The sequence below is a fragment of the Macaca fascicularis genome, chromosome 1, assembly GCF_037993035.2.
Source record: "Macaca fascicularis isolate 582-1 chromosome 1, T2T-MFA8v1.1".
In the NCBI taxonomy this organism is placed as follows: Eukaryota; Metazoa; Chordata; class Mammalia; order Primates; family Cercopithecidae; genus Macaca; species Macaca fascicularis.
Window position 1 is genome coordinate 19,877,923 of NC_088375.1, and position 144,179 is coordinate 20,022,101.

Sequence of the window (144,179 nt, forward strand, 5' to 3'; positions counted from 1 at the left end):
GTAGAGATGGGGGTGGGGAGAGGTCTTGCTATGTTGCCCAGGCTGGTCTTGAATTCCTGGGCTCAAGTGATCCTCCAGTCTTGGCCTTCCAAAGTGCCGGGATTACAAGTGTGACCCACCATGCCTGGCATTTTTAAAATCTTTTAGAGATGGCAGGGGCGGGGGCGAGTGGGGTGGGGGGAGTGTCTAGCTCTATTGCCCAGGCTGGATTCAAACTCCTGAGCTCAAAACGTCCTCCTGTCTCAGCCTCTCAAGTAGCTAGGGTTACAGGTACATTCTACTGCACCTGGCTCCAAACACTTTGGATAAGAACAACCTGTAATCCCTCTTCCACCTGCCTTTTGTTTACTGTATCTATCCCTGTAAACTACTGCTACTGTTAAGCTGTTTGGCCTTATACAAGTTGCTTTACATCTGTATGCCCTATTTTCCACATCTGATACATTAGCATTATTTCATAGGATTGCTATGAAGATTAGATAAGATAATAAAGGTAAAGCTCTTAAATGGTGCTTGGCTCATAGTAAGCACTCAAATATTGTTTTTGTCAACATTTTCTATATATCTATGTATGGCTTTTGTGATTGTTTTTATTTTTAGTCAAGGATTACATCTCATTTCTTGCCTTTTCTTTGTATTCTGAATTCAGGCTGTGTGAATCTACCTGCCACTGCAAATTTTCAAGCCGAAAGACCATTTTCATTTTAGAACCATTCTCTCAAACATTCCTTTAGGGAACTAGCCGTTTTGAATTACTCCTTTCTTTTCTCTCTTGTCTCCAGAACTGCATTTTCCAAACCCAGAGCAGTCTCAGCATGGCTGCCGTTTTCTCGTTTCTTTGTGAAGCATCCCTGTCCAGGCTGCCAGCCTCACGTTATTTGATTGTTTTCCTAACAGCCAGCAGGGGGAGCGCATCAGCCGTTCCCAGCTCTCAGGCGAGGGTTCTGACTCTCTAGGTGCTTCTGTTAATGAGTTTGGTGCCTGAAGATCTTTCATTTAGGATGACAGAAACCTTCCTTGCTATGGAGATTCACCGTGTACTTCTGCACATAGAAGTTTAAAAGACAGAAAGCTGTGTATGATCGCTGCTGAGAGCTTTGCAGTCACCCCTCCCTGTGATGAGACTGACTGCTGTGTTACTGTGACCAAATTGCTCAGCTTCTCTGAGGCGGTTTCTTTTTATGTAAAAATGGGGCAGAACCCAACCTGGCTTCTAGAGTTGTTGGAGGAGTCAGCATGTGGCTGATAGATGTAGAGCTCTTAGCCACTGTGGTATTTAGGAATTGGTAAGCATCTTTACTCAGGGCACTGAGGCAACTTTGGGGCCCCCTCTCTTTTCTCTCCTTACCCATCCACCTCCTTTTCTTCTCCCTTCCTGTTCACTTTTTCTCCTTGCTCTTCACTTCCCTGTATCCAGGCCTGAGATCAACGCCTGGGGGTCAAAGGGAGCCTCTGTATGCATAGGGCTGGGATACCCAGCGGGAGGCTGAGCCACCTGTAGGGTGAAAAGAAGGCCAGTGGAAACCCCAGTCCACCTCCCTCAGCTTTTTAGATGCATTCTATAAACCTCATCTAGTTTCTTGGTCAGCAGAAGCAAAATTAGCCACAATTAGCTCACACTGCACCCACCCTCAACCTCACTCCATCCGACCAGGGCTAAGAGATGTCAGCAAAAATAAACCCCACGAGAGTGTTTTTTTATAGCCGGATGCACAGAACCGGCAGTGCCATATGGACCTCACCCTGGATGGCGTGCGTCCTCACCATACCCAGGCACCTACCTGGGCAGCTGTGAGAAGGGTTGCTGTAGGGACCTGGGAGCCCAGAGAGGGTGGGTGGGTGGGGCGGGGACACAACCTCAGCTGGTTCAGAGGAGGGTGGAGCTCAGTGCCCAGGCTCGGCTCAGCCTGGCTTGGGGGACCATTCAGGCCTGGATTGGCGCCAGTGGTTTGGTTGGGGACTGGTCTGGAAGGCTCCATACCTCTAATCTTAAATGATGCTGGGTCTGTCTTCCAACTAGAGGGCTTGTCTAGATGCCTTCTGTCCTCGGGGTAGCTTAGTTTGTCTCCTTTGAAGGCCTGGGTCTCTTTGTGGAGGGATAAGGGTCATGTGGGTAGGGGACCAGTTTGTTCTGGCTTTAGCCCTGAAAGTCCTGCGTCCCAGGAAGCCACTTAATCCTGGGCACACTGGAAGGGGTGTCCACCTTGTGGGACGCAGCACATCATGTGTTAATCTTGGTCTAGATCCCTGCAGGACAGCTGTGTGGCTCTAGGAAGTGACAGGGCACTTGGGGATGCAGACTTGCTGGGGAGAAAAAGAACTAACCATCTCCCACCACCAGAACTGATATTGGTGCTACTTAGACTTTTTTTTTTTTTTTTTTTTTGGATGCAGAGTTTTGCTCTTGTTGCCGAGACTGGAGTGCAATGGCGCCATCTCAGCTTACCACAACCTCAGCCTCCCGAGTAGCTGGGATTACAGGCATGTGCCACCATGCCCGGCTAATTTTTTGTATTTTTAGTAGAGATGGGGTTTCTCCATGTTGGTCAGGCTGGTCACGAACTCCTGACCTCCGGTGATCCACCCACCTCGGCCTCTTAAAGTGCTGGGATTACAGGCGTCAGCCACCATACCTGGCCTACTTAGACATTTCTAACAACACTGGATGAATGGGGAGCTGGTCCAAGTCACTGTCTTCCAGAGTACTGTGGCAGGCAAGCGGGGTCTGAGTGGACTCCTCCCAAATGGGGATGCCTTGAAGTGGCTTCCTGCCTTTGTCCAGGAGCTCCTCCCCCCCACCCAGATCCCACAGAAGGAAGGCACTAGAGCCTTGGCCCACACCCCCTCCATCCCGGACAGGCTGCAGCACGCCCTGCCTAGAGAACAGCTTGCCGACCTTTGCCTCTTAATTGCTCTCCTCTGCACACAACCACTTCCTCTGCCTGCAGCAGAACTCATAAAAAGGGAGGCTTTCCTTCATACCTTTGAAAACTTCAAAGGAACCCATTTCCTAGGGGAGACCTGGTCACGCTGTCACTGGGATCAGAGGCTGCTGAGGACGCTGGACGTGAGCTGCTGCTGGCCGGGCCCAGCTGCCCTGAACTGCACCCCAGCCCCGTCACTGCTTTTCAGTGCCAACATCCTGTGCTCTACGGAGGTCCAGCCTCTATCAAGACCAGCTCTGTTCTCTTTTGGGATCAATCTGCACCCCTTAACACTACACCACATCTTACAGAGTGAGCCCCCATGGCTGTGAAGGAGGTGATGAAAAGTCAAGCCTATCCTAGAATGGTGGGTGACAAAGCCAAACCCAGCTTTGGCGAGGTGCACACCCTGCCCCATCAGATGCTCGCTCCACTGCTCTGCACCCACCTCCCCTGCTATTCCACGGAGCCCCGACCCTGGCTTTGATTGTGAGTTAGAGCGATGTCAGCTTCTGTGAGCCCAAGGCACAGGCGTGTTCAGATTGGGAGTAGGGCTTCTGGTTCTTTGGCATGGCTCTTGGGCATGGACCAAACTCCAGTTCTTCCCCAGCATCCAAGTTGGTAATGTATGTTCATGAACATCTCAGACAGGATCCTAGACGCCAACCAATAGGGAGTTTCTGGGAGAAAATGAAATCATTTTGTGCTCTCTGTCCCAGTTGAAGGTGCTCAGGCAATGCTTGTTGAGCAAATGCATAAACTCTACTTATAGAATAGGAAACAGATCTCTAAGGGAACCTGGTTTAATAATTTAGGCGTATCTAGAAACAGGATAGGGCTAGATTGGAAAGGAAAACACTCATTTCTAATATACTTTCCTCTCCTAATGACCTCCACTCTCCTCTACCACCCAACAAGCCAAGTGGTGGATGAGTCAGATATGCTTATTAAATAGCATGGACAGTGGAAGGCTGGCCAGCACTTTCGCCATTCCATGCATCCTAAACCTTTGCCCTGCAATCCCCGGCTGCTGCTGCAACACACACACACACACACAATCTCACACACACTCAGACACACACGCACATAAACATAAACACACTCATATACTCAAACACACACAAACACATACTACACAGACAAACATACACAAACACAAGCATGCACACAAATATACACAAACATGCATATGCACACTCACACATACAAACATATACACAAAAACATACAAACACATGCTTATACCTACAAACTAAACACATATACATAAACACACACTACACACACAAACATGCCCATATATACATAAACATACATATATGCAAACACATTACACACAAACACACACAGACATGCACACATGCGTGTGCACGCACACACACACACACCCCTCTCCACCCGTTGAGGGGTTGGGATATGAGAGAAGACATGAACTTTTCATCTGCACTTCATTACGACAGGCCGTACAATTGTCCTGCAGGATTTTTCGATGCATGTCATTGAAATTGCTCTAAGTTTCACTTGACAACAATAGTTTAATGCTATAAAAATATCCATATGTGCACGTGATGGTTTGCACCCTCTGAAATGTGGTCATCTGTTCCAGGTTTAAAGAATTCAAGACGGAATTGTGCCTGAAGGCCTTTTGTTGTTAGTTTGCTTCTCAAAGTCATCTTCCGAATCCTGCTGTGCTAAGCATCACCCCAGCTCAGCCCAGTCATACATTTCATTGCTGAGCTCTGAGCCCAGGTTGTCTGACAGCATTTCTGATTGTAATTAGTTTTGTGCGGTGAGATCACCTTGCTGACCACGAGCAGTGGCTCCCAGCGGTGCAAAGACATGTGTGGGGCCGGCCTGCTTTTGTGACTGCAGCATTCACCCTTCAGGGAACAGACAGTGGCTCTGGCTGTCTCAATGCCACTGGAAGAACTCCAAAGGGCGCCTGGAGGACTGGCATGGGCTTTCAGTTCTGTCACTTACGTGTGTGTGACCTTGGTCACGTTATGCATCTCTCTGCCCCTCGGTTCTGTGAGCTGGGCATAGTTAACACTTGCTTTTGAGGTCTTGTGAGGAATAAATGAGACATTGTACTGAAACAGCTACACTGATTTTACAATTCTCAGTTCTGCCTCATGAATGAAGTAGATTTCATTTCATTATGACTGACATAAAAAAATTAGAATAGATATTGGGTATAAAGTTTCTTTATGGGGTGATGAAAATGTCCTAAATTAGATTGCGGTAACAATTGTACAACTCTGGAAATGTACGAAAACCCACTGAGCTGTGTACACTTTAAATGGGTGAATTTTGTGGTATATAAATCATATATATATGTATTTTTGAGACGGAGTCTCGCTTTGTCGCCAGGCTGGAGTGTAGTGGCGCGATCTCTGCTCACTGCAACCTCCGCCTCCCGGGTTCAAGCTATTCTCCTGCCTCAGCCTCCCAAGTAGCTGGGATTACAGGTGCCTGCCCCAGCGAATTTTTGTATTTTTAGTAGAGACAGGCTTTGGCCATGTTGGCCAGGATGATCTCAATCTCTTGACCTTGTGATCCGCCTGCCTTGGCCTCCCAAAGTGCTGGGATTACAGGCATAAGCCACTGCGCCTGGCCTATAAATCATATCTTAATAAAGTTGGTTATAAAATAAAGTGCCCTTAAAAAACATCAAGCTCTACATTTGGGATTCATGAACTTTAGTATGTATGTTAGACCTCAATTAAAAAATTTGGCTGTGCATGGTGGCTCACACCTGTATCCCAGCACTTTGGGAGGCCGAGGGGGCAGATCCCTTGAGGTCAGGAGTTGGCAGAGTAGCCTGGCCAATATGGTGAGACCCTGTCTCTACTAAAAATACAAAAAATTAGCCAGGCGTGGTGGTGCGTGCCTGTAATCCCAGCTACTTGAGAGGCTGACTGGGAGAATTGCTTGAACCCAGGAGGCAGAGACTGCAGTGAGCTGAGATTGTGCCACTGCACTCCAGCCTGAGTGACAGAGTGAGACTTCATCTCAACAACAAAAAAAATAGATATAGGCAGGGCGTAGTGGTGCACACCTGCAACCCCAGCACTTTGGGAGGCTGAGGTGAGAAGATCTCTTGAGGCCAGGAGTTTGAGACCAGCCTGGATAACACAGCGAGACTCTGTAGCTACAAAAAATAAAAAATAAAAATAAAAAAATTAATTAAGTGTAGTGGTGCGCAGTGCACACATGTAGCCCTACCTACTCGGGAGGCTGAGACAGGAGGATCGCTTGAGCCCAGGAGTTTAAATTTGCAATGAACTATGATCACACCATTGCACACCAGTCTGGGAGATGGAGCAAAAACCTGTCTCTAAAAAATTAAAAAGAAAAAAAAAGGACTTAAGAAGTAGAATAGAAAATAGCAGAGTGTCTCACATGTAGTAATAGTTAACATCATTTTCATGAACTATATGTGTAAATGTGTGTGTATGCGTGTGTGTGTGTGTGTGTGTGTGTACGGGCTGCAATAAAAATGTGTTTCTTACAGAGGCTGTTGCTTTAAGTGTCCATTGGCCTAGCGCCTACCTAGTCAGAGCAGACATTTAACAATGGTTATTTATACCCCTTCTCCCCTTCCTTTCCAGAAATGCAAATGAAGAGGAAGAGCACACCCATATTCAGTAATTGACTTTGACTTCAGAGTGTTGGCCTGTTTTCTGACATAAGAGAGCAGAAACTCTGACTAGCTGGAGGAGCCCCATTACCACCCCCCTTCTGTGTGTATATGTATACACACGTGAATGCACACAATTAAATCAGCCTCTTTTTTCTAGTTAAATAAACCCCACACTTGCCAAAGGAACAAATAGTTGGCTTATTCCCAAAGAAAATGTGCCTCTGGGCTTCTGGTTTTGGAGGGTTTGCAGTGTTTACTTTGCAGCAATCTCCACTTGACTTCTTCCCTCTTTCATTTGGTTGTAAATACCACAATTTAAACTAGCTACCTGCTGCTGTGACCCTGGGTGGGAGGTTGTCTTGACAGATGTGGCAGGCTTCCCTGACCCCTTCCTCCTCTAGGTGAGTGTGGAGTGGAAGAGGGTGGGCAGGCCTGCCCATGAGCAGGAACATGGCTGTCGTGGGGGTGAGTGTGGGGCAGGGACGGCAGCCACTGCCATGAGCAGGACATGGACTTTGTGCTCAGTCAAGGTAAATAGATGAAGTCATCCAGTGCCTGGTGACCTTTTGAAGATGATGCAGTATAAATAGCCTTGGGAAGACTCTTTCTTCAGGGATGAAACACTTGTGTTTCTGTTGCTTTCTGATGATTATTTCCCTTTGATTGTTTGCCCCTGTGACACATTTCAGTAACTACCAGATGGGCCTTGGGTGGATGTGTCCAGTGGGCAAACCAAGTTGGGAATGACAGGACTGGCAGCTGCCTCCTCACGGAAATCTGGGAAATCAGGGAATCGAATCAATTGAAGAATTCTTAGACTTTACCCTGGTTTTGTAAGTTCTGGATTTAAATTTCCTTTCACATTGTAGATAGAGTTAGACAACTACTAATTTGTGGCCATATTACAACTGATTAGGGTAAAGGGTTAGTCTCTGATAGTAACCAGCTACCTTGGAAAGGCCATGCCAACTCTTTTAGGTCACTTAGCTTTCATCAGTGCCTAAAGGGGAAGTTTCTACCAAGTAGATGGCATATGCTATGTAGCAGATGGTAGAGGGTATGTGGTAGATAGTGGATGGTAGATATTAGATGGCTGATAGTATATGGTAGATGGAGGATGGCAGATAGTAGATGGTATATGCTGGATGGTATATGGTAGATGGTGGATGGTGAATTGAATATGACAGAGGGTAGATGAAGGATGGTGGATAGTAGACGATAGATGGTTGATGATAGACAATAGACGGTAGATGGTAGGTGGTAGATGGTGGGTGGTATATGATGGATGGTGGATGGTAGATGGCAGTGGTATGTGGTAGATGGTAGATGGTGCATGATGGTGGATGGTAGATGGTAGATGCTGAATGATACTTGGTATATGCTAAATGGTGTGTGAAATATCGTAGATGGTGCATGGTAAATGGTGGATGGTAGATGATAGATGGTGGATGATAGGTAGTATATGGTGAATGGTATATGGAATGTGGTAGATGGTGGATGGTAGATAGCACATAGTGAATGGTAGATGGTGGATGATATTGATGGATGGTGGATGGCAGATGGCAGTGGTATGTGGTAGATGGTAGATGGTGCATGGTAAATGGTGGATGATGGTGGATGGTAGATGGTAGATGGTAGATGATGGATGATATATGGTATATGGTAAATGGTATATGGAATTTGGTAGATGGTGCATGGTGAATGGTGGATGATGGTGGATCATAGATGGTGGATAATGGATGATACATGTCATATGGTAAATAGTATATGGAATATGGTAGATGGTGCATGGTAAATGGTGGATGATGGTGGATCATAGATGGTAGATGGTAGATGGTGGATGATAGGTGGTATATGGTGAATGGTATATGGAATACGGTAGACAGTGGATGGTAGGTCATACCTGATGAATGGTAGATGGTGAATGATGGATGGTAGATAGCATATGGTAGATGGTAGATGATATATGATGAATGGTATACGGAATATGGTGGATAATAGATAGTGGATGGTAGACAACAGATGGCATATGGTGGGTGGTGTATGATGGATGGTGGATGGTAGATGGGAGATGATATATGGTATATGATGAATGGTAGATAATGGATGGCAGATGGTATATGGCAGATGGCAGGTGGTATATATGGTAGATGGTGAATGGTATATGGAATATGGTGAATGGCAGATGGTGGATGGTAGATGGCTGATGATTGATAGCAAAAGGTATATGATAATAGATAGGGTCCAGATTTTAAAGTCCAGCTGCCCAGTGAGAATGCTTGTTCTGCCTCTCACTTGCACCACAATCTTTGTGCCTTGGTTGCTACAGCTGCAAAATAATAGCCCCTCACTTGTGGGATTTGTTTTGTTATGGCAAAATTTTTATAACATAAAATTTTTTATTTTCACACTAAGTGAACCGTTCGGTAGGATTAAGTACATTCACATTATTGTACATCACGATCACCATCCATCCACAGAACTCTTCGTCTTCCAAAACTGAAACTCTGTACCCATTAAACGGTAACACCTCATTTCCCACTCTCCCCAGCCCCTGACAACCACCATTCTACTTTGAATCTCTATGAATTTGACTACTCTAGGTACCTTATGTAAGTGGAATCTTACAATATTTGTTCTTTTGTGACTAGCTTATTTCACTTAACATAATGTGTTCAACAGTCACCCAGGTTGTAGCATGTATCAGAATGTCCTTCTTTTTTAAGGCTGAATAATATTCCATTGTATGGACATAACAATTTTATTTATCCATTTATCTGCTGATGAACATGTGATTGTTTCCCCTTTTGGTTGTTGTGAATAATGCTGCTATAAACATGAGTGTACAAATACGTGTTCAAGTCCCTGCTTTCAATTCCTTTGGATGTCTACCCAGGATATCCAAACTTGATGGGGTAATTCTACATTTAATTTTTTAAAGAACTAACATACTGTTTTCTACAGCGGCCGTACCATTTTATATTTTCACTAACAACACAAAAGGGTTCCAGTTTTCTCCACACCTTTGCCAACACTTGTTATTTTCTGGGGATTTAAACATTTATTTATGATAGCCTCTGTGATTTTGGTTTTGAAGGCTAGATGACAGAATGTACAGAAAACACTTAGCCTGTAGTCTCAGCTACTCATGAGGCTGAGGTGGGAGGATCGCTTGAGCCTGGGAGGCAGAGGTTGCAATGAGCTCAGATGGAGCCACTGCATTCCAGCCTGGGTAACAGAGCAAGATCCTGTCTCAAAACAGTTAACAAAAAGAAAGAAAGTAAGGGGGGGGGGGAGAGGGAGGGAGGGGGGGAGAGGGAGGGAGGGAGGGAGGGAGGGAGGAAGGAAGGAAGGAAGGAAGGAAGGAAGGAAGGAAGGAAGGAAGGAAGGAAGGAAGGAAGGAAGGAAGGGAGGGAGAAATAAACACACTTAACATAAGGCCTGGCTCAGTAAATGATAGTTGACCTTACTGCTTCGGGTGCTGCTTCTCTTTCTGCAGAAGTAACTTAACTGTGAATCTTCATTATAGATTAACTTCTCCCTCTCCTCTCTCAGGCAAAGACTTTATGCTGTTACATTGTCTAAGACAGGATGCTGTATGCGCTTTTAAATTGGAAAGGAAAACAAGCTATACAGAAAAGAAAACAAACTGTAACTAATTAAATTGTTGTAACTCATAAACCCAGCCTTGTATGGAAAATGTTATAGTCCTACTAAACTTTGTTTTGCCTATATAAGCAAGACAGCTTTTAACTTCATAGAGCTCACCCCATTTCTGTGGGGTCTGTTTCTGTTCAGTTTACCTGAATGGCCATTCTCAGCTTTGCGCTTGAATAAACTCTTTAAAACTGGATTCTGATCACTTTGATTATTTCATGTAGACTATATATATAAAATACACCCCAAGAAACGTGGTCCTAGGAAGTTCATATCCTTTGTCATTTTTATTTTGAGATATTTGAAATAAATTTAAATTTTAGAGAAGAGATTCAGGAATAGTACAAAGAACTCCCATATCCCCTTCACTCACCAATTATTGACAGTTTGCCAGATTTGCTTCCTCTCTCTCCAAATATATGTATATTTTTATATTTATATATTTTTATTAATATATATTTACATGTATTTATATTAATATATAAATAAATATATTATATTTATTTATACATATATGTAATATTTTTTCTATTTTTCTATTTTTTTCTATTTTTTCACTTTTCAGTAGAGACGGGATTTCACCATGTTAGTCAGCACGGTCTCGATCTCCTGACCTCATGATCCACCCGTCTCGGCCTCCCAAAGTGCTGGGATTACAGGTGTGGCCACTGCGCCCAGCCTGGTTTAATTTTTTATATTAAAATTTTAAATCCCTGTTAAATGTATCCTGGTGTAAGATGTGAGGTGTGAATTCAGTTTCATTTTTCCCCCTAGATGGTTATCCAATTGTTCTAACACCATCTTCTATGCACTGCTTTGAAGTGCTACCCTTTTCATATACTAAATTATCTCTTCTGTTTATGTTTATTTATGGGCTTTTTATTCTGTCCCATTTATCTGCCTGTGTGTTTCTCATCAACACCATTTCAATGATTAGTTGTAAAATGTCAGTGTTTGTCCGGGATGACCCATTATTACTCTTCTTTGTCAGAAATTTCCTGACTACCTTGCTTGTTTATTTCTACATATGATTTTTAGTATCAGCCTATCTAGTTAAAAAATCTCATTATTTTATAGGGATAGTTTACTTATGGGCTATTTACTTACGGAGTAAGTTAGGGAGAAATGACATTTATGGTGTTTCCTACCCCATGAATATGATGTGTCTTATTATTTGCTCAGGATTTTTTTATGTGTTCAGTAATAACTTTATTTATTTATTTATTTATTTATTTATTTGTTTAGAGACAGAGTCTTTCTCTGTCACCCAGGCTGGAGTTGCAATGGCACAATCTCGGCTCACTACAACCTCCACCTCCCGGGTTCAAGCAATTCTTCTGCCTCAGTCTTCCGAGTAGCTGAGATTACAGGCACCCACCATCATGCCAGGCTAATTGTTGTATTTTTAGTAGAGACGGGGTTTCACCATGTTGGCCAGGCTGGTCCTGAACTCCTGACCTCAGGTGATCCGCCTGATTTGGCCTCCCAAAGTGCTGGGATTACAGGCGTAAGCCACCGCGTGCGGCCCCAATAGTAACATTTTAAAGTTTTTATTTCATGTAGATCTTAATAGTTTCTTGTTGAGTTTATTTCTAAGTAGTTTTTCTTTTTTTATTGTGAATTACTCTTTAATCTATCTTCTAACTGGTTGTGATTTGTATTTATTGAAGGATATTGAATTATTTCTCCAAATTAATTTTAAAAGCAGTCACCTTACTGAATTTCTTATTTGTGAAATAAGCACACTGAGTGAATATTTGAATCATTAGAAATTAATTTTTTTCTCTTTTAATATTTATTCATACAGTACATTCTTTATACTGGTCAATTCGAGTTTTCTTGTGCAGTGACTAATGTTGAGTACTTTTTATTTTGGCAGAACTTATTAGCCAGTTTGTCACTGATGTCTTTCTAGATGTATGATGTTTTAGGAGTTTTATGTTATTTATGTCAATGCCATTATTTTGTGTCAAATCAGCACAAAATTTAAATATTTTTCCAGTGAATTCAGTGATGCATTCTTTTTTTACCAGTTGAATTATAAAAAACACAAGAGCCTATTCATTATAGTCCATTACTTCTACTAGAGATCTATTTCTTCTTATTTAATGAACTATTGCATTTCATGTAGTCTGAAATTTCTTTTAGTTACAGTTTCCTTGTTGATAAGAAAATAATTTTCATCAATTTCTTTGCTTCTAATTGTTGCTTTTGTTTCATATTCCATTAATTTTGTATATGGGTTTTTCTGTTAGTTTTTTTTTTTTTTTTAAACAAATAAGCTTAAAGACGAGCAAAGAAAATCCCTTTTATATATGTCCAAATCAGGAATATGTAATTATGTTCCAAAACATCTTTCAATTACAGTCATAATGGTATATTTAAGATATAACAAGATTTTGAATAAACATTTTGCTTTTTGTTTGTGTTCAGGTTTCTCTTTTCTGTCTCTGAAAATACATTTTAGAGACATTAAAAAAACGTTGTTTCGTCATGTTGCAGGTCTCGAATAGTGCATTTTAGGATTCTGATGAGAGCTAGGGACTCATTCATTTGAGTTTAGTGGTTTGCAGTCACTTCTGTGCACAGTCAGTTGCTGCTGCTGTCCTGGTCAATGTCTTACTGCCCATCCCCGCTGCTGACCACAGGGGCGCAGAAACTGGTCCGATGGCCACTGCTCCAATGCTACTAGGCAAGATGGGAAGTGTGAGGAAGTTAAAGTCAAAGTAAGAGAGAGTAGTCCTCACTGGTTGCAGTTAAAATCTATAATTTTTACAAATTTTCAATAACATAGGAACACATGAACACATCACTGGAGCCCTTCACAGGCCTCTGAAGGGAGGATGGCATGGGTGAAGGGCTGAGGCATCGGCCTCTCTAGCTCTAAAGACTGCCTCTGCTGACTGTACCTGCATGGGCCTCACGGCTTCTTTAGTTTCTCTCAGAGAATCAAAGGTCCTTTGTTGACTTTTAATCATGAAACTCCATCTCAATTAGGTCATCAGAATGTCCAGGTCCAGGTAATAAGAAAACTTATAACTTGATACAAAGTTACACCAGCTGGGGCCTTCTGCAATTCAGAACCTGGGATGAGGTTCTAAGCTGGTTGTTCTAAGAAAAAATTTTTTTTTTTGGACATGGAGTCTTGCTCTGTCACCCAGCCTGAAGTGCAGTGGCACGATGTCGGCTCACTGCAACCTCTGCCTCCAGGGTTCAAGGGATTCTCCTGCCTCACCCTCCTGAGTAGCTGGGATTACAGGTGTGTGCCACCACACCCGGCTAATTTTTTTTATATTTTTTGGAGAGACAGATTTTCACCACGTTGGCCAGGCTGGTCTGAACCCCTTACCTCAAGTGATCTACCTGCCTCGACCTCCCAAAGTGCTGGGATTACAGGCATGAGCCACCACACCTGGCCTTTAAGAATAAATTTTATTTTACATTTATTTGATATGTATAGTAAATTTAATTTAATCAATTTTAGTTGATTCTCTTTTTTTTTTTTTTCAGGTAAACAATGAAATTGCCTGAAAATACACTTGGCCCTTGAACAACATGAGTTTGAACTGCATAAGTCCACTATACTTGGATTTTCTTCTGCCTCTGCCACCCCTGAGAGAGCAAGACCAACCCCTCCTCTTCCTCTTCCTCCTCAGCTACTCAACTTGAAGACCATGAGGACGAAGACCTTGATGATGATCCTCTTCCACTTAATGAATAGTAAACACATCCTCTCTTCGTTATGATTTTCTTAATAAGATTTTTATTTTCTCTAGCTTACTTGATTGTAAGAATACAGTATCTAATACATATAACATACAAAGTACATGTTAATTGACTGTTTATGCTATTGCTAAGGCTTCTGGTCAACAGTAGGCTGATAGAAGTTAAGTTTTGGGGGAGTCAAAAGTTATACTCAGGTTTTCACTGCTCTGGGCTGGGTCCCCCTAATCCCCACGCTATTCAGATTTCCACTGTAATGGTGATTTTGTGTATCTTTTGTTGCTTTTATAGATCTCATTTCTTTCTCTTGTCTAATTGTTTTGACTAGTGTGCAGAAAGAAAAGAGTTAACACAGGTGACCTGAAATTGCTCTCTTTAGAAAGGCCTCCTGGCAAGGTTGGCCCTTGGCTGGTGTCTGGAAACTTAGATTTTGGGAGGGGTTCCACCATTACCTGACTGATAAGAGTGACTCGCTGTTCCTAAATTGCAGAAACAGTACAGTTGGTACTGAGAGTGTCTTTCCTTCTGGGATTCTCAAATTCAGGTATTTGTCAGGCAGAAGTGCTGTGTGACCAAATCCCAGTACAATCTCTGGGTTTTGAGTCTTTTTTTTTTTTTTTGAGATGGGACCTTATTCTGTTGCCCAGGCTGGAGTGCAGTGGCCAGTCTGGTCTCATTGCAGCCTCGATCTCCTAGGCTCAAAGGATCCTCCCTGCTCAGCCTCCCTAGTAGCTGGACTAGAGTTGTATGCCACCACTCTGGGCTAATTTTTTTATTTTTTGTAGATAGGAGATGGAATTTCGCCATGTTGCCCAGGCTGATCTTGAACTCCTGGGCTCAAATGATCCTCCTCCCTTAGCCTCCCAAAGTGCTGGGATTAGGGGTGTGAGCCACCCTGCTCAGCAGGGTACTGCGTCTTTAATGGGCTTCCCTGGTGGGCAGCATCTTGAATGTGTTGTCACAACTCCTTGTTGGGGGAATGACTCCCCTGGGTGAGGACCCTTGGAACCTCGTGCCTGATTCCCTCTTGAGCCTCCCCATGACCTCTTCCTTTTGCTGATTGTGCTTGCTACCCTTTTGCTGTAATAAATCTCAGCCGTGAGCACAGCTGTCTACTGGGTCTTGTGAGTTCTCCTGGTGAATTCATCTAACTTGAGGGTGGTCTGCCCCTGACAAAGCGAGACACTCTTTGTGGCGGAGACACATTGAAATGGAGAGAAATGGAGCGTCTCGCGGGCCGTAGGAGGAAGATGGCGGTGGAGTCGCGCGTTACCCAGGAGGAAATTAAGAAGGACCCAGAGAAGCCAATCGACCGCGAGAAGACATGCCCACTGTTGCTGCGGGTCTTCACCACCAATAACGGCCGCCACCACTGAATGGACGAGTTCTCCCGGGGAAATGTACCGTCCAGCGAGTTGCAGATCTACACTTGGATGGATGCAACCTTGAAAGAACTGACAGGCTTAGTAAAAGAAGTCTACCCAGAAGCTAGAAAGAAGGGCACTCACTTTTTTGCAATTTTGCAATTGTTTTTACTGATGTTAAAAGACCCGGCTATCGAGTTAAGGAGATTGGCAGCACCATGTCTGGCAGAAAGGGGACTGATGATTCCATGACCCTGCAGTCGCAGAAGTTCCAGGTAGGAGATTACTTGGACATAGCAATTACCCCTCCAAATTGGGCACCACCTCCTTCAGGGCGCATGAGACCATATTAAATTCTATTTACAATTTCTTGAATTTATTTTTCCGTCAGTTATGTAAAATAAACTAACTCTTTTTCCTCCCCTGATTATTGCCATTAAGCCTTTAAATTCTAAAATTATAATGCATCATCTATTTAGGAATTAGATTCGGATGTGCTATTGTATGATTACTAATAGAAAGTCTGTATGTTTCAAGCCCTTCTGTAAAATATGAAGAAAAGTGCTCTTAGCATTCTGTGTAAAACTGTACTGTTAAATATATGTGTGTAATCAAAAAAAAAAAAAAAAAAAAAAAAAAAAAGAAATGGAGAGAAATGCCCTGGTCCTGCCCATACTGCAATGATTAGCTCACAGACGGCACTCTCTGAAGGTACTACTACTTGCCTGCTGTTCTGCTGAAGCATGTTTCAGAGCCATCAGCCTCATCTGGGGTGCCTGTTAAAATGCAAAGCTTGTCTCCCACTCCCGAAGTTTCTGATTGAGGAGATCTGAAGAGCCAGGGCCTGCGTGCTGCAGGCTAATCAGCACCACAGAGGTCTAGACCCAATGGTCCCCAGACTCTATGGTCCCTAGTCACAGCCCAGGCAGTTGCCTTTATCTTTTCCTGGAGGCTTGTCCCAAAGGGTTTCTCTTCCTATCCTTTTTCTCAGCTTCCCTCCTCTAGCCCATAGCTGGCAAAGTCCATCAGGATGGAGGTCTGGGGGCAACGACAATTCCCTATGACATCCACTTAAAAATCACTCCTCTCCACAGATTCCTGCCTTCATATATCCAGCTTACTAAACTCTCCTGTCACTGCAGACATATGCTACATTCAGGACTGAGAGGTCGTCTCAATTCCCTGATGGGACCCAGGAGCCACTCATCAGCAGCTCCAACTCCGACTACTCACATTCTCCTTCCTCCGAGGTGGCTAGACTCTAAAATGCCCAAAGGTGCAGTGCTGGTTGATGCTGCCTAAGACCTACCCTGGGACCCCATTTATACCTGGCTAAGGAGATTCTTTTTAATTCAGGGATTATGAAAAGTGGAAAGTTCACATGGAAAGTTCTTTCCAAGATGAAAGCCATCTTCAATGGTGATTAATCGTGGTATTGCAATGTGGTGGGGAAGATCTTTGACATCAAAGGAAACCAGTGAGAAACTGGTAGAAGTATCTGAATGTCAAGTGATCAGACAGGACTAACTGGGGCCTTGGTTGGGTCCTTGGCAGAGGAGAACATGTTTGATGACTTTCTTAAACCATGGCATCAGTTTCTCATTGTCAGAACCAATAGATTCCTTCTTTCCTCCTTGCCCACAGCTCACTGCAGGCCATTGCCAGAACCAAGCTTCCCCAAAGGGTACTCTCGTCACACTATATCACTTCCCTGGCCATAGGCTTCCACTGTCATCAAAACTGGGCTCACCAGCTAGTTTTCAGATCTTTCTATAATTAGGCCATGCTAACCTGTCTATAATCCCTCAATACTATAGTTAAATGTCTTAGTATAGTGCCTAGCATATAGCACATATATACATGCAGATGTGTGTGTGAGTGTATATACATCAATCCCCTTTCATGTAGTTATTGCTCCAGAAAGCCCTCGCACAGGTTTGGGCTGTTGTTGTGAAGCTGAGTGTTTCTGGTAGCTTTGGGGCTGTCCTCAAGATGTCCAAGGAGAAAGTGTGAGTCAGATGCAGCTAATCTGCAGAGCAGTTGGGTGAGATCCTACGTAGCTGACGTGGAAATGTGCTAATTCACCTCCACCAAAGCCTGTCCTTTACGGCCATTCCAGACTTACCAATGGAGGGAGACTTAGGCACTTCTGCAACTGGCAATCAGCAGAGTGAATTTAAATATATATATTTAAATTATATTTAAATTTTTAAAATTTAAATTATAAATTATAATTATATTTTTAAAATAGTGCTTTTATTTATAGACATAATTTATGCTTATTATAAACATTGATAGTCAAAAGTCATTAAGTGGCTGGGTGCAGTGACTCACACCTGTAATCTCAGCACTTTGGGAGGCCAAAGTGGGAAGACTGCTTGGGTTCACGAGTTCAAGAGCAGCCTGGGCAACATAGTGAGACTTCATATCTACTAAAAAAAAAAAAAAAAAAAAAAATTAACTGGGCATGGTGACGTGCACCTGTGGTCATAGCTACTTGGGAAGCTGAGGCAGGAGAATCACTTGAGCCCCTGAGGTTGAGGCTGCAGTGAGCCATGATCACACCACTGCATTCCAGCCTGGGTGACAAAGTGAGACCCTGTCTCAAAAAAAAAGTTATTAAGTAAGAATTTCTCCTGATCCTACTCTTCAGAATTGTCTATTTTTTAATGCTTTCTTGGCAATGCTTTCAAATACTTCGTATGCATATATATGCATATACTTCCTTTTTTCTTGCACAAATGAAATAATCTCATATATACGATTCCTTTTTTTTCACTTATCCACATGCATCATACATTTTCCCTGTTGGCATGTAGAGAAAGCTCACATTATTACTATCATTATTATTTTTTTGAGATGGAGTCTCGCTCTGTCACCCAGGCTGGAGTGCAGTGGCGCGATCTCGGCTCACTGCAAGCTCTGCCCCACCGGTTCACTCCATTCTCCTGCCTCAGTCTCCCGAGTAGCTGGGACTACAGTCCCCTGCCACCATGCCTGGCTAATTTTTTAATATTTTTTTGGTAGAGACGGGGTTTCACAGTGTTAGCCAGGGATGGTTTCGATCTCCTGACCTTGTGATCTGCCTGCCTCAGCCTCCCAAAGTGTTGGGATTACAGGCATGAGCCACTGCCCCCGGTCATCTTGCATTATTTTAATGGGGCATTGCTTTTGTTGTATTTTACTAAATGGATGTTTCAGCATTTATTTTAGGATTCTCCTCTTTTCAGATTTTTTTTTTCAGTTCTTTTCCTGTTACAGAAAATACTTCAATCAATATTTTTATGCAAAATGTCATTTTACACTTTTGAAAATTTATCTGTAGGAGAAATTCCTGGAAATATAATTGCTAGTTCAAAAATATGCACGTTTACAATTTTCATAGATATTAACAAGCTTCTCTCTAAATACATTTTGCTAATTTATACTCTCACTTATAGCATTTGAGAGAATATCAACATCCTTGGCTACAAGATGGGGAGGATACATCTGTCTATCTTTACTCTCACACAGTAGAATGGAGTAGTGAAAAGCACACTAAGATAGGAGTCAAGAAATTCATGTAGAGCCCATTTGGTGTGGTACGAAGAACAGAGAGTTGTGGAGACCTAAATACTTCAAATGTATGTTTGTATGTATGTATGCATTTATTGAGATGGAGTCTTGCTCTGTCACCCAGGCTGGAGTGCAGTGGTGTGATCTCGGCTCATTGCAACCTCTGCCTCTCGGGTTCAAGTGATTCTCCTACCTCAGCCTCCTGAGTAGCTAGGATTATAGGTGCCTGCCACCGTGCCTGGCTAATTTTTGTATTTTCAGTAGAGATGGGGTTTTACCACGTTAGCCAGGCTGGACTGGAACTCCTGGTCTCAAGTGTTCCACCTGCCTCGGCCTCCCAAAGTACTGGAATTACAGGTATGAGCCACCGTGCCCAGTACCAAGACTTCAATTTTAATTGTGACTCCACTATCCACTAATATGGTGAAGCTGGGACAGTTTACTTAATCACCTTGAGCTGCAGTTTTCTCCGCTATACAAGTCGGGATAATGCTCCGCTACAGTGCTACAAAGGTTTAATGAGATAATGTATATAAAAGGCAGACTGTTATGTGTTTGCCAATTCTCATTTCAGTTTACTCTTCCTAGCCTACATTTCCCAGCCTCCCTTGCAGTAAGGTGGGACCATGTGACTGGGCTCTGGCCAATTGCATGTGGGCAGAGAATCTACAGGGTTGAACCCATTCCCAGTCTCTGTCCCTTCCTCTGGAGCAACAGGGACCATGTGTTGAGATGGTGGAGGACAGAGGAACCCAGCCTGTGCCCTGTGTGGAGGAGCTCTTCTCTGCACTCTGCCAACATGGGACTTGGATTATACTTGATCAAAAAGTATTTATGTATTTATTTATTTTTGAGACAGAGTCTTGCTCTGTCACCTAGGCTGGAGTGCAATGGCATTATCTCGGCTCACTGCAACCTCTGCCTCCCAGGTTCAAGTAATTCTCCTGCCTCAGCCTCCCAAGTAGCTGGGATTACAGGTGCCCATCACCACACCCAGCTAATCATTGTATTTTTAATAAAGATAGGGTTTCACCATCTTGACCAGGCTGGTCTTGAACTCCTGACCTTAGGTGATCTGCCCGCCTCGGCCTCCCAACGTGCTGGGATTACAGGCGTGAGCCACCGTGCCCGACCCAAGAAGTAGACTCTTGTTGTGTTAAGCCATTGAGGTTCCAGAGCTGGTGGTCAGTGCACTCTAGCCAAGACCACATTCACCAGTACAAGGGCTTCATCATCATTGCAGGTGTTCTGCAAGCACATGTGCTCTTTCTAGGATCTAAACTGGATCTGTGGCTATGTAGTAACCTCGGGGAAGTTCCTTTCTGAAGGCCTCAGCATCCTCATCAATTAAATGGGAATGCTGAGCTTGATGTCCTTCCCAGCTCTGATACCTGATGGCTTAGAATCACTGGAGAGCAGGGTAGAGTCTAAGTCCTTGGTGCCTTGGGCACGGTGAGACAAGGTAGCAAGCGTAAGAAGCCATGTTTGCTTGTTTCTGCTTGCCGGGAGAATTTCTCAAAGCCCCTGGCTCTGTGACGAGGTTCAGTTTTCTGGAAAGATTCTTTAAAGACAAAACAGGATACAGCATACAGTCCCCCACCCCTCTTGCCTGAATCACTACATTCCTTAAAAGATAAATGACCCTAGTCCTCGTCTTTTCTTCCACATAAGATAAGGAGTGATGAGGCTAGTGGTTATGCTTCTGTAATTTGTAACCAGATGTACTTTTACACCCAGATTTTGATGTGATTTTGCTTCAATGTAACTTCTGAGCAAATTGGATGCAAGTTTGCATGTACTGAGCCCCCAGCACCTGTATATAAGCAGTGGACTGAAATACTGTACCGGAGCAGTCTGATAGGCCAGTCTGACAGGCGTTGCTCTGTTGTTCAGCAACGCCTCTAAATTAATAAAACTAACTTTAATTCTTTAAAAGCTTGACTTTTTTGTTTCATCAACAGCATAAATGCCCATAAACCTCACCAGCAAGGCAGTATGTTGTGGGGTTATAAGCATGGATGTCAGAGTCAGGCTTTGTAGTTTCATATCCTACCTACCCACCCCTGCCCTGATAGAAGCTGTGTGAATTTAGGCAAGTGATTCAACTCTCGTTGCCTTACTTTTCCTTTTTTTTTTTTTTTTTTTAGATGGAGTCTCGCTGTGTTGCCCAGGCTGGAGTGCAGTGGTGCGATCTTGGCTCACTGCAAGTTCCACCTCCTGGGTTCACGCCGTTCTCCTGCCTCAGCCTTCTGAGTAGCTGGGACTGCAGGTGCCTGCCCCCATGCCCGGCTAATTTTTTTGTATTTTTAGTAGAGATAGGGTTTCACCATGGTAGCCAGGATGATCTCAATCTCCTGACCTCGTGATCTGCCTGCCTTGGCCTCCCAAAATGCTGGGATTACAGGTGTGAGCCACCGAGCTCGGCCTCACTTTTCCATTTTTGTTTTTGTAGTTTTCCTCTGATAGATCTTGCGCATGTTTTGTTAGATTTGTACCTAAGTGTTACATTTTGGAGGGTGCTAATTGCTAGGAAGTTTTTCACATGGCCTCAGACTGATCCAGTTCTTCCCCCTTTCTTGTTTGGAGTTCTCAATGCTGGGAGTTCTCATGCTGGGAGTACAACATGCCAAGATAAGGAGGAGCTGGTTGGAACAGTCAGGCTTCGTTCCTGTTCCCCCTAAGAGCAGGATGTCCTTCAGTGCTTTAGCCTAGCATGTTGTGTTCCCTTGCAGGGGATAAAACCCAAGGTAGGCTGCTTTCTGGGATTCCTTGGCTGTGGTGCAAGTGGGGTCACGTGCAGTCGAGTCTCCATCCACCCTGGGTAGCTTTTCTGAGCTTTGGGGGACTGGCTTGTCATGAATCCTAGGCTTCCATTGTCCCTTACCGCCTATCTGTGAGTAACAGACCTGTTTTGTATGACTTGCATGCCTGAGTGTTCTGTCTCACTGGACTTGGGCAAATAATCATTGCACAGTAAACTTGCTTCACAGTACTATAAACAGTATTATGTTTTTAATATCAGATTCCACTTGTTCATTGCTGAGTCATAGGAAAGCAATCGACTTTTGTATATTAATCTTGTATCTTACAACCTTGCTATAGTTGGTTTTTTTAGTTTCAGATTTTTGTTGTTTCTGTTCTTTCAGATTTTCTACATAGACAATTCCGTCATCTGCAAGCAAAACCAGTTTTATTTCTTCCTTCTTATTCTTATACTTTTTATTTCCTTTTCTTTTCTTATTGCATTAATGAGGACTTCCAGTATGATACTGAAAAAGAGTGATGACAGGAGATCCGTTATTTTTTAAATGAAGACAATGATGGACTCTACCTAATAAGACTCTTTTGAGGCTCAAGGAACTAGCACATGTAAAGTGCTTAGATGAGACCTGGAACTTAGTAAGTATTAGGTAAATGTTTGTTAAATAAATAAATTACTTAGAACTCCCTGTGTCTAGATAATTCCTAGACTTGGTGACTTCACTATGTCCAACTTCAGGCAGGGTGCTTCAGTCAGGTAAGAGAGCTGGGAACAAGGGAGTTAGGTCTGATAAGCTATCCTGCCCAACTGGTTCCTTGCCAGACCTATGCATCACAAGGAGGGGAAATGACCCAGACTCCTTACAGAAACTCCCTTCATTGTTTCCAATTAGAGGTGAGAATGGAAGCCAGAGGTCCTTTCTTCACTTAATTTTCTTTTCTTTTTACTTCTTAGAGATGGGGTCTTGCTCTGTTGCCCAGGTTGGAGTGCAGTGGCACAGTTATAGCTCACTGCAGCCTCAAACTCCTGACTTCAAGCAATCTTCCCACCTCAGCTTCCTGGAGTTTGTCTTTTGGCCACAATCAAGAGACTTGGAAAGTGGTTGAAGAGTCTTGCTCACTTAAGGAAAACTCTTTAGGAAGGACTTGTAGATGATGTAGCAGAATCTTGAGATGATTGGGGTTCATCCTTAATTTGCATTGTTACTGGGCAACCATCAGCATTGCACTGGCACAGGGCAAGTGTGTGCCACCTCTGCTGCTGGGGAATTGAGAGTGTAATAATTAGAATTATTGAATTCAGCAAAATACCTTTACAAGGGTGCCATTCTCAGTCCAGTACGCTGAAGATGACAGCAATGGAGCAACTGTCTCTTCATCTCTGGATTTGAGGTAATGCAGCAGAAAAGAAGCCAGACAGGCCCAAGCTGAAATCGCAATTCCATCACTGAGCCTTTGTGTTGTCTTGAGAAAGTTCTTCTCCAAATATCAGAATCCTCATCTGTGGGGGAAAGAAAAAAAAAAGAGGCACTATTTCATTGCTTGGGTGGTGGCTACGACAGAGCCTGTGTGCTCAGGATGGTGGGGAGTAAACCGGGCTTTTACGGTGGAGGAGAGCCCCTGAGCTGGCTGCCAGCATTTCTGCGTCTCTGCTGAGCCAGGAGTTAAGCTTCTCAAGTAGTAAGCCTCTAAGAGACACATTTACAGAGGCAGAAGGTACTCAGATATACATGTGCCAAATGTGAGGGCATGCTTCAGTGTGAGCAGCGCTGTAAATCGAGAACAGCCTTGCAGCAAAGCATGACTAATTATAGGACTTGGGAACCTTATCAAAGCTCCTTCATAGCATTCACATGACTGTGTTAAAGAGAACATTCTAGAATTTTCAGCTGAGTTTCAGAGGCTGAGTACGACATGCCGTCACTTTGTCCTTCTGGTTTGTACCCGCCCAGCCTGAGATCTCGGTGCTGTATTTGCACATTTCAGCCCCCTGAGCGCTGATGGGTGGTGAATATGGAGCCGTGGGGCCAGGGCTGCACTCTCTCCTTTGTTTCTCCTTCACCCTGGGCAAAAAGCTAGCAGGCTTTCCTGTTTCTGACCTGACTGTGTGATCGGAGCTGATCTGTGAGCATTGTTTTGTTCCTTGGTGGGGCATGAGCTGGTGGGGGGCTGGCAGGGGAGTTGTATTGGTGGCTGGCTGGGTAAGGGGCTCGGAGGGAGGGGAAAGGCAGAGAGAGTGGGAGAGCTCCAGTGTTTGATCTTGGAGCCCCTTCCTCACCCTCCAGGCAGTGCCCCCGCTCCACCCACTTCTTCCTCTCCCAAAAGGCCCTGGCTGGGGCTTGTCTCTGCGTTGCTTCTCTGGAATGACGTTGCCTCATTTTGTCCTCAAGTTAAATGAAAGGTACACATCCAGCACACATATCCCTGGTGGGTTTTCTGGTGTCCAGACCTAATGCCACACGAAACAGAAGTATATTTTTTGGTTATCAAAGTCCAGGAATGTTTTTCTTTACTCCTTTCCCACTTCTCTCAAGTGTAGGGAGCCCCCATATGTGCCAGAGAAGAGAAATGTCTCCAGTTCCCCAGGCCGCTGGCTCAATGAAGTTCCGGCTGGCACGTTGCTTGGATGGAAAACAGCGTGTTCCACATACAACCTTTGTAAGAAGTGTGACCTCCACGCTGGTGGGGTCCCACTGTCCTGGGGACGCTTATGATGTTCACCTGGGCAATTCTGAGCCTGTGTTCCTGGATAAGTGGCCCTCCACTCTGCCTGAGGCCGGCACCAGGAAGCTACCTCACCACAGTCTCCTGTGGGCACTCTCTGCTGTCCTGTTACGGACCGGAGGAACCTTCAGCATCCCTGAAGTGCATTTGTCTGGGACAGACACCACACTGAAGCCAGCTGCTGTTTATTGAGCACCAACTTTGTGCTAGGGACTCAGGCATGTGATCTCCTCTAGTCCTGGCAACCGCTTTGCCAGGGAGACCCTATTAGGCTCATTTTACAGTGTGGAAGCTGGAGTTCACACAGGCATACTAACTAGCTCCAGATCATGCAACTGGCCCTAAAGCACGCTTCTCCTACAATACTGTCCTGCACACAGGCCCCTGGCGGGGGCACAGGACTGAGTGGGGCAGCAGGCCTCAGAGTTAATGCACAATGTGAATTGGGAGTCGTTGGATCAGCAGCCCGGAAAATACTGGAAGAGCCACTGCTTAGACCTGTGTGGCTCCTGTTTTTGCTTTCTGCTTTTAAAATCTGTATGCTGAGGCTCACAGTTCTCACCCTAGAATCAATGTGACTGGGAAGTTGTTCTGCTCCAGGCTTTCCTTTCTCATGGACAAAATGGGGGTAAAAAAAAACAACAGCAGGACTCTCTGAAAGTTATGCAGCATTAATGTCCAGAAAATATTTACTGTTTTGGAAAGAGTACTAACTGAGGGGCTTTTATATGCTGATAAAAGTAAAATGCACAAAAACCCAAGATAACTCACAAGCTGTGTGTATAATTCAGAACTGAGCTGTAGGAGAGAAAAACAGAAGCCAAATTCAACCAGGGATTCAGGGAGCCTCCCATTATGAGAGAAAACCTTGGACTCCACAGAATTCCATCCCCGTAAAGCAATGGTGAGTGAGTGACAAGCCCTTCAGCCAATGAGATTCCACATCGGGAGCAATGACATCATGGAGGCAAAGGCTTATTCATTGTTGGCCTCTGAGACCCAACCCCAAGCTACTGGCATGTGTAAAAACTGCTTTTCATTCGCGTGGAGACAGTGCACTCCAGAACAATGCTTTATCCAGCCTCTGGCAACTAACTGCTTCCAAAGACCCTTGTGTGCTTTCTGCTCTACCTAGATGGGGGGTTGTTGTGTGTATTCCACCCTGGGGCAGTTGACAACACACAGCTCCTGCATTTTGCAGTTGGGTTTCCCCAAGAATCCTGCTCCACCTGTTGTGGTTTTTCTAGTGCCGCTGCAGGACAGACACAGTCTGTTGGACCAGGAGCTGAGAAGACCAGGATCAGAAGCAGTTTGCTCATTTGCTTAGCGATCGGAAGTTATGTATATATTCACCTCTTAAAGCGGCCGCGATCCAGACTTTTGCAGTTTGAAGGCTCTTCTCCTCCTCACGGAAATGTGCCTCCCTTTTGGGCATAACAGAGGTGGAAAGCGCACTGCAGATTCTACAGATAGCGGAAGTGGGGGGTGCATTTGTCCTCATGGGCAATTCCAATGAGAGAAGGTCTCCATTGCTGCTCCAGGACAGCATTTCCAGCTGGGAATAGAATCTTCTTTGGCTGAGAGGGTCTGGTTAGAACTACGAAAAAGGGTGATATGCTGCATGCTTGGCCTGTCTGTTATTTTCACATTTTGAGGTCATGTGGCAGTAAAACTTATGAGAGAAGGAAATTCAAGGCCACAGACTTTCTTTTCTCTGTGTATTATTATGCGAGAAAAAGGCCATTGGATTTGAAGTCAGAATCTGTGTCTAAAACAAGCTCCAAAATTACCAGACGTGTGGTAAATTACCCGGCCTCTTTGGGCCTTAGCTTTCTCAGACATAACAAACTGCTGATAAGAACACCCATCCTACATGGTTGACATGAGGATCAAATATAGTAATTTGTATGAAAGTATTTTGTAAGATATAGCGGACTTTAGTAATGTTATTAGATCAAATCATATGCGATTGCCTATTTGGGAGGTAAAACCAGTTGAACACGAGCAATTTCATATGATTCAACCTACTAGTTATTGTATACTGCCTGATGCCTAGCTGGGATTCTAGTGGAATCTGCGGTATGCCATGCAGCACCCACTTTCAGGACTTAACATTGATTCCCACAGCTAATGGAACTCTGTGTAGCTGACAGCTCTGGCTCAAGGCTTTCAACTGAAGCTCTTTCTAGGAATTGCCCTAGGTGGTCAAGAGCCTCACTTAAGGCCCTCTCCCCTTCCTGGGGGCAGCCCACATTCAATGACTGGTCAACGAGGGATAAATACCCCTTGCCAATAGGTGGGAAGGGACACCTCTAAACGGCCATCTTAGCTCCAGGGCTTCCTGTGGGGACATTTGTGGCTTTTGTTGTGGCTGCATCAAAGATGAACTCCTTCCTCAGCCCACCCTTGCTTCCTTCTCATCCTCCGCTGGTGTTGATCCCCAGTCAGCTTTCTGCAGGCTAAGCTCCACCCTGAGTGTCTGTTTCTTGGGAGCCTGACCTAAGAAAGAGATCACTGAATATTTTTTGAATGACAGATGACAGACTTGGGCACCTGGATGCCTCATGTTATTTAATCAGCTACGTGCCCAGCCCTACACTTGATGCTGTGGACATGGAATATAAGACATCGTCCCTGGGCTCAGTGACTTTACAACCTAATTTGGGAGCAAAGAAGCCTGACACTAATGGAATAGAATCATAAAGGCAGTTGTTTGCTTATAGCAGGTTTTATTCCTGAAAAAAAGAGGCACTCATAATCATTAATAGTATAACCACTCTTTATTTTAGTAGAAAAAAGGTTTAATATAAAGAATGATGTACTTACAAAATTGTTGGAAATGTTGGGGGAAAAAAAGTCAAGAATAGCTGTTGGATTTGAGGAAATTAGAAAGTGCTAGAGTTGTATGATGCTACCTCTAGGAAGGCTATCTGCTGAATCAAAGCAGGTAACTCACAGGACCTCTCCTAGACACTACAAACCCTGTTTCTGCCATCTGATCACACACCTACCCACTGCTGTTAGAGAAGAATAATGCTTTGTCTTTTGCTTTCATCTTCCAAGTATCAGCTACCTGCCAGTGCCTCTCAATGGCAGAAGCTAGACTAGAACCTTCCTGTAAAGAAAGTATAAGACATGAAATTGCTGAAGGCCAGGAGTTCAAGACCAGCCTGGGGAACATGGCAAGACCTGGTCTCTACTAAAAATGAGAAAAAAAAAAGAAAGTATAAGACATGCAATTTTCAGGGTACCAGCCCTTGAAAATGTCAGAAGGGTAAGAATAGCAATAGATAGTAGAAGGCAAAAGGCAACAGCCTGGAAAAACTAATGCTTGAATCTGGAGGAGAGACAGGACTGGAGTATTTAAGGGAATTGATGATGTCTTTGCAAGTGAGCGGAGCAATAGGACTAGATCATGCACATTCCAACCTGCCTAGAGGTTTCTGGCTCCAAAGTGCTCACTAAATGCATGACAAATGAATGTAGGAGGGAATGGGTGTGGTATATTCATGGAAGGAGACATTTGAACAGAAGGAGAAGAGTGTATTAAAGATTAGGACATGATGCTCTCTCACATGGTGTTTTACAGCTTTCAAAGTAAGTTCACGTGTGTTAGCTTAGACTTTTTTGAAGTATTGGTAGAGTGGTGTACATTACTGGGGTGCCTGAAAACAGGCATGAGCGTTTAACTTTGAGCTATTGAAAACAATGACTGGACTGGGCTCAGTGGCTCACTCCTGTAATCCCAGAACTTTAGGAGGATGAGGCAGCGGATCATTTGAGGTCAGGAGTTCGAGATCAGCCTGGCCAATATGGTGAAACCCTGTCTCTACTAAAAATACAAAAATTAGCTGGGGGTGGTGGCGGGCACCTGTATTCCCAGCTACTCGGGAGACTGAGGCAGGAGAATTGCTTAAATCTGGGAGATGGAGGTTGCAGTGAGCTGAGATCGTGCCACTGCACTCTAGCCTGGGTAATACAGCAAGACTCCGTTTCAAAAAAAGAAAGAAAACAATGTCTGACATTCACTTACTATTTGCTTGGCTTTCCATACTTGACCTTGCTTTTCTTTACTGCTCTGTACTGGAGTCAATCATGGCTGAAGTAGTTTCTGTTCATTTTCTACAGAAAAGGAAACTGAAGTTTAGAAATGTTAGGCGACTTGTGACCAAGTCAGAATTTGAACTCAGGGTGACTCACTCCAGGTCCCAGCAATTTAATTTCACTGTGAGCTGCTGCCCAGGGCAAGAGGGGGCTGAATTCCATTTCTCAGGAAGCACGAAATTACTTAGCAAAAAGGTGCTGTTGCCTGAGGCTCTGTGTACCAGAAACTGTTACCTAGCACTGAATACTTGGAGGGCTTGACTGCCCTTTCCTCTCCTTGGTCTTAACTTCTGAATGCATAAAAAGAGGGGATTGTACCGGAAGTGTCAGCTGGCTGTGGTTAACGGGTCGCCTCTGGCCCACTGCCTGTGGCTGTGGGTGCGGTTTGTCAGCACCTGTGCTTACTTCCTGCTTATGGTGTTTTCGCTTTACAGTGGCAGAGTCTAGTAGTTGTGACAGGGATCATAAAGCCTGCAAAGCCTCCACATTTACTCTCTGACCCTTTACAGACACGTTTGCTGACTCCTGGCTGAGAGGGTCTAGCCAGGCTCTCCCAGGTTTGTACTCTGGGATTGTAACATCAGTGCTTAAATTCCCAGGTTAACTGTCAAGCCCCTGCCAGTGGCCCATTTACTTCAAGAAATATTTCTACCAAATCCCTTTGCAGAAGCTCCCTTGCGGTGTGTGAGACCCACAAAATTGCTGACCATCCTTGTTGTCCACAGCCCACTGCACCCAGGCAGCCCAGAGAAGGGAGGGGAGGATATCCTTTTTCCAGGAACTGAAATCCAACACCATGCACCTGTCCTCTATCACGTGTAGAAAGTGGGCCCCCTGATGAATACCCATGAAGCTTCCTACGATTGGCAGATGCAGGGAACCCAGGTCCTAATATCCTCGTGATCCTTGGGAGGCTGAGCCTGCAGGAGAGGGTGCCAGGCCAAGGGGACCTGAGCTGGGATGATCCTGGCTGGGCCAGTCCTTGCTTGGCACTACTGCTATGTCCACAGCTGAGGCAGCAACGGTGGCCTGAGGCTAAAAAGTGGACCGTCTGGTTTTGCAGGTACCTGTAGTCTTCCACGTTAGTTTCTGATAAACTCACCTGTGGCAGAAATTGCTCAGGTAATTCCAGTGTCTGCTCCCACCCCCAGGTCGGCACCTGGACAGCACCCCTTTTGTGTATGCATAAAGAACCTCTCTTTCCACTGATGATGCTTATTGTAGATTTAGTCCCCAGATAATAATAAGGTGGGGGAAATCTCTTAACAAATTGAAGAAACAAAAGATAGAAAGTCAATACCTTAACTTAGAAAAGGTTATACATCAGAAAACTTAGAGCAAATACGCTGCTAAGGGACAAGTTTGACCCTCACTCCCTTTAAGTGTGAAAGCAAGACCACACTCTTCCGTCCAGGACTGCCCTATAACATAGTCTTGAAGGGCTCAGCCAACAGTGCAAGGTGTAAAAAGGAAAGAGCAGAAGAGTGGGAAGTGAAAAGATAAAAATATCATGATTTGCAGACTATGGGATCATCTATAAGAAAAAACCAAATGGAGTTTATAAAATCATTGAAGACTAGAAAAACTTACAAAAATCATTTATAGCATTTCCCTTTACCACCAAAAGTCAATAAGAGAATAATAATAAGATGACGACTCCCAGTAGTGATAAAAATTATATTGTACCTAGGAATTAAATTAAAGAATACTTAAGATCTAGGTGGGGCGCGGTGGCTCACACCTGTAATCCCAGCACTTTGGGAGGCCGAGGTGGGCGGATCATTTGTGGTCAGGATTCCAAAACCATCCTGGCCAACATGGTGAAACTCCATCTCTACTAAAAATACAAAATTAGCCAGGCATGGTGATGTATACCTGTAGTCCCAGCTACTCAGGAGGCTGAGGCAGAAGAATCGCTTGGAATCTGGGAAGCAGAGTTTGCATGAGCCGAGATTGCGTGACTGCATTGTAGCCTGGGTGACAGAGTGAAACTCCATCTCAAAGAAAAAAAAAGAAAAAAGAATACTTAAGACCTGTATGGAGAACAAATTTAAACTCTTTTAAAGGGCATTTTAAAAAAGATCTGAATAGAGGAACATTTCAAGCTCTCAGCTGGGTTAGTGTAATATTATAAAGATACCTATTCTTCCCCAAACTGATGTATAAATTTAACGCTACACCAATCAAAATTAATGCCAAACTTCTTGAGGAATTTGAAAAGCTCATTTTAAAATGTATGTGGAAGAATAATGTCCATATATAGCTACCTATTTTGAAAAAGAAGAGCAGAGAGAGACTTGACCTACTAGATATTAACGCTTTCCCTAAAGCCACATTCATTAACAGCATGACAATGACACTGCAGCAACGGCCACGGCACTGAGCTCAGACACAGGCCCAGGTGGGTTTGGGGCTATGATAAATGCAGCTCCACAATCACTGAGGGAAGAACAGACTGTCTGGCATGGGGTTGAGGAAACTCACTTGCTACGTGGCAAAAAATAAAAACAGATGTCTAAAGCCATGTGTAATAGTGGAATCCAGATGGGATCCCACCCAAATGGGGAAGGCTGGATTACAAGTTTAATAGAAGAACAACTTAAAAAGAATCCCCAAAACAGAACAAAACAGAAATTAAATACTGATTAATGGCATTGGAATTTAGCAGTTCTTTTCAACCAAGGACCCCAGGACAGAGTTAATATTTTGTACTTCTTTAACAAACATTCATATATACTATGTGTCAAGCACTGTTCTGGGTGCTTTAAAATATCAACTGATTCAATATTCTTAGCAACCCCATAAGGTGGGTACCATAAGGTAGTGAGAGGCATAGAGGTTAATCTGCCTAGGGTCCCATAGGTAACAGGCACAGGCAGAATTCCAACTCAGGTCTTTAGAGCCAAGTTCTGAACCACTGACCTACAGGGCCATGCCACAGAGTGGTGACAGATTGGGACAAGATATGTGCTATATCCAAAACAAAGAAGGACACAAATCTAGAATGTACAAGGAACTTCTGTAAATCAACAGCATAAAACAGAGAAGCCCAATGGAAGAAAAGGGTGTCAAGTATATGAACAGGCTATTTACAGGAGAGGAGACACAAAGGAGTGCTGACAAGCCTTCAGAAGAGATATTTAAACTCATTATCATCAGAAAAATAAAAATTAAACAACAAAACATCACATTACACCTATGAGATTGGCCATGAGTCGAAAGCTGGGCATGGGGCTCCAGGAGGCTAATTACACTGCTGGGGCAGGGATGGGGTGGACTGGTGCAGCCACTCTGGAGGGCAACATGGTGGTTGTTATTCCGTCTAGGTATACGCATACTTTATGACTCAGCAGTCCAGCTCATTCATATGTATATTTATGTATGCATGTATTCAGGAGCTGGATATATATGTAAATCTTCCAGGGAAGTTCTCACAGATGTCCTAGAGGGGAATGAATGTGTGAATGTTCATCCCAGTTTGGTCCTGGTACTGGGGAGTTGAGGGAGACCTAGGCACCTGTTTCTAGGTGAAGCAACGTATACCATGTGGTGGGTACTCACTGTGGAATCCTATGTAGTGGTGTGAAACCACACACTGGGTGTACACAGAGAAACATTGTGCTGAGTAAAAAAGGAAACAGGATTACATCTACAGCACATTACTATTTATGTAAATTGAAAAGCACACACACAAAATTACAGTATGTGTTTTATAGAATATATTTCTTATCTTTTTTTTTTTGAGATAGGGTCTTGCTCTGTCTCCCAGGCTAAAGTGCAATCATGGTTCACTGCAGCCTTGACTTCCTGGGCTAAAGTGATCCTCCCACCTCAACCTCCCCAAGTCGTTGGAACTACAGGCACATGCCACCATGCCTGACTAATTTTTAACAGATTTTTTTAGAGATACTATCTTGCTGTGTTGCCCAGGCTGGTCTCAAACTCCTGGCTTCAAGCGATCCTCCCTCCTCAGCTTCTCAAAGTACTGAGATTACAGGTGTAGCCACCGATCCTTGCCTATAAACTATATCAATATTTGTATTGACATAAAGTTTATGCATAAACTATATTGTTTTTAAATTAAATGTTTGTTTACAAATGAAAAGATGGATACAGACATAGATCCAACATGAGGAATGATTGCCCATGAAGGAAAGAAAATGAGAGTGGGAAACCCCTCTAAAAAGGAATGAATAAATTAAAATTAGAAACCAGGATGGAATCTTCTGCAGAACAATGATGATTAATGTGCCCTGAGCCAAGAAGCATGATTAACTCAGCCCTCCACGTCATGTCTGGGTCAAAAAAAGTGTCCACAATTATGAAACACAATGATTAAGAACTGATCTTTTTTCTTTTTTTACACAATGGTGTCATCTATCATAGCATCTCTTTAAATCACAATCTTCCCTTATCTCTTTAGACTATTTTGTTTTTTGAAAAATAAGTTTCAAATTAAACTATTAAATAATGCATCTGTCATACAGGGCTACACCCATATGCCTTTTATATATATATATATATGAGATATATATGATATATATTATAATTATATGTAATTATAAATTATATATAATAAAATACATAATTATATATAATTAATATAAAAATATTATATTATATATAATTATAATATATATCACATATATGACATATATACATATATGTTATATATGATGTATAATTATAAATATATATTATATATCTCATATATATATAAAAATCAGACATGTTTGCTATCTTTGTCCTAAACAGGTACTTTGGTCTAATTTTTAGAGGAATTGGTCTCCAAACATGTCCCTCAGAACTAGTCATGACAATCTACTGGAGATGGAAAGAGATACTAGAAATTCAATCCTACCTAGCGAAGAAATTAAGTTCTAGCTGTTTCCTGTGTGACAGCTGCTGCTCTTCCTTTCTCTTCACATCAGCTGTGTATGGCCCCAGGGTTGGGCGCCATGCAGAGCTATCCTGGGGGCCTGGATGAAGATGGCCTGTGGCTCTCATTTTTTCACTCCTTTACTCCTTCCACGGCTTCTGTGTGACGCAGTTACCTGTGTCCATTTAGACTGTCTAGTTTTACTAGATTCATGCTTACAAAACAGACATCAAAGATTCCTGCAAAGAAACTGCAGAGGGAAAATAAAGCTAACCAAGCAAGCCAGCTGATCCAGCAGAAAACAGCAGTGATGGCCTTTTACCTACTCCTGATGCAAGCTCTTCATCAGCCATGGCAACAGATAAAACAATGCCAATCGAATCAGACCAGGCGAACATTCAGCCCCCAACACTGAAACCATCAAGAAGATGTAAAGACTGGATTTACAGCCACTATTAATCTCTCCTATGTGTGTATTGTGCCATGACAGTGGCTAATGGTACCATAAACCATCAAGACATTGAGAAGCTAAACAAGAACATGCGTAAAAGGACAGACCTTTACAAGTTCTTCAGCAATGGTTAAAGTGAGGAAATATTTAATCCACCACTTTGAAAGGCTCACTGCATTTAATGACAAATTTAGAAACTTCTTTCACGTCTTCTCACTTCATAACAGTAGACTAAAAACATCACCTAACATTTGGGAAACACACATTTTCTTCCCTACTAGGGAATTAGATTTCCTGCTTAAAAAATTTACTAGATTCATGCTTACAAAACAGACATACAAAAAAAATGGCTGAAATAATATATGGAAAACAACTTGGCAACAGACTAAAATGTAATCCTTTGTTAGGAGATACTAATGAAAGACACATGTTTAAATCTTGGTGAGCATTTGAAGAAGGAAGCATTAGAACAAGTTGTGTAGCCAGGGAGGTTTATTATACAAGAGGAAAGTACGGATGTCCTCAACAAGTCTAGGCTTATAGCATTTGTTAGGTTCTGTATTGATGGTGAAGTATATCGTTTTTGCTTTGTAGTTTTAGTCGAGATGGGGCTTCACCATGTTGGCCAGGCTGTCTTGAGTTCATCCTGAACTCCGGACCTCAAATGATCCACCCGCTTCGGCCTCCCAAAGTGCTGGGATTACAGGCATGAGCCACCGTGCCTGGCCGATGGTGAAATATATCTTAAAATCTCTTTTTTTGTGAACCACTGAAAGACGCCCCGGAGAAGATGCACTCAACATTAAATAACAATTTGAATAAAAATAGTGCCCCAAGAGAAGACTGAGAGGTGCAGTCACAGAGGGAGCTGCTGCTTTCACTCGAACTTTCTTCTTTAAGTACAAAAAATTATGGGATTAGGTTTACAAATAAACTCCTCCCTTGAAATTCATTTGCAGAAAAGTTACTGTGGCATACAAGTTGACCACAATGCAACAAGTGCTGCCGAATGTCACCAATGTGGTTATATATATATTAAAAAAGTTTTTTAATAAAAACTTTTATTAAAAAAGTTTTATAAAAAAGAAAAAGATCTCGGCCAGGCACGGTGGCTCACACCTGTAATCCCAACACTGGGAGGCCAAGGAAGGCAGATCACGAGGTCAGGAGATGGAGACCATCTGGCTAACACGGTGAAGCCCCGTCTCTACTTAAAAAAAAATACAAAAAATTAGCTGGGCACGGTGGTGGGCACCTGTAGTCCCAGCTACTCGGGAGGCTGAGGCAGGAGAATGATGTGAACCCGGGAGGCAGAGCTTGCAGTGAGCCGAGATGGCACCACTGTACTCCAGCCTGGGCGACAGAGTGAGACTCCATCTCAATAAATAAATAAATAAATAAATAAATAAATAAATAAATAATAAAAGATCTCTAAACTTTCATTCCGGATGATCATGAAATTTTTACAGCACAAGTGTTGCCTCGTAGTCAAATACTTAAAAACCTCATCAAAACCAATCATTTCTATTGTACAAGATGTTCCAAGTTGGCTGATAACGTTTCATGATGACACGTGGCATTCAACAGTCTGCCTCCCGGCAGATATTATTAAGACATCTACATAAATTTTTGCAACATTCACAGTCTTCAAGGTAAAGGTAAAGTTTTAACATTTATTTTATAATTTTCCTTTTAGTTTATTTTAATATAAATATATTTGTTAGTATGTTAATTGGTTTCCAGACACAGTTGACCCTTAAACAACATAGGTTTGAATTGCATGGGTCCACTTATCCTGGAGTTTTCTTCTGCTTCTGCCACCCCTGAGGCAGCAAGACCAACCCCTCCTCTTCCTCCTCCTCCCCAGCTGCTCAGGGTGAAGACGATGAGGATGAAGACTTTGATGATGATCTGCTTCCACTTAATCAGTAGGGAATGTATTTTCTCTTTCTTAGGATGTTCTAAATAACATTTTCTTTGCTCTAGCTTACTTTCTTTTAAGAATACAGTATATAATACATATACACAATATATGTTAATCAACTATTTGTGTGATCAGTGATGTTCCTGTCAACAGTAGGCTATTAGTAAAGTTTTTGGAGGGAGTCAACAGTTATATGTGAATTTTTGACTGAGAAGTGGCCGGGGGGGGGGGTCCATGTTCCTAACTCCCATGTTATTTCAGGGTTAGTTGGATATGGTATTTCAAAAAGATACCTATTTGATATTGATTTCTAATTTTATTGTTATGTGGTCAGATGTATGTATATAATTGATTGTTTAGAATTAACCATTGAGGTACATAGTCAATTTTTAGAAACATCCTATATATGCCTGAAAAGAATGTGTATCTTCTCTTTGTTAGACGTTGAGTCTTGTATATAATTCATAGCTCAAGCATACTCTATATCTTTGCTTATAATTTTTATCTGCTCAAGCCATTAGTGTTTGAGAAAGGTGTGTGAAGCCTTCACCCACAGCTGTTGATTTACCCTTGCTTCATGTATTTTGAGGATATATGATTTTGAATTTAAGTGATTATATCTTTTGGCTGTATGATTCTTTTTGCCAGTAACCTATGATTCTTTTCAACTTGAATTCTATTTTGTTAAATGTTGATATTGTTATCCCAGTTTTCCAATTTGGGCTCATCTTTTCCCACCTTTTATTTTCATCCCCTTAAAAAAATCTTTTTGGAAGTGGAATGGTGGTTATCAGAGGCTGGGAAGGGAAGGGGGCTGTAGGGATGAAGAGAAGTAGGTTAAGGGGTACAAAAATACAGCTGGATAGAAGAAATAAGTTCTAGTATTCAATAGTACAGTAGAGAAGTTATACTTAATAGTAGTTTATTGTAAGCCAAGCATGGTGGCTCCTGCCTATAATCCTAGCACTTGGGGAGGCTGAGGTGGGTGAATTACTTGAGGTAAGGAATTCAAGACCAGCCTGGGCAACATGGGGAAACCTGGTCTCTAGAAAAACTAGCTGGGTGTGGTGGCACATGCCTGTAGTCCTAGCTACTTGGGAGACTGGAGTGGGAGGATCGCTTGAGCCCAGGAGGTTGAGGATGCAGTGAACCGTGATTGTACCACTGCACTCCGGCGTGGGTGACAGAGTGATACCTTGTCTCAAAAAACAAAAACAAAAAACAAAACCAAAATAAAACAATATAACTTACTGTATATTTACAAAAAAAAAAACTACAAGAAAAAAATATAGTGTTCCCAACACAAAGAAATGTTTGAAGTGAGGGGTATTCCAGTTACTCCGATTTGATCATTACACATTGTATACAGGTATCCAAATATCATATACACCTCATAAATATGTACAACTGTGATGTATCAATAAAAAATACGAAAACCTTTTTGCTGATTGGTTCCCAATGATTGTGTTTTACAGGTTAGGGTATCTGCGTAGTGACTCTCTTTAAGTGGAGCATTCTTTCACAGTATCCATGAAGTGGCAGAATTCAGTTATGTGGGTCAGCACAGGCTTCCTGTGAGCTGCCCCGCCCTGATCTTGCTCTTTCCCTGCACCTTCATAGCTCCTAGCTGCACAGCAGGCCTGGTGATGTGGCTTTCGAGAGTCAAACAGAAACCCAAAGTGAAAGTCGAGTGTTTCTGCTGCTGGCCTCCCTAGCTGAGGTCTGCTTTACTCCCATACAGGTCCTAGTAGATGTTTGCCTGCAGCACGAACCCAGCTCTAAATGAAGGGATGCGGCAGGAGGCAGGTAGGAAGGTTTAGTGAAGGATGAGCCTGAATGATGCTGTGGAAAGCCTTCATCGTGATTCAAATGTTGTACTGTTCTGTGTCTTTCTCATTCTGCCCTGCTTCTGAGAGTTGGTCTGAAGGTTGTGCTTCCTCAGCTCTGAGATTTTTGGAATAGTGTCTGTCTGTTACAAAATGGAGATAATAAAGCTGGGGGGCTAGGTGGCTCACACCTGTAACCCCAGCACTTTGGGAGGCCGAGGCAGGTGCATCACTTAAGGTCAGGAGCTGACATTTGCTTGAAGCCCCAAGTTCATGACTGAGTCAGGACTACCCTTGCCAAGTCACTCCTGACTTCCTGATCCACAGAAACTTTGAGAGACACAAGTCACTGATTATTGTTTTAAGCCACTAAGTTGTGGGATTATTCAATACACAAGGATAGATACACTGACTTATTACATGAGCTTCAAAACTGCCCTTCCAACTCTACTCTCCTCTCTAAATCATCCTGAAGGCTGACTGATGAAGTCTTCCTAAGATACAAATTTAATCCAGCCGTTCTTATTTTCAAGAACACTTGTAGCCTAGCAATCAGTGGGCTTGCCGTCCAATGCGCATAGAGGCCAATACCATTGTGCCAGCTTTTGAGAAAAGAAAAAGCTTTACTGCGACTCAACTGGGAAAGAGACAGTAGGAAATGCTCAAGTCTGTCTCCCCAGGCTGGGTCTTGCAATGAGGTGATGCTGGGAGGCATGGTTTGACTGCTTCCTGTCATGGGATGATGCCAGAGCTCCATCTGATTGGATCCCGGATCCTGCCATCCAGTGTCTGCTTCTTAACTCAGTCCCTGCTCCTCCATCCCAGCACGTACGTTCCCACTGTGGTTGCACACTTGGATCCCCCGGGCAGGCTCAGGTCATATGACCTTCAACCTGGGAGTCCATGATGACTGAAAAACAACTCGCAACTTAATTACATAAAAGTTGAGCTGGGTGGGGCACAGTGGCTCATGCCTGCAATCCCAGCACTTTGGGAGGCGAGGTGGGTGGATCACTTGAGGTCGGGAGTTCGAGACCAGCCTGGCCAACATGGTGAAATCCTGTCTCTACTAAAAATACAAAAATTAGCTGGGCGTGGTGGCGCATGCCTGTAATCCCAGCTACTCGGGAGGCGAGGCAGGAGACTCGCTTGAACCCAGGAGGCAGAGGTTGCAGTGAGCCGAGATTGTGCCATTGCATTCCAGCCTGGCGACAGAGCAGAAACCTGTCTCAAAACAAAACAAAAAAAACAAAACAAAAAAACAAAAACAAATTGAGCCAGATTGGTCCGGTACAGTCGCACTGACTATATTTTGCCAATTAATTCTGATCCAGATTCATTAGCTTGAGGTTCAGTGCCCTCCATGAGCTCTCCCTCCTGCATCCCATGTGTCCAACCACATGTATTATCCCATGTTAGCTCTCTTCCGTCAATTGGGTGGACTCCCGAGGGGTCCCCCAAAGCCTACTCACAATTCCTGGACATGCATTTTCCAGTACAAATTCCACTCCGTGTCTCTCAGCTCGTGCACATGCTTCCCTCGCTGCAATTCCTCTGGGGTTTATGTTCTTTGTCACTCATGTTGGAAGTAATTAGGTCCTGTTCTGTTCTGGATCTTTCTGCTGCCTGTGTCTCTGCCTTGATCCTCCACTGTGGCATATGTGCCTTGAGGTTGGGTAGCAAAGGTCTGGTTTTGCTACATGCCTTTGTTGACTTTTTGCTAGAACATGCTGTGTTTTCTCTTCTCCCCACCTCAGTTTTCACAGCTATAAGCGGAGAAGATTGGACTACATGGGGTCTCAGGCATCTTCTGGAACTAGCAGCTCGTGAGCCTGCTGACAAACTGAACCCATACAGAAATGTAATGACTGTCCGTCTCCCTGCCTCTAGCTTTTCTCCCTTCGAATCTAGCCCCTCCCACCCCACCGCCAAACTTGGTTTTCCTATGACACAGATTCGATTGTGTTCATCTTTTACAATTTTTTTTTATATTTCTTCCAGCAGTGTTCTGCAGTTTTCTTTTTTTTTTTTTAACTTTTATTTGTTAAATAGGTAACATAGGTAAAGACATGTCACATAGGTAAAGACGTGTCACATAGGTAAAGACATGTCACATAGGTTAAGACGTGTCACATAGGTTAAGACGTGTTACGTAGGTAGAGATGTGTTACATAGGTAGAGACGTGTCGCAGGAGTTTGTTGTACATATTGTTTCATTACCCAGGTATCAAGCCCAGTACCCAATAGTTATCTTGTCTTCTGCTCTCCTTCCTCCCACTCTCCACCCTCTCCCCTCCCCCCTCCCCCCACTCAAGTAGACGTCAGTGACTTTTCTTCCTTCTTTGTGTTCATAAGTTCTCATCACTTAGCTCCCAGGGTTAATCTTCTTAGAAATGTCCACTGAATTTCCATCACTACAGAATAAAGTCACAGCTTCCTAAGAGTCAATGAGAAGGTTCATTGTTGACGAAGGGCCTGTTCCGTGCCAAGGGCTGGGAGACTCAGGGAGCCAGCCAAAGCCGCCTCCAGGCTGCAGACAGGAAGGCACCGGGCTCTAGCAGTGGGTCCCCAATTTCGCTTGTGAGCTGCATTCCACTGGCCACCCTGCCTTTCATAGAGGTGAGGTATTAATAGTAGTTGAGGGAGACTTTATGAGGGAGATTGGATTGGAGCTGAGCTTTGAAAGATGAATGAAATCATTTGGAGGATTCATCCACAAAAAACAGAGACTGGCCAACCCTGGTTTGCAGGGTAAGTTTACGGCATTGTAATTAGACTAGTATTGCTGGACCAGTAGATTCTAGTGCTGAGTAGTGTGAGGCTAGAAAGGCGTGTTCTCTTGTTCTCATGTAAGCTCTGCGAGTGAGCCTCTGCTATGTGTGTACAAACGTACTGGGGCATCTGTGTGTGTGCGTGTTCATGTGTGTGGCCTAGAGGACATGTGAATAAATGTGAGTGTATGTGAGGGTGAGAGAGTGTGTATGAGTGTAAGTAATGTGTGTGCACGGTTTTTAATGTTCATGTATGGTATATTTCGGAAATTTGAAATTAAGCAAAAATCTCAAAGAGTGGAGAAAATAAGTAAGTACCCTTTGGGAGATCCAAATAGGGTACCAGGCCCCTTTGGAGCTGTGAATAAGTTCCCTGCCTCGCATCCCGATACAGTGTCCAGCGTGAGGATGTGGTGATTAAGGGAAGTACAGACTGGGAGGGCAGTGTCTGAGCTGAAATGGAGTCACGCTGATCAGGACTCTTTCTGAGTCTGGGCTGGGGTGGCCTTGGAGAACCTGGTATGCACTGCCTCATTGTTGGGTCTACTTCATAGGCTTCAGTTTCAGTGTCCAGATGGAAAAGCGAAGAGGGGCTCTGGGTTCTACCCTTGCTCCCTGGTAAGTCACTAAGATCTTGGCGTTTCCCCCAAACTCTGAAGTGGTCCTTCATTCACAAAGGGAGATCACCTGAAACTGTCACATGGGAAAGTCCATCGTTTGTTGTTTTAAAGAACGTATGAGAAAAGTGCTAGAAAGGCTACTTGAATTTTAACACCCACGAAGGCCCATGTTTCAGCTTTCTTCCAATGGCCAAACCATGTGGTATCTTGGACCTTATACTAAAGCAAGGCTAAAAGCTATTTTAAGTGCTTGCTGTTTAAAGTCTCTTACTTGGGTAGAAAAGGGAAAACAGACAATGTGGTGGTGAGGGAGAGGTCACCTCTTCCACAAATATTTCCATTTTTCTTGAATCTTACTATCTGAGATAATCACAGTACAGTGCTATTGGTGGCAGAAACTTTCCATGCAGGGAAACGTCAAACTCTCTCTTGGATGGTCCCCACCCAGGTGACTTAGCCTGGACCATATTTATGCTTTTTATTTCATGCTTGGCATATAGATGGAGAATTGGTCTTTTTTTAAAAAATATACTGGACATGTAAACACTGGAGAAAATGGCATTTGTTGCCTTTTGATGTGCCAAAGAAAAGTGAAAATGTTCAAGAAATTCTCTTTGGCTCAGTCTTGGTTAAATCGACAATATGCATAACTTACCAGCTGAAAGCGTGCAGGCAGTCTTGTAATTGTTTGGTTTTCTGACACGTGTGCCTTGAGCATGCATATCATTACCACCCGGCAGTTGGAAACTTATCCTTATCTCCACAACTATTAACTAAGGTCTGGAGAAGAATGAATTTATATCTTTTACTAATGACATAGGGCCCATTTCACATCCTTATTAGCCAAGCAGAGTAAGTGGATCAAACTGTGGAGAATCCATACATGTTGTAAAAATACTTAAAAATTCCTTTACAGAGAGTGTGACTGTCTCTAAAAGCTTATTTTTAATGGTGACAAACATTGTTATCAGAATTTGCTTCTGTTTGCTATAATTCAGGGATCAAAAACTGAAATACCGTCAGAGGTCCAGGAAGGACTGGCTGTGATAGGGAAACACACGGTGTCTGAAGGTGACAAACAGTGAGTTATTTGCTCTGGCTGATTTATAGACAGTGTCACCTGACTTTCCAGGTTATCAAGACTGGAGATTTTATGAAATTTGAATTTTAAATTTTGAGAATTACATATTTTAAATAAAATCAGTGGCTCCAACAATATGTGAAGGGCTGAGTACTAAACAACTGGTTTGCATCCTCACGTTTGTAGGGTTTTTTATTTTGCAGAGACAGGGTCTCATTATGTTGCCCAGGCTGGTCTCGAACTCCTGGCCTCAAGCGATCCTTCCACCTCAGCCTCCCAAAGCATTGGGATTACTGGCATGAACCACCACACCCCATTTATAGTTTTTTTGTCATGCTTATATGGTCAATAATTTTTCAAAAACAGTGGAAGAATTCTTGTTGGTGTGAATTGGAAACAAAACTCAAAGAACATGGCCTAATTTAACAGGTTAATTTGAAGTGCATCTGTCAAACAAAAGACCAGCAAGAGAAAAAAATAGTATTCCTAGGAAGAGGCAGCAGGTTGCATAGTTCTAGGGAAGGCACTTTTCCCACTTGGGGGTAACTGTATGCCCTGCTGCCTGTCTTAGGGCTTTTCCCACTTGGGGGTAACCAATGCCCTGCTGCCTGTCTTAGGGCCTTATGACTCTGTGGTCACCTGTTTCTTTGCTACTTCACTTTGGTGTAGGCAGAGTATTTTCTGCAGGTTTTCTCATAAATGAAAACAGCAGGAATACCAAAAATGGCAATGTTTGCATTGGTGATTTTGAACAGCAGCATGTTCAACTATAATAAGGATGATTACACACACACACACACACACACACTTTCCCCAAACCAGCAGCATGGTCCCAACGTTGACGACTGAAGGTCAACTTAAATGAGAATCTGAGACTTTTGAAGTATACCTGGTTGCTTATGTGTCTCATGTTAGGGTCACTGGAAGGTTTTGGAAAGCACACTTTTATTTGCTTGTTTTTGCTTTTGAAAGAGTCTCACTCTGTTGCCCAGAATGGAGTTCAGTGGCATGATCACGACTCACTGCAGCCTCGACCTCCCAGGCTCAGGTAATCCTCCCACCTCAGCCTCCTGTGTAGCTAGGACTACAAGTCCATGCCACCACACTTGGTTAATTTTTGTATCTTCTTCTTTTTTTTTTTTTGGTAGAGATGGAGTTTCAGCATTTTGCCCAGGCTGGTCTGGAACTCCTGGGCTCAAGCGTCCACCTGCCTCTGCCTCTCGAAGTGCCGGGATTACAGGCCTGAGCCACTGCGCCAGGCCCAGCATTGTTTTTGTTTGTTTTTTGCTTAAGTTCCCCTTTCTGTGATGCGGAGACTGTCAGCTGTTCCCCTCTCTGTAGCCTCTACATGATGCAGGAAAGAAAGCATTTTAGACAAAACTATTGAAATATTTTGCTGTTTTCTACACTGTATTTGTAAATATATATCTTGTTGGGCTTCTGTGTTTGTCTTCTGGACTTAAAATTGGAGCCGCTCTTGGGGTGGCATTGCACGGGGTGGCATTGCACGGGGTGGCATTGCACAGGACGGCCTAAGGAATTGCCCTGAGCTGCCGCTTGCTGCCGTGTGGAACCCTGTGAGTGGTCTGTTTAATGTGTACAAGGACTGAAGGCCAATAAAAATGAAAATGGTTGTTGGGATGATGGAGTTACTGTAATTTGTTAAAGTTACATATATTTTCAATAAATAACAGTTTTTCAATAAAAAAGAATTTGAAAGATTGTGAGAAAATGTGAGTGTGTGTGTATGAAAGTGTGTGTGTGAATGTGTGTCAGTGTGAGTGTGTATGAGTGAATGTGAGTTGTGTGAGAGTGTGTGAGAACACGTGAGTGAGTGTGAGCATTTCTGACCAGCAGTGGCCTCTTGGCAGTCCCCTCTGTCTCTGGTCAGTGTCACCGCTTGAGAAGGGAGAATGGACTGTGGCTGCTCTTCAGTCTGGCCTGTGTTGGGTACAGTGGACAAATCTGGAAGTTGGTTTTCCTTCTTTTTCTTTCTTTTTTTTTTTTTGAGACGGAGTTTCGCTCTTGTTGCCCAGGCTGGGGCAAAATGGCGCAATCTCGGCTCACTGCAACCTCTGCCTCCTGGGTTCAAGCGATTCTCCTGCCTCAGCCTCCCGAGTAGCTGGGTTTACAGGTGCCTGCCACCATGCCCAGGTATAGTTTGGTATTATTAGTAGAGATGGGGTTTCACCATGTCGGCCAGGCTGGTCTTGAACTCCCGACCTCAGGTAATCCACCCACCTTGGCTTCCCAAAGTGTTGGGTTTACAAGTGTGGCGTGAGCCATCGTGCCTGGCCAAAGCTGGTTTTTTGAATTATCCATGTCCTTTCCACCACCCCCACTTGTTGCTCCCAGTGTGGGGTCTGTCCTGTAGCCCACTGAAGCCCCCTTCACTGACCAGCACTCCCTTCTTCCTCTCCGAGGAGCACACTCCCCCAGAACTTTAAAGCTATTTCCTGATTGTTTGAAAGGACAGTGGATTAGCCTGACCAACCCATTAGAGGGCCCCAAGGATGGAGTTCACTTTGAAGTCATAAGGCCTTTCTCATTTAAACTCTGGGTGTGTGTTTGTGCAAATGTCAGCTGAATTGATGTAGTGAACACCCTACCATGGGGTCACATCTTTATAGCTCTGAGGGGATAGCTGCCCAGTTCAGTGGGTAGGCCCTGCCCTGGGCCTTGGGCTGAGTCCTGGCAGCCTTGTGGTCCATGTGGGTCATTTACACTCTCTGACCCCTGGATGGAGAGGGTACTGACACCTCCTCTTCTGCACTGGGCATTGGGGGGTCTGCATGAAGTCAGGCATGAGAAATATGCTGTGTAAACCTGCTCTTGAGTTGTCTGCCCCCTTAAATAAGAGACCTGTTACCAGGCCCAGATATGGTCCTGGCTGAGCTTGCCGTGGTGTCTGAAAGTGCGACTGAGATTTCCTCATTCGTGTCTTACGGTTTGTTTTCTCTCTCCAAGCATAATGTCCTGTTCTTGTCTCTATCAAATTTCATTCTATTTTTTTTTTTTTTTTTGGAGGCAGGGTCTCACTCTGCCACCCAGGCTGGAGTGCAGTGGTGCAATCACAGCTCGTTGCAGCTTTGACCTCCCAGGCTCAAGGGATCCTCCTGCCTCAGCCTCCTGAGTCACTGGGACCACAGGTATGGGCCACAATGCCTGGTTAATTTTTTAAATTTTAAAAATTTTAGTAGAGATGGGGTCTCCCTATGTTGCTTAGGTTGGTCTTGAACTCTTGGCGTCCAGTGATCTTCCCACCTTGACGTCCCAAAGTGTTGGGAGTCACTACACCTAGTCAAATTTCTTTCTTAATGGTCTCTGCTTCTCCAGTATATTACAGATGAATTTCAATTTAATCCATCACTTACATGGGCTCTTGTCCTTTTCCTAGTATTTTGTCATCTACATACCTAAGGAAACTATTATCTACTATGTTACCTGGAACCTTCATACAAATTGTTGAATGAACCTGCCCCCAATGTACAATGCTATTGAACATAACTTTCTTAGTCTTGCAAAGCCGATACAGATCTCAGAAGAGAAACGCTTGAATGTACTGACCGAAATAGTTACTGATCTATTATGCAAAAACCTAAAAGTACTAGCAGTTAAATCTGGCTCTTATAGTCTTCTCATAGACAAATCTTGCTCATTCTGAAAAGCTTCTTTGAAGAAAGAATTGGTTCTTGATGCTCTGAAATATACGTGTCTCTCTTATTTGAGTTGGATGAATTGTTGCCGTTTTGGAATCTGCACTGTGTGTGGGCTGCGGATGTGGGAGTTACCTGTCCCCCTCCCCAGGGTCTTTTCCTCCCCTCTCCTCCCCTCTCTGCCCTACCTGGGCCATCTCACCCCTCAATCATCTCCCCACCTACCTTCGGAGGACCATTTCCTCTTAGTGACTGATAATGAAATTCCTGAACAGAGTTCAGGATGCCAGGGATTTTAACAGTCAAGACTCAACCGTGGAGAAGACATTGAGAAAGCAGCAGGCACACCTGTGTTCAGATAAGCTGACTTTCCTGTGTTTTGCAATTTTTCCATCTGTCACCATGGGAACAATGGCAGTGCACCTGTCCCACTTGGCAGGGACTTCAGTTGGACCCATTCTGCACCCCACAGCTCGGGACTCTAACTGCCACGGAGGAGTCAAAAGACCTGCATGCTGCTCACCTGTCCTGGGTGTGGTCTCGAATCAACTTTAGCTTTTCTGAGCCTTACATGTTTTCTATGTTTAAAAGATGAAAAATAAATCTAGACCTGTACCCATTCCTATTGACTCTGGTTTAAACTGATTTATTAAAACGTCTTTTGATCTAGACCAGCAATTCAAGTTTATTTTTCTTTTCTTCTTCTTCTTTTTTTTTGTTTTGAGATGGAATTTCACTCCGTTGCCCAGGCTGGAGTGCAATGCCACAATCCTGGCTCACCGCAGCCTCTGCCTCTGGAGTTCAAGTGATTCTCCTGCCTCAACTTCCTGAGTAGCTGGGATTATAGGTGCCCACAACCATTCCCGGCTAATTTTTGTATTTTTAGTAGAGGTTTCTCCATGTTGGCCAGGTTGGTCTCGAGCTCCTGACCTCAGGTGATCTGCCCGCCTCGGCCTCCCAAAGTGCTGGGATTACAGGCGTGAGCCACCACACCCAGCCTCAAGTTTTCATGATAAATCATTAGCAATGTGATTGCAAGACCCCTCTCTTCCCGCTCTTCCCAGTTATTTGCGCTCAGAGAATCTATAAAGAATTTGATGTGAGGTAAAAGCTGGGGACTGTTGGGACTCATTTGGCCATTTCCCAAATGTTTGCCAGCACAGGGGCAGAAGGAGTGGCCCTGAGTCTGGTGTCTCAGCCCTTCTCAAGGTTCCGTGAGAGTGAGAGGAGCAGTTCAGGCCTCAGAGAGATTCTGCCTAAGCTCTGAGCTGCAGGTTTGGGACATGTGGGCCTTGAACAGGCGAGTGAGTGCGTTTAGCACTGCAAGTGCAAAATACAGGAAAATGGGCCCTTTGATAGTTCTAAAAATAAGTCCAATACGAATTGTAGTGCTTTATTAACATTAACCACCTGGAGAAGAGGGTGGTTGCTTGGCGGTTCCTGGAATTTGTTTCATCTCTCGAATTCCTGTTTGCATCATGGAACCTGTGTGCTGCTCAGACTATGCTGGCACTCGAGATTACTTGGACACGAAGATCTTGGCCCTCTCTGAAAATGTTGATTTATGATCCTTTGTTCCTGCCGTTTGATACGAGGGTACGAAGGGAGAACTCACCCCGGGAGCTGCATGCATGGCTGTCTGTCTTGGCCTCCCAAGATATAAGTCCCTGAAGCAAATGGACTTAAATCACTTAGTTCTTTTAAACCTCCTTAAGTGTCTTATTGAAGCTGAATTGTGACAGTGATCCTAAGTCACAAAGTGACTTTCTGGGGAGATGGCTCTCATGCAGCATGGATTTGGTAAGAAAGGAGAGTCTAGGGAGACAGGAAGGGCCCTTAGAGGCAGGGGGCAGGGGGCAGGGCCAGCCTCCCTCAGGCCCTCAGATGGGGCAGTGGCCCACAGACCCTGCGCCTCTCAGGCCACACAGGAGAAGGGTGGACAAGAGCCTTGTCATAGTACTCAGTGACGGTTCCTCTGGCTCTGTCTTCTTCTCTCTGTCGGAACTCAGCTCTCCTCCTAAGGAAGTCTGAGAGGCCCCAGGGTAGCTCAGACAGCCTGGAGGATGGGTCCCAGAGGCTCCCGGGCACCTGCCAGCCCCCTCCTCACTCCCATCTGTGTGGGTGTTATCTGCTTGCACTAAGGGGAGAGCTTGTCCTTGCTGTCTCTTGCAAGGTCCACGGCTGCCAATGTCCCCGTGAAGGCTGGGGGTTTCCAACCTGGACCACTTCTGACACCTGGGCCGAGGCCACCTTCTTTTTGTGGCAGATGCAATGCTCTCAGTGTTCTCAGCAGGTATCAGGGGAGGGTGGTACATAGCAGGCTGGCCCTCTCTTCTAGGGTGCGAAGGCTAACATCTCTCAGACCCCTTTATAACCAATGATCCAGAGGTGACTTAAGACCACGAATTTGATGACCTATGAGGGACTTGCATTCTGAGCAGAGTCAAACAGGGAGAGAGGCAGAGTGTGGGCCCCAGTTTTGCTACTGTGGCTCAAGCATGAGCCTCGTTGCTCTGCAGCCAGCCACCTTAACAGTGGCTTCTCTGTGCCATCAAGAGCTTACTGGGTGTAGCGGGAACAGCTCCTTGTCATTCCTGGAAAACTAGCCTAGGGTTTGCTTCTTCAACTCTCCTGTGAATTCTGTTGACCAATTACTGTCCCTGGAGAAATCTCCCTGGGCTTGAATTCACTGGAGTAGATACTATGCTGTATAATCAAGCTCTGTCTGATAGAAGGGGGGTGGGGGGAATTGTCCCAAAATGTGCATGCAAAATTGTTCATTGGTCATTTTGTTTCATGGCAAGAGAAAGGGGAAACATAAAGTATTAAAGGCTTAGTGTGGACAGACAGGCTGGCAAGCGAGATGCGGAGAGAGTCAGATGGCCAGTTGGAAGGTCACAGGAGAACGCAGAGCTCCATGTGCCATTGACGTCTGTGAGCAAACCTTGATCCCTGCCCCTCTGGCTCATGCTGGCTCTGAGAGTTGACAAGAGAGGCTTCTCGCCCGTGAATATCCTTGCTGCCTGTGCCCATGACTTCTACCAGGTGTGGCTGTGGCTTTCCTGCAGGCATTGGGATATTTTCCCTGTTATTAATTAATACTAATTTTGTTAGACACAAAATTCAAGAGAATGTGACCAGTTCTTGAGAATCTCATCTGTGGCTGAACGAGGTTCTCTCCCAGGTGCTTGACTCCTCTGTTGGCTGATTTATAAAAAGGTGTCCTAATCACGACATCATGAGTTGCTTTGGAGGTTTAAATGCATCGAATGGAACCTCCCTCCCAATATTTGTGAGCTCAAGAAAGAGTGCAGATGGAAGACTCTCTTCTTTCCCTCCCAGCCTGACCTGGTTCAAGCCTAGGAGTCCCCACGCCTGCAGCACGTTCTGTCCTTTGGAAGACAGGCCCAGGGAGAGGGCTGTGTGGCCCTGGAAGCACTGCTAGGTTTGCGGCAGGAGATTCTGGAGTCTGGCCCAGAAGGGAAGATGCTCTAGGTCCCTTCATTCCCAGATTCCTCCGCCTCCCGGGAGGGGAGCAGCCAGACAGGAGCCCAGGCAGGACCCTTCAAATGTGGGCCCCGAAGCCTGTGGTGGCCAAGGTCTAAGAGTGACACTGTGAAAAGCCTTCCCTATTAATCAGATCGCTTCCTGTTGCAAGGAAAAACGTAAACCCCTCAGACTAGCTTGAAGAAAAGGGAGACTTTGTGACCTCACTTAACTGAGAAAGAGGCGAAGCAGCCTTGGGCAGGCTGGACGGAAGGGCTCAGTGAACGTGGTCAGGGGCGCCTCTCACTCTCCCTCAGTCCTGGGTGCAGGGAGGGGGACTCAAGCTCCTCCTAAAGGGGGGGCCTCTTTTTGTGTAGCAGAAAGGCCCACATGTCACCTAAGTGTAATAACCCCAGGACAAAGGAATAAGCTTTCACTGTGCACACGGGGTAAACAGCGGGCCTCGAGCCAGTCCCTCATTGTGTCACATGGAGGGTGTGGATCAGCCGGTCTAGGGGCAAGCGTAGGAGTCTGTGATGGACAGCCCCACCAGTAACGCATGGATGCAGGGAGAGCAGCTCTCCCAGAGAGGGAGGGTACTGTGACAACGCCGTGTGGGGTGAGGTGAGGGGGCTGGACAGACAGAACAGTGTGCGCCCCCCACTCCCCAGCCCTGCCCAGAGTGGCACCTGCCCTGTCTGGGCTCTCCCCATTCCCTCCTCGGAAGGCATTCGTCATGAACAGCTGTACGTGGAGCAGACACTGAAGGTCCTATGTCTTTATATCACAAAGCTTCGATGCTCTCCAGTTCTCATTCTCCATGAAAGTGGGAACCTAAAAATACAGTTGACCCTTGAACTGCGGTTTGAGCTGTGAAAGTCCACTTATACATGGATTTTTTCAGTAAAAGTTACAGTGAGTGTGCTTGCCTCTCTGTCTTCCCTTCCACCTCCTACACTTCTTTTGCCTCGGCTACCTCTGAGACTGCAAGACCAACCCCTCCTCTTCTTCCTCCTCCTGCCTCGACTTGAAGAAGATGATGAAGATCTTGATGATGATCCACTTCCACTTAATAAACAGGGAATGCATTTTCTCTTCCTTACAATTTTCTTAATAACATTTTCCTATCTCTAGCTTGCTTTATTGTAAGAATCCAGTAAACTCATACATATAGCTTACAAAATAGCTGTTAACCTACTGTTTATGTTATCAGTGAAGCTTCCAGTCAACAGTAGGCTAATTGTTAGTTCAGTTTTGGGGGAGTCACAAGTTATATGGGGATTTTGGCTGCATGGGGGGGTTGGCACCCCTGGCCCTGCTGTTGTCGGAGGGTGAGCTGTATATGAAACCCCGATCCTATGAATTGCTTGCTACCATTAGCCTCCTTCCCTCTCCCCTCTCCCTCCCCCTTCTCCCTTCTCTTTCCCTCCCTCTTCCTCTCTCTGTCTGTCTTTCTCCATCCCTCCTACCCTGCAGATTTACTTAATTTCTTGGTTTGCCAGCTGGATTCATGTGTGAACAGATGTTTTTATCATTGACTTTGCCTAAGTGCTAAGCCAGCCAACAAGTTAAATGCAGCAAGCTAGTAAAAAGTCCACTAAGTACAAAGTAAAATGAATTGTCTTTGGTATTTCTGCTTGTTTGTTATCATATTATTTTAAGACATCTTTCTCTTTTCAGCTGCAGGCTGTATCTTTCTTGATTTATAACATTTGAGGGATTTCCTCTGCCCACATCCAATACGAGGCTCTAAACCTTCAAATCCAATTACTTCCTAATTGGATTTCTGGATTTCTTCCTTAATTAGTAAATGAGCTGCCATTTCATCCATAGGGCAAGTCCTTGGCTCTTTGTTGAAAGTGGTTGTTCAATTTTCTTTTCTTGCTCTGGGTAGGCATATCAGGGCTGACTCTGAAATAAAACACCTGCTTCAGTCATCTGTGGGCGAGAAATCCCTTCCTTGTCCTTGGGCATTGTCACGGGTGGTGCCAGGCCTGGCTGAGGCTGGCATTGCCCCGTATGCACTGAGTGTGCAGATTCTCCACAGTGGAGGCAGTGGGTACCTTTGAGGCTTGAAGGACATGGTTTAGGGTAGAGAAGAAGGAAACTGCTTTTACAGATGTCAGTTGATATATATCCAAAGCTAACACAGTTTGAAAATACTAATCTGTAAGTCCAGAGTGGTGAGTATCTTGTGTTAATTTTATTCAGATGCACCATTTAAATGTTCCCAGAATCATTTAATGCCATACAGGCCTCCAGCTAGCCTAGTGTTTGACTATGGGCACTACTACCTGCCATAATTCCTTGTACGTGGGGCTGACACATGCATGGCGGGGCGCTTGGCATCCTGGAACCATTGACCCCAGAGGCTACAGGGCTCCTATCCATGAAAATGTTTCTGCTCATTTCCATAAATGCTATATACATCTCACCTTTTAGACAAGGACCCTGGGGTTGAAAGAATTGAAGTGGCTGGTCCAAGAACGAAAGCTTGGGCTGGGCTCGGTGACTCACGCCTATAATCCCAGCACTTTGGGAGGCCGAGGCAGGCGGATCACTTGAGGTCAGGAATTCAAGACCAGCCTGGCCAACATGGTGAAACACCATCTCTACTGAAAATGCAAAGATAAGCCTGGCATGGTGGTACATGTCTGTAGTCCCAGCTACTCGGGAGGCTGAGGCAGAAGAATTGCTTGAACCCAGAAGGTGGAGGTTGCAGTGAGCCGAGATTGCGCCATTGCGCTCCAGCCTGGGCAACAGAGCAAGACTCTATCTCAAAAACAAATACACAAACAAACAAACAAACACAACGTGGTAGTGGCCTGACTCCCACCTGATGCTCTTTCTACTTACACGAGGTCAGTGTGCTCAGAGAGCGAGGAGCCCTGCACTAGGCAGAGGGGACAAGAGAGAGTTGTGCTCATTTTGTTCTGTGGTTGGTGTTGGAGGATTGAGCGTGTGCACTCTCTCTCTTGCACACTCACACACTTACACACTCACAAACCCACGCACCCCATCCACACATAGTTACTTTTTTCTGAGGACGTCCTTTCCACATTTCATCTGATGTCCTAGCCCTCCCCAAAGCAGACTTGAGCTTCTAAGGCTCATTGGATCAAACCACAGATTCGTGCACAGGATTTATACCTCTTCGTTTCACAGTTGAAGGAGCTTGGAGACAAGAGTGGAGTTTTTCCCCTTTTTAACCCAACAGAATGGTAGACATAGATTTATTGGTCTATGAGCAACTTCAGGCAGAATCTGGTCATTTTCAGGTTTGCGTTCCCCGTGGAGACCACAGCACCTAGCATGCAGTAAAGGCTCCATGAGCATGGGCTGAATGAATGGAGAATGGGCAGGCATCAGGCTGCACTGATGGGCCACACAGTCTCTCCCAACACAGACATTATGAGGTCACAGCGGCACAAAACATTGCCAGAAGATACAGGGCCCAGAGACCTCCAACTTAATGTAGAACAAGTTACATTTCAGGTCTTCGCACTATGAAAAATGGCCCATTGTTTGAGCTATGAGTAAGCAGACACACTTTCCACATGGGAGTTTCACATCCTGCTTTAGAGAAGGCCAGAGTGCCCTTCCCGTGCCTGCTGCTGCTGTTCTTATTTTTTGTGTCTTTGACTTAAAACCATCAACGTGCCAACGTGGTGTATTTTGAGGTGGTGTGTTCTGGACACCTTCCTTGTCTAATTTAATTCTCCTAACAACTGCAGGAGGTCGCTGTTTGCATTCGCTGATGTGAAAACAGGCTCAGAGAAGTTATAAAATGTACTAATCTCTTACAGCAGCTAAGGGGACTTTCTTCCCTCTGTCCCCTTTTCTTCCTCCTGGGATCTAGAGACACAGAGGGAATGCAGTAAGGGTGTGAGAGGAACGGAATGCTCCTTGGGGATATTGGTAAACAAAACACACCTGCTCTGATGAGAGTTTCCCTCTGGTCGGAGACAGGCACTCCAAGGCAGATCTGGCCCTTGGGTGGCCCTGGCCCTGGGCCCTGGGCGCTCGATGGGTCCACAGAGGTTCGATCTTGACGCTTTCGTTTTCCCTCTGCTGCTCTCTTGCCCTTGCAGCTCTGCTTTTTCCTTTCCATCTGTTAACAATCTGGAGTGCAGACCCTGATTGAGGATTTGCACTGATGTGAGGAGTTCACCCTCACCTCATCTTCTGCAGTGACTTCTTGGTTGGCCCCTGGCGCTATTGTCTCTGGCCCCTGTCCAGCCTCTGCTGTAGGTCCTATCTTTAGTTCCCGAACATATTTTCCAAGTCTAGACTCCCCTGGTAGGGCTGCAAGACCATCCATGATCTTGTCATTCCCAATACATTTGGCCTCATCTCCCTTCCTCTGCAAGTTGACCCCTGCTGGCTAACAAGGATGCTCTTCCTTCTCTCCAACACAGATCCTAGGCTCATTCAAACCCCTGCCTTTCCATTAATTTTTTTTTTTTTTTTTTTGAGACGTAGTCTCGCTCTGTCGCCCAGGCTGGAGTGCAGTGGTGCGATCTCTGCTCACTGCAAGCTCCACCTCCCAGGTTCACACCATTCTCCTGCTTCAGCCTGCCAAATAGCTGGGACTACAGGCGCCGCCACCACACCTGGCTAATTTTTTGTATTTTTAGTAGAGACGGGGTTTCACCGTGTTAGCCAGGATGGTCTCGATCTGCAGACCTTGTGATCCGCCCAGCTCAGCCTCCCAAAGCGCTGGGACCACAGGCGTGAGCCACCACGCCCAGCCCCATTCATCTTTTTTAAAAGCACTGCTCTTCCTCCTCCTACCCATCTAAATTTTGTTAGGACCATGAGCTTTGAGGTTAAAGAGATCTGTGTTAAAATTATATTAGTATCACTTGACTGGCCGTATATGACCTTCGGAGTCAGAGTTTCCTAATGTGAAAGGAAAATGGTAACAGCAATTGCATAGTGTTGGCAGAGGAGTGACATCTGAAGAGTCCCCTGCAAAGCACGAGCACAGGTGCTGGCCAATGGGAAGACCCAAGTCAGGGTCATTGTTATCCTGTGTTCCTTAAGGTCCAGCTCCAGACCTGCCTTATTATAAGGCTTCTTCGACTTTTCTAGCAGCAGTCAAGTTCAACTGCATTGAGGACACCAAATTTGGTCCTGAATTGTTTTCCATGTGGTGAATGGAATCTCAAACTAGATTGTACACTTACAGGCATAGACTGTGGTTTTGCTTTTTTCTTATTTTTTTGAGACAGAGTCTCACTCTGTCATCCAGGCTGGAGTGCAGAGGTGCCATCTCAGTTCACTGAAACCTCCACTTCCTGGGTTCAAGCGATCTTCTCACCTCAGCTTCCTGAGTAGCTGGGACTACAGGCATGTGTCACCACACTGACTAATTTTTTGTATTTATTTTTATTTTTGTAGAGATGGAGTCTTTCTGTGTTCCCCAGGCTGGTCTTGATCCACCTGCCTTGTGCTGGGATTACAGGCGTGAGCCACCACGTCTGACCAGTTTCTTCTAGTTTCTTTCGTACACCTATAGCACTTATAAACTCTTGTGGTCAGAGGTAAGGGGAACATGGGGAATTTTCTTTATCCACAGTGAGTTCAGGTCCTCTGAATTTAGGCTCCTCAAAGCACCGTGGCTCCCATAAGATTTAGGATTGGGGCCACCCACCTGGAGAGCAGATACCCAGAGCTGGATTTGCACAGAGCAGACCTGTGGCCAGTGTAGGGGTCGCCGTGTCCTGGGTCCCAGTCACTTACCTGTAGGCACCTGGCATCATATCAGCTTGCTGGGTGACAGGGCTACACAACTGTGGTCCCCAGGGGCCAGACAGCCTCCTGCTTTGCACGTCCTGTGGAATCTTCAGAAGCAACACATTGGAACAAGAAAAGAGGGATTTTTTTTCATGAAACAGGCATGTGTTCTGTTTAATGAGGGGAATTCGAGACTCAAGCTGGGGAGAGTACGTGAACTGACTTCTTGACAATGTAATTATAACTCATTTTTCACTACTAAATTGAAATCACTTAGCCAGGCATTGGCCCAGTTTCGGTGAGCGTAGGGGAGCGGCGGCCTGCCTCTGCCTGCCAGCAGTGGATATGAGGCTGTCTTTGATGCTGGAGCACCAGGGGGGCACACTGGTGTTGGAGAGCCTGCCTGCATTAAGCATATTCCTCAGAAACGGCATACAATTGGTTTTTTATAAATATTTACATTTGGTTGACATTATCTTATCAGAACCGCTGCATTCCTGACTGATCTCGGAGTGCCCCTGAGTGCTGCCTCTTTGAATTTCCTAAGCAGTTGTGCTTGCTTTGGCAGCACATATATTAATTTCCTAAGCAATTAATTGCCTGTAAACTGTAAAAGAAGAAGGCTTCCTAGTTGAGGCAATAAGCTATTTTAAGTGAATCCTTTTGCAAAGCAAAAACTCCTTTTGTAGTGAAGAAAATCTCCCTTAATTGATCCCTGTGGTAAATGGGGTTTCCCTTGATGTCCATAATTTTTTTTTTTTTTCAGATGGAGTCTCACTCTCTTGCCAGGCCGGAGTACACTGGCGCGATCTCAGCTTACTGTAACCTCCATCTCCTGGGTTCAAGTGATTCTCCTGCCTCAGCCTCTGAAGTAACTGGGACTACAGGCGCCCGCCACCATGCCCAGCTAATTTTTGTATTTTTGGTAGAGACGGGGTTTCACCATGTTGGCCAGGATGGTCTCGATCTCCTGACCTCCTGATCCTCCCGCCTTGGCCTCCCAAAGTGCTGGTATTATAGGCGTGAGCCACTGCGCCCAGCCTACAATCTTTAATGCTGTGGAATTCATGCCTTATCTACCTGGTTCCTGAGGAGGCAGACACCTGGGGGCAAAGCAGGGCACTGGGAAAGTACCAGTACTTCCTGCTCTCAGATAATCTGCTTGGGAGTCCTGGGGGGTAGGTATTATTATCACCATTTTGCAGATGAAAAAAGTGCGGCTCAGAAGAGGTTAAGTACATGTCTGAGATCACACAACAGGTCAGGGTTGTGCCAGGAGTCAGTCTGAGGCCACCGTGACACCCAGACTGGAAGAAGGCCCCACGTGCTCAAAGCCCTCCTCCTGGCGCCCGGGTCTTTCCATGAGAAACAACCTTAAAGGGCGACTTTGTCTCTGGATTTCTAGGCCACACTCACTTTTAGCTCCTTGAAGCCCTTCTCAACGTTCAGTCCTCTTATCCTTCAAAACAGGCAGATAGAGCTGGGTACAGTAGCTCAGGCTTGTCATCCCAGTGACTTGGGAGGTGGAGGCAGGAAGATCTGAGTTGGAGGAGTTGGGGGCCAGTCTGGGGCATAGCAAGACCTCATCTCTAAGGAAATTAAAACACGTAGCTGGGCATGGTGGCACATGCCTATAGTCCCAGCTATTTAGCAGGCTTAGGCAGGAGGATTGCTGGAACCCAGGAGTTCAAGGCTGCTGTGAGCCATGACTGCACTGTTGCACTCCAGCCTAGATGACAGAATGAGACTCAACTCAAAAAAAGAAAAAGAAAAAGAAAGGAGATGGGTTTTCTCTGGATGAGTGTGCTGGGGTGGTTCCACTGTGGCATGCAGGACTGTGGCTCAGGGTTTCTCTCCTGCCCTCTTTGATGCCTGGGAACTGTGCTGAGTCACCTTGACCCATTTTAACCAGCAGCTCGGGTTAAAGTTCTTAATGACCAGGAGATACACACACACACACACACACACACACACACACACACACACACACACACACACACATACATATATATATACACACACATATCTATCTATCTATCTATCTATCTATCTATCTATCTATCTATATCCTGCATTTTACAAATGCTTTAAATTCAGTCATAAAAAATAAGCTTCAAATTTACAAAAACCAAGATAGTAAAAACTGATGGGATGGGAATTATATTTCCATGTTCAAAATGCTAACTTAACAAAAAATTTCCTTTAGCATTCATTTAACTACCTAAATGTTTGCAATGTGGCTATGTTTCTAAAATTGGAATTAGGCCAGGCATGGTGGCTGACATCTGTAATTCCAGCACTTTGGGAGGCCAAGGTGGGCAGATCACCTGAGGTCAGGAGTTTGAGACCAGCCTGGCCAAGGTGGCAAAATTCCATCTTACTAAAAATACAAAAATTGGCTGGGCGTAATGGTGGGTGCCTGTAATCCCAGCTACTTGGGAGGCTGAGGCAGGGAGAACTGCTTGAACCCGGGAGGTGGAGGTTGCAGTGAGCTGAGATCATGCCATTGCACTCCAGCCTGGGTGATCTCAAAAAAAAAAAAAGTGGGATTAAGTTTCTATTCAAATGTGTTTTATTAGATGTAATTTATCTGGCATCAAACTCTTGTATAAATACCAGCATAGCCAGCTCAGATCTTTCTAAACTATGTTGTGTGCAACATTAGCACCCTGAGATATTATTGAGGCATTCTTCGAAAACAATATAATAGAACCAGAGCATTTGTGAATCAATGAGTCACAAAAAGTTAAATACTTAATTTTTTTTTGTTACTGCAGGACTCCCTCTAAGATTAAAATATGCTACTATATATTTGTATTAGGTATCTATTGTTATGTAACAAATTATCACAAAACTCAGTGGCTAAAAATGACAATAAATATTGATACCACTCACAGTTTCTGTGGGTCAGGAGTGTATGAGCAGCTTGGTCGGGTTGTTCAGGCTCTTTTGTTCAGTTTGGTCTTTCCTGAGGTTGCAGTTGAGATGCTGGCTGGTACTGCATTATCTGAAGGCTGGACTGGGGCTGGAGGATCCACTTTCAAGATGCCAAGGTTTTTGGTGGGAGCCCTCAGCTCTTCTCTATGGGCCCCTCTTGACAGGGCTGCTGGAGGATACTCGTGGTATGCAGGCCAGCCTCTCCCAGAGAACAAGGCAGAAGCTGCAATGCCCCACAGGAGGGAGACTTGGAAGTCAGACATCATTGCCCCTGCCATATGGTCTTAGTCCATTTGTGTTGCTATAAAGGAATACCTGAGGCTGGGAAATTTATAATAAGAAGATGTTGATTTGGCTTATGGTTCTGCAGGCTCTACAGGATGGTGCCAGCATCTGCTTTGGTGAGGGCCTCAGATGTTTCCACTCATGGAGAAGGTGAAGGGGAATAGGCATCACACGGTGAGAGAGGAAGCAAGAGAGAGGAGGAACCAGTTTCCATGGGAACAAGCGTGGGCATTCACTCACTCTGTGAAAATGGCACCAAGCCATGAGGGATCCATCCCAGTGACCCAAACACCTCTCACCAGGCCCCACCTCCAACAGTGGGGAGTCAAATTTCAACATGAAATTTGGAGGGGACAAATATTCAAACAGTATCACATAATCTGTCAGTCACACTTGCCAGGAGGAACTGATGTGAGAAGGGGACTCTACAAGGGTATGAGGACACAGAGGCAAGATCTTTGGGGGCCACCTGGAGGTTGGCAATCACGACATCGTTCAACCTTAAGTAGAGGTTATGATGTAATTTCCCCCAAACTCACTTTACTTCAGATTGTCACAAAATCCCTTTGTTTTCCAATTCCTGGTGTGTGTCGACCCCCACTGTTCTAGCCCAGGTTGCTCAATTCAACCCGTAGCTTGGGGTGAGCCACTGCCTACTACCCTGCATGCTGTCAGGAGACTTCTTTGTATTATGTTGTGTGTGTGTGTGCATGTGGGGGTGTGTGGAGTGCACGGTGCAGGCTGGTGAGGGATGAGAACTCTAGGGGCACACCCTGAGGGCAAGGAGCTCCTGAGCACTTAAACTGCAGCCTCCAGGGAGTTCTTTCCTCATTGCAGGGCTGCCTTAATGTCCACCCTGGACCACTCTCTCCCTTGTGGTCACTGAGTACCCTAGAATTGGAGCTTCTCTCCACTTCTTGATTTCTTCCTCGCCTTCCGCCGCTTTGCACCTGGGTCCACCATCTCTCCTTCATACGAAAGCTGTCTTCCTGGCTTTTTTTTTTTTTTCATAAGAAGCTATGGTGGCCAAATAAGAAATAACATTTAAAACAGGATTCTAAAGCCTGGTGTGGCGGCACATACCTGTCATCTCAGCACTTTGGGAGACTGAGGCAGAAGGATTGCTTGAGGCCAGGAGTTTGAGACCAGTCTGGGCAACATAGTGAGATCCCAATCGCTCCCTAATACTTCAAAGTTAGCTGGATGTGATTGCACACCTGTAGTCCCAGCTGCTTGGGAGGCTGAGGCAGGAGCATTCCTTGAGCCCAGGAGTCAAGGTTGCAGTGAACAACAGAGCAAGGTCCTGTCTCTAAGAAAATGGCCAGAAAACAGCAGCAACCCCCCCCACCCCCAGGATTCTGAGTCGTTCATGGCAAAAGAAGTTAGTTCTTCTTTCTATGCTGTCAGGAGGACTCTCCCCACAAACACAACTGCCTGGTCAGCACTTCTTGGGGAAGGTCTTTGTTTCTTCCTGCCCATCCCAGAATGGGTTAAATTTAAGGCAGGAAAAACGAGACAGAAAGGACTGGCGTTTTCACATCAAGTTAGGCTGAGCATTGCTCTTCCACCCTGGAATGCTGCTTTGATCACAGGCCTGTCTGTGTGCATCCCCTCCTGGGGGAGAACTGCAGCTTTCTAGTAATCAAGCTTTCTGAAGTGCTCTTACCCTCATCCCAAGAAATCATGTCTTTCCTGCTTCACTTTAGCAGTGACCTTCCCACCACCTCTGCACACTCTTTATAACCGCAATTGCCTTGCATATTTCTGCTCTAAACTTGGATCAGCATGTGCCTGCTGCCCCTGTCCTAGAGCAAGTGTGAGGTCATTGAATGAGCATCTGAAACTGTGGCCCTGATGTATGGAGGTTGGCAGGCAGGCGTCCTGAGGCAGCTGGTCCCAGGGGCTGGAAACGTGGTGTGCCAACTCCCTGTTTTTCCAGGAACTTGCAGAGTGCGTAGGGGAAGGCCCGTAAACTGCTCAGTATTGCAAGTTACCCCATACCACAATGGAGAAGGAAATACAATTATATTATTGTGGTCATCACTGAGCATGTGAGGTGGTGGTGAGTGAGCATCTTTGCAAAGCAGAGCCAGGCAGGCAGAGTTAGAGTCTCTCTCTCTCTCTCTCTCTCTCAGATGATTTACGTTTCCATCCACCTCACTTAACGTGGCCTCCTGGGCAAAGCTTACTCATTTGCGGATGTCTTTTTTCTTGTGTCATTTCCTTCCTTCTCTGAAGAGCAGATTTCCATCTGGGTGTCTGGTAGGAGGGAAAAGGGAAAATAGTTCCTGGACAGGGTGGTTTTGGAAGTGAAGAGTTCCCTCCTCTATACTGTCAATCTTCAGATCTAAAGGGCATCACTCTTCTCCCTCCACACAATTGGTGATAAGCACCAGTGTTGTTACGACAAGGAGAAAAGGGGGGTTTCTAATTTTGGGAGAAAGAATGAAGACTGACCCTGTCAACAAAATGCTTATTAGGGAGTTTTAAGCTCTTTTGTCAAAGATCTGGCTTCCCAACTAGAGGGCTGCCCTCACCCTCCTCCAGTAAATCTGTTGATATTTTCACTTGTTGATACATTTTCCTAAAGTGCCGTGTCATGATTTTCCCCTTAATTGTCTCTTGGAGATAGTTAGTACGCTTTTCCTGAGTGAAGGATGAAACTCCTGAGGCCGGGAAGCAAGAGTTTAAGTAAATTGCTCTGAAAGAGTCTTCCCCGGCTTACTGTGGTGCACCAGTGCCTCGCTGCTGAAAGCAGCTTCCCGTGAAACTCAGGGATGGTTGAATGGGAAACATCCAGAATGCCATCAGCCCACTCTGCTTCTGGAGCTCGGGCCAGAAAAGAAGAAGGGGTCTCACTGCTAGCCTGGGCAAGTAGATTCCAGGACTTGGGAGGAGGCACATAACTCTCTGGTAGCAATACGAATTTTGGAATGCAAGTGTATTAAAAAAAAATGGAATACTCTTTATTCCAATGCCAAACCAGTTGTTGGAACTGGTTTGCTCCCAGATCTGCAGAACAGCAGCTACCCAGGCCCCAGGTAGATGGTTGGAGGGAGTGGTGTGGGGCAGAGTGACTCCTGCATTACTTGAGTTACCTGGGTCAAGTATACAGGTCTGCAGGCCACTAACCCCCAATTTAAGTTAGTGAAATGTCTTAAAACATCTGTGCCCCCTTGCCAGAGCCACTGGGTGTCCAGGATGCAGCTGCAGAGTGGCTTGTCGGGAAGGTTACGCCTGTCTCTTTGTCTGGGCGGCATGTGCCGTCTCTGGGTCCTGCCCCTACCTCTCACCCTGCCTGCCTTTTGCATGCATCACTCTGTGTTATGGTTGTCTCCCTTACCACATTATAACTGGCTTTAGTGCAGGAAATGTGTGTGCGTGTTTATCTCTGTGTCCGTGGTGTTTAAAACAGAACCTGGCATCTGGTAGGGACCCAAAATATGTTCTCCGATAGAATGAGGGAACAAACCTTTGTCCTGCAGCGGAAAAGCAGCGGGTGTCACTGTCCCCATGAACTCAGAAGGGTTCAGCGAGAACCCCTCCTGAATTTTAGAAGGACCTGGGACCCGGTAGCAGGTCCATGCGCTGCATGGCGTGAAGTCAGTAGGAGCTGGTGGGAGGACGGAAGGAGGAGAAGGAGATAAATAAATAGGGGTAGCAGAGAAGTCCTCGGTTCATCAGGAAAATCTTTATCCATGAGTTCAGTGAACATTTCTTGTTTTCCCTGGAATTCCAGTGGTAATAAGGTGCCGGGGACTGTTGCAAGTGAGTGATTATTGAGGGTGGGTAAAGGACTATTAGGGCTTCTTGCAGAAGCAGAAATTATTTCCTCCTGGCTGTCTATCCCAGTTTATCAATGAAACCAACAGTAGGAAGGTGGCTGCTGGGGTAGTGGGAGGCCCCGGGTGAAGCAGTCAGACCATTCCTTGGCATAGTCAGGGTCATAGATGCTGGAATCGCTACTGAGCACATGCCCCCACTAGGTTCAAATCTTTTCTGTGCAAGATTATTTTTGCAGAGCAGGGAAATTGATAAGAAAACCAGCTCATATTAGGCATTTAGCAAAAGAAGAAAGGAAGGTGACTTCCAGGTCTCAGCTGATTCAAGATCACCTCTAACACCAGTGCCCGTTCTGCACTGTTTTTAGGAGTGAAACTTCTTGGTTAAACAAGATCTGATAATGCATCCTAACATAGAAAACGATGTATGTGGGGTTGCTCTGGCGGAGTGAGAGTGGGATCCAGGGACCCACCCTTGGTCTCAGTCCTCCTCCCTCACCACCAGTCCCTCTAGCAGGCAGCTGACCCAGGAGCTCGACTGGAGACCCACTGCCCAGCCCTGCCCATTGGCCTCCCTCCCTCCAACTTTTCTTTTATTTTTATAGAGATGGATTCTTGCTATGTTGCCGAGACTGGTCTCAAACTCCTGGCCTCAAGCAATCCTCCCACCTCGGCCTTCCGAAATGTTGGGATTACAGGCATGAGCCACCGTGCCCGGCCAGAAAGCTTTTCTTGTTAAACCAGTTAGTGGGTACCTGTGGTTCCTTGGTGTTTTTCTTCATGTAGTCTGGTTAATAGACTTTTCCTCCTGTACTTCTCAGCGTGAAATGGTAAACCTACGACCTTGGGAAGACAGCACTTTTTCCAGGGTGGTTGCTATTTAGCTCTGGTTTTTAGAGCTGCGGGTGGAGGGTGGAGAGGAAGAGAATGATACTGAGGAAGAGACAGGAAACCATCACGGAGAGACTTCTGACTGGCGCAGGCAGGTCCTCCAGGGAGCCATCGGCAGTAGGATGTACTTCCCCCTTTCGGCGCCAACAAGGTCTGTAGATCTCTTTCTACCACGCTGTGTGTCAGCCACAGCCTTTTCTCCAGCAGTGACTGTGTCATTGGGGATTCACAGAAATGCACACTCAGAGGAACACAGAGCATTTAGCTTCCAGGACTGTCGCCATTTGCACAGGTGCAGGACCACCAGCAGTCAGACTGTGCTCCCGCTTTGACGATGTAGTGTGGTTATGAAGGAAAGTTCTGTGCTTCCACGGCTGAATTCTGAGCTAAAACAATGGAGAACTTACCAGTCTCTGCAGCCAGCCTGACCCTGGATATAGGAGATGATCCCGACTAGATAGAGGACAGAGTCAGATGAAAAAAGTGACATGCCTGGACAAACCAGGGCTGGGTCAGTGGCTGAAGGCCAAGGGGGATAACAGTAATAGACTCACAATGCAGTTTTGTACGTGCAAGGGCTGAAATTGAAGTGCAACTATAGTTCTCTATATTTATGTTTAGCCTAGTTGTTCAATAACTGGCTGAAATTTTATGCCATAGTGTGAACTCAATTCTGTTCACCTTATCACCGTGTTACTTTGCAGAGTCATGAGTTAAGAGAAATTTCTCACGTGTGCTGGGAAATGAGAGCAACTGACTCCTAAGAGCATGGATTCCCCCTCATGTGTTCAACGGACAACTCCTTGGGCCTCCTGGGAGAGATGAACCTAGGGAGCAGTTCCAAGGATGAGAGGACTTTATTACATGGCAAGACTTTGGTGCTGGCCTCTCGTGCCATTCTCCGGAACTTTGCTAAATCAGGTGGAACAGGAGACACTTCTTCAGCATAGACTCTGCCAGTCCCAATAGCTTCCTTCTCCTTGCATCACTGGCAGATTTCTTTCGGGCTTCCCATGATGGGTGGAGGGGAAGGGGCTTAGATCCCCAACCTACAAAGACTAGAGACAGGAGGAGGGGCCAACACCAAGGGAGGGAATGAGGAGACAGCGTGTGGAAGGCAGCAAGCAAGTACCAGAGGCTGCCCTTTCTCAGCTTCCTTCACCTCTCCTTCCTCGTGGGTAAAAGGATGCCCACAGAGACCGATGTTCCAGCTTCTGTGTCTACTGTGGTGGGCGCTCCAGCCCTGGCATGGTTCTGAGGCCAAGCTTTTTACAGCTGTTCGTTCTAGGAGGTAGGGTTGGTCCCAGGGGAGCACCACATGCTTTTTTTTTTTGTTGATGTTGCGTTATGGAGGGGAAGTCCCTGGCCCAGGTGGACTCATCTGAGATTGCTCCTCTTCATCTCAGTGGTGTGGTTTGGTTGAACACGGCCCCTGTGGAACGGCCCAAATTGGGGACTGTTGCTGCTTGAATGTGCCACACCTATTTGTGCCCACAGAGGGCTCTGGGGGAGAAAGATTTCAAGGACTTACTAGCTGTCCTCATAGGTTATCCTAATGCCCAAGTGCTCCCAAGGGCTCCCAAGGGCTTTCTGTAGAAACTGCAGAATCCACAGGATCTGTCCGCCCTGGAGCTTGCACACACTTACTCAGACAGTGTGAGTGCAGAAGGCACCATTTACAGGCCCGCCTTGTTTTATTGTGCTTTGCTTTATTGTGGTTGGTAGATACTGTGTCTTTTACAAACTGAAGGTTTGTGGCGACCCTGAGTTGGGCAAGTCTATTGATGCTGTTTTTCTAACCGCATGTGCTCACTTCATGTCTCTGTGTCACATTTTGGTGACTCTCCCAAATTTTGTCATTAGTATTATGTCTGTTACAGTGCTCTGTGATCAGTGGTCTTTGATGTTACTATTGTAATTGTTTCATGGCACCACAAACCATGTCCATATAAGACAGGGAACTTAATCACCATGTATGTGTGTTCTGACCGCTCCACCCACCAGCCATTCCCTCATCTCTCTTCCTTTCCTTGGGCCTCCCTATTCCCTGAGATACAACACAATTGAAATTAGGGCAATTAATAATTCTATTAATGGCTTCTAAGTGTTCAAGTGAATGTAAGTTGCATGTTTCTGACTTTAAATTAAAAACTAGAAATAATGAAGTTTAGCATGTCAAAAGCCTAGAGAGGCCAAAAACTAGGCCTCTTGTGCCAGTCAGGCTGTGAATGTAAAGAAAAAGTTCTTCAAGGAAATTAAACCTGCTACTCCAGTGAACATATAAATGATAAGAAAGTAAAACAGCTTTCTTGCTGATACAAAGAAGTTTGAGTGGTTTGATAGAAGAGCAAATCAGCCATTACATTTCCTTAAGCCAAAGCCTAACCCAGAACAAGGTCCCAACTCTCTTCAAATCTATGAAGCTGAAAGAGGTGAGGAAGCTGAAGAAGAAAAGATGGGAGCTAGCAGAGGTTGGCTCATGGGGTTTAAGGAAATAAGACACCTTTATAACATGAAAGTACAGGGTGAAGCAGCAAGTGATGATGTGGAAGCTGCAGCGGTTATTCAGAAGAGCTAGCTAAGATATTTGATGAAGGTGGCTACACTAAACAGCATATTTTCATCATATATTAAGCACCCTAATTATATTAGAATAAAATGTCATCTGAAGTGTTCATAGCTGTAGAGAAGTCAATGTCTGGCTTCAGAGCTTCAAAGGACAGGCTGATTCTCTTCTTAGGGGCTAATGCAACTGGTGACTTTAAGTTGAAGGCAATGCTCATTCACCATTCTGAAAATCCTAGGGCCCTTAAACATTATGCAAAATTGACTCTGCCTATGCTCTATCAGTGGAACAACAAAGCCTGGATGATAGCACATCTGTTTACAGCATGGTGTACTGAATATTTTAAGTCTACTGTTGAGACCTACTGCTCAGAAAAAAAAGATTCCTTTCAAAATATTACTATTCGTTGGCAATATGCCTAGTCACCCAGGAGCTCTGATGGAGATGTTGTTTTCATGACAGCTAACATAATATTCATTCTATAGTCCATGGATCAAGGAATCATTTTGAACTTCAAGTCTTATTATTTAAGAAATATATTTTATAAGGCAAAAGCTGACATAGATAATGACTTATTTGATTGATACAGGCAAAGTAAACTGAAAACCTTCTGGAAGGGATTCTGCATTGTAGATGCCATTATGAACATTTGTTTTCACAGTTAAGACATATGAGAGAAAAAAATATTTGTGATTCATAGAAGGAGGTTAAAATATCAGCATTAACAGGAGTTTGGAAGAAGTTGATGCCAATCCTCATGGATGACTTTGAGCCTTCAAGACTTTCATGGAGGAAATAACTGCAGATGTGGAAATAACAGGAGAGCTAGAGTTAGAAGTAGAGACCAAAGATGCGATTGTATTCCTGCAACCTCATGATAAACGTTCAGTGGGTGAGGAGTTGTTTCTTATGGAGGAGCAAAGAAAGTGGTTTCTTGAGATGAAATCTACTCCCAGTGAAGATGCTGTGAACATTGTTGCAATTACAACAAAGGAATCAGAATATTATGTAAACTTAATTGGTAAGGTAGCTGCAGCCTTTGAAAGGATTGGCTACAATTTTGAAAGAAGTTCTACTGTGAGTAAAATGGTATCCACCAGCATCACATGCCACAGAGAACTCTTTCATGAAAAGAAGAGTCAATCAAAGTGGCGACCTTCATTTTTGTCTTATTTTGAGAAATTGCCACAGTCACCCCAGCCTTCACCAACCACCACCTGATCTGTCAGCAGCCATCAACATCCAGGCTAGATCCTCCCCCAGCAAAAAGATTATGACTTGCTGAAGGCTCAGATGACCATTAGCGTTGTTTTTTTTTTTTTTTTTTTTTTGAGACAGAGTCTTGCTCTGTTGCCCAGGCTGGAGTCCAGTGGCACGATCTCGGCTCACTGCAACCTCTGCCTCCCAGGTTCAAGCAATTCTCTGCCTCGGCCTCCCGAGTAGCTGGAATTACAGGCACCCACCACCACACCTGGCTAATTTTTTTGTATTCTTAGTAGAGATGGAGTTGCACCATCTTGACCAGGCTGGTCTTGAACTCCTGACCTCGTGATCTACCTGCCTTGGCCTCCCAAAGTGCTGGGATTACAGGAGTGAGCCACCTGTACTGCTATTTTTTAGCAATAAAGTTTTGTTGTTGTTATTTGTTTTTTTAAGAGTCTAAGTCTTGCTCTGTCACCCAGGCTGGAGTGCAGTGGCATGATCATAGCTCAGTGCAGCCTCGAACTTCTGGGCTCAAGTGATCCTCCCGCCTCAACTTCCTGAGTAGCTAGGACTATCAATGTGCACCACCACGCCTGGCTAATATTAATTTTTTTTTTTTTTTTTAGAAACAGCATCTCACTGTGTTGCCCAGTCTGTTTCCAACTCCTGGCCTCAAGCAATCCTCTCACGTCAGCTTCCCAAATTGCTAGGATTACAGATGTGAGTCACCACACCCAGCAAGTATTTTCTAATTAAGATATTTACATTGCTTTTTTTTTAGATGCAGTGCTACTATACACTTGATAGACTACAGTATAGTATAAACATAACTTTTATATGCACTGGGAAACTAAAACACAGTTGGTGACTCACTTTATTGTGGTATTCTCTTTATTGCAGTGGTCTGGAACTGAACATGCACAGTCTCCGAGGTAGGCCTGGGTGGGGATATCTCGCAAGACAGGACTGATCTCCTGTTTAAAGGCATCCTCAAAGCTCCTATTTTTATATTTGTGCTTTAGACGTGTCAGAGATCAACTCGACCTGTTAGAATGAAGACAGGTGTGTTGTTGACCCTGAGCTGAAATGCCTCCTTCCCACTTTTAGGGCCAGAGGATGTGGACTGTAAGTAAAGAGATACCCTAACCCTTCCAAGGTGCTGTACCCAGGCCTTTCACCTCTGTGCTCCTCAGTCTTTCTGGGGAGGAATGACGTGGCTGCTGAGGCCCCTTCCCTTCAGGCCATCTTTGGCTCTGAAGGCCGAGAACTTTGGAAGGAAGTTGAGCACCAGAGATCCAGAGCCTGCCTTCCTCGGAGGGGCTCACTGTCCTCCTGCGAAGCCAGATGGTTCACGTGATGGGGAGAGTGGCTGAGACAGTACACGCGACACGGGGGGTGGTCGCCAGCCATCTCAACACAAGGGGAAGGCTGCGGGTGTTGACTTGTCCTTTTTCAAATTAACTTTGTATTTTTTATTATTATGGGTACATAATAGTTGCTTGTATTCATGGGGTACCTGTGGTGCTTTGATACAGTCATGCAATGTACAGTGGTCAAATCAGGGTAATTGGAGTGTCCGTCACCTGAAGAATTCATCATTTCTGTGTGTTAGGACATTCTAATTTCACTCTTTTAGTTATTTTAGAAGATACAATAAATTATTGTTACCTGTGGTCACTCTACTGTGGTACTGAATACTAGATCTTATTAATTCTATCTAACTGTAAGTTTTATACTCATTAACCATCCCCACTTATTCTGCCTGGCCCCCACTACTACCCTTCCTAGCCCCTGGTAACCATCATTCTCCTCTATCTCCGTGAGTTCAAGTTTTAAACTTTTTATCTCCACATAAGTGAGAAAATGCAAAATTTGTCTTTCTGTGCCTTGCTTATTTCACTTAACATGACTTGTCTTTTCTCCTTAAAATCTGTCAGAGCCAGAGAACTTCTAGGGATGGCAGGAACCTTGGAGACTATCTAGTCTAGTGGCCCCAAAACTTAGTAATGTGCCAGAATCACTACCTGTGGGCTTTATAAAGGTGGATTTCCTAGGAAGCAGAGTTCTGGGGATAAAGCCTGGTGCTGAGGGCTGAGCCAGGGTGGCCCTGGGCCAGCTGAGCCACTTGGACACCATGGGATTGAGGTGCTCAAAGGCACGAGTTTTACAGCCAGAGTGGATTTACCATTTGCCAGCTAGAACCTAAGACAAGACACTTAGCCTCATGTCCTCATCTGTGAAACAGGGAGAACAGCACTTCACACTTCACAGGGCTGTGAAGATGCTGTGTGCATGATACTTTGTGTGATACTATTTGAGATACTCTGCATGATACTATGTGTGGGATATTAGGTATGAGAGAATCTGTGTAACACTGTGAGATACTCTGTGTGTTACCATATGTGAGATAGATACTATGTGAACTAGTCTGTGTGATACTATATGTGTGATACAGTGTGTGAGATATTATGTGTGATGCTGTGTATGAGATACTCTGTGTAATACCGTGTGTGCTACTGTGTGTGATGCTGTATGTGAGGTACTCTGTGATATTCTGTGTGATGCTGTGTGTGAGATACTCTGTGTGATGCTGTGTGTGAAATACTCTGTGATACTGTGTGATGCTGTGTGTGAGATACTCTGTGATACTGTGTGTGAGGTACTCTGTGTTACTGTGTGTGATACTCTGAGATACTCTGTGATACTGTGTGTGATGCTGTGTGTGAGATACTCTGTGATACTGTGTGTGATACTGTGTGTAAGATACTCTGTGATACTATGTGTGATGCTGCATGTGAAATACTCTGTGATACTGTGTGTGATACTATGTTTGAGTTACTCTGCGATACTCTGTGTGATGCTGTGTGTGAGAAAGTCTGTGATACTCTGTGTGATACCCTGTGTGAGATATTTTGTGATACTGTGTGTGATGCCATGTGTGAGATACTCTGTGATACTGTGTGTGATGTTGTGTGTGAGATACTCTGTGATACTGTGTGTGATGCTGTATGTGAGATACTCTGTGGTACTGTGTGTGATGCTGTGTGTGAGATACTCTGTGGTACTGTGTGTGATGTTGTGTGTGAGATACTCTGTGGTACTGTGTGTGATGCTGTGTGTGAGATACTCTGTGATACTGTGTGTGATGCTGTGTGTGAGATACTCTGTGGTACTGTGTGTGATGCTGTGTGTGAGATACTCTGTGATACTGTGTGTGATGCTGTGTGTGAGATACTCTGTGATACTGTGTGTGATGCTGTGTGTGAGATACTCTGTGATACTGTGTGTGATGCTGTGTGTGAGATACTCTGTGATACTGTGTGTGGTGCTGTGTGTGAGATACTCTGTGATACTGTGTGTGATGCTGTGTGTGAGATACTCTGTGATACTGTGTGTGATGCTGTGTGTGAGATAATCTGTGATACTGTGTGTGATGCTGTGTGTGAGATACTCTGTGATACTGTGTGTGATGCTGTATGTGAGATACTCTGTGGTACTGTGTGTGATGCTGTGTGTGAGAAAGTCTGTGATACTCTGTGTGATACCCTGTGTGAGATATTTTGTGATACTGTGTGTGATGCTGTGTGTGAGATACTCTGTGATACTGTGTGTGATGCTGTGTGTGAGTTACTCTGTGATACTGTGTGTGATGCTGTGTGTGAGATAATCTGTGATACTGTGTGTGATGCTGTGTGTGAGATACTCTGTGATACTGTGTGTGATGCTGCGTGTGAGATACTCTGTGATAATGTGTGTGATACTATGTTTGAGTTACTCTGTGATACTCTGTGTGATGCTGTGTGAGAAAGTCTGTGATACTCCGTGTGATACCCCGTGTGAGATATTTTGTGATACTGTGTGTGATGCTGTGTGTGAGACTCTCTGTGTGATACTGTGTGTGATGTTGTGTGCGAGCTACTCTGTGCGATACCCTGTGTGAGATGCTCCTTGATTACCGCAGTGTGTGAGCCACGTGTGTGAAGTGCACCGTGTGTGAAGGGCTCGGCATGGCGTTTGTGCGTGGTGAAGGTTGTCATCTGCTGCTGCTGCATGGAGAGCGTGTGGGGAAGATGCCATCAAGAGGGACAGGTGCCCTGCTCGTCCTGCGTTCTGTCCTCAGAGGAAAATGAGCTGCTGTAAGAAGTCTTATCATGTGAGTCTGGACACGGAGGGAGTGATTTTGTGTTCCCAGAGGAGCCCTTGCTCTGGATGTATCACTTGAGGCAATGGTCCAGGACTCCCAGTGCTATCAGCGGAGCCACCAGCAGGGCTCAGGGTTATCGGCCCCTCACCTTCAAATGCTGCCAACACAAACGGATGGCTTGTTACCTGGGACAGCAGACTGCATGGTTGATTAGGTGAAACCGGAGCTTTGTGCCCAGGGAGCAGCTGGAGGTGGGAGGCAGGCGGGAGGGAAGGGTTATGTAAATAACGGCTGAATAATGGGCTTGTGCACTGATTAGATAAGGACCCAGGACCGCAGCCCACTGAGCAGCACTGTGCTTCCAGGGTGGTCATGGCCCTGTGGGAAAGTCTGGGGCAGGACACTCCTGGCTCTGGGTGAAGGGCAGATTTCCCTGAGGTGTCTGTGGCTGCTGAGATAATGCCTGGTGACAATGGGACCGAAGTGCAGGGACCGGAGTCCACAAGCAGAGGGACCTCTGCCCTGGCCCTGCTCGGTGGAATACAAAGAAAGTCAAACATGAGCTCTCCCCCGGAGTTTAAAATCCTCGTGAAGCTTAAATCAAGAACTGTAGGTTATCCAAATCCCATGTAAACATTTGTGGGAGTCCCCAAACATGAGCCGGCATTCGCTGGCTTGGAAGTCGCCCTGGGGGAAGAAACAGCGGGGCCCTGGCGCATACTTGCCCCGGCCGGGGTCTTTACACCAGTGACCTTCTCTGGGGCTCACTAAGATACAGGGCATCACCCTCATTTCATGGACAAGGAAATCGAGGCCCAGGAAGATTACGTAGCCTTTCACGCGTCCAATCCAGGAGACAGAGCCAGGAGTCAAATCCTGTCTGTCTGAAGTCAGCACCCATGGGAAGGAAGGTGGGCAAGTGGGGTATAGGGTCTCCTGAGTGAGTGATCAGGTCCACTTCTGAGCGCTCCCCTAGTTCCTGACCCCCATGCTCTTGAGCAGTTCTGAGTCACCCAGGGACTCTCCCTGAGGCTCAAGTCAGGGCCTGGTGTGCGGGCTCAGTTTTATCCCCCAGAATTCACAGTCCTAACCCCCAGCATGTCAGAATGTATTTGGAGATAGTGTCTTTAAAGAGGTAATTAAAGTGGACCCTCATCCAAACTGACCAGAGTCTTTGCAATTAGAGGAGATGAGGACACAGACACACATGGGGAAGACCCTGTGAGGACACCGAAGATGTCTGTCTGCAAGCCACAGACAGGCCTCCGCAGGAACTGAGCCTGCCGACCCCTGTATCTCAGACTTTCCGCCTCCAGAGCTGCAAGGAAATATACTGTGCTTAAGCTGCACAGTCAGTGGTGCTCGGTTCAGCCTGATCAACTCATTCACCAGCTTGTACCAAAAGGCAGGCAGACGACACATCCTGGGGCTTCTCTCCCCTCTGCCACAGATGCTGATGTTACACTGTTTGGGGGTGGCCTCGGATATGAGCGTGACAGGAATTCAGAGGCGTGGAAGCCACTTGGAATCAGACATGCGGGAGGAGGTTTTAGAGAGCAGGATGATGAGGGCTGAGTTGAGGAGAGAGGACAGCAAACCTTCCAGCCAGGCGGGGTGTCAGCTTGAGCAAGGGCCCCAAGGGGGCCTACGATTGGGACATGAGAATAAGGGGGTTCGGGCCAGGAGTGTGCAATGAAGCCGGGCTGATGGAGTCCCCCAGGGGCTGGTGCTGGTGCAGCTGGGGAAAGCCATGTTTAGGAGCAGGGCCCAGCACACAGCAGGGGGTGTCTTAGATCAGTATCCCCAGAAGCAGCCTCTGCGAGGAAGACTCAGGGGTGAGTGACTGATGAAGGCTCAGGTCCCAAGAGGAACCAGCAAGGGATGTTGGAAGTGGGAAGGGAAGGAGGAAACCAAGCAAGAGTTTGCATCCGAAGCTCTAGCTGCTGCGAGCCCACAGAGCAACTCTGGAGTGCAAACCATGTCTCAGTTTTGTTCCCCATCAAGCAAGAGAGCTGGGTTTTTATACTTCTGCACCCATCAGGCATCGGCTAAGGGTTGCCTCGTGGCGGGTGTGGGTGGGATGCAGGTAAACTCTCCAATAGCTCACAAGCTGCAGGTATGGGCCACTGCGGGCAAGAGCATGCAAAAGCTGTGCAGTGGGCTCACAAACAGTCGGAGGGGTCCCAGGGGACCTGAGCAGAGGACCAGTGGGGTCGGCTATAATCCACGTCCTGCAACTGCTCAGCTATGCTTGCATCTCACGCCAAGCTCACTCCTCCCGGTCAGGGCTCCTTCAAGATGGTGGCTTGTCACAAATCCTAGGGAAATACTTAAAGGAGGAAGATTAGTGGGATAAGTTATAGCCTCTGCTGCTGAAATGTCTCCTGACACTGTTGACTGATATTGATCGTGCCCCGCCTCTGCCATCGCTCTAGATTCCCTGCCTCCTTGTCCTGCACTTCTGCTGCTCTCCGTGGCTTGCCTGGTGGCCTGACAGACCTTTACTCCCAAGGGGTCTGCACCCCTACTTGCTGTGCTCTCTTCAGGCTCTGGTGTGGCGCATGCCCATTCCCAGTCAAAACTAGGTGTGAGAACGCCGAGACATGTCTCTGTGAAATCAGCCCAGTTTTCCAGCAAGCCCACAGAACTGAAGCTTGAGAAACTTACATTTGTACAACGAAAGGCATCTGCTGCTGCTTGACCGACTCTTCTTCCTTGCCCCTCCTGATGTATAAATCCCTCACTTTAGTTGGGGGGAGGGGGCACGGCAGGATAGATTTGAGGTTTGGCTCCCATCTCTCCAACTGATGTCACCTATAAAATCATAAAGCCTTCTTCCCTGGCTTGTCTCAGTGATTAGTTTTCAGTGTGGCAACAACAGTAACACCAGTGGATCCTCTGAGTTCCTTCTCAGTGTGGCACCAGTCCCGTCTCTTCATAGCAATGAGGGCCAATGATTACCAGGAGATGGTAACTCTTATATTTGCCTGCTGGTCTTCTGGACAAAGATGCTCTTCTGTCAGCTTATCACAGGACATACTGTCAAGTCCATAGGTACAATCTAAGGTGGACACCGTATCTTTAGGTTTAGTGGGACTCTTACTGTGTCCCTGCTCTGGGACTCATGATCTCTAGAATCATAGAACCCAAGTTACAGGGATGAGAAGCACAACTCCCCAAATGGACTACTGGGGGTGATGATGAGTGGGACGACTTCTCCCTCCACCCCTTGGTTCTTGGATGCTAAAGGAGCCTCCATTCTTTTCCCACTTTCAAATCTATATTCCACACTACTGCTGAAATAATCTATCTAAAGTGTAAATCTGATCATGCCTGTTCCTTTACTTATTGGAAAATAGTAACAGCATCAGACAATGGCCATTGGCTTAAAATATATAACACATCCTGAAAACCACACACCAGCCTCACAATGTTAGTGCCTCAGCAGCTCCTACAAGAGGCTGATCCAAGGCCCTCTCAGGCTGGCATCTTCTGGAGAAAGCAGGATGTGTCAGGATCAGTGAATATTGTGGTTTTATGCCCTTTCCTATACCTTCTTCACCATAAAGTGGATTTCTTGACCTAAGACGATGTTATGTGGGATCTCAAGTTGGTAAATCAGACACTATGGATCTCTGGATAGTGGTGCTACTGAGGCACTGAGGGCAGGAAAGGCGAATTCACACCTGGAATGCACGCCAATTTAAGACAAAATGAATCACTGCCCTTTCCCAGGTAGAAGGTGTCTTATGTAATCCATTTGCCACCAAGTGGTTGCTTAGTCTCTTCAGGGATGGTATCATCTGGAGGGCTCTGCTGGACTCTGATGTTGACAGACTGGACATTCAGTGGCAGTCATTAGATCAGCTTTGTGAGGGGGCAGAGCCCATGGTGTTGGGCCCTGTATAACCTCCATCCTTGCCACCATAGCGACTCCATTTATGGGCCCATTGTATAAGCACTAGGGTGGTTAAAGATCAAACTTGTTTGATACCCAGGGGCTGAATGTGCCAGCCCATTTGGTTGCCTAGTGCCTCTTGTATACTGGATGCTTTTCAGTGGACACTAACATGAAACACCAAGATTCTTACACCTTGTGCCCAGTCCCAGAGGTCCATCTACAGCTCCTTACCCAGATCCCCTTGTGCCAATCTTCCAATACTGCTTCTTCCAGGTCCCTGACCAACCAACCAAACCACTTACCATTTCCCAGGAGTTCAGGCATATCCTCATCCCAGGCCATCTCTTTTTCCACCCAGAGTTGCTGACCCATGGTGCTGGCCATTGGGAGAATCTCCTCTCACTGCAGGCTTTTGATATCATCCCTCAGTGTGACTGTGGTAAAGCAATAATCTGTTTTAGGCCCTCACTGACATGTAAAGTCAATCTGTTTTTGAAGCAGGCCTAATTTTCCCCTCTCTTCTGCCAGCTAGTCATAGGACATGCTATTCAAGTCCATAGATATAAGCTAAGGAGGAAGCATTGGTGCATCAGGGACGATTACCTGGGAGCCAGAGCCACCTGTCTGTGCAGCTTACTCATGCCTCATGCCTCTGCACCTGCTTGGGGCCAGTATTTAGATATAGCACTCTCATTGGATGATGGGCTGCTGTTCCACCCTACCTTATGGCTTGGTGGATCTCACAGCACCCAGCTAATGATGTTCAACTCCATTCACACAGTCACCTGATGTCCCATGATTAGATGCTGTGTCTCTACCCAGGTCCAGTAGCATGCTAGGGGCAGTCTTTTCAATGGTGCATAATTCTCTGAACATATTCAGCCTATTTCTCAAGGCTCTTCCAGTTTCTAACCTTTGATGGCCTTTGAGCTGTTCTGAGTCTGTCCAGGGACTGTTCACTGAAGCTAACTCGAAGGCCTAATTTTCGACAAAAAGCAGGCAGAGGCCCCATTCCAGTACTCTAGGGGTCTGTGCTGTGACTGTCCTATTGGAGATTTCCTTAGACTTGACGTGGCATTACTGTCCATCAAAGATACCTTCAGTACGATAGGATCTTCTAGGTTTGGTGGGTTATATGGCCCAAGCAGCCTGGACCTGCTGCAGGGCTCTGTCTTACGCACTGACCCACTCAAGACTGAGTGCCTTCTGTGTCACCTAATAATGGGCCAGAGAAGTATTTTCAAGTGCCGCGAATGCTGCCTATAAACCCTGAAGAATCCTACCAAGCACTGTGCTTCTTTCTTAGTGGTGGGAGGTACAAGTTGCAATAACTTGTCCTTTACCTTGGGCAGTATTTCCTGAAGACAGATAAATCTGGGGAAAATTATATTGGTCACCTGATCTTCATAAGTCCCTACTCTACTTGGAGGATGATGATGGTGTTTCAGTTCTCCTGGTATCAGTATCAGCTCCGACCCCTGTCTAATAGTCCTGGAAGGATCTGGCCAGACTCTCTTCCCAGAGCTTGTGATTTTGGCAAATGTTCTCGGATCACATGGGAAAGAATTGGGGGAATGTTTACTATAGATTATTTGTGATGGTGTTGCCAAGTCTTTCCTCCAAGAAATCCAGACTCTTCTTCAGTCAGTCGACTCTAGGTGTGTTAAGCATTTTAATCTGAAAATTGAATAAAGGACCAACTCTCAATCTTTTGTATGCAAAGCTGAATACCACCTTAGTTGACTATCCATGTTAGGAGAACACCATGATCTGGCAGCTGTTGGGGCCAAAGGGAAACTTCCCCTGTGCCCACTGAGAGTCCACTGAAAATCACTGGCAAGGTGCAGTTAATAGGAGAAAAAGCATACAAATTTATTTCATCATAGTTTACACAACACAAGGCCTTCAGAATGAAGACCCAAAGACACAGGGGAAATTGTCCATCTTTAAGCCTAGGTTTAGCAAACTATGGACAGCTGTGTAGAAACATGATTGGAGGAAAAGGATATGATCCGATGCTAACAGACCCAGTGGGACACCCAGCAAGACCTGTCTGTCTAGATTCTTCCTGCTGTCTCTGTGTGGCATTCCTTTCTTCTGGGTGTAGGGCAGGGCCGTCTCTGGAACGGGGGCATCTCATGACCTACATTCAAACAAGGTAGGTCAGATAATTTCTTTAAGGCTAGTTTTTACACAGAAAGGCAGGTGGGTGCAGAGGGGCAGAGGCAGAGTCGTATTTTTAGGTTTTATGGCTGGCTTTGGCTGTGTGGGAAAAGGGTTCTGGTTTCTATGACCTGCCTTGGGGAAGAGGGATTCTAGTTTCTCTGTCTAACCTTGCGGGCGAATGAGACTGAGAGGCAGGAGGGCAGGAGAATGTCAGAGGAAAACGTTTGCTTCTGAGGCCTTCATTTTGGGGAATTGCTTTCTGAGCTCCAACATAGCCAATAGCAATTACCATAGGTGTCCGCAGGTCATGGCACCCTGATGGCTAGTCCAGTCTTGCTGTCCTTTAGGGTAATTACACTCTATTTTCATTTGAGATTTGAGTGTCTCCTAGCCTGGTAATTCTATGATCCCATTATGCTTACTGATATTAGGGAGTTCCTTTCTATGATATCATCTTTAACTGTCAACTCTGCTCTAAAATGGACAGTCATCCCTGCCTCCAGAACTGTAAGAAATAAATTTGTTTTTTCATATATTTAAAAAGGTACAACCATCTTCAGGCTTGTAAGAGATATCAGTACAGGCATCACCAGTGCATTCCTTATGATGGTGGAGAAGGGTGTGTCTTCTGGTCTGCCCTGGGGAAATAGACAAACGTGCTTTCTCAGGTCCCACTTGGTAAATCCACTCTAACAAGCTTATCTGTCTGAGCTCATTGCACTTTCCTTGATGCTATGATAAGGATGGTGATAGCTCTGCCTCATTTCATGTACATTTCCTTTAGGTCAGATCTTCAAGGAGGCATCTCAACAGACTCGTAGGACTGGCTTCAGGTATTTTTATCAGAACATTGGATCCCAAGTTACCTGGGAGGTCTCCCATGTCAATCAATCCTCCCCTAACCAGCCTGATGTTCTCCTTGCTCCGACTTGAAAACCCTCAAAATAGATTTTCCCGTATTTCCCCAGGTCTTGGTAGTGTTTAGCAGCCAGGACTGCAATTCCCTTGGCATGTAAACTGTAGTCTGGAGCAAGGGCTTTGATTTTCCATTCAGGTGGTGCTGAGACCTTGCCCAGGTTTTGGTACTGGAATCAATGAGGGGAAGCAGAAGGGAATCTTGAGGAGGGCCAGCACCTGCCTCAGGCAAGGCCCCTCGCTGCTCAATTCCAGGCACAGGGGCACTCTTATCATTTGCGAAGGAGGATGAGGCTGCTTCTGGCGGCACACTGGATTTTGTACACTATAGGGACTTTAAATTCTTAGGCTTGTCCACTCAAATATTCTTATTACAGCCTCAGGGTTTCACTTTTTTTTTTTTTTTCCTCACCAGGGCCCTGACTTTTTCACAGAAAACCTATGAAGATGCAGATTAATCTTCCCTATGGCTCTCACAGCTCTGCCATGCTAAGACTTTGACCCTGGACCTGCTGTTCGGCCCCATCTGCCCCATGGCTGCAGGAGACAAATGTCTCCTTAAACGCTGCCGTTGAGGTCTTTTTACTTTCATAGTGTACCAGTGGGCCTGAGTTTGTTATTTTTTAAAAGGATTCCAATGCAGTTAAAAGCAGTCAGCTTCCTCTACAATTCTTACGGTTTTAATGTAAGTATATTTACATAGGGCTTACGAGGCTTCAGGCTCTTGTTCATGGGATATACAAACATTAAATCATTTATTTCTTGCAGCTCCATCAGGGAGATGCTATTTTCACCCCTGACGACAAATGAGGAAACTGAGCTACAGAGAGTTTGAGAATTTCCTCCACATTCCACAGCTACTCAATGGCAGAGCTGGGATTTGAACCCAGGAAGTTCAGCATCAGGGTCCATATTCTGTCCTCCCCTTCAAAAGGAGCCACCTATTATGTCACCCATTAAAATAGTTTTATTTTATTTTGTTTCAGTTGTTGCTAGCCCTGAGTCTTCAGCGAATGAGGGTCATCATCATCTTCTAATGGAAGAGGTAGGAGAGGGAGAGACAGAGACGGGAGTAGTTTCAAAACATGGGTCTTGCGTAGAAAATAAGGGGGCAATACTACAATGCAGCTGGCCCCACTGAGCAAGTCTGTGTCATGAAAGCACACAGGAAACTGGGTTGAATGTAAAAGGATCAATACCTCCACCTGTCTTCACTTGAACACTAGGTCCCACAGCTAGCGGTGGATAGATGCATTTCATCACCTGATAGATGCATTTCAAAGATTTTTCTTTGTTTTATGTCTTTTAAAAGTCACAGGCTAAGATCCCTCTCACATGTGAGAAAAATGCAAGCTGCTATGGATTGAATTGTGTCTCCTCAAGAATTATATGTTAATCTATCTCAGATTGTAACCCTGTTTGGAGGCGGGATCATAACAGAGGTCATAACAGAGGTAATCGAGTTAAAATGAGGTCATCAGAGTGAACCCTAATCGAACATGATAGATGTCCACATCAGAAAGGGAAATTTGTACACACAGACACGCACACAGGGAGTACACCATGTGAAGATGAAGGCAGAGATTGAGTGATACATCTTCAAGCTAGGGAACACTGAAGACTGCCAGTAAACCACAAGGAACAAGGGGTGCGGCGTGGAGCAGATTCTCCCTCACAGACCTCAGGAGGAACCAGCTCTGCTGACACCTTGATCTGAGACTTCTAGCCTCCATATGAAATGTATGACACAATAAACTTCTGTTGTTTAAGTCTCCTGGTCTACAGAACTGTGTTACAGCAGCCCGAGCAAATGAATACGCATACAGAAACATCTTAAATATCCATGAGAAGTGGATATTTACATATCATGGGGAAGTGGATATTTACATATCTGTGTAAATATCTATGTCTTCCTATTTCCTTAGTTTCTTTTCTCTCTTATTTTCATTTTCCCTGTTTCCTACACATGTGCTCTCTGACTCTTGCAATCTTGCTGCACCACTAACTCTTGCCATGCAGAGTTTTCTATTCTTGGTTGCATGTGGGACTGTCTGTTTCAAGTGCATTTAGGATCCAGGGAACCATCTCACCTTAGGGACAGATGACTCATCCTTCAGCTCAGTTAACACATTGCCCGGCTTTAAAGAAACACATCAATGGCAGATGCTAATGCGACCACTGGGGCAGGACATGTTTTGAAGTGTGGGTAAAACAAAATGAAACAAAACCTGAATAAACTCGGCCCTTTCGATTTTCAGAACTGCTGTCTGACTTGGAGGTGTACTATTTGTGAGACGCTTTGAGTCCACTCACAATGCAGCATGGCTCTGTGCATCTCGCCGGGACCTCCTTCAGCTCTCTCCTGAAGTAGGCAAGGTGAGGAAAGACACGGAGAGCCTCTGCCTGTGATCCTGCCTGCTCCAGAGCCCCCACCCTTGCGGGTTCCTCAAGGAGAGGAAAGAGCATCAGGATGTGAGCCCAGAGTCAGCTTTCAGGGTTCCAGCCTGGTTCCACCACTCACCACTGTGGGATTTTTTTTTTTGGGAGGGGGTGCGTCTTAGTTTTCTCATCTGTGAAATGGAGACAACAGTGGACCTCATCAGATGGCTTTGGGCATGAACTGAGATGAGATTCATAAGTCACTTAGAACATGACCTGGAAGACAGGAGCAGCTAAAAGAAAATTATGTGACCTGTTATTCTTCTCAGCTCTGAAATGGGGGAGGACTCATTTGCCACCAACTCTCCACAACAGGAAGGGCAAGGAAGCGCAACCTGTGCTGAGAGGAGAGGGAAGCGAAGGGTGGCAGACCCGGGGTCCACCTCCTGCCCAAAGGAGCAGGGCACGCTTTGGGTCATCAGTGCCGATAGGCAGAAACGTCTCTTGGATATGAGTAGGGTGCTGCCATCAATCAGGGTTCTCTGAGAGAGGTTGGTGCTTGTGACCAAGAACTTGCTCTGCAGGCATGAGCTTTACTCCTGGTTCTCACAGTGGAAGCCGTGCCCTAGGCTGATGGACTCGCTTTGCAGCCCCTGATGGTAGCAGGCAGCAGGCAAGCCTGGATAGCCTTGTCACAATCCTGTGTCCCCGGGTCTACAATAAAAAACCCAATGGCTACTACTGACCTTAGGGCTGTTTATTCCCAACTGGGCTCACTGCTACCCAGAATTACAAGAGGTGGATGGAAAAATCTTGTCCTGAGTCACAAAGTGATGCTGAGACCTCTTCTTCCCCCTATTTCTCTCATCGTGCTTGGGCAAGTTTCTGTCCCATCCCATTTTGTGTCTAACTTTAGCTTTATTTTGATTCTGGCAAATACATTTGCAAGGAATAGTGATTTAGGATAAGAATTCCTTTTCTCCCTGGCATAGTAAACATGTAACCGGAGATGGTTATACCAGTGCATCTGGTTGAGCTGGGAGGAAGGGCTGTGTGGATATTCAGAAGGCTTAGAAGGGTGTGCAGGCAATAAACACCATCTCTGAGTCACAAAGCACAGAGTACTAGGGATGCATTTTGAACTCCTCTCTGTTCCTCCGGAGGGTAGGAGAAGGAAGAACCATCGCTATGTTGGCAGCCTTAGATTTTGGATTTTATTGCTTGAGGGTGGCCGGTGTCAACTCTGCTTCTCAGAGTAAGTCTTCATACTGAATGGACAGTGAACACCTGAAAATGAGTGTTCTCATAAAATTGTCAGCTTGTAACATTTCCTGGCGCCCATCCAACTACAGGCTCTGATATCTGGGACCATACTGACCATTCAGTCACGAACTTAGCCCTCTGAGTTTCTAAGACACCCTGATTAGCAGGTGGCCTCTGTGCTACGTCTCTGCAGCAGCTGAGGTCTCAACTGCTTGTTGAGACTCCAGTCTCACACTTGGTCTCAGGACCAGAAGCTCCCCCATATGCAAATGGCCCAGGCTCCCGATGGGATCTTGATTCCCTGATTTGCAATCCACATTCAATAAGAGTAGCAAACATTTCCCGTGCACCCATTGTGTGCCAGGCATTGTTTGTTCCATACAAAGATGAGTCAGACACAGATGCTATTCCCAGGGTGCATGTATTCTAGCTGGGGAGATAGATGGGTACATGGATGATTCCATTGCAGGGTAATAGAAGAAGAGGTGAGAACAGGACACTGCAGGAGGCTTCAATGTGACCCTAACCTAGATATGGGGGAGGGGGAGTAATCCAAGGAGGAGTTCCCAGAGGAAGTGAAATCCTCCCACACTGTTCCTGCCACAGAAGCCCTGATTTAAACCTTGTCCAGAGTAGCTGGGCACAGCGGCTCACGCCTATAATCCCAGCACTTTGAGAGGCTGAGGTAGTGGAAGGATCATGGAGCCTAGGAGTTTGAGATCAGCCTGGGCAACATAGTGAGACTCCGTCTCTACAAAAAATTTAAAAATTTAGCCAGGCATGGTGGCATGCACCTGTGGTCTCAACTACTTAGAAGGTTAAGGTGGGAGGATCACTTGAGCACAGGAGGTCAAGGCTTCAGTGAGCCATGATTACACCACTGCATTCCAGCCTGGGTGACAGAGTGAGACCCCCGTCTCTAAAACAATAAAATAAAAAATAAAAAAAATAACTATTTCCCAGAGGCTACCTCCTGTTCCATTTCTGCTGTAGATGGCTGGGCCTTGCACTTCTTGATCAACAGCCCACGTAGACCTAAGATGCACCATTTGCATGTGCCCTGCCTAGGACTGCTGGGGCTAGGCTGCAACCCCAGATGCAGCCACCAACAGGGCCCCTTGGGGGCCTGGCCCACAGGTGCTTGTGGCTCTGGGTCCTTCCCTAGTAGCCTTGCTGGGATCCTCCTAACCAAGTGCATTTAAATGAAGGTAGGATCTTTTGTAAACGGTGGGTTCACCTCCATTCTCACTACACCCAAAGAATTCTACATTGTTCCTGGTAATACAGATTTCTGTAATATATCCTAACTATTTTGGCCACTCTGTTTGGCACTGATGATGTCATGTTGGTATTGCCCTACTCTTGACTTGCAGTGGGTTGGTTTTTGAGTGTCTCATATACGCTTCCAAGTACCACAAAAACAGATTCTCAGGAGGCAAAGAGGAACAGCCTTGGCTGGCTGAGGAGATGGCTGGTCCTCTTGCTGCCTTTGAAAAAACCTGTCCTTAAGAGCTCTTAGCCTGCCTGCTGGGGAAGTGTAGTGGCCCAACCATCCTGACTATGGGGTCCAGATGTTTTGTGAGAACAAAGGGATGTGGATTTTGGTGCAATTTCAGTAGGTTAGGAGTACACAATTAAAATACCTAATTGAAAAAACAAACAAACAAACGAATATTTTTCTTTGATAAGAGCCCATTCAAGACCCATGACAATTGTGACTTCTGTGTCACACTCTATCCTTTCGTTACTTTAATTCTTCACCAAACTGAGACTTGATCTGTTTAACCCACTTGGAAATTGAATCATGGCTTGCTTTGCAGTACTTTTTCAATTTATAAACTCTGTCTCTGTAATAGATGATTGAGGCCTTGAGGGCTGTGTCCTGCTTCTTTTTATTAGCCTTTTCCCACCCCAGCCATCCTTTCCTAGAACTTTGCTAGGCTCATTTGAACCTTGCTCACTAGGCACTGGATGATAGATGCCAACTGTTTTTTCATCTACATTTTTTTTTACATGAGTGTATTAGTCTGTTCTCATGCTGCTTTGAAGTGGCATATCTGAGATTGGGTACCTGAGACTGGGTAATTTATAAAGAGGTTTAATTGATTCACAGTTCCACATGACTGGGGAGGCCTCAGGAAACTTACAGTCACGGTGGAAGGGAAAGCAAACACATCCCTCTTCACATGACAGCAGGAGAGAGAAGTGCAGAGTGAAGGGAGAAAAGCCCCTTATAAAACCATCAGTTTTTGTGAGAACTCACCATCATGAGAACAGCATGGTGGGGGACCACCCCCATGATCTAATTACATCCCATGAGGTTTCTCCCCCAACATGTGGGGATTACAATTCAGATTACAATTCGAGATGAGATTTGGGTGGGGACACAGAGCCAGACCATATCATTCTGCCCCGACCCCTCCCAAATCTCATCTTTCTCACATTTCAAAACACAATTATGCCTTCCCAACAGATCCCCAAAGTCTTAACTCGTTTTGGTATTAACCCAAAAGTTCAGATCCAAAGTCTTTCATCTGAGGCAAGGCAAGTCCCTTCCATCTAGGAGCCTGTAAAATCAGAAGCAAGTTAGTTACTTCCTAGATACAATGATGGTACAGGCATTGGGTAAATACACCCATTCCAAATGGGAGAAATTGGTCAAAACAAAGGGACTACAGGCCCTATGCAAGTTTGAAATTAAATGAGGCAGTAATTAAAACTTAAAGCTCTGAAATAATCTCCTTTGACACCATGTCTCACATCCAGGTCATGCTGATGCAAGAGGTGGGATCCCATGACCTTGTGCAGCTCCACCCCTGTGATTTTGCAGGCTACAGCTCCTATCCCAGCTGCTCTCATGGGCTGGTGTCAAGTGTCTGTGGCTTTTCCAGGAGCACAGCATAAGCAATAGGTGGATCTACCATTCTGGAGTCTGGAGGATGGTGGCCTTCTTCTCACAGCTCCACTAGGCAGTGCCAGTGGGAACTCTGTGTGGGGGCTCTGACCTCACATTTCTATTCTGCACTGCCCTTGCAGAGGTTCTCCATAAGGATTCTGCCCCTGCAGCAAACTTCTGCCTGGACATCCAGGCATTTCCATACATCCTCTGAAATCTAGGCAGAGGTTCCCAAACCTCAATTCTTGACTTCTGAAGAACCTGCAGGCTCAACACCACATGGAAGCTGCCAAGGCTTGGGGCTTGCACTCTCTAAAGCCATATCCTGAGCTGTACCTTGCCCCTTTTAGACACAGCTGGAGCTGACTGGGATGCAAGGCGCTAAGTCCCTAGGCTGTACACAGTAGGGGGTCCCTGAGCCCAGCCCACAAAACCATTTTTTCCTCCTAGGCCTCTGGGCCTGTGATTTGAGGGGCTACCTCAAAGGTCTCTGACATGCCCTGGAGACATTTTCCCCATTGTCTTGGGAATTAACATTTGGCTCCTTGTTACTTATGCAAATTTCTGCAGCTGTCTTAACTTTTTCCCCAGAAAATATATTTTTCTTTTCTGTTGCATCATCAGGCTGCAAATTTTCCAACTTTTATGCTCTTCCTCGTCTTGAATGCTTTGCTGCTTAGAAATTTCTTCCACTAGATACCCTAAATCATCTCTCTTAAGTTCAAAGCTTCACAGATCTCTAGGGCAGGGGCAAAATAAAGCATAGCAAGAACACCTTTATTCCAGTTCCCAACAAATTCCTCATCTCCATCTGAGACCACCTCAGCCTGGACTTCATTGTCGATATCCCTATAAGCATTTTGGCCAAGGCCACTCAACAAGTCTCTAGGAAGTTCCAAACTTTCCCACATTTTCCTGTCTTCTTCTAAGCCCTCCAAACTCTTCCAACCTCTGCCTATTGCCCAGTTCCAAAGTTGTTTCTACATTTTTGGGTATCCTTATAGCAGCACCCCACTACCTCCTGGTTCCAATTTACTGTATTAGTCCATTCTCATGCTGCTATAAGGAACTGCCCAAGACTGGGTAATTTATAAAGGAAAGAGGTTTAATTGACTCACAGTTCCTCATGGCTGGGGAAGCCTCAGGAAACTTACAATCATGGCAGAAGGGGAAGCAAACTTGTCCTTCATCACATGGCTGCAGGAGAGACAAGTGCAGAGTGAAGGGGGAAAAGCCCTTGTAAAACCATCAGATCTCATGAGAACTCACTCACTATAGCAAGAACAGCATGGGGGGACCACTCCATGATCTAATCATCTCCCACGAGGTCCCTCTCCTAACACATGGGGATTACAATTCAAGATAAGATTTTGGTGGGGGACACAGAGCCAGACCATATCAGTGAATTTTTATTTTCAGTTTGAGTCATCTTTTAAGTAGTCTGTTTTTGAAACTTATGTAATAGCGGTGAACTATCCAAGGGGGGCACTTTTCTGTTTTGTCCTGATGTTCGAGTGTGCTTTTAGAATTTTCTGGAAGACAGATTAAGAGACTCTAGGGACCTGCCACCTCCGGGAACTATGAATTGTAAAATGTGTGCAAAGAATAAGAATGCCAGCAGAAGAGAGCAACTGGAATGAGAGGAGTAGGCTGTTCTCATCTTCCATATGAGGGTACCATGTTCTCTGGGAGGTAGGTTTCCCTGTTCAGAAAATTGATGCCCTGCTGAAACCAGTCTCTGGGCAGGAAATGGTCTCATTTGGCTGTGAGGAGGTGGGAATGTGAACAATTTGAGATGCTGACTTAGCTTGGACTCCAGTGGAAGTGATCTCATCTATTCATATCATTCTGTCTCCACTTCCTTATTCCAAGGCACCACCTCTGCCTCGATGTCCCAATGCAGTCCATCACTTAACCTATTTTTCTGGTGATTCTGACCCCAATTGGTATATTGCTATTCAATTTTGGCACTAACTTCCTGGAGTTAGAACTGACCCCAAAGATTAAATAACATGATCCACAACAACAATACCCCTACTTCTGACTGACCAGCCAAAAATCTAGGGGTGCCCTTGATCTCCCTCAGGTTCAATAACTCACTAGAACAACTCACAGAACTTGGGCAAGTGCTATACCTTTGATTACAGCTTTATTATTAAGGTTGAAATTCAGAAACAGCTAAATGAAGGGGTACATATGGTGAGGTATGGGAGTGCCCCATCTGTAAAACTTTGATGCCCTTTCCCCATGGAATTAGGATTCTTATCCTCCCAGCACATCAATGTCTTCATCAATGAGAAAGCTCCACTGAGCTTTTGTGTTTAGAGTTTTTATTGGAGTTTCATTACATAGGCATGATTGATTGGCCATGTGATTGAACTCAATCTCTAGCCCCCACTCTCCTCCCTGGAGGATGGGAAGTCAGACTGATATTCTATGTCTCAAAGTCCCAGCCCTCTTATCACATGGTTGGTCTTTCTAGCATGACCAGCCCCATCCTAAGGTTATCTAGGAACCACCATGGACCACTTCATTAGCATAAAGTCAGGTGCGATCCAATCCAGGGCCTCTTGAAAAACAAAGACACTCCTATTATGTGGGAAATTCCAAGGATTTAGAGTTGCCCTCCCAGGAGCCTGGGACAAAGGCCAGTCATTAAACAAAAATTATTATTATACAACATTGCCTCTTAGCCTTCCTATTTTATTTTTCAGATTATCTATTTATGAAATAGAAATGGTGTCTTGCTGTGTTGCATAGGCTGGTCTTGAACTCCTGGGCTCAAGCAATACTCCTGCCTTGATCTCCCAAAGTGCCGGTATTACAGGTGTGAGCCACTGTGCCTGACCTACATTTTAGATTCCAATTCATGCATTAGCTTGGGAAAGTAATGATATTCTCTAAAGAAGGAAGCAACCAGAGCTGTCCTCCACCTCCTGAATCACTCGGGACATAGAGCTCCAAGATATGGGTAGCTTTACTGAAATAAAGCATTGTAGTTCACTTGTGCTATGTGGACCTTGTGAGGTGGTACCACTCTGTTCCTCAGGCTCATGTGGCAGCCTCATCAGGAACATGGTCAGTCACAATGGCAGAGGGAAAAAGGATCATGGCGAAGCAGGGACAGGCCCTTGAGGCTCTGCCAGAAGTAACAGACATCACTTTCAATCACATCTCAAAGGAAGGCTTGTGTCAAGGGACAGTTAGAACCCAATCTAAGATGTAGAAAGATGAATAGCATTAGTGGTCACATAGGTTGACAGGAAAGAGCAAGTATGGAAGCTGCAGTTACTGTCTTGGGGAGAAAGGACCAATGAAGAGACAGGAGTAAAGGAGAGCAGGGATGTGAGAGGCAGAGCTCAGGTAAACAAGATGTTATCTGGGGAGAAATTACACAAGGAGGTGAAGGGAAGGAGAAACTAGAGGTTCCTCAGGGTCTAGCTTGGGTAAGGTGGGAGTGCTGCCACCCAGGAAGCAAGGAAGAGTAAATGGAATGTTCTCTGCTTTGCAGGATGGTGCTGGTGGCAATTTTGACTTTCCAGACCCCCAGCCAGTAGTAGAATATAGAGAAAAGATGAGGTTTCTTCATTTCATAAACAATCAACTAATCAATAAGCCGGCAGCCCTCTTCCTTTGAATGTCCTGTGTTAATTGAAAACCAGAGGACTTTGATCACTGAAGATTGTGTTGCATAACTGGTTTCAATGCACTATTGTTTTCCTCCCTGTTTTTTTCCATGATGGAAATGATTTGTTTGCCACACTGGGCAGGAGATCATATTTAAATGTTTCTTGGGTTTGATCTCCAAATAGGGGATTAACTAATGCTTGTGCTAAGGTGCAGAGTAGTGGTAAACAGATTTAATAAACTCTAAGTATTTAAGCCGCTGTTGAGGGCAGGGGTAGTCTAAGGTGTGGGCATCTGCTGGTTTCCAGCTTGGTCAACCCCAGAACGTGTCACATTTTGTACTTAAAAACTCAGGGGAGTTTGATAGCAGAAGAAGCCAGGGGTGAAGGTGGACAGGCTGAGAGCCAGGTGTTTCTAACTTAGTTCTGCTTTTGCCATGAACCTGGGCAAGTGATGACATGTTCTAAAGATCTTCCAAGTGTTCAAGGGCAGAGATGGGGAGGAGGTGGGGGGCCACATTTGCTGAGATTCAGACATTTATGGAGAGCTCCTAAGAAGGATTATGAACGCCAAGCTACCTGCTCAAGAGAAGGAGATTCATGTTTCCTCTCTTTGCTACGGGAGTGAACAGAGACCATGATTGTTTGCAATAGGAGCCTTCATGACCTCTCTGCCCTTCACCAACCAAAGTGGATTCTATCTTGGCCAGCTCCATTTCTCGGCTTTTACAATTTATAATCAGGGCAAGGCAGAGAGAGAAAGAGAAATAGGGAATCAAGAAGGCAGGTGGTGGGGAGACAGTTGGGAATTACGGCAGAAGAATCAGAGATTTCCTTGCAGGATAGAATTAAGAGTACAGGTAAAATAAAAGAAATAGAGAAGAAAATCAGGCACCCACATGGGCTGCCAGGAGGCAAGGCTTTGCTGGGAGCAGAGAGTAAGAGAGAAGTTTTGGAGAATCAGTGAGAGAGCTGGAGAAAAAGGCTTGAGAAAAGTTTTGCTACAGGTTAAACTTCACCCTGTGGTGTGCCTTGAAAATCTAAATAGTAATGGAATCGATTCTCATGAACATTTCCAGTAAAACAACCTTTGAGTTGGTGCATTTTGGAGCCTCTCTGGAACCTGAGATGCTCTGAAGCCTGGATCACTATGGAAGTAGCCTGCTGGGGGGTGGAGGTCGGCACAGGGAATGCCAGGCAGGTGGTCACCCCCAGGCCTCAGCTTACCCATCTGTAGCACTGTAAGGACCCTGCTTGTTCCGTTCTGCCTTTGCGCTCCTCAGCTCTAGCTTTCTTATTGGGTGCAAGCTCTTCAAGGCAGGCCTGTGTCCTCGTCCCTTCGTCCCTCCCACTCCCTGGTGTGCACAAGAGAAGTCAATCGCTCCAGGTCTGTGGAGCAATAGGGTAAGTGTCATGGCCAGCGTGATCCCTTCTTCTCCAGGACAGGAACCCTTCAGCCATGTTTCTTTTGAAGCTTTTCTTCCCCCTTTCCCTTTCATGCTCTTCCCAGATGATGGGCTCACCAACCACATCCTAAGTCCTCTATGCAGGAAAGCAAGAAGGGTTGTTTTTACCCCAGTGCCCTTCCCTTTCCCTTCTCCCACCACCAGTAGCTCAGAAGCCAAAAGACCCTGTAAATAGGACTCTGCTTCCTTTGCTAACTTGGGCTACTGGGATACGTGGCGTCCACTCCAGCTTCCTCCTCTGTGCTTTCAGTTCTGCAACAGCTGCACCTTTGTGCTAGGCTTCTGGATGTGATGTGGGTTCTGCCAATCAGGTTAGTCCCATCTCTCTGTCACGAGACTAAATTTGAGGCTGGGTTAAGCTGAGACACAGAGGCAGGGAGGGACGCACCCATGTAGGGGCAGAGCTCCTAGAAAAAGCACTACAGTTTTAGCCCTGGCTTCCCGGTGTGACTGGGGCATCCCTCATTGTAGCAGAAGGCAGGTCCCTCCCCATCCAGCCCTGTGGTGTGGCTTTGGGAAGCGAACCTGCCTCCTAATGATTCCGGGAGTCACGTAATTCCCCACGAGCACTCCCCTTCTGCTTTCAGAAAGACCTGTCTCTCTGCTGCGGAGTCCTGCCTGACACCTGCGAGCACCCGGTTGGGTGGACAGTCGTAAGAGGCTGGCCCCCATCCAGGGGAGGCTTTGTGACGAGGTCCTGGCCATGGGCAGGTCTACAGAAGTTGCTGGTGGGGCTTCTGGGGATGAAGCAGAAACCCCAGTTGGCTGCTCAGCTCCTTAACTGTTTGCCATTTGCCCTCTGGGATGTGGTGTCCTGACGCCTCAGCTTGAGTGCTAAGAGGCAAGCAGCAGACGAGAACGTGAGCTCAGGTGTCGGGGCGGGAAGAGGAGCACCTGGGGCTCCGCAGCTAACCTGCTGCTGCCCTGCACATGTGTGGGAGCCTCTTCAGAGGCTGCCTCTCTCTGCTTCCACTTCCCTGATCCCCTCTCCCGCCCAGCACTAGGGAATCTTTGTTCGTTGGGCCTTTTATTTTTAGCTATATGGTTCAATGAAAGCCTTTCTGCTTTCTCTGCATTGATTTTGCAGAACAATCCAAGGGTGGGTCTGATGCTTTTATGGCTCAAATGTCCTGGGGTTTATTTTTCACATGAACAAAAATAAATGTTAAAACTCCTGTTTGTACCTTTAGATAACCAACTTACCATGGTGGTTAAGGTGGGCGGGTAGAGATGAGGGACACAGAGAGACTTTGGAGTCAGACTGAGCAGCTTTCATCTGGGCTCCATCACTTACTAGCTGTGTGGCCTTGGGGGAGTAAATAAGCCTCTCTGAGCTTCAGTTTCCTCATTTATAGATTAATAATAGCAACACTACCCAGCTCATAACCACTCAGGTTGTTTGTGAAATTCAAATAAGGTAATGTTTGTAAAACTGAAAGGCCGGGCACAGTGGCTCACGCCTGTAATCCCAGCACTTTGGGAGGCTGAGGCGGGCAGATCACGAGGTCAAGAGATTAAGACCATCCTGGCTAACACAGTGAAACCCCGTCTCTACTAAAAATACAAAAATTAGCTGAGTGTGGTGGCAGACACCTATAGTCCCAGCTACTCGGGAGGCTGAGGCAGGAGAATCACTTGAACCTGGGAGGTGGAGGTTGCAGTGAGCTGAGATTGCACCACTGCACTCCAGCCTGGCAACAGAGCAAGACTTCATCTAAAAAGAAAAAGAGAGAGAGAGAGAGAGAGAGAGAGAGGTGGGGGGAGAGAATAGTTCATGGTACTTATTAAGAGCTTAATTTTTAAAAGCAAAGCTCTTATTGTAATTACCTTTAGTTTTTTCATTTATAAAGAGGACAGAGAAAATCACCATACACTCACTAATATAGCACTGGCTCTAGCACAGGGAATTCTATATTAGGCAGACCCAAGTGGGCTTTGTCTCTACAAGTCAATAGCAAAATAGAGGGTAAGAGGAGATCTGAATGGTTCTGGGAGCAGGAAAGCAGAAACCAGGATCATTTAGACAGATGTGGGAGGATGAGCTTCTGTCTCTGGCTGGCCTCTCTTCCTTTCTGGAAGCTTCTTCTGCAGCAGATGGACTATGCAGGATTCCCTCTCACCACGCACAGACCGCAGCAGGTTGGCCCAGGACTCCCACTTAGTGCAGATTTTATGTCTGTTAAACACCCATGACCCTTCTTTGGGACAAAGAAATTCTGAGTTTAATAGAAGCTCATCATCAGGCTAAAAACAATCTGGTGAGGCCAGAGTTGGGTGTATGAGGCTCTTCTTGGTCCATAGAAAGAAAGGAAAATTCACTCTGCCCACTGATTATATAGGCCCCTGAATACTAGAGGTTTGGGTAATCTTTTTGTTTTACAAAAGTACAGCAGGCCACTCAGAACAAAAACGTGGAGTAGTTGAGGGCTGGGGAGAAGTAATACATTTTTGTTCCTCTAAATCTCTTAGAATTGTTTTCTCAGCTTATTCTAGATCCATATTGATTTCAAACTTGATCTCTAGGTTGAGAATTTTTGAAATTTAGCTGAATCATTTGAATCCATCCCCCATGTCGACAATCTGTAACTCAAAACTTAACTATAACACAAACAAGTGTTTGCAGAGGGGAGGGTCAAGAATGCTGAAAAGTTTAATTGAAGGCTTCCTTCATTGTTCTCAAGTTTGCTCTGGGATTCACTGAGAATAATTAACATTTGCGGATAGTGTGGGCATCAGAACTGGACCTCTTCTGTGCAAGGCTTTGATGCTTCCAGCAAAGGGTGGCTGTCTGTAGTCCGCTTGGCTGTGGCTTTGAGTTTGAGGGCTGGCTCCAGGCCTCCTGGGGGCTTCCCCATCCCTCCACCTTCCCACTAGCCACTTCCTTTGTGGTTTCCAACATGTCATCTCATGTTGAGTGCTGCTCAAATCTGTTTTGATTGGGATGGTCAGTTCACAAGTTAAGAATGTGTATATTTGATCAAAACTTGCTCTGCTCCCATTTTGAAAACTTGTAAGTTCTGATGTCTGTCATTAAGAATTATGTTCATTGTATTTGACAGTACAGTAGGAAAATTACAGTTAACAATTGTTTATTGTAAATTTCAAAATGACTAGAAGAGAAGAATTATAATGTTCCCATCACAAAGAAAGGATAAACATCTGAGCTGAGGAATATCCCAATCACCTGGACTTGAGCATCACACACTGTAGACAAGTATCAGAATCTCACACGTACCCCCAAAATATGCACAACTATTATATATAAATTTGAAAACTATAACAAAAAAGAATAACATTTATTGAAATTAATTTTGAGGGGACTTTTGTCTTTGTTGTCTGACTAAATCTGCTTAGTCAAAATATAGCCTATCTTTAAATTCCTTTGCCCATGTATGTTCTTCAGTTAATTTTTTAAACCTCATTTCCCTCCACATCACCTTCCCCCTCCTCTGCTAACTTGTCTTATGTGCGCTACCGCCTCCATCTTTCTTCTGACCTCTTTTAGTGGAGGCATCCTTACGCATTTTGCTTCTCATCTCATATCCGATTTATAAAGAAAACCGGTACTGTCACACCCGCTATGAGTTACCACCTAGCGAAGTGATGTATCCCAGAAAAACATTTGAAAGTAAGTTTGCAGGTTCCTTCAAGGATTATTTTTTCTCTAGTTACAGCACATGGAGCCAGATAGCAGATGCAATACATTTATTTTCTTCATGCTTAAAAACACTAACCGCGGCTGGGCGAGGTGGCTCATGCCGGTAATCCAGCACTTGGGGAAGCCAAGGCAGGTGGCTTGCTTGAGCTCAGGAGTTTGAGGCCAGCCTAGGCAACATGGTAAAACCTCTTCTCTACAAAAATTATAAAAATTAGCCAGGCGTGGTGGCAAGAGTCTTGTAGTCCCAGATCTTCTGGAGTCTGAGGTAAGAGGATTGCTTGAGCCTGGGAGGCAGAGGTTGCAGTGAGCTATGGTGGCACCACTGCACTCCAGCCCATATGACAGAGACCCTGTCTCAAAAACAAAAACACCAAACAATTCCCAGGTGAAAAAAATTAAAATAAAAACACCAACTGCATCTTTCTTTATTTGATCTTATAGTCGTACTGACCCTCCGTCTAACTTTTTCTGTCCTCCATATCCCACATCTCCTAATTTTGTTTGTCTAAAAACTTCCCACAGGAACATGAAAACTTGAGCTCTCAAGATGTCCATTGGTTTAGGGAGGAGAAGCTGGCTGAGAGGATAGGACATGGACGAAGGTGTAGAGAACAGCACCACTTCCAGACTAAGACTTTGGATTCAGGAAAAAAATGCGGGTTCTCCTTCCAATTAGGGCGCATGGCAATGAGCGGGAAATGTGACTTCTTTAGGGAAGGAGCCAAAGCTTCCTAGCTTTATAGTTTGGATGAGAACTAAAATTAAGATTTCAACTGGGGGCTGTAGTACCCAGGTCTTGGATGCTCAGTGTGGCTTCTTTGAGGGCCAGTTTTCCATTGCACACCTTGGGAGTGACCACATTTTGATTTGGGGCTTTAGTAGTCATTTCAGAAACATTTACCAAGTGTGTGGTGTGGATAAACCACACAGTGTTTAACACGAAGTATAGATGTCCTAGCCCTAGTGTCCCTCAGGGAATAATAATTTAGTGAGATGGTGAAGCAAGTTCATCCACAATTATATTCCAGAAAGGACATAACCACCAAGACAGAGATTCCAAGAGGGGAAGTGGGTGTTTGGAAATGTGGCAGATCACATCCTTTTGAGGGCAGAAAGGAAGAGAATTCTAGAGACCCAAGAAAGCAAGATAGGAAGGATTAATTTTCCCAGCATAAATTTTGGTAGTTGAGGAATTTATGGGAGCAAAAATAAAGTGTTTAAAAACCCTGGCTGTATCATTCAAGATCGTATTACTTGGGTGTCTATTCTACAATATGTATTTTACTTAAAGAAAAAATGAGTATCTCTATAACTGACTTTAAGAATAATTAACTATAGGGCTATCTTCAATTCTGCTGCTCAAGACAACGGTTTTGTTAGGTCAGCTTTCTCTCCGCTTCCATTAAGAAGTCATTAATAATTTCTCACTAAATCACAATTATTAATAATTTCTTAATGACTGTGAAAAGAGAGCTGCCCTAAAGAATGTTGTCTTGGGCAACAGAATCACAAATAGTACTGCAAGTAATTATTAATGAATCAACCCTTTAATCCTTACAGAGATTTACCATTAGCCAGGCTTTATCAAACCACCTTCCCACACTGCAGTGCACGTGAAGATGATTTCAATGGAGTAATTGTTCAGCTCTTCCCTCCCGCTCTTGTGTTCAGGCTGGGGAGCCAGTTACTACATCAATTCTTTCTAAAGAATAGTCACTCCCACTCAGAAAGCTGCCAGGAGCGTTGGGGCCCTTGGATACTCAGAGGCCATGTGCAGGAAAATAATTTTATTCCAGGAAGATCAGCTTTTCCTGAGGCTTCTCTCAGGGCTTTCCAGGCTGTCCTAACTGGCAGAGTCGGGATTCTGCACTCTGAAACTTGGACTCTGTCCCATTGAGAACATGGTGAGGAAACCAGACTGCAAGCCCCTGTTGTGGAGTGTCCACCTGCTCAGGGGAACCCGTTCCCATGTGGGGAGGGTGCTGCTCCCACGAATGTCACCGTGGGGTTCCAGGGGTTCCAGAGCCATCACCTGCCTCCCCGGCTTGCAAGCCATGCTTCCTAATGGTGGTCCACTCTTTAACAGGTGAAGTCTAAGCTCCTGACAGGTCCTGCATAACATTTGCTTGGAAGCCCTTTACCAATGAGTTAGTTCTTTCAGAGCAATAGTGGGAGACAGCAATATTTCTCAGGGAGGAATAAGGATCCTTCGACAGTTCCTTTTTTGCTTCCAAATTAGAGTAGTTTTTAAGAGTCAGTGTATTTAATACAGGGATCAACCTCCTCTTTTCTTAGTTTGCAAACCACGTAATCTTCTCTGTGGCTTTTCATTCATCTGCAGGTCTGGATAAGCAAAGAGCAGCCTCCCTTTTCTAGGGAGTGGGCAATCTCTTTGGACTCGAACCACCAGGGAACGAACCAGCAATGCTGGGGTCTGGGGTGTAAGCAGCGGAGCAGGAAAACAGAGACAAACAGATGGGCATTAAGGAAGGGGCAAGTGAGAAGGTAGGAAGGCAGTGGCAGCAGCCAGATGCCAGGAGGGCTGAGGAATGGAAAGCGAGCCTTTTGCAGAGTGCCACCTGCGGAAGCTGCTTCTGGTCTGCACAGAGGCCTGACTCTAGCAGCAAAGGGGATGCCCAGGAGAGGGTAGTGCCTGAAAGAGCTTCACACAAAGGGGCAAGAACCCAGTCTGTCTGCCTTGGTCCACCTGTGTGTCCTTACACATGGCATTTCCTGAGGGGCTGGAGGCTGGGTGGGTCATGTGTATGAGAAGCTCTACCTTTACTACAGCTGCTTTTCATGGACCCAAGTATTTCCCTACTTAAGCCCAGGCAGGGGAAGTTGGGAACAAAGCAAGGTACCTTGGCAGGAGACCTCTCTACCCACCACACATAGGCCTGATAAGGACCAGGGATTCCAAGTCAGAAAGGCCCAGGCACTTCTTCGGAGGGCTGCAAATAGATCCTGTCCAAGCCCATTCCCTCACCTTTTTACAACCTATAAGCTCCCAAGGTAAGAAGAATGGGTCTCCACAACCAAGCTAAAGAGGTTGCCTCAGGGCTCCTGTACCCTCCCCTGGGCAGGTTTGCCTGCTGCGAAGTGAGTGAGCATAGAGACACTCCCAGGACCTCACAAGTGACCAGCCGCCTCTGTCACCAAAAGTGCCAACAAAAGCACAAGGGGAACACCCTCTGGGGCTCAGTGGGTGAGGAGCTGCCTGGCACAGAGCAGGTGTGCAGCAATACCTGTGACCTGAACGGATGCAGTGATAGCTAGGCTTGAGGCTCAGACTCAAATCACTGGCTGAGAGGATGAGAAGGTCCAGGCCAGCTCAGGGGAGCTCAGGGTACATGGCCACAGCTGGGCCACCGAGACTGGGCTTGTGGTCAGGTCTTCAGATGGAGGGGATTGGGACTGGGCAATACCTCAGTGCTGGAGGAACCAGACTGAGGGGATTATCACAATCAGCTCCTAACCCACCTTCTGCCTTCCTTGTCCCTTCTAGCCTCTCTCTCTCATCGGATGGTGAAGATACTTCCCTAAAGCTCCCATCCGACCACATCGTTCCTCTGCTCAGATCCTTTGATGGATGCTTGTAACAGGAAAGATGGTTTCCATTTATTCACTAGATGGAAGTCCAGGAATGACGCTAGGTGCCTGGTGGAAAGATAAATGTCAAGGAGCCTGCAGGCCACTCAGCACCAAGGCAGGAACGCACTATGGAGGCAGGACCGTGTTGGGGAGCAGAGGCTGGAGAACAGCTCCGACTCCTCCCAGCACCGATGCTGCCTTCCCATGAGCACCTCTGGATTCCTCCCAGCCCGGCCTCTGCTTTGACTGCAGGATTTGCTCCGTCTCCTCTCCAATGATGCCTCCATTTCGGCTCAGGTCTGAATTCTCATTACACTTCCCTCCAGCCCCTAGCTCAGACACGATCTCCTTTCTGGCTTCTCCTGAGCTTTAATAGCTGTCTGTCCCCTCTCTGTCCCCAGACATTTCCCAGGCAGAATTCCCCAGCTACCCTTCCAGGAGAGAAGCTCTGTCAATCCATCATGGTAACCTCTCAGTGCCTTGCACAGTGTGGACCTCAATTCGTATATGTGGAAATTAGGCAAAAATTGAGAAAGTGCCCGTGGAAAGAGTTATTTGAGGAGGTGACAAAGGAAGGCTTGACACAGTAGAGCTCCCTTTCCCAGGGGATATGTTCCAAGACTCCGCGCTGGATGCCCGGAACCTCCGATAGTACCGAACCCTATTGTCTGAGTCTGTTCGTGTTGCTCTAAAGGAATACAGAAGGCTGGCAATTTAAGAAAAGTGGCTTCTTTGGCTCATGATTCTGATGGCTGGAAAATGGCAAGATGGGGCATCAGCATGTGGCAAGGACCACGGGCTGCTTGCACTCTCAGCAGAAGGTGAAGGGAGCTGGTGAGTGCAGAAGTCACACTCGAGAGAAGAGGTAAGGGAGAGAGGAGAGGTGCCAGCTCTCAAGGGAACTGACAGAGCAAGAACTCCCCACTCTCTCAGGGGAGGGCGTTAATCTATTCCCAAGGGATCCGCCCCCACGACCCAAGCACCTCCCATTAGGGGATCAACCTCTGGATCCACCTCCAACACTGGGGATCAAATTTCAGCATGCGGTTTGCGGGACAAACATCCTAACAATAGCGCCTATAGGCCTCTATGTTGCTGTTTCCTTTGCACATACATACCTAATACGAAGTTTAGTTATAAATTGGGTGCAGTAAGAGATTAACAATAATGATAAAATAGAACAATTTATGACAATATATTGTAACAAACGTTACGTGAATGTGGTTTCTCTTTGTCGTACGAAGTTTAGTTTATAAATTGGGTGCAGTAAGAGATTAACAATAATCATAAAATAGAACAATTTATGACAATATATTGTAACAAACGTTACGTGAATGTGATTTCCCTTTCTCTTGACATATCTGACTGTACCATACTGACCTGTCTTTGGACCATGGTTCATTCAACCGCAGACTGGGGGCTGCTGCTGTATCTTCCAGGGATAAATGGGTCAGATTTATGTGGAGCAGGGGCCTGAGGGGTGGGAACAGAATTGGTGAAGTGAGAAAGTGTGGTGCGGGGGCTTCACTAGTGGGGTCTGCCTATTGAATCTGGATGGTCTAGGGCTGGCTCAGCCGTGAGCAGGATCTTAGGCGACAGCTCAGCGGGGGCCACCTGACAGCGAGGACCAGGCATACGGTGTCACCAGCTCATCCAGAATGTTCTCTCAGGTACCAAGGACACCCTGGGGTCTGAGGTGCCAGGCCCAGGAGAGTCATTTCAGGTGAGGCGTCATGTCTTAGAACGAAGTCTTGGGAATTTGAGGGGTTTATGAAAGCACACGTATAGAAAGCAGGGAGGCTCTTCTGTGGCTCCCCAGAACGAGCACAGCGGGGCTCCCGTGGCTCCACGGCGCAGCCTCGGTCTCGGGGAAGGCTCGGCGTGTGATTTCTATTAACTGGGTAGGTTTTATCAGGGTGCTTGGAGTCCCTGTAACTGACTTTGCCCTACTTTATAAATCCTTTCTCTAAATACTTCTGGGAGGTTTGGCTTGGCTTGGAGTGTGTGGGAATTAAAAACAATCCATTTCTCGGCCTCTAGAGTGGGTTCCATTTTCCTCAGCAGCCCTCCAACGTACCCAGGAAAAGGGGGTGGGTTTGTAGGGACTTAATTGGCTCACCTGACCGTTCTGGGCTACAGTTAGACTCGCATGGCTGTGAGGCGGCCTGGTCTGCACACACTGGCTGACACCAGCCTCTCAAATGGGAAACCCACTCAGGCAGAGGGATCGTCTCTTTCTAAATCTGCAAACAAGCCTCCGCTATTTCTGTTTAGGATTTCCCAGGTTCTCCACCCTCACTTCAAAAAGATTTCACTTTCCTCATCAGGGCAATTTCCCTTCTTCCTCTCAGAGTAGTCTGACTGGCCCAGACGAGGCACAGAAGCTGTAGGTGGCTCAGAAGCCTCTGTCTCCCCTGCAGAAACGCAGCCCAGGGTCTGGGTCATGGGCAGGCCAGGACAAGCTCCGTGCCCAGGACACCCTTTCTGCTGGGAGACAAGGCCAGGGACAAAGGCAAGGCTTGGGGGAAGTGGAACCTGATGCAGATCCCAGCTGATTCACGAATCTCCGGGCCCAGAGGCACTGTGCCTGCGAGCCCCAGGCCTCAGCAGCGGGGACTGAGCCTAAAAACAGGACCCAACTTACACACATTCCACACACTCCGTCTCTCGAGAGGAGCCAGGCAGCTGGGACGCCTGACTGAGGCAGCCAGCCATTAGCATAAGGCCTCAGACTGAGTCTGGGCCCACACTCAGGGGAATGTTTTATCTGCTGGGTTTCATTTGTAAGAGCCCTCATTCCTAGAAGGTGCACATTGACAGGACACGGACCAGCTCATTACTACTGCCCTGGAGGCAGCACAAGCTGTTTGTCCCATGGCCTGAACCCCCACCCCATCCTTCTTTTCTCCACTGCCATCGACATCAACATCTATACCCCTCAGAGTGCCCCCATGGGCGCTGCCGCAGCACGAGGTAATGAGCAATGGAAAGCGTGTCTCTGGCCCATGTGAGGGCAGCAGCTTGTCGGTGGCAGGTCGCAGGCCATGGTGGCCACCCTGACCCTTCTCCTCCTAGACTTCACTCACTGCTCAGGACAACTATCAGTGACTGGGAGCCGAGGGCAGGAGAGAGAAGCAGGCAGGTGTCCATTGCCCAGGTCTGGGTGCGGCTCTGACTTACGTACCTTGTGGCCGTAGAGGCTCCTCTTCATCTCTTAGCCTCGGTTTTTCATCTGCAAAATATTCAAAATTGTTGGCACATGTGGTTGTAGATGAATGAGTGTGTTCATGAATGTAAGTGTGTGGGTGTGAGTATGTGTGTGAATGTGAATGTATGGCTGTGTGTCTTAATCCATTCAGGCAGCTGTAATAAAATGCCTGAAATGGAGTCATTCATAAACAATATAAATTGACTTCTCACAGTTCTGGAGGCTGGGAGTTTTGGTGTCTGGGGAGGGTCAGGGGTCTCTGATTCCAAGATGGCGCCATGCTGCTGCAGGAAAGGAGGGCGCTGTGTCCTCTTGTGGGGAAATGAACCCACTTCCTTTAGCCCTTTTATAAGGCCTCCAACCCCATGCAGGAGGGCTCTGTCCTGGTAACTTCATCACCTCCTAAAGACCTCATCTCTTCATTCTATCACATTGGCTACTAAGTTTCAATGCATGAATCTGGGCAGACACTCAGCCCCACAGCACTGTGTGAGTGTGACAGCGTGAACACACGTGTGGGTGACAGTATATACGAGGGCGTATGAGCGCGGGTGTGTGTGTGGCTGCGGGAGCGTCAGTGTGTGGTGAGAATCATTTTTGCATCTCCTTTTTGTTCTACCTTTCACCGGGCATCTTGAGGGCAGATGTGGGGCGTCTGCCTCCTTCTCCCAGAACAGAGGTAGCCAGAAGGTGGGAGTGTAGGCAATGTCTCTGCTTACCTGTCTGGCTGCCCCAGGTCTCTCAGCCGTGAGGAGCGGCTGGCACAGCTTCCCTGACCACGTGGCCTTCTCCTCCTCATCCCACCCATGCCCTTCCTCCAAGCCCCGACCTTTCTGATTCACAGGTCCCGCCAGCCACCTCGGCAGCTCCTCGGACCACTCAGCCTCCCTGACTCTCCTTTGCCCGAAATTTCTGGGGTGAAAGGGGCCTTAGGAACTGAGCCCTTGACACTGAACCTAGGCCAAAGCCCCTTCCAAGGGCTCTTCCTTCTGCACCTGAGCACATCTGGGGTGACAGCTCATCCGTTTTGACTGTTGGGCCTGGCTGCCTTGAGCTGAGCTCTGGGTCCCCGGGAAGTCTCCACCTCCCCTCCTGGTTCTGACCAGAGGCCACTGAGCAGAGCAGGAAGATGATCTTCTCAGGACAGCCCTGTGGCTCTCTCCAGTCCCTCCTGAAACTCTCCCCCAGACCTGGCACCTGATGCCACAGGCTCAGCCACCTGTCGGCTGCACTGTGCGATCTAACAGCGCTGAACAGAAGAGACGCCTGAGCTTGGAGTTGAGAAGGTCCGAATTTAAACCCCCAACTCTGCCAGATTCACCTGCAAACTGGGGACTGAAACCTCCTCACAAACTTCTCAAGAGGATGCAGTTAAAAGGCATGTGAACGCAGTTTGTGAAGTATTAACTATTTTACAATTAGATCATAAGACTCCTTTCTGAGAGAGTGCTTCAAATTATTTCCTGAGTGTCCCTTTTGTCTCTGTGATTTTGTTAAGTTGTAAAATTAATATTAATGTAATCGAAAATTAATTGAATCTTAATATTTAATATTTAAAAATAAGTTTGGCTGGGTGCGGTGGCTCACGCCTGTAATCCCAGCACTTCGGCAGGCCTCACCTGAGGTCAGGAGTTCGAGACCAGCCTGCCCAACATGGCGAAATCCCGTCTCTACTAAAAATATAAAAAATTAGCTGGGCATGGTGGCAGGCACTGGTAATCCCAGCTACTCAGGAGGTTGAGGCAGGAGAATCGCTTGAACCCGGGAGGCAGAGGTTGCAGTGAGCCAAGATCGCACCACTGCACTCCAGACTGGGCAACTAAAGCAAAAGTCCATCTCAAAAAAAAAAAAAAAAGTTTTCTGCTTCTTCTGTGTGCATGGAAGCTGCCGTCCTCGCCCCAGGGCGGGGGCTGGTGCACCTGGTTCCTTTCCCAGGCTGGCCTCCTCTCTCAGTCACTGCTCCCTGGGTCTCCTTGACAAGTCAGCTCCCCGGAGCCGTCCCCACCCATTTCCCCACTTGCTCATTTCTCACAACAGAAGCCGAGACGGCACCTCGCCTTGCCACTGAGGATGGCACATGGAGTGCAAGGCCAGTGTGCCAGGCAGTGAGGAGGACACTGGGGTCCCTCTCAGCCTCCTGTCCATTCCACCTTGGAGCCTGGGGAGGAAGGACGGGAAACTGCAGAGGTGCCTGGGTCACAGTTACCCAGCCAGTCCTGGGATCTGGCCAGGGATTTTTGTTAACTAAACAATGAATGTTTTCATGGCTTAAACCATGTAGGCCAAACCCAGACTGCTGCCTGGTTTTGCGAATTGCGTTTTATTGGCACACAGCTACTCCTGTGCTTATATTTCATCAGTGGTGCTTTTGCGCTTCAGGGACAGGCATGAGTTGTCGTGACAAAGGCTGTGTGGCCAGTGAAGCCTCAAATATTTATGTTCTAGCCCCTTGCAGAAAAAGCTTGCCATCTCCTGATTTAAATCATTGGCTAGTTGGTTTTTTGCTGACTATCAGCCAAATACATCCTAACTGGTCCAGTAACAGAAAAAGCAACCCCAAGAGCTCAGCCAAGGAGGTGAAAGCATCATCTCCAGGAACATGCGGCAAGAGCTCGTCGGCCAGTTGGCTTCAAGGCTCCACCACATCGTCGAGCCCCATCTTCATCCTGCATCTTTGTCGCAGGCCCACTGCATGGTTGCAGCGTAAATGCCACAGTGTCAGGACCCCTTATTCTACAAGAACGTTCAGTGGAAGAAGATGTTGATTTCCTGCCAAACATTTTTTTTTTCCTTTTTAAATTTAGACCAAAGAGATGTTTCCCACATGCCTCTTGGGAGACTTCTCCCTCTCCTGTCACAGCCAACAGAGCTGGGCCACATTTCTACCCTTAAACCAGCCGCGGGCACATACCGGTCACTGACCAGAGGGGTGGCTTCACCATAATTGCCTTGGATGAATCAGATCCACAATTATGCATTTTACTCTTTTCTGCACGGAGAACTCTTTTATATAGAACTTGTAGCCCCAGCCAGGCTAGCAACAAGGAGTGGCCCATCCACATACCGTATTCTAAGTATTGACCTGGCACTAGGCTCTGTGCTGGTCACCAAGGAGTTGGAGTCCAGCTGAGTGACAGGCTTGCACCCCAGGAGCCGTGGGGCCTGACCACCCAGATAAGGACTGAGGATGGTTGGGGATGCAGATACAGAGTCCTGGGAGGCATTATGTCTACTGCCATTTTTTTTTTAATCCCAAAGCCACCAAGGTGAGGATGTGGAAGAAATATTTGGGGAAGTCAGGCAAGGAGAAGGCTTCCAGTAACACCTGCAACATCAAACCCTGCCCCTCCCGCCAGGCCACTGTGTGTCCTGCCTCAGTAGGAGCAATAGCTGACACCCATAGGGCATTTGTCACGTGTCAGTGCTTTCTCAGTTCTTTGCGTGTATTAGCTCATTTAATCCTCCCTATGACCCCAGAGGCCAGGCATTATTACCATTCCATTTCACAGAAGAGAAACTGAGGCACAGAGAGTTTAAGTACCTCGCTGAAGGACCCCACTGTCCACACTTGGGTGCCACACGTCGGCCCGGGGTCTGGTTCCAGAGGCTGTGTGCGTTCCAGTGCGATACTCGGCCTCTCCTGAGGGATGATGGACTTGAGTGTGTGCCCGCAGGAATGCAGCCTGAACGCACTGCTCAGTATCCAACAACGTCACTCGTCTCCATAACACATCATTACGGATCCTGGCCCGTGCACACTGAGATAGACCAAGAGCTGGGTGCGAAGCCAGAAATGTCTTCAGCCTACAGACATGCCTTTTGTGTCTTTAATAAATCTGAGAGAAGGTTGGAATAAGAATTCAGTTCAGCAAAAGTTTATACAACATTTTCTATGTGCCAGGGCCTTCTGTTATGAGCTGAGGTTTCAAAATAAATAAGACACCATTCTGGTCCTGAGTGACCCCTCGAGGTAGTGGGGCAGTCAGACACGCAGCAGATAACAGCAGTGAATCTGCGGGTGCTGTGACTCGGCGATGCACCCCCGGGGCTCCAGTGGATGGGGGAGGCTTCTTAGAGAGACAACGTTGATTCTGTGCCTTAAACCATGAGTGGGAATCCCATCCCCTGAGAAATCTGGAAACTCCTCCAGTTTCTTCTTGCCATGCTCTCAGTCATGGGGATACTATCACCGTCATTTCTGTGTATATGGCCATATGGCTTTGCTGAGCTTTCCCATATGCAGTTCTGATTAAAGCGCACGGACCCTGTGTGGAAAGCAGCATCCTGTTGTAGTGACAGGCAAGGGCTCCAAGTGACTGCCCAAAAGCATGTGGTTGGTGTTTCAGTCTAAATAGACTCAGAAACCCTTGCCTTTGTTTTCTTCTTTTCTTTTTCTTTTTTTCTTTCTTTTGTTTTTGAGATGGAGTCTAGCTCTGTTGCGCTAGAGTACAGTGGCGCGATCTTGGCTCACTGCAACCTCTGCCTCCCAGGTTCAAGCGATTCTTTTGCCTCAGCCTCCCGAGTAGCTGGGATTACAGGTGCCTGCCACCACACCCAGCTAATTTCTGTATTTTTAGTAGAGACGGGGGTTTCACTGTGTTGGCCAGGCTGGTCTTGAATTCCTGACTTTGTGATCCCCCTGCTTCAGCCTCCCAAAGTGCTGGGATTACAAGCGTGAGCCACCGCACCCAGCCTATCCCTGCCTTTCAAACAAATCCTGTTGCACCACCAATCTGATGTATCTCCCGACCCCACCCCTGAGTTCTCAGCAGGGCCCCATTTATTTGCAAAACATTGACTGAGTCCCTGCTGTAAGCATGGCACTGTGTTAGGGACTGGAGACACAGTGGTCTCCCAGACAGGCAAGATTCCCGTGTGCCTCCAGGGACGGATCAGATTTCAGGAGGGGGAGCTCGGTTTGGAAGGAGGCTGAGACAGCTCCCACTTGAGGAGTTATGGTGATCCACAGTGCCACCGACATCTGTGCACGTCCAATAAAGGTGTATCAGATGAATAAATGAGCCACAATACACAGTTGGCAAGGCACTGATGAGCTAAGCCAAGTAGAATAAATACTAGGTCATTTGTCACATTCCGTAGATAGAGTAGCTGTGCAACATTTCTTGCACTGAATGAGAGGAGGAAGGCAGCTTACCTTCTCTGATCTGCTTTATGCTTCCTGAAGACGAGACGGAGAATGGGTCTTTTGGGGGGACACACTCATATTGCCATGGGTCAGGTATAGGACGTGCAGAGAGAAATCATAAGTGATCTTTTCCCTCGGGGATCTCAGGGTCTGGTGATGGGCAGATGAAAAAGGAATGCCCACAAATATCTTCAGTGAATGTGCATTGCCTGCCTGTGGCCTCTTGGGTGCCCTAGCAGCCCAGGTACAGAGTCCCCGTCCTCATGGTGCATGCTTTCCTGGCACTAAGTAGTGGTGCGGACCTTGGCCAAGCTGCCCTCAACCCCTTGCCTGCATTTACTACCTCATCTGTCACCTGGCACCGTCTGCAACTGTCCATCATAGTGTCTGTGGCGTTTCCTGTTTCTCTTCTCAGCTGTACCGAGATGTAAAATCCTGAGAGCGTGCATCCCATCTTTCCTGTTCCCATTGCGTCTGAAAGTGACCGAAATGTAGCAAGAGTGCAATAAATACTTCTTAATAAGCAATAAGTAAGAGCAAATGTAAAATTACAGCTGGTGACGAACACGAACGAGAAGGAAATAAGCAGGATCATTGGAAGGCAGAATGGGAGGGGCAGCAGTCGGGGAAGGCTACTTGAAAGAGGTGGCATCTGAGTTAGACCCAGAAGGACAAAGAAGCGACAATGGCTTGAAGTTTGAGGGTGATGAGCACGAAAGTGTTCCAGGCAGAAAGACAACTCCATCACCTTCCGAAAGGAAGTTTGTCACCTTCAGGGGAGTGTGAAGGAGGGAATCATCCACTCTGTAGGATGAAAAGAAGGGAGGTCCCTCTCGAAGGTGGCACTGGAGCTGGTCCCTGAAGGAAACATAAGATCTGGCTAGAGAGGAGGGAAAGGTATTCCTGGTGGGAGGAACCGCAGAAGCGAAGGCCTGGAGTTCTGAGTAAGAATGTCGTTTTCTAACAGCACACAGCCTGCCTGCATGATGTGGAGGGGCTGTGGGGAGTGATGGGTACGTTGGAGGGGTTCTCCAAAAGGTTTGACTTCTAAGTTAGGTTCCTCTGCACAGGTCTGGTGGGAAGAGTTGCTGGTGACAGGCCCTCCTGAGCTTTCATCTCTCTGACTCTCTGTGCCTGTCACTTCCATGGATAGTTGAGCTTTGGCTGTGTCCCTGAGCTTCTGCATCCTCATCTGTAAAGCGAGGGGGATGCCAGATGGTTTCTAAGCGTGCATCCAGACCTAACATCTGCGATTCTCTCATGACCTGAATAATAAGGCTGGAAAACCAGTTACCCTAGAAAAATCCCTTAGTCTCCATGAAGCTTGTGCCGCTGGATGGTTCTTGAGGGGAACTCAACATACGCCCCCCTCCGTCGCAATGTGCTTGTGATGAAAAGTCTTCCTTCTTCCTGGCTGGTCCTGATGGCGGGTGTTCTGAGACATGGCAAACAGCAAGCGCTGGGCATTCTGAGACACGCTAGGGCCTGGGGATCTTGCCAGGCCCAGGTTTAACTGGCACAATTTCTGATGGCTTAAGAGAGGATATTTGTTAGGTCCTGCCTGCCTAATGGAATATGTCACCATTCTGCAAACAGCATACCTGGAGCTGAAATATCTTTGGTAAGCAGTGAAAGAGATTACCTGGGTCAAGTTAAGAAAAGACTGGTGGAAGTCAAGGAAAGATTGCCCCTTTAAACAATATCACCTTTGTGGGTAGACTGGAGAGCTGGAGAAACCGTATGAATGTCACCCCATGCGACCATGCGGTAAGGCCTAAGGAGTTGTTAGGATATGTGATTTTTCCCAGGTAGAGGGCATGCAATGGTCAAATACTTTTCCTTGGCTATTCAAAACGCCCAGCCAATCAATAAATTCCTGTCTTTTTCCAGGAATGTTGCACACGGTTGTGCAGTGCACAACCTGTATAACCATCCATGGAAACCAGGCTATTCCACAATTAATTTATTCCACAGGGTTTATTTAATTGCTGTGTTGTGCTAGACATATGCTAGGCCATGGGGATAAATGGGTGAAATGCAATGGGTCCCAGCCCTCAGGGAAAGACAGAAAGATAGCATCGTAGGTGCTTTGATTGAAGGCTCAGGGAGGATGCTGTGGGAGGGTAGAGGAAAAGCCTTTAGCCCAGAATTGGCAGGAATGGAGGAGAAAAAGAGGACAGCTGAACCAGGAAAGTGTACTCTAAAGAGAGAGTGGTGCCCATCATTTGCTACTTTCTCTTGGCCCAGAGAACTTAAGTCTTTTTTTAACTGTGCTGTTGTCCTTCCAAACTCTACCACTAAATACTCATTCTTTTTTGTATTTTTTTAAAGATAGGATCTCACTCTGTTGCCCCGGCTAGAGTGCAGTGGTGCAATCATGGCTCACTGCAGCCTCAAGCTCCTGGGCTCAAGTGATCCTCCTGCTTCAGCCTCCCAAGTAGCTGGGACTACAGTCATATACCACCACGTCTGGCTAATTTCTGTATTTTTGTAGAGACAGGGTCTCCTGAATACTCACTCATTCTTCTAGTAGCATAGCATGGCATTATTCTTGGAAGAGAATGCCTGTCCCTGCGGATGTGGTTGGGGGAGGCGGGCTGGGGGTCACCAGGCGCGGCTCCCACCTCCTGCAGGTATGCCTACTCAGCCGGCCCCGTCTTGCATCCATGTTTGGGGAATGAGCAGTACAGTTTTTCCATCTAACTCCAGAGTCTGACTCCAGTTGCCAGGATTTTAATCTCACCCTGTTTTCTGTGGTAATCTTTGTTTAAACAATGTGTCAAAATGTTTTTTAAACCATGAAAATACTACACAGTGGCATATCTCCTATCCACAGGGTACTACTGATCTGGTAACTGACCAAGACGCCAATAAGTAAGCAAAAGGCTTCCAGGAGCCAGAGCAATTATTTTTATCTCTAGGCAGTGACGTGAAGACATCCCACTCAGAGGGGCCACGAAGCCCACACTCGTGAATGTGTTTACTCCTCACACAAAATCCCACACTGGAGGCTGGGTGAGGTGGCTCACACTTAACTCTCAACACTTTGGGAGGCCAAGGCAGGAGGATTGCCTGAGTCCAGGAGTTTGAGACCATCCTGGGCAACATAGCATGAGCCCATCTCTAAAAAAAAAAAAAAAAACTGGGTGTTGTGGCATGCGCCAGTAGTCCCAGCTACTCCAGAGGCTAAAGTGGGAGGATCCCCTGAGCCCAGGAGGTCGAGGCTGCTGTGAGCTGAGTTTGCACCACTGTACTCCAGCCTGGGTAACAAAGTAAGACTCTGTCTCAAAAAACAAAACAAAAACAAACAAAAAAATCCCACACTGAGTTATTGGAATTAAACCCAAGAAATGCATGTGATGGAAGTAATCATCTTCCCCAGACCTGCCTCTCTCTGAGACTGACAACTTCTCCACACCTCCAGCTTCATTCTTCCCCACGCCATGTTGATTACAGCCTCCACATGGAAACCAGCCCCATGTCTACTCCCTACAGCACCCCTCTCTCCACTAAGTCACCGTGACAGTGACTTGCCCCTCCACCAAGCACTGTGCAGCCTGATAGGGCTTTCTTTCTTTGTTTTTGTTTTTGAGACAGGGTCTCCCTCTGTCACCCAGACTGGAGTGCAGTGGTGCTATCATAACTCACTGCGGCCTCCAGCTCCTGGGCTCAAGCCATCCTCTTGCCTTAGTCTCCTGAGTAGCTGGGACTACAGGCACGCACCCTCATGACTGGCTGATTTTTAAAAATTTATTTGTAGAGATAGTCATGCTATGTTGCCCAGGCTGGTGCTGGCCTCCTGGCCTCAAATGATTCTCCTACCCCAGCCTCAGGTGAGCCACCTCACCTGGCCCTGACGGGGCTTTCTAAACTGCAAATCTAATCAATTGTTTAAATAAATCATACAATGGTTCTTCACTATCCTGAAGATAAAATCCACATTTCTTCACATGGCTGTACAGGACCTCCAGCGATCAGGCCTTTGTTTGGTCTGATATCCAATCTTTTCTCAAACAGTCGCTTCTTACAGCTCTCCAAGGCATCAGCTCTGTGCATTGCCAAATTTGTGCATGTGCTGCTCCTGGGCTTATATTGTGTGTGCCAGTTGGCAACTCCCTTTTTCCTTTAGGGCTTATTTGGGAGGTGGCTTCTTTGGGAAGCTTACCCATCCTTTGCCCAGCTGGGTAAGGTGCTCTAGCATTAGTGGTCTGGTGGCATATTGGGATAATCTCTACGAGGCACTTACATCTGAGGGCTATGATTCTTCACTGGGTCTTTTAGCTGCATGAGAGCATGGCTCAGTCTTTCATTGATCAAATTTGTAGAGCATAACACACAGAAGGTATTCAATCAATACAAATTAAATGAATGAAGAGATGAGTTTGAATTCCCATGGAAAATGAGAAGAAATACATTCTTAGGGTTTGGGACACTTGATGAAGTCATACGTGCTGTTAATTAGGAATATTTTTAGCTTAGATTGACATGAAGCCTCCAGTAGTGGCGGCTTGGGAAAGAACTTAGTTCTTCATTCTTGTGCAACTCCCGTGGCCTATAACTGCAGAAGCAGTGAGGTCCCGTTGATGTTGGAAGAGGAGCCATCTTCTGAAAGCTGTGCCTGTGGCCTGTTTCATGTTCAGCCTTCCTGAAAATTCTATGAGTTGTCTAGATCTCTTAATAAATTACTCTTTCTGCTTTAACTAGCTAGTATTGATTCCAGTTGCGTGCAGCTAAGGACTCTGGTAAATACAAACCTTTGTCTGACTCTCACAAATATCTCAAAGCAATAGTAATGCCTAGTTTTGTAGAAGTAACCACAGAAGCTTAGAAAAGGCAGCTTGGGAAGCAGTTGAGATGCTGCAAGCTTATTTCCAGGAGGAGAACTGGTCTATGCTGAAAACCTACCTGCAGCCTCAACTTTGCTTCTCTCCTGTGTTCGACTGCTGAATGTTGAAGCTGGAAGGAATAACAGGTTTCCTAGTGGAAATTTATGCATTTGATGGAGAGCGCCTGAGGTGCCCAGATTGCACGGCTTCTTTTTTTTTTTTTTTTTTTAAGAGACAGGGTCTTGCTCTGTCACCCAGGCTGGCATGCAGTGGCATGATCATAGCTCGCTATAAACTACAGCTCCTGGGCTCAAGAGATCCTCCTGCCTCATCCTCCCCAAAGTGCCAGGATTAGAGGTGTGAGCCACTGTGCCTGGCCCCACACAGCTTCCTAGCAGCTGAACTGGGAGGTCAGGTTATTTCTGTCACTCCGCACTGCCAAGGGCTGACAGAACAAAGAAACAAAGAGGAACTGGAAAGGCTGATCATGGGGCCGAACCATGGCTAACTGGCTTGAATCACAAATCTGTGTAACCATAATTTGCCGACTCGTAAATGTTTTATACCCCAAGGGAGCCTGAAACAGCCTCCTTGCACTTAGAAGGCCCAGCTGGGCCAGTGCTGACTCCGACTCCTTGGTGGACAGGACCCCAGGGGGTGGAAGGATAAGGGCCAGGCTGGCCAGAGCCTCGGCGTCAAAACTGAGAAAGGGTCACACTTTTTTGCTTGTCAGTTTCCCAGCCTTTTCCATTACAGCATTTTTACCTGGGAGGTTTAATGAGCTCCCCTGAGTTTTCCCCTTCCAGGAGCTTAACTTAAAGTGTCAGTGTCTTAAGCATTTTCCCAGTAGTGGGCCTGGTGCTTTTGGAAGCTGCATTTCCTTTTTCAGGCGTTGGGGGGACCGCTGGGTTCTGGGAAGGACTGACGGGCGAATGGCCCCAAGCAGCAGCAGCAGCTTCCGGGCAGGGCTGTGCAATTCAGGCCGCCTGGGGAAAGGTGCTGTGAGAGATGAGGGGCAAGAACAGCTTTAAAAGTTAATGAGCTCGGCTGAGCTCCCAGGACCCTTCTTTCCAGGCGGCTTGACTTCTCTCTGCATTTCCTTGCCCTCCGAGCACCCAACTAACTTTTAACCCAGGCTCTTCCAAAGCTCTAGGGAAGAGGCTGCTCCCCTGGCTTCCTACAGAGTGAGTCTCCACTCCACGCTCTGGACATTGCTCTGGGAAACCCCTGCTTCCCAGACCAGCCACATCATGAACACGCTTGGAGGGGAGCTCAGTGCTGTTTCCTGCTACTGGTGAGGCTGGTGCCGGTGTGCACTGTGCAGGCGTCAGGACTGGTCATCGCTGTCGTTACGACCCCCTGCCTGCCATCCTTCACCCCCTAGTTTGATCAGGGTGCATCTCCACTGCCGGTCTGCGCAGGGTGGGGCTGAGCGCTTCCCTCAGCCTCCCCTTGCCCCAGAGCCTGCCTCTAACCGCAGTCTGCCCTGTGGACTGCTAGGCCATGGACAGCCCTGGAGGCTTGGTCCCACCTTTGGCTTGGGGGAGCACTGAGTGTGGGTCTCCAGCCTGTGTGGCCTCAGGGCCACATCTGCAAACATTCTCTTTCTTTTCTTTCTCTCTCTTCTTTCCTTCCTTTTCTTTCTTTTCTTTGACAGGGTCTTACTCTGGTGCCCAGAGTGGAGTACAGTGGTGTCATCATAGCTCAGGACAGCCTCAAACACGGGGGCTCACACAATCCTCCTGCCTCAGCTTCACTAGTATCTAGGACTATAGGTGTGCACCACTGGACTCCTCTAATTTTTTACCTTTTTAGTAGAGATGGGGTCTTGCTATGTTGCCCAGGCTGGTCTTGAACTCCTGGCCTCAAGCATCTTCCCCTTGGCCTCCCAAACATCTTGGGGCTACAGATGTGAACCACCATGCCCCACCAACATTCTCTTTCTCGATCCCTGAGTCCAGTAGCAGGAAGGTAGGGGATGAGGGAAGGTTTCAGCATCACCGGGAGCTTTTCCAAAAATCTCATGTTGTCCTTCTCTCTGGAGAGCATTTGAAAGGGGCCACAGTGGCTGAGAAATATTGGACTGTATTACTATTTGCAATCTTCTGATTGTCTATGAGAATTCCTTGGGTAAGATTTGTTAAGAATTCAGATTCCTGGGCTCCTTCTCAGACCTACTCAGCTGAAAGCCCTGGGGCAGGACCGAGGAATCTGCATTCGAATAGTCTCCTGGGTTGTCTTCATACTCAGCAGGTTTCAGGCCACTGAGTAAGGGGCCTTGCAGTCCTCTAGTCCCTTGTCGCAGCGCTGGAAGCAGGACGCTCCCGGTTTGGGTCGTGTTTGGGTTCCTTTTTAGAGCAGCCCTTCAGAACTTCACAGTGAAAGTCCTGCATCTGCCCTGGCCTGGGAAACTCACCTGCCAAGTCAGTTCCTGGAGCACAGAGTGAAAGGGTGCCCTTGTCTGATTAGAAACAGACACAGCTGTGCTGTATTCTGTAGCAGGGGAGAGGAGGAAGGGTGCTCGAATAACGCCATGCCCTGTATACACGTAATGCAAAATCAACATTCCCTCTGCTTGTTCCCAGCGGGGAATAAGAGATCCCATTGCACTCCTCAAAGGAACCACCCTCACCCACTGCCCTGGACACTTCCCTTCAATGCAACAGACTCAGATGTCCAGAGCTGTGGAGAGTCCTTTCTAAAGGTAGAATAGCTGCTTTGTCCAACTCCCCAGGCCCTCTTCTCTGAGCAAATGACTTTCAGATCCCTGAGAGATAAGCTGTAGTTTGGCTTCAGAATGTTGATAAAGGAGAGAAGGGTTCTCTTCAAGAGCAAGCACCCTGAGGTTTGGCCCAAACCTGGGCAATGAGAGTGATCAAATGATACAATTTCGTTATCTCTGCCCGTCTGCGTAGATCTATTGGCTTTGGGAGGCCAAGAAGAGTTTCAAAAGAATAGTTTTAAAAAAAAAATCAGCAAACAGCCAATTCACAGCTGTGTCCTGGATCGTAGGCCAGGTGGTAAAAGAAAAAAAAAAAACCTGCCAAGATCACATTTAAAATGGAATGAGTTTCATTTTACAGTGAGAAAGGGAGGAACAGCCAACACCCAGGGACTGGTCCCAGGCGCCCGGCCATCATACTGCCTCCAGATCACTGGGTGCTCTCCTGTTGAACAGTGTCTGAAATGTAGACAAAGCAAAGGCATCTTATCACATGGAGGAAACTGAGCGAGGCCGAAACTGCACCCTTTTTACACTTGCCATCATTCATGAACATCTAGGGAAAGTAAGACACAGACTCAGGGGTGGGGGCTGGGAAGAGATGTGAGTGTGTAAGTGCGGGCGGTTCGGGGTGAGGGACTGCACAAAACTAGTCTGGAAAGTGACCAATTAGAAAATCAGTTTTTCTCCCATAACCTCAGGAGATGGTTGTTTAATTCAGCTTTCTAATTATAATCCAAATATTCCCAGGTGTCACCAGCCTGAAGATCCAGAAAAACCATCCACATTAACACTCAGTTGGAAGGTTCTGACCTCTCCTCAATGTCCTACCAACGCTGTCTCAGGTGTGCTCACCTGAATTCACATCATCCAGACACTGCTGCTTTCCCCCCAGGAACTGCTGGGTGCCTGTGTCCAGGGCAGACAGTCGGCAGCCACACTCTGGGGTGGGCGTACCAGCTGTTTACAGCTGGGTGCGTTAGTTATGGCTGCTTAGTGCTGGCTTTAACGTCATGCTGGGCATTAAATATTTTGAATATAACCCTGCCCCTTCCACAATCTGCTGGAGGTGGAAGATGACGGAAAGGCCCTCCACCAACTGTGGGTTCACTTGGTCTTGGGGGCCCAGAAACAGCATTGATTGAACTCCAACCTCACAAAGTCCCTCCTGAGAACCCCACAGGCTGGACTGAAGGCTTCATACTCCTTGCTTCGCCTCCTGTCCTTGAGCCACACTGGGACACAGGCACAAAGTCCCCTCCATTTCCCATTGGCTTGAGCCACCTAAACTGTCCCTGCTTCTCCTTCAGGTGAAATCTAGAAATGCCTAAGTGGATCAGCTGTGCAAATAAATCTTTCCAGGTTCCCCAGGCCCCAGACTCCCATGTGGTCACGTAGGCTTAGCTGGGACCACCATGCTCCGTAATCAAGGAGACAGACAAAATGTTCAGCACTGAACACTCCACAATAAGAGTTTGTGGGAAGAGAAAATGAACAAACCAAGCAATTGTGTTAAAAATTGCAGAGGGCAAGCCACAGATTCTAAACTTGGACCATCTGAATGCAATTCCTGGATCTGCGACTTCCAGCTTCAACATATTATGTGCTTTCTGAGCCCCAGTTTCATCTTGTGAAAAATGGGCACAATAACAGTACCTCCTTGTTGAGAGCTGTTGGGAGGGTCAAACATGATAATCTAGGTCTAGGATTTGTCGTAGGACCCGTTGTATGCTAAGCGCTCCATAAATGGTGACTCTGATCATTATTATACATAATCAATGAATCCACATTTTAGAAAGAAGACATATGCAGAGATGATGGGAGAAATGGAAAAGATGAGTTGCTTTAAATTAAATCTGGCCAGAGATGGCAGGATACTAGGGTGCCATGTGTTCAAAAAGCCAAATTAAACATGGCTCACAGCTCCCTGACCCTCGCCCTCCATTGACCAGGATTCTTGCTGTGTCAGAGGGTTGGGAGGAAGGCAGAGCAAAGGAGGCTGCAGCTGGGCTGTTGAATTTGGCCCTCCTACTAGCCTTAGCCTTAGCAAGAGAGGTCAAGGCTTTTTTGTCCTACCGAACAGTCAGCCTTGTTTTTCTTGAATGGTGATTGGCCAGGAGTCTCTCAATTTGGCTGCACATTTCTGTTTCTGTGGGCTTGGGTTGAGGATCAACAGCCACATTTCCACTTGCATTAATACATTTAGATAGACCCAGCCATCTGGAAAAAACCTTGAGATCAACTCCAAGCTGATGAGATGCTAATGGTGGCAAGAAAACCGGAAAAAGCAAAAATAAAAACATCAACTCAGCTGATGAATTTAAGTTTCACTCTTTTCTTTCTACATCTATTCTCCAGCAGAGGTGTCCATTGTCAGGAAACTGACTGCAGATACCATAGACTGGGTGGCTTAAATAACAAACGTTTACTCTCACAGTTCTGGAGGCTGCAAAATCCAAGATCAAGGCACTGGCAAATCCAGTGTCTAGTGAGGGCTGGCCTCCTAGTTCACAGACAGCACCTGCTTGCTGTGTCCTCACATGGTGAAGAGAAAGTCATCTCTCTCATGCCTTTTCTTTTGTTTTCTTTTGAGACAGGGTCTTGCTCTGGCATGGGCATACCAGCTCTGTGACCCGTGCTGGAGTGCAATGGCATGATCACAGCTCACTGCAGGCTCAACCTCCCTGGCTCAAGTAATCCTCCCATCTCGGCCTCCTGAGTGGCTGGGACTATAGTCATGTGCCACCACACTGGCTAATTTTAGCTTTTTGTAGTGGTGAGGTTTCACCATGTTGCCCAGGCTGATCTTGAACTCCTGAGCTCAAGCTGTCTGCCTGCCTCGGTGTCCCGAAGTGTTGGGATTGCAGGAGTGAGTCACTGTGCCCAGCCTCATGTCTTTTCTTAAAAGGGCACAAATCCCATCATGAGGGCTCCACCCTCATGACCTAATCATTTCCCCAAGGCTCCATTTCCTAATACCATCACACTGGGGTTTAGATTTCAAGGTTTGAATTTTAGAGGGACACAAACATTCTGTCCATGACATCAACTATTGTAGTATTGATATCTATCCATTTACTTGACTAGATCTCTGATCACTGCACTGGCATCATCCAAAAGTGTCTTCTGGGGCCTGGATGTGGTGGCTCACACCTGTAATCCCAGCACTTTGGGAGGCCAAGGTGGATGGATCACTTGAGGTCAGGAGTTCAAGACCAACCTGGCCAACATGGTGAAACCCTGTCTCTACTAAAAATACAAAAATTAGCCAGGTGTGGTGGTAGGCGCCTGTAATCCCAGCTATTCGGGAGGCTGAGGTAGGAGAATCCCTTGAACCCAGGAGGCGGAGGTTGCAGTGAGCTGAGATCGCACCACTACACTCCAGCCTGGGCAATAGAGCAAGGCTCCATCTTTAAAACAAACAAACAAACAAACAATAAACAAAAGCGTCTTCTGGTGTATGGAGCCTGATAATTAGAAGACCTGGTCTTGATTCTTGAAATCATGCTCATGGCAAAGTGTGTCATTGTCCTGTGTCATCTCTAAGACCATAAGAAATTTGAGGGCAGGAGCCTCACCTTGTCCTTTTTAGTATTCTGCACAAATGCTTAACAGGTATTTGCTGATTGACTGATCTCCCAAATTAACTATTTTTAGACCACAAATCCATCTAAATGTCTTTCTCTGTTTCATTTTCAAGACACAAGCCCATGCTTTACTATAAGTTTTATGTGGTATGCAACAAGTGAAGATAATGGAAAATATGTACCTATTACCATAGTAAGCAATAATTGGTCAACAAATTCACATTTCTTCCAGTGAAACTGAAGGAAAATAGATAATTATCTCTCCAATCAACTTAGACAGTTTTCCAAATAGCAGTTGGCCATTTAAAAGGTCTCTTTGCTTAAGAATATCAGAACATAAAGTTCTGTAGGCTTAGATAGCAATTCCGAGGTTTACGGAGGAGGCCTGATAGCTGGAATTGAGAAATCCTTGGACAACCAATGATCTCAATGTTATTCCAGTTTTAAGTGAAACACTCTCTTGCTAATACAATGCTAACGTGGTTATAGAAAGTAAGCGTTTTTAATGGAAACTCATGTTTGGTACCTTGGCTTACATGGAGTACATTTGTTATTAATTACTCATTCTTTTTCAAAGCCAAGTCTAATGGGTGATGACAACACAAAAAATTGGCAAGGTCAAAAGTAGTTCAGCAGTTATTGGTTTAAGAAACATTAATTGAGCAGTTTTTGGGTAGCAAGCAGCGTGCTGGGTGCTGGGAGGTAGTGTGGTAGGAATATACAATGCCCCGCCTCCCAGCTCCATTTTATCCAGGGGTCATGGGCCGTGGGTGCAAATTATGGCTCCACGTGGACACCCAGCTGGACCAGAGCTGATCCTGTGGGTGGTGTTGTGCTCTCTCCCTCAGCACCTGTCCCTGGAGGGTCTCTGAAAGTCCAGGTCAGCCCCTGGGCTGGGTCCCCACAGTAAGAAGGGAACTGTGATGGGCAACACCCCAGAAAATAAGACTCGCAGCCTCACTTCAGGTCAGTTCGCAAGGACTGACATCACACAGCAGGCATTCGAAGATGCTGCTGACCCAGGTGGATGACACAGGGCACTGGGGTTGGAGGAAGGTGAGCGGGGAGGGGAGAAAGCCCTGTATGATACATCACAGACATACATTCCTGGGTGATAAATGGCAGCCTCTGACCTGTCTCTTTGGGCTGTCAAGGAGATGATGAAGCTTGGGATAGGGTGGAGAGAGGCAGTGCTCTGGGGGAAAGACTGGCATTTTCCTGAGGGAATGGGGGTGGCGGTAGGGGATGAGAAAGTATCTCTTGGGTGAGAAGTCAATGGTCCATTTCCAACACTGGACTGTAATGTCCTTCTAATCAGTACTCCATCTATCTGATTCCATAATGGCATTCGAGGAATGGGGACACCATCTCATCTTTTAGGGAGAAAATAATGGTCTAGAGAAATCAATGATTTTCCAAGGTCTCTCTTAAGAGACCCATAGTAGTACTGGGACTTTAACCTTTGGCTCTGTTTGGGTGCAAATAACCAGAGTGAGAATAGAAATCTAATATAATCATCCAAACCCGCCATCAAAGGTACTTTCAGCAGACTGAGTGATTCATCAAAAACAAAACCAACCAACCAACCAAAAAATGAAACAGAGATGCGCTGAGCTGGTGCAGAGGAGGAGATCCACAGAAGCCTGAGGAACAATCCTTGTCCTCAAGGACATGAGCCAGAAACCCAGGTGAAAGGCAGCCCCCAACACAGGTGTTAAACCAGCCAGCTCCAGTCCAAGGTGGAATAGAGCAGGCATTCTGGGGTGATATAAAAATTGAAATATGGGAGTCTCTGGACCATGTCCCCATGCCATAACTCTTGTGCGCTTCCAAACCCTCTTTCTTACTAACACCAAGGAAACAATGAACATGTCACTACCTTGCTTAGATATTTCCGATGGTCCCATCATCAACAACAAAAGTTGCTCCTTTGCGTGGGAACATGCCCTTTGTAATTTACACCCTGCTTTCCTTGCCAGCTTCCTTTCTTCAGACCATCCAGCTTGCTGCTTCTTGCCCAGCCATGTGGAGCTAATGAAGATGTGCTGTTCCACGCCTCTGTGCCTCTCCACATGCTGTTCCTTTCCCTGGAGTGCCAACCCTTTCTGCCTGCTGTCCACCTATCAAACTTCCACTCATCCTTTACAAACCAGCACAAGCATCAGCGCTTTGGGGGTGTGCAAAAATACCAATGTGTAAGTAGAAATGGAATGAAAAAAAAATCTGCCCAGAAAGAGTCAAATACATGCCTTTCATGGACTTTTTGTGAAACACGAGAGGAATCCAAGGTTTCCTTAATGAATGCATAAGCCAAATGACACGCAAATAATACAGAAAAAGAACTTCTAGGAAAAAATGAGGCCAAAGTATTTGGGGCAATTTAAGGCATCCAGAGAGCTGAGCTTTCTCTCTCTTCCCAGGTGTGTTCCGTGAACTATAATTGCCTTTCCTGGCCTTGGGGAATGACAGTAACCTATGATCAGAAGATGAACAGGCCACCCCAGCCTGAGGGGGAGATTTCACACTGGAAAAGCTTGCTGAGGTGGCTTGTGGAACATGAGTTGAGTTGTAGATAAGCAGATAGATGGGAATGGAGTGGGATGACTTGGGAGAAAGGCACAAGCAATGGTGTAGAGGGAGGAAAGTGAATGTGGCAGGGGGCTATTCCTGCCTCCTGAAGCTGCCCACTTGGATATGGTGACAATGTATGTGCCATATTTGATATATTATATATCTATAAGCATACACAAACACATCATAGTGCCCGGCTTCTGAATCTGGGAATATACTCACTATAATAGCTATACTTGGTCAGGCGTGGTGGCTCACACCTGTAATCCCAGCACTTTGGGAGGCTGAGGCAAGTGGATCAAGAGGTCAGGAGTTCAAGACCAGCCTGGCCAAGATGGTGAAACCCTGTCTCTACTAAAAAAAAAAAAAATACAAAAATTAGTTGGGCGTGGTGGTGGGCTCCTGTAATCCCAGCTACGGGAAGGCTGAGGCAGAGAATTGCTTGAATCCAGGAGGCAGAGGTTGCAGTGAGCAGAGATTGTACCACTGCATTCCAGCCTTGGTGACAGAGTGAGAGTCTGTCTCAAAAAAAAAAAAAAAAAGCTATGTTCTGTGGATGTGTGTGTGTGTCTCATATAGCTTCACTGTAGTATATATACAGTGTGTGTACATATATCTATACACACAGATTTTAGGATCTGGGAGTATAATCACTATAGTATCTACACTGTGTGTGTGTGTATATATATAAAATATATACAGCATATATATTTAGTCACTCTCTCTCTATATTCACTCTAGATATGTGCTCTACTGAAAGTTCTGTACAGTCCTTGTAAAGAAAATGAATTCTGGCCCAGCGTGGTGGCCCACGCCTATAATCCCAGCACTTTGGGAGACCAAGGTGGGTGGATCACGAGGTTGGGAAATGGAGACCATCCTGCCTAACACAGTGAAACTCTGTCTCTACTAAAAATACAAAAAATTAGCCAGGTGTGGTGGCACGTGCCTGTTATCCCAGCAACTCAGGAGGCTGAGGCAGGAGAATTGCTTGAACCCAGGAGGCAGAGGTTGCAGTGAGCTGACATTGCGCCACTGCATTCCAGCCTGGGCAACAGAGTGAAACTCTGTCTCAAAAAAGTAAAAATAAAACAAAAATAAAAAAAGAAAAGAAAATGAATTCTTTTGGATCCTGGGACGAGTGTTTCAGAGCTTCAGGGTCTTCAGATCAAGGGAGGCCACCCTGCATTATCAGTTAAGGGCTTTAGGCAGGCGCTCGTGTCAACCTGGTCATAAGTAGAAACACTAACACAGCTACTAAAGTCTCCTAGATCACCCAGATGATCAGGATAAGTTTATTTTGAATTTTTAGAGTATTGCAATGAAAACAAAATAATTTTAAAATTATGATTAGCTAGCACACCTTTAGGAACATGCAGCTCCCCAGACCCACTTTGGGAAATGAAGCAATTCTGGTCTGGGACAGTTGCAAAGTTCCTTTTAGGGAGGAAATGTTTCTTGGGTTCGTGAAACATCTTAATGGCATTTTTTAATTTTAAGACAGTGTCTTGCTCTGTCACCCAGGCTGGAGTGCAGTGGTACCATCATTGCTCACTGAAGCCTCAAATTCCCGGTCTCAAGCAATCCTCCCACCCCAGTCTCCTGAGTAGCTGGAACTACTGGCGCATGCCACTATGCCTGGCTAACTTTTTTATTTCTAGTAGAGATGAAGTCTCACTATGTTGCCCTGGTTGGTCTCAAACTCCTGGGCTCAAGCAATCCTCCTGCCTCTTATTCCCAAAGTGCTGGTATTACAGGCAGGAGTCACCATGCCTAGCCCTTAATGGCTTTTGGTTATTCAAAGGTTAACCTTTGCCTTGTCTGTATAGGAGAGGTTGAGACAGACAGTTGTTTGCATAATGTTCTGTTTTCTATGTGGTAGCAGGAGAGACCAAAGATCTGTCCCTGGGACCTGGTGAGGTGGAAGGCCAGCAGGCTCCCTGTGGAGATCAGGAGTCCCAGCAATATGGTGGCCGCTGGCACCACACAGAGGAGGTCAGTGTGCGAGTCGCTGGCAGCGGACGTAACTCGTGAACCACAGGAATACTGAATCCAACGTTCAGTCTCAGATCTTCCTAATCCTACACTGTCAGGGACAGACTTTGGGCCCAGTAGCACACTGCCTGTTGTATTTAGAGAATAGAGGGGAGGAGGCTGTGTCCACCCTGGAGGAAGAAGAAAGAAAAAGTGAGCAAGCGAATGAGACAGAGAGAGAGAGAGAGACAGAGAGAGAGAGAGAAGCTCCAGATGATGAGAGTTGTGATAAGAGCAGGAATTTGGAGTGAGAGTAGGGAGGCGTCACTTGGTATTACCAGGAAGTCCTGGGAAAGGCACGGAATGTCCCACAGTCCTGTGGGAGACGTGGGCGGGGGTGATTTAAATTTTTTTTTAATAGAAAGGAAAGGATGATCACAGACAGCCTGACAACTAGGATAGACTCAAGTTACTTGTGTGGGGCAGCGATACCTCTTCCACCATCATCTGACCCCCATTTGTATGATTCACCTGCATTTGTTTTATTGTTAAACTCTCTCTGTGTGTTAGTGCCTTCTCTTCCTCAGTAGTTCTGGATTCTTTGGAGGCTACCATGGACAGTTTCACTTGAGTTTGGTGGTGCATACATAAGGAGTAATTGGAGATAAACTGGAAGAAGTTGGCTAGGGCCAGATCATTGCATGGCATTGCTTGCCATATATTTCAGAATAGACCACTGTGAACCCCGTGACATGTTTATGTGTGAAGTTAGCTTCACAGCTTAGGATCAGTTAGTAAGCATTCAAGAATTAACACTCACAGGAGGCTCTAGCAAGTACTTTCAATGTCAATTTTTCATTGGCGAAATAGTGGGATTCAGGACATGTGGGTTGTATAAGTACTTGCCCCATTACACAGTGAGGTGTAAAGACACAGCATGCTCAGTTGCCCACCCCTGGAGTGCAGCTGTCGGTGGAGAACTCTGCTTGGTCCTCTGCCCCACCCCAGTTCATCCTTCACAGAGGACTCTCCGACCCCTATAGACAGCTTGCTGACAGAACTCCTACAGCATCTGCTTTAGAGTGGATCTTTCATGCAGGATGCTTGCGGGGAGCCACAAAGGACAGAGAACAGGACCTCACTGAGGTTACAGGAGCAGATTGTATAACTGTTTCTATGCCTGTTTGATATCGTAGTTTCTACGTTTGGCAGATCTGAGTGTGGTGCTCATTGTAACATTTCCTGTTGCAGGGAGAGGAGCCACCGCTGATATTTTCTGATCAGTGTGCAACACATGGGTCGTTTTGACATGTATGCAAAGGGTGTTTGCAATCGAAGACACTGACCATGAAGGCTTTGAAGCAGGGAATGACATGGAGAAGGTGCTCTGTGCTGAGAGCGGGAGGCTGGGGCAGGGATACAAGTTAGAACCGGAGAGTGGAGCCACGAACCTGGTGATCCGAGCTAGAACTGCTGCAAGGTCAGAATGCACGGGCTCCCCCGAACTCCTCTGAACCCTGGCACTGGCCAAGGACTTCCTGAGTTAGAGGGGATGTGCAGGCAAGCCAACTCCTTCCACCATGACAAAACCACACTTTGATGAGTCAGGAGGAGATCCATCCCAGACACAGATCACATTTCCCCTCATTACATTTGCCTCCATGCATGTGGAGTCGGGTGTTGGAATTCAGAGAAGGGCAAATGTGAAAGGCAGCTTGAGCTTCACCAAGAAGACACACTCACAGAAACGACGCTGAAGCAGTGAGCAAGGCTTGGAGCCCCAAACTTTCCCAGAGTGGCCCGGTTCTTCCAGAGGGAGCCCATTCATTTTGTCCCTTGTGAGATCTTTTGTGAGTCTATTTTAGTGGCCTTTGGAGGCAATAAGTATGAAGGATCCTTTTTAAGAAGAAATTCACAAAGCTAAGAGGCCCCCCTGCAGATCACTTGGCAAGATCGGGTGGAGCTAGGCTCAGGACCCTTGCTGATTTTGGCTCTTCTTCCTCCCTCCTCTCTGGTATGGTTGGGCATTCTCTTCCCTTTGGGCTCCCTCCCTGAGACTCATTTCCCAAGCATGGCGTCTTCTCAAATGGAGGCTATACCCTTTCTGATCAAAACTCATGAGCTGTGCAGTGCACTAGGTATTGCTTCCCAGGGTGGGTTTTCAAAATATCCAGAAAATGAATAGGAATAAATAGGCTCAGGAACAGCCTGGTGCCCCCTGCTCCCTTTCTCTCTTCTTTCTTTTAGTCCCCTTCCTTCCCCTTCCCTTCTCTACCCTCCCCTTCCCTCTCCTTCTCTCTTCTTCCCTTCCCTTCCCTCCCACTCTTGCTCTTCAAGTTAGGCTTACAGGATGGAGTGGAAAAACCTTTAGAAATCTTTAGCACATGGCTCTTTCTCAGTTGTCAGGTAGGTGAGGACATTTGGAGACCAAGGCTCAGGCCATCTTTCAATGCCTTTTCATGTTCAGTGCCCAGCGATTCTTTTCTCTCAAGACCTCTACCTCTCTCTATTCACAGTACTGTTGTGAGGAAAGAGAGTTGATACTTGTGAATAATAACAATTATTAAAATAGTTTACCATGATTGAGTGGATAGTCTGTGCCACGCAGGTGCCAGGTACTTCACACAGAACAACCCATTCAATCCTCATAGCTCTTTGAGATAGCAACTACAATCTCCCCACTTTACAGGTGAGGAACCTGAGATTTAGGTCAAAATATTTGCCCAAAGTCATTTTAGTTGGTTAAAAGGTGGCCCCAAAAAGATGTGTCCAAACCCCTTAGATCTGCGAATATGACCTTGGTTGGGAAAAGAGTCTTTGTAGATACAATTAAGTTGAGGATCTTGGGATGAAATTGTACTGAAAAACAAGAATGGGCCCTAATCCCAATGATAAGTCTCCTTATAAGAGACAAAAGGAGAAGGCCACGTTAAGACAGGGTTAGAGACTGGAGTGATGTGGCCACAAGCTAAGGAATGTGGACTGCCACCAGAAGCTGGGAGAGGCTGGAAAAGGTTCTCCCCTTGAGCCTTCAGAGGGAACACGGCCCTACTGACACCTGGATTTTTGGACTTACGGTTTCTATAACTGAGAAAGAATGAGTTTCTGCTGTTTTAAGCTACCCAGTTTGTAATAATTTGTTACAGCAGCCCTAAGAATCTAATTCAGTCAAATAGCTGGCTCGTAAGTGGTGAAACAAAGATACTATCAATATTAAAGCTGTTATAATAACCAAATTTATTTTATTTTTGAGATAAGGTCTCACTCTGTCACCCAGACTGGAGGGAAGTTGCATGATCATGACTCACTGCAGCCTCAATCTCCTGGACTTAGGTGATTCTCCCACCTTGCCTTCAGGGTAGCTGGGACTATAGGCACATGCCACCATGCCCAGCTAAGCTAATTTTTTGTATTTTTGTAGAGATGGGGTTTCATCATATTGCCCAGGCTGGTCTCGAACCCCTGGGCTCAAGCAATCCACCTGCCTTGGCCTCCCAAAGAATTAGGATTACAGGCATGAGTCATTGCACCCAGCCAATAACCAAATTTCAACAAGTCATTATAGAAAAATAATGAATAATATACAAAAAGAATTATTATATATTATCAGTTGAAAGGAGCATGCTAAGAAAGAAAGAAAGAAAGGGAAATAAAGAAAAGGAGAAAGAAAGAAAGAGAAAGAAAGAAAAAGAGAAAAGGAAAAATATAATACTAGTGGGTATTCCTGAATAATGGAAATGCTTAATATTCTTCTTTGGCTTTTCCTGAATTTTCCAGAATTACTGATGAATATGTACTTTGATAACTAATATTTTAGAATGTGTTAGAAGGAAGTTCAGTGAACTCAGACAGGTCTGTTCACCACTGACAATAGCAGTAGGGCTGCGTCTTGGGTGGTTTCCTGCAGTGCCCCAGGGAGTAGGCTTTCTATAAAGTCCCACTCTTTCATGAGTCATCACCAGAATCCCCACATTCTCTGCAAAATCAAGCCTGGAGATTCCTCTTTGCGGTCACAATGTCTACAGATTCATTGCTTCTATTTAGGAATTATTTACATATGCTTACATTCACACCTCACATTAAGTAAATGTGTCCCAGAAAGGTTGTGATAAGTGAAATTTTTAATGAATTAAATCATCCTGAAAATGTGGATGAGTGGCTTCTCCGAAGCCCAGGCGGACAGTTGTGTGAAGTAGATTACTATCTCTCTCACACCCACTCCTACTTCAGCCCTCTCTGTTCTTCTACTGGATTTCCTTAAAGGAGAGGCCTCCAGTGTGCCTCATCAACCACACTCAGCTCTTAAATGCAGCTACTCACAGAGGACCCAGGCTCCCCCCTGCCCTGTGACACCACGTGGGACATATACCTTCACAGGTGACAATCAACACTCGCACAGGCGAAGCCTCTGGAAGCTGTTCTTGTCTTCGTGGACACAGTGTGGCAAAGAGGCAAGGCCCGTCCATGCGGTCCTGGGAAGAGCTGCAGAAAGGCCTGGCAGAGTGGGCAGGCCTGTAGGTCTGTGTTCAGGTGACAGCTGGTCTGAGCAGTGCACTGCCTGGTCTCCTGCCTGGGTGGCAGCGAGGGCAAGTAATGCTGGACTGGGAGTCAAGCTATTCCACATCCCTAAAATCCAGTTATTTCCATTGGCTTTGCTTTGTTAACCAAAAAGTATCTGAGACAGATCTCAAGCAATTTAGAGATTTATTTGGCTGAGGTTAAAGATCATGGCCCCTGACACAGCCTCAGAAGATTTTGAGAATCTGTGCCCAAGGTGGTTGGGTTACGGTTTGATTTGATAAATTTTAGGGAGGCAGAACAGGCAAAGACAAAAATCAATATATATAAGGTATACATTGGTTTGGCCTGGAAAGGTGGATTTGCCAGTCAGATTTCCTGATTGGCAATGGGTTGAAAGGGCTAAGCTCCGCCTGAATAGTTGAAAGCAGCTTGCAATAAGGTAAAGGTGGGTTGGGGGAAACTGTGGAAGCCAAGATTCTTATCATGTACATGAAGCCTCCAGGCTACAGAAAGAATGGATGTGAATTTGTCTCTTATCAAAGGTGTCAGACTCAGGAGAGACCTGGTTAGGGAAGGAGATTCTCTACAGAATGCAAATTTCCCCTACATGAGACAGCTGAGTCTATTTTGGGGTAAAATACTTGGATTTCTCTCAGGGCCTGCTATCTGTCATGTGATGCTATGCTGGGGTCAGGTTGAAGCTTGGTCTCTTATTGCTACTAGGAGTCTGTTTTGTCTGTCTCAGGATCTCTAATTTAATGTTAATGCTGGTCAGCTGTGCCTGAACCCCAACAGGAGGAGGGTGTGATGAGGTGTGTCCGACCCTCCCTGTTTCCTGTCATGGCCTAAACTGATTTTTCTGGTTTCTTTGGGCCTCCGTGGCTAAGAGGAGGGTCCATTCAGTCAGTTGGGAGGCTTGGAATTTTATTTTTATTTTACAGTTTGTAGGTGATTGAAGCCCTTTAAAAGATGAGGGTCCAGTTAAGAAGTGAATTACTCCATAGCTGACTTCACATCCTTCCATCTGGATTCTTTTTTTTTTTTTTTTTTAAACATGTAATGGGTTCTAAAATTCTATTGTTAGTAAATAAGGCTTTATAGACAAAATTGTCAAAAATTTTCACGTGACATCCAGGCTAAAACCCCACATCCCAAGCTGGTCGCAGGCACCGTCTGTCTCTCAAGCATTCTTTTTAATTGTTCATTTTTCGGAGGAACAATTTAATATTGGACTAATTGGAACTGGTGGAATCTCCCCTCCCATCCCAACAGCCCTGTCTGTCTAGTTTAACCTAGGGATGAATTCCTTGCATTGTTCTAGGGAATTTGAAGAATCTCCAGGAGGGCCAGAGAGGAGACTTGGATGCCACCCAGCCAGAAATAGAGAAGTTGGGACCACCCAGCCAGGCACAAGGCCACACCTCAGCCATCACCACCCACAAGCAACGCAGCATGTATGAGTCGGGACAGGACACCAGAAACCACCTCATGATTGCTCCGGAAGAAGCAGCTGCAGGTGCTCAGCCATCCTTATTTCCTGCCATCCCCAAACTATGAAGACAGCAAAGCAGCCTGTGGAGAGACTGCGCACAGAGGCAACCCTGCCCTTACTTGGTGATGGCACGTGGAACTCTATCTCCCAGGTGGAAAATGGAAAAGTTGTTTCCTTCTCTGATCTACGGCCTGAGCTGTCATCAGGATTTTGAGGACTGACTTAACGAATAAAATATAAAAGCTTAGCGTGAGCCCGGGATATGCATGGTGGAAGAGAATAAATAGCCCTTTGTACATCAAAGATACTTTCTGGATAACCCAATCTGAGAAATAGCTACTTCAGCCACATCTGCTGGTAGGGAAGGCTGAGAAAATAGTGACTATAAAATGAAATGAGGCTTATAGGTGAACCACATGAAATCCTGTGGACCGGGGAGAAATCCCCAGCTATTACAATGGAGTCTAGCTAAGAAGGGGCACGTGGGGGTGGGGAAATGGTGACCAATCAACAGTGCAGCTTGAAAATGTGGGTTTTCTCTTGGGAAGCTTCATTCCCTGGGAAGGAAGAAGCTATAACCAAACAGGAGCAATGAAGCTTTGCCTGGAGAGAATGCTGCTCACATTTGCATGTTAAATGAACTGAGGCCTCTCCTGGCTCCCCTCCGAGGGCTCTCAGAGGCAGCTGTAGCCTCAGAGGGTTTCTTGCCCACATCTTACTCTGATTCAGAGCCCGCATCCCCAAAGAGAGCCTTGAACACAGCAGGTATTCAATCAATATTTGTATTAAATTGCATTTTAAAAGCTGATTTCTTGAGTGACCCCTTCCCCTACCCACCCCCAAAGACTGTCCTCCGATACCTCTTTGTGCATATCCTGAATTCAAGCTGCAGTGAGAGGCTTTAGCAAGAGAGAGCAAACCCACTCTAAAAGCTTCATTTGCGTCAGTTTCCATTTTATTTCTCGCCTCCGCCAGCCTTTAGATGAACAGGTCCTAAAGAGCTATGGAAACAGCATTGTGGAAACAGCACGGTGCGTTTCAGACTTGTGAGCCTTGGCAGGGCAGCCTCGTTTTTAGTTGTGGTGGCTTGCCAAAAAGGCTAGCTCTCCCTCAGCTAGCTCCCCTGGGCACTGTCACCTCCAGTAGAGCCTCTTTACTCTGAGGGGTGGCCCCTACAAGGAGGGTCCCTGCTTGGCAGCTTTGTCTTGTTCATATACCCGGTCTACCTGGAGGCATGCAGGAGGATGCTCTCGGGTGGCCTTCATTCTTACACACCTGCGTACACCTGTGTCCAGGTACCACCACCTACACACTGCCCAGGACTCTAAGTCCACATGCTCGGATTCTGGTTGCTTTTATTTACTTATTTATTTTTTGACAGTCTCATGCTGTCATCCATGCTGGAGTGCAATGGTGTGATCATAGTTCACTGCAGCCTCAACCTCCTGGGCTCAAGCAATCTTCCCACCTCAGGCTCCTGAAAAGTTGAGCCCAACACCATGCCTGGCTAATTCTAGTAGCTTCTGATAAATAACATTCTCTCTGTTTACTCAAAATGTAGTTATTGAATGACTGGTCTGGGCCAAGCATTATTCTAGGCGCTGGGGATGCAGCAGGTACGAAATAGATAAAACCCTCTGTCTTTATGGGAGTGGTGGGGATGGGGCAGACAAACATCTAACATGATAAGTAAGTCAATCTGTTTTTCTTTTTTTTTTTGTGAGATGGAATCTTGCTCTGTTGCCCAGGCTGGAGTGCAGTGTCACGATCTCGGCTCACTGCAACCTCCACCTCCTGGGTTCAAGCAATTCTCCTGTCTCTTGAGTAGCGGGGCCTACAGGGGTGTGCAACCATGCCCAGCTAATTTTTGTATTTTTAGTAGAGACAGGGTTTTACTATGTTAGCCAGGCTTGTCTCAAACTCCTCACCTCAGGCAATCCGCCCGCCTTGGCCTCCTGAAATGCTGGGATTACCAGCGTGAGTCACCACGCCCGGCCCGTAAGTGAATATTATGAGAGGAGGTGATACTCTTTTTTTTTTTTTGAGATGGGGTGCTGCTCTGTCACCCAGGCGAGAGTGCAGTGGTGCAATCACAGCTCACTGGAGCTTTGACCTCCAGGGCTCAAGCAATTGTCCCACTTCAGCCTCCCAAGCAGTTGGGACTACAGGTGCGTACCAGCATGCTGGGCTAATTTTTGGATTTTTTGTAGAGATGGGCTTTTGCCGTGTTGTCCATGGGGCCTCGAACTCTTGAGCTCAAGTGATCCTTCCACCTTGGCTTCACAAAGTGCGGGATTACAGGTGTGAGCCCCTGTGCCTGGCCAGGTGATATGTGTTTTGGATAAAAATAGCAGGATAAGGAGTACAGGGGGAGGAATTGGTATGTAAAAGAGGTCATTTTGGTAAGTCTTGGGTAACGTTTTGGTAAGTGCTGGGTAAGCCTTCAGTCTAAGGCAAGCTCACCGTAGTTTCGGAAGGAGAGCCGTGGGCCTGAGGAAAAGAAAGGAACCAAGGGCAGCTGTCCAGTAACTGACAGGACCTAGATATCTTTACTGAGATGGAGAACTAAGGGAAAGGCTAGATTGGGGCAGGGGCTGTTGGGGGAGCACAAATAACTTATTTTGGATGTTATTTATGCAATCTTTAAAAACAAACATTATGAGTGGGGAGGAGAGGCCAGGCATGGTGACTTATGCCTGTAATCCCAATACTTTGGGAGGCTGAGGTAGGAGGATCACTGGAAGGCAGGAGTTCAAGACCAGCCTGGGCAACATAGTGACATCCATCTGTAATTTAAAAAAAAAAATTTTTTTTAAGTGGGGAGGAGAGTGAATGAAGGAAATACAACTGAGATGGGCAATGGAAGGAAGTTCTGCCCAGACACCAAGGAGGAAGGAGGGTGGAGGGTGCAGGAACAGAATGATGCCTCTGGAGCACTCTGTCCCCCTTCCTTCTGGCCCCAGACGGGACTCAGGCTTGACTGGTCCAGAGCTTCTGTGGCTCAGCTTGTGGAGACTCTGGTGGGGATTGTGCTCTGATGGGGGTGAGGACCCCCCGGAGGAAAGCCCAGGGCTTCTGTTCACATCTCCGTCTACCCCCCAGGGGAAATGCAAGGGGATCTAACATTTATCTCTGGTTTGTCTGTTTCACAGGGGGCCTGGATCATAGTCAAGATTACTAGATACTTGTTACATGAATGAATGAAGTCATCCAGTACTCATTGGCTCCACCGGGCTTCGACTTGCTGGACGTGGCAAGCCCACCAGGGAGCCCTGAATAGCCCTCCTCTTTCCAAACAGCTGGGGAAGCTGGTCACCCTGGAAACCTACTTTAGGTGGCAGCATCTTCCTCCAGGAGGTGGAGGTGTCTCCTGGACTTTAGAGACTCCAGGACACAGGACAAAGAGCTCTGAACTGTGGAGCTGGGAAACCTGGTTCCAGCTCAGCCCAGATTTACCGGCTGTGGACTTGGCCAAGTCGCTCACAAAACCCAAAGGATGAGGCAGAGCCGGCCCTGCCTGCATGGCAGGGAGCTTCTGAGAACCATGAAGAGAGTCAGCAAGTGCCTGGGGAACGAAACCACCGAGCAGTGCAGGGCATGGCTCTCCCACTTCTCCACTGGGGAAGAAAAAATCCAGACAAAGACAGTAGAGAGAATACTGTAGCCAATACTGCAGCAGTTACCACCCGGAAAAACAGATACTAATACAATAACTTGTGATTTTTGCTTCATATCTCTGTGGCATAAAACCATGACATATAAAGTTTATGTCCCCTTGTAACCATTCCTCAGTGCGATTCCCCTCCTGTCTCCCTCTCCCCAACGGCAACCACTGATATGTTCGCTTTATTCGATGCTTTTCATATTTTAAATATGTTGTTTATGGGAATGATCATAAATAAGAAATACACTGTTTGTTTTAAACATTTGCATAAATAATATCAAAGTAAATTATTTAAGTTTCCCAGCAGCAGTCCCTGCCCCCGTCCACCTTTCCCTCAGTTCTCTTCCATCACAGTAAAGAAAACTGCCCAAACGCAGTCACCACCCCTGGACTTTTGAAGTGGCTTCCTACTTGGGGCCCTGCTTCCAACATTGGCCCTATGAGTGACAAGGATCTCATTCTTTCTGTGCTCAAAGCTCTGGCCTCTTTCTCCCTCCCTGGTCTTGCCCAGCCCAGCTCCACCCTCTGTGCTCAGAACCTCACATCTGTCGTTCCCCACCTGGGGTGCCCTTCCGGCTGGCTGGCCCCTTGCCTCTCTCAGATTTCTGCTCTAATGACAGTAGCTGGAGAGGTCTTGCCCGATGTCCTTTCCTCTTTCTCCTTACCTTGCGTTTTGGTTACGCATCCTCCTCCTAATGGCTTTATTGATTTATGTGTTTAATCACCATCTTCTTACTTTTCTAAGGCTCGTCCTGAGTGTTTTCACAGCCTGGTATGTGAGCCAGCAGTGATTCTATAGCTGGCAGCGGCCTGTGCACCAGAGCTGCATGTAAAGGAGTCCGTGCAGAACCCTGGGAGAGCCCAGGGAGAAAGAAAAATGAAGAGCTGGAAAGGGGACCAGAGCCTATCATTCCAACCTGCAGGTGCCTAAGGTCCATCAGAAGGTTCACCAGGAAAGACCAAGAGAATTGTAGTGACCCTCCCACAGTATCAGTGGGAAGGGAAGTACAGCAGTGCAGACCAGCCCCGCAGGTGCTTAGCCAGGCCTTTGGTTCTGCTAGGGAAAGGAGGGTGCCTCCCACAGCATGAAAACCACACCACGTCCCCATGTGTCCGGGACCTGCTGCCAGCCACCTGCACAGAAGTCAGGTGGATGCCACTGGGGTACAGCCCACACTGACTCCTGACCCCGGGGGGTACAGCCCACACTGACTCCTGACCCCGGAGTGGGAGGGGCTGGCTCAAGATGAAATCTCGAAGGTGGGTCAGGCTAGGTCCTGGAGTCAGGGGAAGCGTGGGGTTCAGGCCAGGCCTGGGTTCTCCCTGAAGTGAGGCTGACTCTGAGCCTTTCTCGAAACCCCAAATGTCACAGCAGTGCCCCGAAGGCAGGTGAGGCTCTGTTGCAGGGAATGCTGAGGAAAAAGGGAACATCAGGGATTGGTCTGGCCTGAAGCTGCGCTCCCCTAAATTATACCCTGGTTTGATTTGGGCTTGCCGTGGAGTTACCTCAACTAACTTGAGGTCCTCGGGGGAAACAGAGATGGACAGGGTTGATGTATATTTCAGGTTGATTTGGACTCTAAGGATTATCCCAGCTCAGACCTCGCTCTCAAGGAATAGGAGCCTGGCATTTGTCTATCACTCTCTTGGCCCTGGGTATGGTCTGGATAAGCAGAGGCACACGTGTGGCCCTGAGAGTCCTATCCTCTGGCTCTCTCCTCCCAAGACATTCCGGAGCCATGACATGTCTCCCAGGAAGGGAGAATTATTTTTGTCTGTGGCATAAATAAAGCCAGGAATGAGTTCCAATAATCACAAGCACATGCCAGTGTGTGGAGGCTACTCTGACAGCAGCAGAAGGTTCCAGCACTGCCTGCCCTGCTGGTCCTGGCTGCAGGGAGGTGACCGGGATGGTCAGGGGTCAGGAGCAGGAGGGAGCCTCCAGGATTTTATTTAAAATGATCAGGTTTTTCAAACAAATGGAAAAATAAAAAAATCTTGAAAACAAATCTTTAAAAAATGTACCCACTTCACTCCAGATCTTAAGAAATAAAAATAAAACATGACTATTCCTCTGAAACCTGACCCATACCATACCACTCTCTTCTCAGAGGTCATTGCCAACATCGATTTGTGTTTATTTTTCTCATGCTTGCTTTAATATTTCTACTATATATGTATGCATCTATAAATAAACTCTATGTGACATTGTTTTGTGTTTTAAAATCCTTTGACTTTTTACTGTATATATGATCCTGCAACCTTCTTTTCTTTTAGAAAATTGGGGCAAAAAACCACATAGCCTAAAATTCACCCTCCCAGCCATTTCTGCCTGTACCGTAGGGTATCGTTAACCACACTCAAAGTGTTGTGCAACAGATTCCTAAATCCCCTTTCTCATCCTGCATGACTGAAACTGCACCGACTGAAAAGCGACTCCTCTTCCCTACTTCCCCAGCCCCTGGCAACCACCATTGTGTTTCTGTGAGTTTGATTACTCTAGACACCTCTTACAAGTGGAATCATACACTTTTTGTATTTTGTGATTGGCTTATTTCACAGCCTCAGGGTTCATCCGTTGGGTAGCATGCCACTGAATTTCCTTCCTTTTTCAGGATGAATAATATTCCATTGTGTTTATAGAGCACACTTTCTTTATCCGTTCACCCACTGATGGATATTTAGATTGCTTCCACCTCTAGGCTCTTGCGAATAATTCTGCTGTAAACGTGGGTGTACAAATATCTCTTAAAGATCCTGTTTTCAATTCTTTTGGATACATACCCAGAAGTAGGATTGCTGGATCATAGGGTAGTGTTATTTTTATCTTTTTGAAGAATCTCCATACTGTTTTTCACAGTGACTACACCATTTTGCATTCCAATCAACACTGCACTAGGGTTCTAATTTTTTCACATCCTTGCCAAAATTTATTTTCTATTTGTTTTTTGTTTTTATAGTAGCCATCCCAATGGGTATGAAGTGATATTTCATTATGGTTTTGACTGAATTCCTTAGTGATTAGTGATGCTGGGCATCTTTTCGTGTGTTTGTCGGCCACTTGTCTATTTTCTTTGGAGAAATATCTATTTAAGTCCTTTACCCATTTTTAATTGGATTATTTGGGTTTGTTGTTGTTGTTATTGAGTTGTAGGAATTCTTCATATATTCTTACTATTAACTTTTTGTCATATGTATCATTTAAAAATATTTTCTCCCATTCCATAGGTTGTGTTTTCACTCTGTTGATTGTTTTCTTTGCTGCAGAGTTTTTAAGCTTGATGTCATCCCATTAGTCTAGTTTTGCTTTTGTTGCCTCTGCTTTGGTGCCACATCCAAGAAATTCTTGTCAAATTCAATGTCATGAAGTTTTCTTGGGCTAGAATTGGGTATTTTCCCCTATGTTTTCTTCTATGACTTTTATACTTTCAGGTCTTAACGTTCAGGTTTTCAATTCGTTTTGATTTAATTTTTGTGTATAGTATATGTGATTTGGTTTTTAAATTTACTTTTGTTTTTGAGATTTACCCACACTGGTACAAGTAGCTCCAGCTCAACACACGTTACTGCTGCTGGAAACCCCTGGTAATGTTAGTTATCCATAAGTTGTTCATTCATTTGTAAACTCTTTACACACAGTGCTGTGATGAGTGCTCTCTAAGGTTCCTGTGCGCATGTGCGACAAGCAGAATCACTGGCCCTGAGGTTGTACTTCTTCTGTATTAATAGATAAACCCCAGTTGCTATGCGAAGGGGTTGTAGGCACTGGATATATACCCACTTCTGTAAAGACTGAAGAAAAACTCCTTGTACTTCTGGCAGGGGGAGAAGAAAAGTAACCATTTTAAAATATACCAGAATATTCTGTTCTTTTTAACAAGCCTTCCCCTCAGGAGAAACTATTCAGCAAGAGTCTAATCTATTTATCAGAGCCTAACCAACGTGGAGGAAGGAAAATACCCAATTCTAGCCCACGAATTAATTTCAGACAAAGTAGACTTCAGAACAAGGAAAATTATCAAAATAAAGAGAGATATTATGTAATGATTAGGGTCAATTTTCCAAGAAAACATAACAATTCTTAATGTGCATGTACCTAAAAGAACTGACATTGAGACAAAATATGTGAGAGAAAACTGATAAAAATCCAAGAAGAAATAGGTAAATTCACTTTTATAGTTGGACGCTTCAACCCTCCTCTATCAGTAATTGACAGATCCAGTAGGCAGAAGATCAGTAAGATATAGTTGAACTGAGCAACATCATCAGTCAACTGCATCTAATTGACATTTATAGAATACCTCATCCATTAATAGCAGAATACACATCCTTCATAAGCTCCACAGAATTAACCAAGAGAGACTGCATTCTGGTTCATGAAGCACACCTTAACAAGTTTAAAAGAATAGAAACTGTATAAAATTTGCTGTCAGATGACAATAGAATTAAATTAGAAATCAGTAATACAAAGACAGTAGGAGAAACCCCCAATTACTTGGAGATAAAACAATCCACTTCTAAATGGCACACAAGTCAAACAAAAAGTCTCAGGAGAAATTTAAAGATATTTTGAACTAAGTGAAAATGAAAATACAGCCTATCAAAATGTGTAGAATGCAGCGAAAGCAGTGCTTACAGGGATATGTATAGCATTAACTGCATATATTTGGAAAGAAGAAAGATCTAAAATTAATAATCTAAGCTTCCACCTTCAGAAATGAGAAAAAAGAAGAGCAAATTAAAATCAAAGTAAGCAGAAGAAAACAAGTAATCAAAATAAGTATAGAAATGAAACAATTTAAAATAAGACATCCTAGAGAAAATCAATAAAACCAAAAGCTGGTCCATTGAAAAGATGAATAAAACTGATCAAGCCAGGTTAATTAAGAAAAAAGAGAGAAGACACAAATTATTAATATCAGAAATAAAAGAGGGCTGCCACTACTGATCTCATGGACTTCTAAATAATAATAAAGGAATATTATGAAAAAGCCTATGCCCACAAATTTGATAAGCTAGATGAAATGAACCAATCCCTTGAAAGGCACAATCTACTAAAATGCATACAAAACCTACACAGAAATAAATATATAATCTGAATAGGTTCATATCTATTAAAGGAATTGAATCAGTAATAAAAGAAAGCACCAAGCCCAGATGGATTATTGGTGAATTCTACCAAACATTAAACAAAGAAACTCTACCCATTCTCTACAATCTTTTCTGGAAAACAGAAGCAAAAGGAATACTTCCTAGCTTATTCTGTGAGGCTAGGGTTATCCTAGTACCAAAACCAGACACAGACATTACCAGAAAGGAAAATTACCAACCAATATTTCTCACAAACCCAGATGCAGAAATCCCCAACAGGTTAAGCATGGTGGCTCACTCTGGTAATCTCAGCACTTTGGGAGGTTGGGACAGGAAGATAACATGAGGTCAAGGAGTTTGATATCAGCCTGGGCAACACAGTGGGACCCTGTCTCTATGGAAAATAGAAAAAAATAACTGGGCACGGTGGTGCATGCCCATAGCCCCATCTATTCAGGAGACTGAGGCAGGAGGATCACTTGAGCCCAGGAAATCAAGGCAGTGAGCCATGTTCACAACACTGCACTCCAACCTGAGCGACAGAGTGAGACCCTGTCTCAAAAACAAAACAAAGCAAGCAAACAAACAAAAAACAAAAGAATAAAAGGTAAAAAATAGAAATCTTCAACAAAAGATCAGCAAATTGAATTCAACAATGAATGAAGATAATTATTTACACCACAACCAAGTGGGATATATTTCCAGGTATGCAAGGCTGGTTCAATACTTGAAAGTCAATTAATGTAATCTGTCTGCTCTAGCTGCTAAAATGCCACAACTGGGTGGCCTAAACAACAGAGATTTATTTTCTCACAACTCTGAAGCTTGAGGAGTCCAAGGTCAAGTGCTGGCAGATTGGGTTTTTGGTGAGGGCTCTCTTCTTGGCTTGTAGGTGGCCACTTTCTTCCTATGTCCTCACATTCCTCAGTGTGTGTGCATGGAGAAAGAGAGGGCATGCTTTCTGATGTCTCTTCTTACAGGAACACTAGTCTTATCAGATCAGAGACCCTTCTGATTTTATTTAACAGTAATCACTTTCTTAGGGGCCCTATCTCCAAATACAGTCACACCAGTGGTTAAGGCTTCAATCTATGAATTTTGAGGGGACACACACATTTAGCTCATAACATAATCCAAAACATCAATAGGCTAAAGAAGAAAAATCATATGATAATATCAACAGATGCAGAACAATATTTGACAAATATCCATTCATGATAAAACAAAACATAAACAACTCCCAGCAGACTAGGAATAGAGGGGAACTTCTTCAACTTCATGGAGAACATCTATAAACAATACACTGCGAACATCAAACTTAACGGTGAGAAACTAGATGCTTTCCCACTAAGATCAAAAACAAGCAAGGACATCCCCTCTTGTCACTCCCATTAAAGTAGTACTAGAAGTCCTACTTAATGCAATATGACAAGAAAAGAAAATAAAAGGTATGTGGTTTGGTAAGGAAGAAACAAAATTTTCTTTGTTCACAAATGACATAATTACCCAAAACTCCTATAATAGCAATTATAGCAAAGTTGCAGGATGCAAGGTTAGTATACAAAAGTCAGTTATTTTTTATATATATACCAGCAATGAACACTTGAAATTTAAAACTAAACCCAAAATGCAACTTACATAAGAACTAGAAGAAAAAGAAATATGTAGGTACACATCTAACAAACTATGTACAAGATCTGTATAAGAAAATAAGAAAACTGATGAAATAAACCTAAGGAAATCTAAGTAAGTGGACAGATAGTTCACACACGTGGAAAGAGAGTGTTTTAGTTTGTTACGGCTGCTGTAACAGAATATCACAAATTGGGTGGCTTAAATAACAGAAATGTATCTTTTCACAGTTCTGGAGGCTGGAAGTCCAAGATCAAGGTGATGGCAAGCCAGGCACTGTGGCTCATGCCTATAATCCTAGCACTTTGGGAGGCTAAGGTGGGAGGATCACAGGAGTTTGAGACCAGACTGGGCAACAAAGTGAGACCTGTCTCTACAAAAACAAACAGAAAAATTAGCTGGGTGTGGTGACGTGCTCCTGTAGTCCCAGCTTGTTAGGAGGCTGAGGTGGGAGGATAGATTGAGCCTGGGAGGTCAAGGCTACAGTGAGCTGTGATCACACCACTGCACTCCAACTGGGGGAAAAAGGTGAGACCCTGTCTTAAGAAAGGAAAAAAACTTGTTGGCAGGATTAACTTCTCCTGAGGCCCCTTTCCTTGGCTTGTACATGGCTATTTCCTTCCTGTGTCCTCACATGGTTTTCTTCTCTGTGCATGTGCATCTCTGCTGTCTCTTTCTTGTGTCTTTATCTCCTTTTCTTATAAAAACACTAGCAGATTAGGTTAGGGTACATTTCAACTTAACTACCTCTTTAAATAGCTCTATTTTAACTTTAAGGTCTTATCTTTAACTGTCCTATCTCCAAATATATTTACATTCTGAGCTACTGGGATATCAATACATGAATTTTGAAGGTGGAGGGACATAAGTCAGCCCCTAACAGGCTAACTCAATATTATCAAGATGTCAGTTCTTTCCAATTAGGTCTATGTATTCAATATAATCTCAACCCAAATTACAGAAAGTTATTTTGTGGTTATTGAAAAACTGATTCTAAAGAGTATATGAAGAGGCAGAAGACCTGAAGTTGGAGGACTGACTCTAAGGCCACAATAATCACAGCAGTGTGCATTCACACAGAAATAAACTGATCAGTGGAACAGAAAAAAGAGCCCAGAAATAGACCCACACAAAGATAATCAACTGACCTTTGACAAAGGAGCAAAGGAAATTCAACAGAGAATCTTTTCAATACACGGTGCTGGAACAACTGGATAGTCACATGCAAATCAATGAATCTGGACACGGATCTTTCAGCTTTCACAAAAAATTAACTCAAAATGAACCATAGGCCTAAATGTAAATCAAATAACCATAAAACTCCTATAAGATGACACAGGAGAAAATGTAGGTGGCTTTGGGTTTGGCAATCCCTTTTTAGACACAACAGTAAAAGTACCATTCATAACACGGAACATTGGTAAGTTGGATTTTACTAAAATTAAATATTTCAGCTCTGTGAGAGACAGTGTTAAAAAAATAAAACACAATTCACAAGATGGGGAAAAATATTTGCAAAACACAAAGCTGATAATGGTCTGGTATCCAAAATAGACACAGAACTCCTAAAACTCAATGATAAAAAAATGGACAACTCAATTTAAGAATGGGCAAAAGACTCAGACAGACACCTCACCAAAGAAGGTACACAGATGGCAAATAGATATATGAAAAGATGCTCCACATCATCTGTCATTAGGGAGTTGCAAATAAAACAATGAGAGACTACTACGCACCTATTAGAATGGCCCAAATCCAAAACACTGACAACACCAAATGCTGATGAGAATGTGGAGCAACAGGAACGTTCATTCATTACTGGTGGGAACACAACATAAAACAGTCACTTTAGAGGATAATTTTGTGGTTTCTTTTAAAAGTAAGCAGTTACCATATGATCCAGCAATTGCACTCCTAGGAATAAACCCAAATGAATTGAAAATTTATGTCCTCACAGAAAACTACACATGAATTGTTTATGGTGTTTTTCTTCACAATTGCCAAATCTGGGAGCCACCAAGATGTCCTGTAGTAGGTAAATGGATAAACAAACTGTGGTACACTCACACAATGAAATACTATTTATGATAAAAATAAATGAACTATTAAGCCATGAAAAGACTTGGAAGAATGTTAAACGCATAGTACCAGTGAAAGAAGCCAATCTGAAAAGGCTACGTCCTGTATGATTCCAACTGTATGACATTCTGGAAAAGGCACAACCATGGAGATTGTACAAAGATCAGTGGTTGCCAGAGGCTTAGGCAGGGGAGGGAGCGATGAGCAGGCAGAACATGGAGGATTCTTAGGGTATGAAACTACTCTGCATGACACTATAATAGCAGATACATGTCATTACACATTTGTCACAATTTGTACAGTGTACCACACAGAGTGAGACCTAAAATTGTACCGACATTAGCTCACCAATTGTAACACATGCACCACACTAATGCAAGATGTGCATAATAGCGGAAGGTGGGGAGGAAGAAAGTAAACAGGACTTTGAATTTTCTGTTCAGTTTTTCTGTCAATCTGAAATTGCTCTCAAAATTTGAGTCTCTTGGTTTAAAAAAATGTAAGAAAAGCAGGTGGTTTTGGGAATCAAGAGGCAACTGAACAGATGACTAAATCAGAATCGCAAGGCAGATGGGAAGACAGAAATGATGCGGGTATTGAAACATTACACACAGAGTTGAGTCTGAGGAACAAACATGCTGATAGCTAGGAACTTGTAACTCATCTTGACAATACAAACTGCTCATGAAGGATTTCTCCACCTGAACTTTGCCTGATCAGAGAAGTGCATTTCAATGGCAACCACTGGACTCCAAAAGTATTAACTACTCAGAGCAAAAAGCTGGCTGGGCTTGGTGGCTTATGCCTGTAATCCCAGCACTTTGGGAGGCTGAGACAGGAGAATCACTTGAGCTCAGGAACTGAAGGCTGCAGTGAGCCATTATCATGCCACTGCACTCCAGCCTGGGCTACAGAGCAAGACACTGTCTCTAAAAATGTATTTTTTAAAAAAACTAAGTAAGCTGAAGAACCTATAAAACACTGTCTCCTAATTAAGTAAACCTTAACCTTGTAGCATTTTTGCCTTACTACTTGTTTAGCAAAACTTTCCTTTCATAGGTAATTCTAAAGTAAACTAAAAACAAGCCTCTTGGGGATTCCTGGGGCCCACAGAAGTGAGGTTTTATCAATTACTATTCTACACTAAATTGTCCCTTTCTGTAATGATAGCACGGTTTCCTGTTTTTGAGTATTGTAGAGGATAGGAGAAAAATAAATACAAGCTCCACTAATTCAGCTCTGGGATCAGCCATTGGCCATCAGTAAAGCTTTATAGAGGTTGAAATTGTTTTTCAGGGACCTTGAAACCCTGCTTCTTGCCTCATTGTATAATAATGGGAAGAAATACCACTGACAAATCTCTGCCACAACTGGATGAACACAAGAAGGCAAACTGTTCAGCCCAACATGCTGGGCCTCGGTGATCAGCCTCTGTGTTTGCTGCCAAAATCTTACATCCATAGGGCTTAAGACCCTTTTAACAATATCTGATAATGGGCTCAAAACACAGACTTCCTAATTTTTTTTTCGTTACAAAGAAAATGCACATGCATATGGATTTGAACTTGAATTGGCCTTGGAGATGTTCTATCTAGTTAAACTCTTCATTTTAAAGAAGTAGATATTCTCAGAGTTTGACTTGTCTGGGACTCACCCAGCTAATACTGAGGAGAATGATTAATAATTGCAAACTTCTTTGTTAGGATATAGATCTTTTGAGGGCAGGACCTAATTCCTATTTGTTCTTGGACACCCAGCACTTAGCACCTTCCACAAGATCGGTGGTTAGTGAATATATATTGAATGAACACTCAAATGAATGGATGTATGAGCCCATTAATAGGGTTGGAATACATGCCTCCAGACATCCAGGCTGTTATTTGCCATTTGCTCTTGTACTTTGAATCCACCAGCAGCTCTGGAGTACTTTGATTGTCCAGCTTTGATTGTCCAGCTCTGATTGTCCAGCTAAGTCTTTGGTGTTGATTGGTATTTTGGGCTCATCAATTTTATCATCTTTTAAAATCACTATGTTAAAAGAGTTTTGAGTATGATATTTGGTACCTTCTTGATGCTCAGTAAAAATCTGTTAATAAATGTTAAGAAAGGATGATTTTCTTACTCTGTAATTTTTGAATACTTACTGCTTGCTTGGAGGAAAAGTCGGGAAGTTAAAGTCCCTGACATTGATCATTCAGCTTCTTATAATTGAAGAGCAGAGTCAGAACTGTATGGTCCTGACAATTTCAGGTTCTTCCAGCCATGAGGGAAACCTCTATTGTTTTGTTTTACATTTTGTTCAACATCCCAGGATCTGCCACCACTGGTCCCATAAAAAGTGAAGGTGCCCAGGCACAGTAGCTCACACTCATAATCCCAGCACTTTGGGAGACTGAGGTGGGAGGATTGCTTGAGGCCAGGAATTTGAGACCAGCCTGAACAGCATAGTGAGACCCCCATCTCTAAAAAAACAAATAAATGAGAGAGAGAGAAAAAAAAAAACAAGTGAAAGTACAGCAGAGTGATTAAGTAGGTACCAAATAGCAGTTACTGACCCCCCACCACATACACACCTTTTAATCAATGTGCAAATATTCTATGAATGTTCATGGTAATACAACTCAGTTTCTATGTGGATTATTACATTTGGATAGTAGAGTCTTCAGAGCACATTCACAACTATTTGATCACCATATAACCATAACAATGTAAAAAAAGGTAATAGTATCAGTAGCTAAGTGTTTTCTACTATTTACACATTTAGTTCTTCCAACCTATAAGAAATGCTCTAGCATTATCTTCATTTCATATATGAGGAGGCAGAAGCTTAGAGAGGTTTTCACCTAGGTTGTCCAATAAGTGAGTAGCAGCTGGATTCAAAGTCAGATCTCAACTATGCTGTCCTCCAGGCCCCACCCCCAGAATGTGCTTCCACATCGTGGTTCTGGGTGGTCTTTAAAACAGTCCTCCCTACTGTTGTCTCTTTCCAGATTCACAGCCAAACCGCTTGAAAGCAGGGTCTACACCGGGCATCTCTGCTTTCTCACCAATTAACTCGTTGCTCTTTGATATTCACCCCACCGCTCTGTTCCAATTGCTCTCCCCCAGGTCTGCATTTTTCTTTCAGAAATTTGGGCAGCGACTAACTTGGATTAGTGGCCTGGAATGTGCCAGACCTGCTGGAGGGCCTGAGTTTCAAAGGTGCTCAAACAAGACCTCTGTCCTTCTTGGCTTACCTGGCTTACTTCATGGTCCTAGTCTAACTTTTCTTCTGGCAACATTGGAATCAGTATTCCTCTCACTTCTTGGAATAGTCCCACCTCCACCCTTTTTTGACAAGCGATTGTCTGGGTTTTCTTCCTCTCCTCTCCCTGCTTTTCCTCAGGCTCCTGTGGAGAGGCCCTCCTTTGTACTCCATTTATCCCCTAAGTGCTGTGTTCCCAGGGCTCAGTGGTAGGAACTCTTCTTTTCTCTCCTCTGCTCTTTCCTACTCTTTGCTGAGCAACTTCATCAAGCCACAAGGCTTTATTTCCACCTGTGAACTGATAACACCTCATTCCCTTCTACTGACCTGTGGAACTATGCTGACCTGCCAGCTGGACAGCTCCTTCTGGATGGCCGTGGGTGCTCACACCCCATGTGCCCATCACTGGAGTCAGCTCTGCCTCCTGTGATCTGAGATCTGCTCATGCTCAGAATAAAACCACCATCCTCCCAGCTACTTCAGCCAGAAAATGTCTTCTCCCTTCACTCCTCCCTCCTTCCCCTTCCACACCCAAGTATCTAGGACATTCTTCACTTCCTTCTCCCTTCAGAACGACCCCGGTCCATATCACCGTTACTTCTCATTGCAGGTTCCTTTGCTAAATGCTGTCAAAGAATCCTGTTCTTTTCCATTAGAAAACCGACCTCTGTTTGTAACTACACATTCGTTGTTGTGGTCACCTGATTTTTGAATCCAGCTGCTACTCACTTATTGGACAACCTAGGTGAAAACCTCTCTAAGCTTCTACCTCCTCATGTATGAAATGAAGATAATGCTAGAACAGTTCAAAGAGGTCAACCCTCTTTGAATTGTAAACTCCACGAAAACAGGAGTCTTTCCCTTTTTGTTTTATTTCCCTTCACTGTTTTATTTCTGGTACCTGTACAGGGCCTGGCATAGACTAGACCCGGGTCTAGTTTATTGAAACAGCTCCCTAACTGCTCTCCTGTCTTTGCCCTTCTCCAACATCTTCTCCCAACAGCAGCAAATACACATATCTGATCATGATGTCATTTTCTTGCAGAAAACATTTCAACAGCTTCTCATTGCCCTGGGATAGAATTCTACGCTTGAGACAGCTTAGGATTTGGCCCTGGTCTCTTCTGTCATCACTCTCCAGCAGCATCCCTAGGCGCTGGGAGACGTTCTCTTCTTTGTTGCCATCCTCGCCACCTCCCTTGCTTCCAAGCCTTCCTATCAGTTGTTCCTGCTGCCTGGGATCCTTGCTCTTCTGTCTCCTTTTGTTTAACCTGATTATTATCTCTCGTTTCAGCTTGGATGTCACCCTGCCAGAATCAGACGCCATCCCTGACCCGCTCCAAAACATCAGCACTCTACATACCACAGAATTTCCTCTCTCCCTTGACTTAGCTTACCATATTTCATTGACACAGGTAATTGCCTGATTTCTTCATTGTATGTAAATCATCTGAGAGCAAGGACAGCTTCTATCTATCCATTGAGCTTATGGCACAGTTCCTGGCTTGGCACAAACCCAGTAAATCTTTGCTGAATGAATGAATAAATAAGTAGCCCAAGGGTAATGCGAATATTGGCTAATACTGCTAGGCTTTAGAAATGGAGTGGGAGGTAGAGTATATCCAAGGTTTATTCAGTGAATATACATTGTATCTTGAAAGTACAGTCAGTGTGTAAGAGACAGTGTCTCTTAAGACTACTGTCTTAAATAGTGTGGTGAACACCTTGTGAGCTCAGAAGGGCACCCTGGCTGATGCTCCCAGGGGAGACTTCCTGGGCTCTCAGAAACACCAGGGAAACTTGGGTGTACTCCACCATTCCCATCCCTTTGCCCTAGACCTCGCTGCCCTAGACAGCAAGTTCTCT

General features: G+C 45.6%; 3 long non-coding RNA genes and 1 pseudogene across 3 annotated transcripts; 3 read left to right on the forward strand and 1 right to left on the reverse strand.

Annotated features, from left to right (window-relative positions):
* The first annotated feature begins 6,868 nt into the window (after positions 1-6,868).
* LOC135971941 (histone deacetylase complex subunit SAP18 pseudogene) lies at positions 6,869-15,957 on the forward strand (annotated as a pseudogene).
* A 7,560-nt stretch (positions 15,958-23,517) lies between these two features.
* LOC141409209 (uncharacterized) lies at positions 23,518-27,914 on the forward strand. Its single transcript, XR_012428443.1, has 2 exons — positions 23,518-23,750; positions 24,166-27,914. It is a non-coding gene; the product is annotated as an uncharacterized lncRNA (long non-coding RNA).
* A 12,154-nt stretch (positions 27,915-40,068) lies between these two features.
* On the forward strand, positions 40,069-79,443 carry LOC107128498 (uncharacterized). Its single transcript, XR_001487791.4, has 7 exons — positions 40,069-40,285; positions 45,038-45,155; positions 67,178-67,271; positions 67,452-67,483; positions 77,547-77,595; positions 78,093-78,362; positions 78,446-79,443. It is a non-coding gene; the product is annotated as an uncharacterized lncRNA (long non-coding RNA).
* On the reverse strand, positions 50,786-62,794 carry LOC102123173 (uncharacterized). The gene is made up of 3 exons (XR_006698039.3): positions 57,783-62,794; positions 54,894-54,994; positions 50,786-51,059 (listed from the first exon to the last, which is right to left on the reverse strand). It is a non-coding gene; the product is annotated as an uncharacterized lncRNA (long non-coding RNA).
* Positions 79,444-144,179: the final 64,736 nt, after the last annotated feature.